General features: G+C 41.3%; 3 protein-coding genes and 1 pseudogene across 18 annotated transcripts in view; 1 reads left to right on the top strand and 3 right to left on the bottom strand.

Moving 5' to 3' along the window:
* Positions 1–9036, bottom strand: part of KANSL1 (KAT8 regulatory NSL complex subunit 1) — a 177849-nt gene extending 168813 nt beyond the window's left edge. For all 3 annotated transcript variants that reach the window (XM_058705954.1, XM_058705957.1, XM_058705956.1), the window contains exon 1: positions 8898–9036. The gene's annotated coding sequence lies outside the window, so the exon portion shown is untranslated. The remainder of the gene's footprint in view (positions 1–8897) is intronic.
* A 26483-nt stretch (positions 9037–35519) lies between these two features.
* Positions 35520–106146, bottom strand: CDC27 (cell division cycle 27). Of its 10 annotated transcripts, none has more exons than XM_058704972.1 (19): positions 106014–106146; positions 93042–93117; positions 82977–83124; positions 81248–81373; positions 76757–76854; positions 75868–76022; positions 75558–75769; positions 74464–74578; positions 71915–72030; positions 65071–65170; positions 63880–64087; positions 63500–63672; positions 60253–60405; positions 58551–58759; positions 53787–53904; positions 48546–48674; positions 42553–42627; positions 41584–41740; positions 35520–39735 (listed from the first exon to the last, which is right to left on the bottom strand). In XM_058704972.1, exons 1-19 carry the CDS (start codon positions 106038–106040, stop codon positions 39653–39655), a joined length of 2478 nt encoding a protein of 825 aa, XP_058560955.1. In that variant the 5' UTR covers positions 106041–106146; the 3' UTR covers positions 35520–39652. The 10 variants fall into 10 exon arrangements, 9 of the variants coding, with proteins under 9 accessions (XP_058560955.1, XP_058560958.1, XP_058560957.1 ...); XM_058704975.1 differs by having other exon boundaries at positions 41584–41676; XM_058704974.1 differs by having other exon boundaries at positions 63500–63669.
* Positions 53924–58540, bottom strand: LOC131498107 (60 kDa heat shock protein, mitochondrial-like; annotated as a pseudogene).
* On the top strand, positions 105716–136180 carry MYL4 (myosin light chain 4). Of its 5 annotated transcripts, XM_058704984.1 has the most exons (9): positions 106549–106682; positions 110561–110718; positions 122018–122168; positions 125402–125429; positions 132812–132961; positions 134199–134372; positions 134858–134935; positions 135486–135530; positions 136044–136180. In XM_058704984.1, exons 3-8 carry the CDS (start codon positions 122052–122054, stop codon positions 135512–135514), a joined length of 576 nt encoding a protein of 191 aa, XP_058560967.1. In that variant the 5' UTR covers positions 106549–106682; positions 110561–110718; positions 122018–122051; the 3' UTR covers positions 135515–135530; positions 136044–136180. The 5 variants fall into 5 exon arrangements, with proteins under 5 accessions (XP_058560968.1, XP_058560967.1, XP_058560966.1 ...); XM_058704985.1 differs by lacking the exons at positions 106549–106682; positions 110561–110718 and adding an exon at positions 105716–105844; XM_058704983.1 differs by lacking the exon at positions 110561–110718.
* The last annotated feature ends 7999 nt before the right edge of the window (positions 136181–144179 follow it).

The raw sequence follows: 144179 nt of genomic DNA, 5'->3' as shown, positions 1-144179 counted from the left end.
GGACTTGGAAGCTAGATGGGTGTGAGAAGTAAACCTGCAATCACCGTACAACAGAAGTGCCAGCTATGTGCACACACACACCCAAAGGCAATGCCTGGGGACACAGGAAGCTGTCAGTGTCAGCTACTATGCTGTTACTGTTATTATCATCACTGTTATTAAAGAACTGGGAGAACTAAGTCTCTACAACAGGGCAGAAGTCACTTTAAACAGAAGCAACTGCTTATGTAAAGGCCCAGGGGCAAAGGTGCAGTAAGATGCACAGAAAGAACTGCAAGCAATTCAGCACCATTGAGTTCAGGGTGCTCAGAAAGGAGACAGATGATCTGGCAGGGGCCAGATCACCAGGGCCTGGATGCTTGGCAAAAGCATTTGAATTCTACCTAGATCAGGCATATGATGAGATGATGAGATCGATATTTTATAAGGATCACACTGGCGGCAACTTGGAAGACGGAAGGCAGTCAAGTAGAATGATCATTAGGTGACAGAGGTCATGCAGGCAAAGGGTGACAATGGTCTGAACTCAGGAGAGAGAAGTGGAGGAGACTAAGAAAACATTGTGAGCTAGGATCTCAAGAACATGGTGACCATTATGCCACAAGGAGGAATCCTGACTTGGGTGACTGGGTGAATGATGGTACCACTCACAGGGACACGAAAATGGGAAGAGGTTGGACCAGGGGGGAGTAGTTGATTAGGTCTTTTTTTTTTTTTTTTTTTTTTTTTTTAAGTAGGCTCCACGCCCAGCCAGAGCTCAATGCAGGGCTTGAACTCACAACCCTGAGATCAAGACCTGAGTTGAGATCAAGAGTCAGACACTTAACCAAGTGAGCCACTCAGGTGCCCCTGATTAGGTCATTTGGAAGTGAACATGGAACAGCCAAGTAGAGATGTCCAGGAGGCAGCTGCGTGTAGGGGATCAGAGATAAGAAGACCATTTAGATCTAGAAAAAACACATTTGCAAATCATCACTACATGGATGGTGAATGAGACAAAAACTGCGCTTGAAATGTCCCCGAGAAAATGCATAGGGTAAGAGGAGAGAGGGCCAAGCTAAGGCAAACAGTGATGCGAAAGAAGAAAAGAGTCCACAAAGAAAACAGAGCAGTCAGAGATGACAATGGTCCAGAAAGAGGCTGACGTCACATCATCTGTACTTTACTCTGTGTCAAGCACCCCTCCATGTGCTTTCCATGTATTGACTCATTTCCTCCTCACAACAGTCCTCTGAGGGAGGTGCTATTATTTTTATTATTTTTCCCATTTTTCAGATGAGGTACCTGAGGCACAGAGACATTAAATAATTTTTTCAAGGTAATACAATAAGTGGAAGAGCTGAGATCTGAATCTAGGATTCTGGATCCAGAGTCCATGTCCTGTACCACTCTTCTACACTGCTTCTCAGAAATGAAGACAAGAGGCCAGGAGGGACCACCACCACCACAACCAGGGGGGACAATCCACAGCGTCAGAGACCACAAAGGAGGTCTCGGAAGATGGTCAAAAGGGATCCTCTGAATTTGGCAACAGAGATGAACACGTAAGGGAACTCACAGGTAGAATCTAGCCAAGAACCAATAGTTATAGTGTAGGGTTTGGTATTCTTTTTTTTTTTTTTATTAAAAAAAATTTTTTTTAACGTTTATTTATTTTTGAGACAGAGAGAGACAGAGCATGAACGGGGGAGGGTCAGAGAGAGAGGGAGACACAGAATCCGAAGCAGGCTCCAGGCTCTGAGCTGTCAGCACAGAGCCCGACGCGGGGCTCGAACTCACGGACCGCGAGATCGTGACCTGAGCCGAAGTCGGACGCCCAACCGACTGAGCCACCCAGGCGCCCCAGGGTTTTGTATTCTTAAAAAGTAAGAGACTTGAATGTATTTATAAGCTGAAGAACAGGAGCCGACAGGGCACGGGAGGCTGAAAATTGGTTGGGGAAAGAGACGACTGACAGCCAGAGGTCCCTACAAGGAGGAAGAAAACAGCTCAAGCGGCCAGAGGGGTGGGCCTAGCATGGAAAGAGGCAAAGACAGACACAGGGACAGTGGACCCGAGAGGGCTTCTTCCCTGATAGGCTTTGTGTGCTCTCTGACCCAAGAGACAAAGTCACTGGGGGAAGGGCGATTTCCTTTATAAGCAAGGCAGCTAGCTGTCTGACTTCCAAAGAAGCCCCCACAGTAAGATGCTTCCAGAATGATAATGTTAATTAAAATGTTTTATTTGATTCTTTTAGCCCTGTTTCCACTCTCATCTGGCTGCCTCACTCATCAAATTACAATCTAGGCGGAAACATTTCACAAGATGATTTCTAAGGAAGAAAAAAATCCAGCAAAAACTTAAATCACTAGGCTGTCCAGAATAAAAAGATAATTTTTTTAAAAGATAGTATTTTTCAATCTCTTCAAGTCAAGTACCTGCATAATTTTTTGAGCTTCCAGAGTTACGATGCCTACTCTTTGTCCTCCAGAGCAAACCAGTCAACAAGGCCCAGCACTGCTCTCCTACGCTCTACCTGACTTTTCTCCCCAACTCCAGCCCCTACTTCTGGTGGTCTGCCTAGGCCTCATCAGCACTCTCTGGCCTGGATGAATGGCTCTTCCTCCCATAGTCCAAACAATTACCCAACACTATGAACTCCTTCTCTTCAGGGTAGGGAGATAGGAGAAGGAATTTAGGAACCAGCCTCTGATGACAACTCACAAAGCAATTTCGTAATACGTATTTATCCAGAACAGTCCCAGAGCACCGTAAAAATCTGATAAAAGCAATGGATGCTTCCTCTCCATAAAATGCACAAAAGCAAAACCAGGCTGCCAAAAACTTGTCACTCTTCATATATTTTATCTATAGCAAAATCCTTCCAGCTATCACTAAAGATCTATTTACTTTTCCTTGGCAAATAATTTATATAAGCTTAGTTTGCCAGTATCCCAGCCTACTACAGAAAGAAAGCATTAAAATAGTGGGGAGAGCTGCTGGAGGCTAGAACAAGAACAAGGACAATAACTGCCTGACACTAAGGTAGGAGGTCATGAAAGTAGATGACAATAGACAAAAGAATATAGAAAATAACCCAAGAGCGGGATGCCCCGCTGGCTCAGCCAGAAGAGCATGCAACTCCTGATCTCAGGGTCATGAGTTCAAACCCCACGTTGGGTGTAGAGATTACTTAAAATAAAAAAATAAAATTTGAAAAAGAATAACCCCCCCCCCAAAAAAAAGAAAGAAAAAGAATAACCCCAGAGTATGTAATACATACACACTAGTCCACTCATACAGTATATTTTTTTGGTCTCTAAAGGCACATTATATTTTAGCCCAGTACAGTAACTGCTAGGCATAGTGAGGATGTTTCATAATTCTGGATTATTATTAAAAGATATAATTTTGTTCAAGGTGCTTCCTTTAAGGAGGCAGAGAAGCATGTAACACCTTTAGAAAAATTTTCACCTCAATGTTAACTTTTTAAGTCTTAGCACTAGACATTTCAGGAGAAGGAAATCATTAAACAAAGGTGCATACAGGCCAGTGGTGAAAAGTAAGGTTTAAAAACAAAACAGGCTGGCAGCAGCTAGATCATCAGAGGTCTATATCCTACGTTAAAAAGTTTGAACTTTACCCTAATGGCAAATAGGAGAGGAATGGAAGCAGAGGACTAACCAAATCAGTCAAGCCACAGGAGGAACTTGCTCAAGGTCTTGCTATTTCTGGGGGGACCCATTCTGTCTACCCAAAAATGACAGTTTGAAGCCAAATGTTAGAGGATAACCACGCCAGCTTCTTCAAATATGGCATCTGATTGCATAGAAAACACACAGTGAGGAGGCTGTTAATTCCACATTACTGGGTATCCTTAGCTCCCAAACACCTAGAGACAGACACATGGGCCTAAGGAAATCCCAAATATCAATTTCCACAAAGGATGAGACATGGAGAGCAAGACTGTAGTCTTGACCTTAATTTTGCAAATCAGAATTTTACTCAGTTTAAAAAAAAATAATCTAACCTTGTAAAATTTTGATTTTATATAAACCTAAAGTTTCAATGGTAACAAAAATCTATACATAATAAAGATAAATCCATGAGAAGCCTAAGGAAATAATCTACTTCTTTAAATCATGTTCCCAATTTGCACCAAAATTTTCATTTCCCATGTATAGATAGGTGTTGAGGGTCTGAGGGTCTGTCACCCATGATGAGGGACGAAAGTCTGTGGGGCTGACAAGGCTACTGGATGTTGTTATGGGTTGAACTGTGTGCCCCCAAAAGAGATTTTGGACTCCTGATGCCCACTACAGCAAAACTGGAGATAGGGTCTTTACAGAAGTGATCAAGTTAAAATGAGGCCATTGGGGTGGGCCTTAATCCAGTATGATTGTTATCCTTTTTAAAAGGAGAAATTTTAAACACAAAGACATGCACACAGGGAGAACTCTGTATAAAGACTGAAGTCATGTGGCCACAAGCCAAGGAACTACCAGAAGCTAGAAGAGGCCTGAACAGATCCTGCCCTAGTACCTTCAGAGGGAGCACGTACATCCCTGCCCTCAGACTTCTAGCCTCCAGAACTGAGACACAATACATTTCTGTTGTTTAAGCCACTTAATTTGTGGCACTTTGTTATGGCAGCCCTAGCAAACAGATGTCATAAAGAAAATTAGCAGCTCATGTTTAGTGAGCACACACCAAGTGTTTTTCTAAGAATTTTGCAACAGCAAACTCTTAGTTCTTCTGAAGTCCACCCTGGGATCTAGATACTGTAATTATACCCTTTATACAGATGAGGACACCAAGGCTCTAAGAGGTAAAGGAACTTGCCCAACATCAGCGAGAGCCCCCACTCTTACCACCACGTTATAAGGAACTATTATTAATAATAATTATTGTAATAACAGTAGTAGTTCACTAAGTCAGATACCATGGCCTTTATAGCTATGATATACACAGCAATGTTAATATTATTTCCAATACAAAGAAAGACTCTGAATCTCAGAGAGGTTAAGAAATTGCCTAAGATCACACAGCCAGGAACATGATAGTGTATCTAACTACCAACATGAAGGAGTAAACAAAGAAAATCTTTTTACTAAAACTTTAAGAGCAAGTAAAACGTGTAAAGGCCTGACCTTCCAATTCAATACTAGAAATATACATCTATAAGCTGAAAATTCTTCAAGATCTCAGGAGAATATGTGTCCTAGATGACAGTACCCTTTGTGTATATATATCCCTTCAGCCACTGTTCAAAGGCCATCTGCTCTCTCAGCTGTGGCCCTGGCTGTTTCTCTGACTTCCAGACACAGGACGAGAAGAGATGTAAAACTGAGATACTGTTTTTGAAGGATTTTGTAAATTTTGCATTAAATTTTTTATTTTGATACAAACATCAGAAAGTATAAAAAATATAGTACAGTAAGAAGTCTCCTTCTCACCCTGTGCTCTACCTGCCCAGTTTCTAGACTTAACAGGTAACCAAAGTCACCATTTTGTTTATTCTTCTAAAGTTTTTTTAAGGGCTTACACACCGAGACAATACAAATTTTCTTTTCTCCTTTTTTCTCCTCCAAAACACATAAAGGGTAATATAGCACACATGCTATTCTGCATCTTGCTTTGATCACTTAACTATGTATCTTGGAGACCATTCCATATCATATTGAATTATATTTTAGTTCTGCCCTTTGGTCAAGAATACTTTAATGTTTATTTATGTTTGAGACAGAGAGAGACAGAGCATGAGCAGGGAAGGGGCAGAGAGAGAGGGAGACACAGAATGTGGAGCAGGCTCCAGGCTCTGAGCTGTCAACACAGAGCCCGATGTGGGGCTGGAACTCACGGAGTGTGAGATCATGACCTGAGCTGAAGTCAGATGCTTAACCGACTGAGCCATCCAGGCGCCCCTGGTCAAGAATACTTTTTACTTGCTTCCATCATAGTTCAATCACAATTCAAACACAAGGCAACCAGCAGTCCGTAAAACAACCTGAGGCAAGTGATGGTGGTGTCATAGCACATGCCAGGGCCCATACAGCTCTTCTCCCAGCCCCTCATCTTTTCTTTGCTCTTTTCTCCAACTTGCCCATTTCTCCTCCCCCTCCTCTCCATTCCTTTCCCATCTCACCCATGTCCCAACCCTGACCACTGGACCTAGGAACATCAAACATCATCCATAGTGCTTAGTCATGGCTAGCAGTGAAAAAGCTGTAGATCCCTGATATATACAAAGGGGTACATAATCTCCATGGGAAATTTTTTTTTTTTTAACATTTATTTATCTTAGAGAGAGAGAGAGAGACAGAGCGCAAGTGGGGGAGGGGCAGGGAGACACACACACACACACACACACACACACACACAGAATCCAAAGCAGGCTCCAGGCTCTGAGGTGTCAGCACAGAGCCCGACATAGGGCTCAAACCCTCAAGCCATGAGATCATGACCTGAGCCGAAGTCAGACGCCCAAGGGACTGAGCCACCCAGGCACCCCATTTTTTTTTTTAAGTTTATTTAAGTTTATTTATTTTGAGAAACAGAGAGCATGTGCACGAGCTGGAGAGGGGCAGAGAGGGAGAAAAAGAGAGAGAGAGAGAATCCCAAGCAGGCTCCCAGCTATCAGCACAGAGCCTGAGTCGGGATTTGATCCCACAAACAGTGAGATCATGACCTGAGCCGAAAAAAAGAGCTGGCCACCCAATCAACTGAGCCACCCAGGCACCACTCCATAGTAATTTCTAATTAACAACAGTGCCTTAACCGCCTTGAGGAGTTTTTGTTTGGCATTCTTTTCCTTTTGTTATCTTTCCTTTGGTACTTTGGTTTGTGAAAAGGGTGCATATTGGCGCTATTTTCTAAATGCATGGAAACAAGCACATACTCAGGTCTAACATGTAATGCCTGATATAACTGGAGTTCATTCTGAAATATGACAATCAGAAACAAAATACATGAGCTATAAGAAACAAACATTTTGTTTCCAAAGTATACATTTTAATTAGCCGACCATTTTTTTTTTTTTTTTTACTTAAAAATAAGCAGCTGTAATCTGAAAATATATCTCAGAAACATTTTAAGGACATTCACAACAAAAGAGAGAGTTCTCTCTCCCTTTTTTATTTTCTATCCTTCAAATTCAATGTCATCCTCTTCTTCCCAAAAGCTGCCCTTTTTTTCCTGCCCAGATCAAACACTATAGCTTTCAAGATGGTTTGTTTTTGTTTTGTTTTAAGTAATAAAAGGAATAGGAGAATGTTAGCAAACAAATTTGTTTAGACTCAAAAGAGGTCTTCCAGTGATCAAAGAACTGGTGAGGGACATAAGATTAAGGCAGCCACACAGTAGGTAACAGGTGGTAACTCACACAGTATGGAACGCTCACTTCCATTCTGTTTGCCTGCCAAGCCAGAGGCCTTTTGTACAACTTCAGAGGTTGCTGTGGGACTATATTGTAACACACCAGGTTCAGCGATTTAGAGTTAACATTTTAAACATCATATACATCTTCAAAACCAGGCCTCTAAATACCTAATAGCTTAGTTAAAACTAAGGTGACTGTAAAATAAAATCTGATATATTGGGTCTCAATTTCCTTAGGCTTCTAGAGAACTGGTACCCATTCATAGCCCCTTGCCTACTTCCTGAAGATAATAGGGGCCACCAGGTCCTGGCACTAAACACTCGGTGCCAAAGAAAAATACTCTTGTACAAGGTCCTCTAATTCTCATGGGTTCAGGACTGCTGGCTGGATTCCCCATGCAACCCCTCCAACTCTACAAAGAGAATGGCTGGCAACAGTGTCACTTTGGCTTCCTTTATACTAATATAAGCACTCATTATCCAACAATAGCAGCTGGAACATAAATGAAGATGAGAATTCAGTCTACATTGACCTAAAGATTTCCCTCAGTCTAAGTATTTAGTTACACAGACCGCATTATTCTCTGATTTATCCACTGCATTAACTTGGAATTCCACAGGGGAGACCACCACACAATAGTCTCAACTACTCAACTAGGATCGAGCTCCAAAGGAAGGCAACCTGTGCCACCTGGTAAAGCTGGCAGAGGGTATCCATCATTCCTTACCTTTCTCTCTCCATCATTCCTCCCATTTTCCTCCCTACATATGTCTTAAGCTTTACCCTCTGTTTAGTCCTAATGCAAAGTCCTTTGACCACCTACGTACAAGAGATAGAAGGAACCAAGAGACTGGAGGACCATGATTATCAATGAGGGCTTTTTCATCTCAAGATCATCTAGCCATACCGCCCAAGAAACTTATCTTGTGAGATGAAACTCGACTCAAAGTGCTACCCGTTTGAGAAAAATAGTGTAAATTCAAATGCACAGGACCAGGGGGCAGTAGGAGAACCCTCCAACAGAGTACGGGTAAACCAACAGGTCTTAGAAGGTTCTCATCTACTTACTATATGAAGTTTCAGAGTAAACAAATGGTTAATGACACATCTTTTGTAACACATGAATCAGCTACAGATTTGCAACAGTGGGACACACCCTAGTACCTATGACTCTAAAGTACCTGTTTGAAAGTAGACCTGGGTGTTTGACTGTCAATCCATCCTATGAGATTGGAACAGAATTTTTACAACTGTGTGTCGGTTGTCATGATTTAAAGTTAAAAAGTAAACACATCATTATAATGGAAGTTAATCTGAGAACTTCCCTAATACTTTAACACCAATAATCAAGAACAGTAAGTAGCCAAAGTAAGGAGTAACTAATCAGTCCTGGAAGCACACACAATAGGAGTTCTGGAAGGGAAAGGAGTGTCAGACAAGAGGGCTGAAGAGCTGCAAATTCAAGGATTTTAGAATATTCTCAATTCTAAAGAAAAAAAAATAAAATGAGAACTTTAATTTTAAAAACAACACATCTTACCTTGAGAGGCATCCAAAGAGCAGTCATAGTGTCAGAAGAGTTCAGACAATACTCAGAAATGAGCAAGAAGGGAATCTCTGTAGTCCCTCAGCCACCAAGTATGAGCAGGTAGGAAAATTTTTTGTTTCAAGAAGGTAATCTGAAAGAGAGGACTTTCAGTGAGACTAAAAACTAATCAAGAAGAAGCCAACAGTTTAAGCTATCTGGAAAGAAATTCAAAGTACTATTTGCCTCACCATCCTAAAAAGATGTACAAAACACAGTCCGCTTAGAAAAGGGCAAATGTGTGTATGTATATCTCCATCTATATGCAGAAATGTATTTTACATAAAATGTGGATTAAATGTGTAACACTTTAGATAACATAAAATTGCTTATCAAATAAATAATCGGAAAACCAAAAACCCAGATGAAAAAATGATTATCCAGGGTACTTCAAAAACACTATTGAAAAGTGATTTGTTAACGGACCATCTAAAAAGACCCTTGCCACATTTAATTTTATTCAATAAATTAAAACCTCTCTGATCATCCTGATGGTCCTAAATTTTATGAAATTTAAGTTTCAGAGCCCATTCTACATGAAAAATCTATTCTTGACTTAAGTGCTCCAAGCAAATAAAAGGCCCTTCTTTCCTAGGGATCTTTAAAAGCAGACCAAACAACTTAATTTTGAGGATGGGGAGCAGGCAAGTTTATGTAGAGGAAGGAAGATCGATTAAATGACCTCTTGTCGGATCCTTGTTCAAGTCCTAGGCCTGGATGAAAATTCCAGCTTAACCAGTTACTGTTTCGCTTAAAATGGAGGCTTGCCCGAGCAGGGACAAAAAAAAAAAAACAAAACAAAAAACAAAAAAACCAAAAAAAAAACAACCAAAAACAAAAAAACCCCAGCACCCCCACCCCGCAAAAATAAATTTTGAAAAATCAAAGGCTACAGTACCCTGATTTCTTAAGAAAAATTAAAAATAAAAACCTCTGGAGTAGATTTGTTCTTGCTATGCGCTTGTCACTTCTGCTTCGAAGACTTGGCATCACTTTCCTCACCGCTCATCGGATTTGGGGGGAGGGCGGAGTCGGGGCGGGGGGGGGGGGAGTTTGACTCTTGACCCAAGTCTCAGGAGGGCTTAATAGCCCCTCCAAGATCCTCACCGCAAAAGCCAAGGGGAGAAGAGAAAGGGGAGAGCCCGAGTTCCCACCCCTCCCCCCACCTTGGACCCTAGTCCCAAACCTAGCCCCCCCACCTTCCCGCTGAGGGGCGACTCCTTCGGCCCCATCCCCATTGTTAGGGTGGGGGCGAGTGGGGGAGTGGGCTCAGGGCAGGGGCGCCGGCGGCCGTTGCCCCGGCTTGCTTCAGGAGGGGCGGCCCGCGGGATGCAGCTTCCCTTCCTCTCCGCGTCGGTCCGTCCCACCTCGGCTCGGCCTGGCGCCCCGGGCTCTGCTCGGCGCCCCCGGCCCTGGGCCCGGCCCCGGTCCGCCTCCGGGCAGCCAGGGCCCCCCGGCCCCTCGGCCCGCAGCCGGCGGCCCAGGCCTGCGGGTGGGCGCGGGGCGGGGGTCCCGGTGCCCCACACACGCGTCTCCGCTCCCCCAGCCCAGCCGCTTCCAGGGCCCTCGGCGGCGCCCGTTCCCCGGGCCCTTCGGCCCCCTGCCTCCCGGCCGGGCCTCCCCCTCAAACTCCCGCAGTCGGGGCCGCCTCCCCTTCCCCACCATCACCCCTACCGACTCGTGCCCCCACCCCCCCGGGCACCAGTGCCAACGGCGACTCCCCCGGCCCCGGACCTACCTGCACGGCTCAACCAAGCCTAGAAGTGGGGGCGGGGAAACCTTCCGCCCTCCTCTGTCTCCCATTGGCCCTTCCGGGGCACATCGCGAGCGCCATTGGCTGATGGGGGATGTCCGTCAGAGCGCTGGGGCGGGACAGAGTGGGGAGAGGGATGCTGGTGCCTCGGCGTCTCCGTCTCTGTGCATCTCGCTGTCTCTGTCTCTGTCTGGGCTCTTGGAAACGAGAGACATTTGGACAAGAGGACTGGAAGGGGGCCCGAGGCGGGAGGAATAGAAACAGGAGCCCTGTCAGAGCTTCCCACCAGTCTGCCACTCCAAACCCCTACCTAAGTGCCCTGTAGATCCTCTTCTCCATCACCCCCAACCCCGGCCCCTCACCCCTGTAGGTTCTTCATCCAGGAAGCGACGCGATGAAAACTCGAGGCCGGAAGGCCACAGGGGGAGATTTTATACATATACATAAAAAATACACGCACCAATACTTATATATAAAGTCAACCACATATATGGTCACGAGGGCCTGGAGAGGAAAGGGCACTCATCTTGCAAACAGGGAAGGACTTGAGATAAAGCCAAAAATAAGAAGGAATCAAAAATCACTCTAGGAGCTAGGAACAGTGGTTTCCTCCTGGGAGGGGAACTGAGTGCCTAGGAGACCAGGTGGGAGGAAGACTTAACGTTTCGCTGCATATCCTTTTGTATCTTCTGATTTTTGTGCCATTCACAAAGGTTCCAGGGTTTGTTTGTTTGTTTTTTTTAATCTATTGATTCATACCTTTAAATAATTCTAAGGCCGCAAAGCCAGGAGGACAGACAAGATGGTCGTCCAGGCAAAGTGGGACAACATGCAGGTGTGGAGAGGAATCTAGTTTTTAATATGTTCCTTCCAGATATCCGTGATAAAAGCAAGTGGAGATGTCCCAGAGGCAGGTGGGGTTATGGAACTGGGAGAGGGTGGACAATCTGGACCAGGGGAGATTTCCAGTTCTCCACCAAAATATGGTGATCAATGACATGCTAAAGGATAAACTCCCCACAGAAGCTTAAAAAGACACCCGCAGTTAAAGTCAGGAAGATGAGAAGAAACAGGTGATCAGCGAGGTAAGAAAAACAATACATGTTGAAAATTAAGGGAGGGAGGATCTCTGGAAAAATAGAATAATAGAAACCATGAGAGCCTCACCAGGCTTGAGGGTCACTTCAGGGACCCTCTTCAGGGTCATTCAAGAAGAAGGAAAGCCAAGAGAACACCTGGAAAGCAGAGTTCTTAACTTTTTCAAACAGCGGAAGCTTTTGGCAGTCTGGTGAAACATATGGACCCTTCTCAAAATATTTTGAATGCATAAGAAACACACCTACAAATTCAAAGGAAGCCAATTATATTAAAACAAAATATTTTTAGACGTGTGATATAGTAATATATATGCTTTATATTAACGTATTAAATAACAAGATCTAATGGCAGGCCTAATCACCACCATAATTTTGAGGCAGTAGATGAGCATAAATCATATTTCAAGATATTTGCGACAACTGTCATAAAATAGGAAAACAGCTATGATTTCTGTTAACGACAAGGTCACAGGTACCACTAATACTGCTTTGGCTTGTTGTCTCCACCCGGAATTGAAGGTAATGCTAATTTTCATTAGACCTTGGCAAATAAAGGCATATTACTTTTCCTGATCAAAGTGCATGAGTTTCCTGATCTGTGGACCACAGATTAAAAAACGATACCCTACAAAACAGACGGTCAAGAAAAACAAAAAACAAAAACCGATACCCTAAAGAAATCATCCTTCCCACCCTCCACACTTCCACATAGGAATGTGACTCTGCCTTCACCCCTTGTCTCTGTCTCTCTCTTCCCTTCCCCCACTTGCTCCCAGCACTCTCTCTGACTGTTCACAGATGTCTAATGTCCCTGTGACACAAAGAACAAGAGGTTCTGAATGACATTTGGAAGAGAGGTACACACATCTTGTCTTTCCTCAGAGAACAAAGAGAAAGTTATGAGGTATGTTGCAGATGTGATAAGATGATGAAAAGGAGCCCAGGATGGGGGATCATTCATGCCCAAGAGGGAAAACACATTATAAACAGAAAACATCTGTATCAGCTTAGAAAAAAACTGTTTCCCTGAGTTGATGAATTTTGCTTAAATCAGTCCTAGAAAACATCTTCAATCCAGCTCCTTATTTCATCTGTCTGTAAAGTGGTGGAGGGAAAATAGTACCTACCTCCTACGGTTTTATGAGTATTAAATAGTTAATACACATAATGGATGTAAAATAGTACCTGACACAGGCTAAACACTCAATTTTAATAATAATTATTGTTGTTGTTGTTGTTGTTGTTGTTGTTGTTTTATATTTAGCCTCTTGCAAACCAGGTCATTCCATGAAAATTTCTGGTATGATTATTTGTATTAATGCAAATGAGTAGCGATAAGGGGTTAACCCTGAACACTTGTTTTTCATTTAAATTCTTCAAAATTAGAATGCTCTACTACTCCAGTTACATTTTCATTCCTCTAGTGGGGGAAAAACCTCAGCGCCTCTTTAAAAGGATTGTAAACTCAGAAAAATATTCTGGCTACTCATATTACAAAGAGCTAATGTCCATAATCCTGTATCTAAAGACTTTCTACAAATCAATAAAGGCCAGCAATCCTCATACCCTGCTAGGGAGAATGTAAACTAGTACAGCCACTTGGGAAGACTGATATACTCGAAGACAATTGGAGATATGAATACTCGAACCCAGCAGTCCCACCACTGGATATATATTATAAGGAAATACAGAATTTTATGTGTTGGAATTACTGTACAAGAACATCCATAGCAGCACTGTTCCTCAGTGCCCCAGACTAGAAACATCCCAAATGTCTACAAACAGATAACTTAACCATAAAATGGTTAAGTCGTGGTATATATGCGCAATGCAAATTAATAAATTATGATTATGTCGTAGTCAATAACACGAATAAATTCTTACAAAGGTAATATTGAACACACACAAAATAGCAAGATACAAACAATATATATAGTGTGAGTCCATTTATATGAAGTTCAAAAGCAGGCAAGACCAAACTATATTGTTGAAGAATGCATATGCAGGTGATAAAATTCTAAGGAAAAGGAAGTGAATACAATAAAAGCCCGGAGGGCCAGTAGGGGGCAGAGGGAATTTTGTCTGGGAGTGGGGGTTGTTCTCAGGGGCTGGCAATGTTCTACTTTTTGATCAGGTAATAGGTGAACATGTACTTGCTCTATAACTATTTGTTAAAAGGTACTTAAAAAGTTTTATATATTTTTTCTGTATGTATGCTGCATTTCGCAGTGAACGTATTTTTAAAAATAGCATCTCTTTAGAAAAATGGACAAAACGGGGCGCCTGGGTGGCTCAGTCCGTTAAGCGACCAACTCTTAGTTTCAGCTCAGGTCATGATCTCACCAGTTGTCCGACTGAGCCCCGTGAGAGGCTCTGTGCTGGTGGCGTGGAGCCTGCTTGGGATTCTCTCTCTGCCTCTCTCTCTGTCCCTTCCTTGCTCGTGCGCGCACACTTTCTCTCTCAAAATAAATCGATAAACTTTTTAAAAAAGAGAAAGAAAAACAAACAAAAGATATGACAGAAATTTCACAAAAAGGAAAATAGTAATGACTCTGAAACTAAAGACGCTCACCTTCTCTAAAAGACCTGCATTTAAAACTCCACTATTTTCATCTAACAGGTCATGAAGATAAACAACATTTGCTAATGCATTGTGTTGACAGTGGAGGAGGAAATAGCTATTTCATATATCACTGGAGAAAATATAAGTTGTTCCAATATCTACAGAGGGCAATTAGGCAATAGACATCAAAATGATAAATGCAAACACTCTTTAATTCAGAAATCCTCTCTCTAGAAATGTATTTATTTATTACCCCAATAGTTATTGAGCACCTACGATGTAACAGGCACTGTTTTATGCTCTAGAATTTAACTTGCTGATATAGTCTCCGAAAAGTTTGGAAATATGGGGCTGTTTATTTCATTCTTACCATGGAGTGGTTTATGAGGAGGAAGGTTTGAATCTCAACCTAGAATATATATAATTACAATTATATCAGATCACATTAAATAAAAAGAAACAAAGCATAACAAGTGTTTTCCCTACCTCCAAATTTTCAGATAATCTGTATAAACGCAGTTATCTGTTTGTTTGCTTTTAATTGTCTGTAATAACAATAGATGAGGAAAATAAAAGCTAAGCGCGCATCACTACAGGACTGGTTCAATAAATTATGATTTGAAGGCTTCATTGGCCTGTGACCCTGTGCAAGCACACACACACACATTCTGCTGATACCATTTTGAAACTCAACACTTTTACTTTTGAACCTGGGTTTTGTACGGGAAGTGTGATGGGGCAATGAAGCAAACGTATGAGCGGAGGTGACAGGCACAATTAGGTGTCACCATTCTTTGCCACCCCATTCACAGATAGCATTGGTGATGGCCCATGAACACAGAATTCTGGTGGGTCCGTGATACACAGGAGCTCAGCAAAACTCAAAGTGAGTGCAAGGTAAGTGTGTTACATGGATGACTGAAGAGATGGGCCCTGGGAAGCCATGCTTTCCATTCAAACTAGAACTTGCTTCAAATGCAGAAAGAAGACAGTGGTATGCTAAGAAACACGAAAAATCAAGGACACACATCCTATCTTTTCTTACTGGTGTTACTTCTCTGTGTAAGCCCATCACTCTTGCTAAAAGGATGCAGAAGGAGAAGGCAGCCCAGTCAGTGTTCCTTACCCTTTCCATCCTTGGTTCCTCATCAGTAAGTGAAAAGCAACATGTTGGTAGAATGTGTGTGTATCAGAAAGTGAAATCAAAACATTTGAGTTACTTTATTCAGAGTCCTCACTGTCCTGGTAAGAACAAAATGCACATCTAAGTAAAAGTTACAAAATATAAATTGTATAATATCGGTGTCTCAACATAGGAGTTAAATGACTTTAAAACTGGAAGACTGGCATCACACAATATAAAGACGGATGGTGTCATTCATACTAATGATTTAAATTTTTAATTTTTCTTTAGTTAGGTGACATAGCAAATGAAAAACACCATGACAAATCAAGACAGAGACCATGAAAGAAAAGAAAAGGCTTTATATTTTAGTACCTTTAATGGTAACTCTTTCCTGCTTTTTGAATAAAGGGATCCACATTTTCATTTTACATTGGGTTCCTCAAATTAGGTAGCTGGTCCTGTCCATTGCTTACTAATTTTGTGACATTGGGCAAGTTACTTAAATGGTCAGTACCTCAGGTACCATTTCTGGATAATAATCATACCTATCTTATAGCATTGTTGAGAGGATTAAATATGCTAATTGAAGACAATTAGAATAGTGTTTAGCTTCTACATAAATATTAAATGTTATTGTTATTGCTGTCTTTCTATTATCAAATATACAACGGAATAGTATTCAGCCATTAAAAAAAGGAAGTCTACCTACATGCCCTGATAGAGCATTATCTCTGAAATATATTAAGTGAGAAAACAAAAAAGGTATATAAACAATGTTTATGATGTGATTCCATTTGTGGAAGGAAGGAGAGGAAAAAATGTCTTTACATATGTACTTGTATACACTTAAAACATGTTCTTGGAGAGGCACCTGGGTGGCTCAGTTGGTTAAGCGTCTGACTTCGGCTCAGGTCATGATCTCACAGTTGGTGAGTTCGAGCCCCACATCTGGTTCTGTGCTGACAGCTCGGAGCCTGGAGCCTGCTTCAGATTCTGTGTCTCCTTGCGCTCTGTCTCTGTCTCTCTCTCAAAAATAAATAAACATTAATGATAATAATAAAAAAAAAAGAAAGCATCTTTTTTCAACGTGTTTTTTTTTTTTTATTTTTTTTTATTTTTGGGACAGAGAGAGACAGAGCATGAACGGGGGAGGGGCAGAGAGAGAGGGAGACACAGAATCGGAAACAGGCTCCAGGCTCCGAGCCATCGGCCCAGAGCCCGACGCGGGGCTCGAACTCACGGACCGCGAGATCGTGACCTGGCTGAAGTCGGACGCTCAACCGACTGCGCCACCCAGGCGCCCCAAGAAAGCATCTTTTAAAAAATAAAAAAATTAAACATGTTCCTGGAAGGATACATAATTAAATAACAGTGGTTGCTTCCAAGGAGAGAAGAACAAGTAGCTGGAAGATGAGGAAATAGGAGAATTTTTCTCTCTTTAGACTTTTTTTTAGTGTTTATTTATTTTTGGGAGAAAGAGAGACACAGCACGAGCAGGAAGGGGCAGAGAGAGATGGAGACATAATCAGAAGCAGGCTCCAAGCTCTGAGCTGTCAGCACAGAGCCCGACGCGGGGCTCGAACTCACAAACCATGAGATCGTGACCTGAGCCAAGATCAAGAGTAAGACGCTTAGCCAACTGAGTCACCCAGGCACCCCCAAGAACAGGAGTTTAAATTCTAATCCACATTATCTAAAATAAACTTGGACTTTCCATCCTTTTTTTTTAAATATGAAATTTATTGTCAAATTGGTTTCCATACAACACCCAGTGCTCATCCCAACAGGTGCCCTCCTCAATACCCATCACCCACCCTCCCCTCCCTCCCACCCCCCATCAACCCTCAGATTGTTCTCAGTTTTTGAGAGTATCTTATGGTTTGTCTTCCTCCCTCTCTAAATTTTTTTTCCTTCCCCTCCCCCATGGGTTTCTGTTAAGTTTCTCAGGATCCACATAAGAGTGAAACCATATGGTATCTGTCTTTCTCTGTATGGCTTATTTCATTTAGCATCACACTCTCCAGTTCCATCCACGTTGCTACAAAAGGCCATATTTCTTTCTTTCTCGTTGCCACGTAGTATTCCATTGTGTATATAAACCACAATTTCTTTCTCCATTCATCAGTTGATGGACATTTAGGCTCTTTCCATAATTTGGCTATTGTTGAGAGTGCTGCTATAAACATTGGGGTACAAGTGCCCCTATGCATCAGTACTCCTGTATCCCTTGGGTAAATTCCTAGCAGTGCTATTGCTGGGTCGTAGGGTAGATCTAGTTTTAATTTTCTGAGGAACCTCCACACTGCTTTCCAGAGTGGCTGCATCAGTTTGCATTCCCACCAACAGTGCAAGGGGGTTCCCGTTTCTCACATCCGCTCCAGCATCTATAGTCTCCTGATTTGCTCATTTGGGCCACTCTGACTGGCGTGAGGTGGTATCTGAGTGTGGCTTTGATTTTATACATATAGAGAAAATCTTTGTGACTAGGAGGAGCAGGCGAGGTTAAGGAGCCCGTGCTAGTCCCAGATTGGCTTGTTTGGCGCTAGACTGGGATAACTTCCCCTGCGAGGTACTGTGCTGGAGGAGCTACAGTGAGTGGGAAAATTGAATTCCATCCTTACCAAGTAATTACACTACTCTGTGTTGAGAATTAAGGTAACAGAGGGTCTGGTGACCATGGGTGCCTATCTTAGGGGTGCATATCTTAGGGGAGCAAGCAAATTCTGTCCCCAAGTCTTATTACTCCAACAATTGCCCTTAGATCTTATGACATAATAATAATGGCTCATGTTTTCTGGTCAAAGATGACACATCTGAACCATTATCAAAAGACCTGTTCCTTGGGGCACCTGGGTGACTCAGTGGGCTCAGTGTCTGACTCTTGGTTTCAGTTCAGGTCATGATGTCATGGTTCATCAGTTTGAGTCCCATGTCCAGCTCTGTGCTGATGGCATGGAGTCTGCTTAGGACTCTGTCTTTCCCCCTCTCTGCCCCTGCCCCCACCTCCTGTGTGCGCTCTCTCTCTCTCTCAAAATAAATAAACTTAAAAGAATGTGTATATATATATATATATATACACATATATATATACATATATATAATAATATATATATACATATATGTATAATTATATATATATAATAACACCTGTTCCTCAATATATATTATATAATATTATTTATAATATTATAATATATATTATAATTATATTATATAATTATATAATATATACTATAATATTATATTATATATTATAATAATATATTATATAATATATAATTATAATATATTATATTACATTATATTATAATTATATATTATATAATAATATATATAATAACACCTGTTCCTCAAGTTTGGTGGATCCATTCACCTGCATCTGGGGGCCTCACTGTGATCAGTCAGTCTGTCAACGTCAGGAGCCAGGATGTAAATCGGGGCCATGTAACTCGGGGCCATGTAACTCACTAACAGTTATGTTTTAAAGCAGTGCTTTTACCATGTAGGATCTGAGGCAAATATTTTTTTTAAATAATCTCTACACCCAACATGGGGCTCAAACCTACAACCCCAACATCAAGACTTGCATGCTCTATTGAGTGAGCCAGCCAGGTTCCCCTGAAGCAAATATTTAATAACTATGTCTCAGTTTTCCAATACTAATACCCACCTCCTAGGGTTGTTGTGAAGATTAACACAGATAAAGTCTCGTACCTACTAGGTGCTCAACGCAGGCTGACTGATGCTGCTGGCATTCAGACATTAGGACTCTGGCCGTCTGGATTAAAATAGAAGACATGAGATCCCGAGTTGAACATACTGCCCCCGTGTCCATTCATTTGTACTGATTTTCCTTGACAATATCATTTTGTCATTGCCTTTTATTTGTCATTTCCTCTTATTCCCCCTGTCAACTTAGTTAAGTGATCACTTGGCAATGCTATTCAGCAGGGCTGGAGTACAATGCAAGTAGATAGAATATACATTGATTCTATTTATTCCTAAGTGATAGCACAGGTCACTGGGTTCTGCCTCATGAGTCCCAGTAGCTGACTGCTGCCTGCTTTCAGCAATTAGGTTTTCTGTCCATCTCAACCTCAGTAGCCATTACAGACATCATTATTGAGGACCAGCTATGTGACAGGCACTGCCGGGGCCCAATGCAGTAATAAGACGGGGCCCTTGCCTTCAAAGTTTGCACAGGGGTGGGGAAAACAGGCAAGAATAGGCAAAGCCCCCGGAATGGGCTAAGGGCTGAGATAAAGGGCACTGTGGGGACGAGGTGGGAGAGGGGAAATTACGGGGGCAATGAGAGACAGCACCCGCTTTCCAGAAATCGGTAGTTCAGCATGGCGGAAGCATGGCGTTCGAAAAAGGAAACCAGAAGACATCAATTTGGAGTCGTGGTTCTCAAACTTGAATGTGCATAAAACCACCCGTGTGAAAACAGACTCCTGGGCTTCATCCCTGGAGATTCTGACTTAGTTGGTTGGAGGCTGCTGGTCTGAGGGTCGTCCTCTGAGGAGCACTGATCTAAAGAGGGGTAGGGTCAATTGCAGAGAACTGCAATATTGTGCACAGAGGTGTGTGCTTCACCCTAAGCGGGGGAGGGAGGAGCGCCTCTGAGGAGTGTAAGCCTGCAAGAGACACAGGGTCACGGTTACCTTTTAGGAAAATCACTCTCACTCTGCACGCGATATGAAAAACTCGAGAGAAAGCAAGACTGGAGTCAGGGAGCGCAGTTGGGGGCTGCTGCGAAAAACCCTGGAGCAATCGCAAGGAACTGAAATAAGACATTGTCAGTTATCCCTTGCCCTGGGTGGCCGCGGCTAATACACTTGCCCGTAAATGTTTTTGACTCGTGTCCCCGGGGTAGCTGCCTCCACTTTGGGAGAGTTCCGAGCTGGGAGGAGTAAAGGCGAGCCGTTCCGCTCCCTGCGGCACTAGGAACCTGTGCAGGGAATGCAAGCCGTGTCTCTCAGGCAAGCACTGCTGAGCCAGGCAGCGGAAGATGGGGCCAAAAAGCTAAAACACCATGAAATTCTCTTACCAAGATCCAGATTTTTTTTTTTTTTTCCCTCAACTGATCCGTTGGGCCTGGTTGCTGGAAACTGCTGCCCCGTCTTCAATTCCGGTCAAGTTGACGACTTTTGCCCGTTTATTCACTGCTTTGACGGAGGGATGGACTTTTGGGGTTTGCTGCTGTGCCATTTTCACCAGAGTCCTCCATGAAGTTTCGTAGTTTCCAGCGTACAAGTCTCGCACTCCTTTGGCTAAAGTCATTCCTATGATTCTCTGTTGTTGTTTCCTGCTGCTATTGTAAGTGGAATTGCTTTCTTAATTTCATTTTCAGATGTTTTTCGTTGTTCGTTGCTAGTGTGTAGGAATACAATTGATTTTCGTGTGTTGATCTGTTATCCTACAGCCTCGCCAAACTCACTGGTTAATCCCAACAGTTTGGGGGATTTTTTGGCAAATGAGATCATGTTCTCTGCAAGTAAAAATGATTTTACTCCTTTTCCTTCCATTTCGGATACCTTTTCTTTCTCTCTCACGATGATTGCTCTGACCAGAAGCTGCAGTGCAATGCTGGATAGAAGTGGCAAGAGTGGGCAACTTTGTGTTGTTCCTGGTCTTAGGAGAAAAACTTTTTTTTTTTTTTTAAATGTTTATTCATTTTTCAGAGACAGAGACAGAGCGCAAGCGAGGGAGGGGCAGAGACAGAGAGGGAGACACAGAATCCAAAGCGGGCTCCAGGCTATGAGCTGTCAGCACGGAGCTCGACATGGGGCTTGAATCCACAAACCATGAGATCATGACCTGAGCCGAAGTCAGATGCTTAACCGACTGAGCCACCCAGGCGCCCCTTAGGAGCAAAACTCTTAGTCTTTCACCCTTAAGCATGTTGTCAGCTGTGGGGTTTTCATAGGTACCCTTTAACGAGTTGAGGAAATTTCCTTCTAGTCCAAATATGTTGAGTGTATGTGCTCTTATTTTGTGCATTTATCTATATTTTTTTAAGGTTTGTTTGTTTTTTTTTAATCCATTTTGAGAGAAAGAGAGAGCCAGTGAGCCAGGGAGGGGCAGAGAGAGGGAGAGACAGAATCCCAAGTAGTCTTTGTGCCATCAGCCAGGAGCCTGATGCGGGGCTTGAACTCATGAAGCCCAATATCATGACCTGAGCCGAGATCAAGAGTCCAACGCCAAACCAACTGAGCCACCCAGCTGCCCCTATTTTGTGCGTTTAAAATGTTACTTGAGGGGCGCCTGGGTGGCTCAGTCGGTTAAGCGGCCGACTTCGGCTCAGGTCACGATCTCGCGGTCTGTGGGTTCGAGCCCCGCGTCGGGCTCTGGGCTGACGGCTCAGAGCCTGGAGCCCGTTTCGGATTCTGTGTCTCCCTTTCTCTGCCCCTCCCCCGTTCATGCTCTGTCTCTCTCTGTCCCCAAAATAAATAAACGTTAAAAAAAAAATTTTTTTTAAAAATAAAATAAAATGTTACTTGAAGAAGGGATTCAAAGGCCTGATGAGATTGTCAAAACGCTCCGTTGCACAATTATTGTTAACGGCCTCTGCTCTACAGCAGTATCTTCTGGGGGTGAGTGGCAACTGCGATCAGGCCTGAGCTTCCCTAGTTTGTCACAGGCTCTGCCATCTCCTATAATAGCTTTAATACCGAGGCGCTATGGCCTGAATTGTGTCCCTTCAAAATTCGCCTGTTGGAGCCCTCCCCCTCAATGGGACTGTTTTGGGAAGCAGGATCTTTTTGGAAATAGTACAGTTCAATGAGATCAGATAGGTACGTTCCCGATCTGATAGGACTGGTGTTTCTATGAGAAGAGGCAAGTGGGATCACTCTCTCTCCTGCCATGCCAGGATACAACAGGAAGGTGGCCATGTGCAGGCCAGAAAGAGAGTCCTCACCAGAAACCAAGCCCTGCCCATATCTTGGTTTTGGATTTTCCAGCCTCCAGAACTGCAAGAAAATTAATTTCTGGTGTTGAAGCCCTCCAGCCTATGGTATTTTGTTATGGTGGTGGAGCCAGCTAAGCCCGGGGTCTGCATCACTCAACTTCTGGCAACATTCTAGTTTGTGACCACCCTCTCTCAGCCCCTGGTTTAAATGATTGTGAAGCCAAGACTAGTTTGGAAAAAAGAAAATCAAAATGGGTTTGTGTGTGTGTGTGTGTGTGTGTGTGTGTGTGTGTTTTGTTTAGTTCTTAATTTTTTTTAATGTTTGTTTATTTTTGAGAGAGGGGGAGAGAGACCACGAGTGGGGGAAAGGCAGAGAGAGAGGGAGACAGAAAATACAAAACAGGTTCCACGCTGTAAGCACAAAGTCCCATGCAGGGCTCGAACCCATGAACTCTGAGATTGTGGCCTGAGCTGAAATTGGATGCTCAACTGACTGAGCCACTCAGGTGCCCCTTTGTTTTTATGTTCTAAATGTTTATTTCTTTTGAGAGAGAGAGAGAGAGAGAGAGAGGAGAAAGAGAATTCCAAGCAGGCCCTGCGTTGTCAGCACAGACCCCAATGCGGGGCTCGATCTCACCAACCATGAGATGAGGAGCCGAAATCAAGTCGGTCGCTCAACCGACTGAACCACCCAGGCACCCCCTCAAAATGGGTTAAAAAAAAATGAATAGGGTCTTGCCTCCAGGAAGAACTAGCTGATGGAGGAAATAGGAGTAAGGAAGTAAGCAAGCTGGGGGTGGGGGGGGGGGAGTTAAGTTTATGGGTCAGAGAGTTGAATCCTGGGAACCAGAGTGTGAGAGATGGAGTAGGTCCTCAGCCAGGGAAGCCCCCTTGCATGATCGTGGGTGGAAGTCTATGGATTTGAAGATCATTAAGAACTGAAGAGGCTGAGGAAAGGTGAGGCATGGACGTGAACCCCCCCAGGATGATGGAAAGGAAGATACAAAGATGCCCAAACATAACTCACAATTAAAGGGGGGCCTGGAAGGTTGGCAGCTGAAGGAGTCAAGGCAGGCAACAGGGTCTCATAGCTGGATGATATGAACCTCAAAAGGAAGACATATGCTCCTTTCCACAGGATTCTTGCCATGCACACAAACCTCATAATCCAATAAGCCTCTTCTCTGGAGACAGTGTCCTGTAACCAAGTAGAACTTCTGTTTCGTTCTTTTTTGTGTGTTTATACATATTTGCTAATCACAAGGTCTTGATCTAACTGTATGTTTTCTCATTCCTTTGATTGTTCTTTAACTTGCATGGAAGGGAAGGGAAGGGAAGGGAAGGGAAGGGAAGGGAAGGGAAGGGAAGGGAAGGGAGGAAGGATATGAGGCAGGGAATAAAATGTGGCTTCTTACCATTGTGACAATCAAATACCCCATATATTTTAAAAAAGATTTTATTTTATTTTATTTTATTTTTCAACGTTTTTTATTTATTTTTGGGACAGAGAGAGAGACAGAGCATGAACGGGGGAGGGGCAGAGAGAGAGGGAGACACAGAGTCGGAAACAGGCTCCAGGCTCCGAGCCATCAGCCCAGAGCCTGACGCGGGGCTCGAACTCACGGACCGCGAGATCGTGACCTGGCTGAAGTCGGACGCTTAACCGACTGCGCCACCCAGGCGCCCCAAAAAAGATTTTATTTTTAAGCAATCTCCACACCCAACGTGGGACTCAAACTCATGACCCCGAGGTCAAGAGTCGTGCGCTCTACCAACTGAACCAGCCAGGTGCCCTCAAATACCCCATATTTTTTACCAGTCTATGTTTTAGGTATCCAGTGCTTTATTTAAAAGCACGTATTATGTAATATGTCCTAAAGATTTGGTTTGCATGTATGGTTATTATTTTATAATATCTCCTAAGTGATCCACTAGGGTGGATACTATATTTTTGAAATTTGGATGAGAAACTCCGGAGTTCCAGGGGTTCCTGGGTGGCTCAGTTGGGTATCTGGCTTCAGCTTGGGTCGTGATCTCACTGCTCCTGAGCTTGAGCCGTGTCCGGCTCTGTGATGACAGCTCAGAGCCTGGAGCCTGTTTCAGATTTTGTGTCTCCCTCTCTGCCTCTGCCCCTCCCCCACTACTCACACTCTGTCTCTCTCTCTCTCAAAAATAAACAAACAACAAAAATTTTTTTTTAATTAAAAAAAAAAAAAAAGAAAGGAACTCCGGAGTTCCCAAAGGTCAGTCTTTTGTGTCTCCCTCATTCTAAAATTTCTATCACTATTCAGTAGCTAGGGGAGCGTAGGCCAGTCTGAGAAACAGGAAAGTTTTTAGTAGATTATGATTTTTATTTCCCTCCAGGGTATTGTCTTTTTTAAAAAAACATTCATTTAAAATATAACACATATACAGAAAAATATTATATGTACAGTTGAACAAATATTGATAGAGCAAACAACTGTCTAACCAACATCAATATTAACACCAGAAAGGCTGTTGGATTGTCTTCTGGGTCACAACACTCTCCCTACTCCTGAGATGACTATTCTCCCAACTTGTATAGTAAGTATTTTTCTTACTTTTTAAAAAGACTTGTATATGGGGTGCCTGGGTGACTCAGGTGGTTAAGCATCCGACTTTGGCTCAGGTCACGATCCCCCAGTTTGTGGGTTCGAGCCCCCGTCGGGCCCTGTGCTGACAGCTCAGAGCCTGGAGACTGCTTCCGATTCTGTGTCTCCCTCTCTCTCTGCCCCTCCCGCACTCGCACTCTGTCTCTATCTCTCAAAAATGAATAAACGTTAAAAAAAATAAAAAAAAAAAGACTTGTATCAACGTATATGCATCCCTAAACACAGTTTAGTTTTTTTCTCTTTTAAAATAGCTATATAAATAGACTTATAATATGTGTATCATTTTGACAGTTTATCTTGAAATATTTATCAGGAAGCTGAAAACTCATACAAAGAATCCCCATCTGTTCTCTATTGAGATTCTTCAAATGTTAACATTTTACAACATTTACTGTATATTTTTCTTTCTCTCTCTCTCTGTGCGTACACATGCACGCAAAGATTTTTTTCAGAATTGTTTGAGAATAAATTGCAGACGTAATGTTCCTTTGCCCCTAAATACTTGTGTTTTCTAACAATAAGTCTATTGCCTTCTATTATTTTTTAGTTATCAAAATAAAAAAAATTAACATTGACACTATTATTTAATCTATGAACCTTTTTCGAATTTTGCTAATTGCTCACTTATGTGCTGTGTAGGAAAAGAACATTAAAAAAATTCTGGACCGGGATCTGATCCAGTATCATCCACTGCATTTACTCGTCCATTAGTCTCCTTTCATCTGGAACACTTCTTTAGTCTGTGTTGGTCTTTCATAACTTCGAAACTTGCGAAGATTACAGGTTCCTTATGCATAATGTCCCCATTATGAGTGTCTTGGGTGCCTGGCTGGCTCACTCGGAAGAGCATGCAACTCTTGATCTCAGGGGTGGGGAGTTTGAACCTTACGTTGGGTGTAGAGATTACTTAAAAATAAAATCTTTTTTTTTTTTTTTTTTTTAAATGAGTCTGTCTTGTATTTCCTCATACTTAGATTCACATTATGCATTTTGGGTGGGAATATCGTATCCAGAAGTGATGCCACGTACTTCTCCATGCGTCCTATCAGGAAGCACGTAACAGCTCCTTCTCCCATTACAGAGATGAATTTTGATCACGTGGTTAAAGGCAGTATCTGCCAAGATTCTCCACCATAAAGTTATTAAATTTCTTCTTATCTTACAAGAGAGAGAGCGCATGTGCATGTAAGCAAGAGGGGGAGGGGCAGAGAGAGAGAGGGAGATAATCCCAAGCAGGTTCTGAGCTGTCAGTGCAGAGCCTAACATGGGGCTCGAACCCGTGAACCGAGAGATGATGACTTGAGCCAAAACCAAGAGTCGGTCACTTAACTGATTGAGCCATCCATGTGTCCCTAAAGGTTATTAATTTTGAAGGGAAAAATAATAAGCATCTGGTGGTGAGGTGCTTTGAGACTATGTATGTATCTGGTTTCTCATTCGAATTTCTGCTTATTAGTTTTAGCATTCAGCAATCATTCTGGCCCAAACAATTATTAGTATGGTGGTTGCCAAATAGCGACATGTATTGTTTTCTTTTGTCAATTCTTTTTTTTTTTCAAATGTTTATTCATTTATTTTTTTTTTTTAATTTTTTTTCAACGTTTTTTTATTTATTTTCGGGACAGAGAGAGACAGAGCATGAACGGGGGAGGGGCAGAGAGAGAGGGAGACACAGAATCAGAAACAGGCTCCAGGCTCCGAGCCCTCAGCCCAGAGCCTGACGTGGGGCTCGAACTCACGGACCGCGAGATCGTGACCTGGCTGAAGTCGGACGCTCAACCAACTGCGCCACCCAGGCGCCCCTATTCATTTATTTTTGAGAAAAAGGGCAGGGGGAGAGAGGGAGGGGAAGGGGTGGAGAAAGAGGGAGAGAGAGAATCCCAAGCAGGCTCCACACTGTCAGCGTAGAGCCCAATGAACCCATGAGGGCTTGAACCCATGAACCGTGAGATCATGACGTGAGCCGGAATTGAAATCAAGAGTCACACTCAGCCAGTGCCGCTCTTTTTACAATTCTTTAAAGAATATTGTGTTCAATTTACGTTTAGTTGACACATAATGTTACATCAGTTTCAGGTGTACAACATAGTGATTCAACAACTTCATACATTATGCTGTGCTCACCACACGTGTAGCTACCATCTGTCCCCATACAACTGCTAGTACAGTATCATTGACGATATTCCTTATGCTGTGCCTTTCATCCCTGTGACTTGTTCAGTCCATAACTGGAAGCCTGCATCTCCCACTCCCTTTCACTCATGATTCTTGCCTCATTCAATCATTACTACATTATTACAGGACGAGACTAGCACATGCTTCATATTTACCAGGCATCACCACCAGTGGGTCAGAAGGCAGGGCATCGAGCCACGAGGATTATCCTCAAACCTTAACGTCGAATGAAATTTGCCCCATTGGGTTTTGGACTTGCTTGGGGCCATTCATTCTTTTCTTTTCTTCCTATTTCTCCCTCTCGGAGTGAGAACATCTATCTCTTATTCCTCTCTTATTTTCATTGCATTTTGGAAGCACATAACTTGTTTGGTTTAACAGATTCATGACTGGAGAGGAATTCACCTCAGGATGAACTGTAGTCTCCATATCTGATTTAGATAATATTTAGATGAGACTTTGGATTTTAGACTTTTGAGTTGATACGGAAATAAGCTAAGACTTTGAGCTGTTGGGATGCCTTTTCATGTATTTTGCATGTCAGAAGGGCATGAATTTTGGGGGCCAGAAGAAGAATGCAATGGTGGAATGCTTGTGTCCTCCCCAAATTCATAGGTTGAAATCCTAACCCCCCAATGTGATGGTTTTAGGAGACTGGGCCCTGGAAGGGAATTAGGTCAGGAAGGTGGTGACCTCATGAATGGGATTAGTGCCATTATAAAAGAAGTCCCAGAGGGCTCTCTCACTCCTTTAGCCATTTGAGGACATAGTTAGACAACCACCATATATGAATGAAGAAGCAAGCCCTCATCAGACACCGAATCTCTTGGCACCTTGATCTTGAACTTCACAGCCTCCAGAACTGTGAGAATGTTGTCTGAACCATCTGGTCTCCAGTGTTTTTGTTACAGTAGCCTAAGCACCCTCCTTTTCTTCTCTCCTTCTTTTCCTTTTTCCCTCTCTTCCTTCTTCTTCTTCTTCTTTTTTAATGTTTATTTAGTTTTGAGAGAGAGAGAGGGAGAGAGAGCGAAAGAGCATGAGCGGGAGAGGTGCAGAGGGAGAGGGAGACACGATCTGAAGTGAGCTCCCCACTGACAGCAGAGAGCCCGATGCAGGGCTCAAACTCACAAACTGTGAGATTATGGCCTGAGCTGAAGTCAGATGCTTAACCTACTGAGCCACCCAGGCACCCCCTTTCTTTTTTCTTTTCTTTTCTTTCTCTTTCTCCCTCCCTCCCTCTCTTTCCTTTCTCTTTTTCTCTTTTTCTTTCTTTCTTTCTTTCTTTCTTTCTTTCTTTCTTTCTTTCTTTCTTTCCTTTTCTTCTTTCTCTCTTAATTATTGGCATGGGCTCATGAATTCTTATTTTTCTCCAAATGGCTTATAATTCGTTTATTCATTTCAATTGTATTTATTTGGGGATCAAATGTCTCAGGCTTGGCCAGTGGGAGCTCCTTCAAGTTGGTTCCTGCATCCTTGTGATAAAAGTCCATCATTTTGTTTGTTTTATTTTTTTTTAGCTCTTTCTTACTTGCTGGCTTAGCAAGATGTGTACTTTTCCCGTCCTAACTCTAGAATCAGCCATTTCTCTGAGTTCTTTTCAGTATGAGACCAAGATTTGACACTAAGTGTGCTCATTGCTACTAGGATATCTTTGCCTCTTGGCCCTTTCAGTGGACAGAGGTGAATATATATGCATGTAAATACCCATACCTACAACCCCACACATGACACACATATACATGTGCATATACACATACATGTACATATTTTAGAAACCGTGAGTTTAAAACAATATTTTTGATTCCAATTAATCCCCACAGGGTTGTTTCTTGCTTTCTTCCTCTCCAGATTTACACATACCTTCTTCCCCAGTGAGAACTCTGATCCCTAATGATATCAATGTGTTCATTCATTTGTTCAATCCTGTAATGTATTTAAACAAGTTTCCCAGTCGCTTGACCCATACTACGAAAGCACATCCACTAAAGAGTTCAAAATTTGTTTGTACCTTTTCCCTCTGTCCCTACCCTCACACCCCTCCCTACCCAAGGCCTGAGCATATACGGCTAAATACTGTGTTCACGAGTTACTTTAATTCTTCCTAGTGCCCCTCTCCCCTCCCTGTCTCAGGATAGTCACGGTGTTCATTTGAAATGTAATTAGGCTCATTTGTTTATTTCAATCTTAGTTCTCCCCTTCCATTCTTGTTTTTCGAATGTGTAACAAATTATTATGTCTCAAAGGTGAAAATATTACAAAAAGTATACTCAAAGAGGTGGCACTCTCCCTGAATCCCTTCCACGACACTCCTCCTCACCCCTCATTGGTAACCAACTTCACTATTCTCCGGTTTGTCCTTTGAAGTGTTTCCTTTTGTGAAGACAAGCAGATAGATGCATATGTTTATTTCCCTTTTTTTTCTTACATAAAAAGTAACTCGATCTTTTGCCCTTTGCTTTCACTTAATAACACCTAAAAGTCATTCCATAACAGTTCACAGAGATCTTTCTCATTTTTTTTAGAACCCGTTTAATGCAAAGAAACTAGATCTTTGTAGTCATGTCTCTCTGATGACTAAGTTTTGGGTTGTAAGGCAGTTGAAAGGAGACTCCAAATGGCTCCGTTTCATAGTTGCATATGAAAATTCAAACGCAGAGTGACGAAGGTGTGGGTACTGGCCGAATACCGCGGGCAGGTGGCATTGCTACAGGTGACCTCATCCTCCCAAACAAGCAGCTTCCTTGGTAAAGTTTCAAACACGCCAAAGCAGCCTGCCCTCCATTTACGCGGTAGTTGGCATTCCTGGAAAATTCGGTGAGTGTGGAAACTCTCCGAGCGGTTTCTGCAGCTTCGGGAGCGGAGAGAGCCGGAAAGGCGGTTTCCTCCATCATTCTTTTCGTATAGCTGCGTAGTATTCCACCGTGTGTACCGGTTCATCCAACCAGTCTGCTGTGCTTGGGCATTTAGAGAGTTCCCAATATTTTGCAATCACAAACAACCCTGTGATGACTAAAATCATGAACATGTTTTGTTTTTGTTTTTTGAGGTGTAGCTTCACAGTAAGTTCCTAGAAGTGGGGTCGCCGGGTTGAAGAGATGTAGATGAACTTTTGTTGTCGACTGCCCATTGCCTCTTCTTGAGAGTTTTCATTTTGCATTCTCGTCACCAATGTAGGAGAGCACGTTTTCCCACAGCTCGGCCGATGAAGTTTATTGCCAAGTTCTGAATTTTTGCCCAACTGTTGGATGAGAAATTGTACCTCAATGTAGGTTGTGAAGTTTAAACACTTCTTTATTTGAGTATAGCAGACACACACAGGATTCCGGTAGTTTCAGGTCTACAACATAGCGATTTGACAGCTCAGTGTAGGCATTTTTTTTTTTTTTAAAGAAAAAAAAAATGCACCCAATGTGGGGCTCGAACTCACGACCCCAGGATCAAGTCGCATGCTCCACGGACTGAGTCAGCCAGGAGCCTCTCAACATAGTTTTAATTTGCATTTCTCTTATTGAGTGAAAGCAAACAACTTTACACGGTTAACAGCCATTTTTAAATCTTTTGGGGGAAGTGTCTGTTCATGTCCTCTTTCAAATGTTTTTATACATTAGTAGTATTATCCCTTTATTGGTGATATATGAGCAGATATTTCTTCCCAGTTGTCATTTGTACTTTTTTTTGGTCATGCAAAACGTCTTTAGCATAGTCAGATTCATCATTCTTGTCATTTGTTTTCTTTTCTGATTTAGGATGCCTTTTCACTTTCTCAGATGCTTTTATTTCTAATTTTTATTTTTTAAAGTTAGAGAGAGAGAGAGAGAGAGAGAGTGTGTGTGTGTGTGTGTGTGTGTTAGCATGCATGGGGGAGGGGCAGAGAAAGAGGGAGAGAGAATCCCAAACGGGTTCTATGCTGACAGGAGCTTGAACCATGAACCGAGATCGTGACCTGAGCTGAATCCAGCGTTGGTTGCTGAACTGATGGAGCCATCCAGGCACCCCTCTCAGATGCTTTGAACTTTTTACATTTTTTAAATGTTTATTTATCTTTGGGAGACAGAGAAACAGAGCGCAAGCAGGGGAGGGGCAGAGAGAGACAGAATCTGAAGTAGGCTCTAGGCTCTGAGCTGTCAGCACATAGCCCAAGGTGGGGCTTGAACTCATGAACCCCAAGATCATGACCTGAGCCAAAGTCAGACACTCAATGAACTGAGCCACTCAGGCGCCCCCAGATGCTTTTAAAAGGATATGTCTTTTCTTTAGCTTTGTGGTTGTTTGCTGGGGAGACTTTTCACCAGCAGAAAGGCTTTAACAGATTATTTTTATTTTTTTTTAATGTTTATTTTTGAGAGAGAGAGAGACAGAGCACGAGCAGGGGAGGAGCAGAGAGAGAGGGAGACACAGAATCCGAAACAGGCTCCAGGTCCTGAGCTGTCAGCACAGAGCCCGACGCGGGGCTCGAACTCACCAACTGCGGTATCATGCCCTGAGCCGGAGCGGGACGCTCAACCGGCCGAGCCACCCAGGCGCCCCAAATTATTTTTATTTTTTGAGAGAGAGCAAGTGCATGGGAGGTGGAGAGAGGGACAGAGGAGAGAGAGAGAGGGAGAGAAACAGAAAGAATCCTAAGCAGGCTCCACGCTCAGCGTAGAGCCCAATACATGGCTCACTCCCATGATGGTGCAATCACGACCAGAGTCGAAATTAAGAGGGGCGCCTGGGTGGCGCAGTCGGTTAAGCGTCCGACTTCAGCCAGGTCACGATCTCGCGGTCCGTGAGTTCGAGCCCCGCGTCGGGCTCTGGGCCGATGGCTCGGAGCCTGGAGCCTGTTTCCGATTCTGTGTCTCCCTCTCTCTGCACCTCCCCTGTTCATGCTCTGTCTCTCTCTGTCCCAAAAATAAATAAAAAACGTTGAAAAAAAAATTTAAAAAAAAAAAAAAATTAAGAGCCAGATGCTCAACTGACTGAGCCACCCAGGCGCCCCCAGAAAGGTTCTAATTTACATATTCAGACTTTTTGCAACAGTTTTGTAGGACATGGATGGCTGTACCCGATTCCAAACAATTTCATGGACAGAATTCTTAGTTTCAGAGCCCTTATCTGTCAGTTGCACATTTCGTGCAGTTTTTTTTTTTTTTTCAACATTTTTTATTTATTTTTGGGACAGAGAGAGACAGAGCATGAACGGGGGAGGGGCAGAGAGAGAGGGAGACACAGAATCGGAAACAGGCTCCAGGCTCCGAGCCAGCAGCCCAGAGCCGACGCGGGGCTCGAACTCACGGACCGCGAGATCGTGACCTGGCTGAAGTCGGACGCTTAACCGACTGCGCCACCCAGGCGCCCCAGTTTTAAGAATTTTGCAAGAAAGGTTGATAGGCCTTGTTTCTCTGTCAGTCTTACATTTCCCCTTCTTTCACTGCCTGTTCACTACTGATTTCCCCCCCTCCCCGAAACACGGCCTCTATGATGCTGCTGCTCCTGACCCCACACATTTTCAAACCTTTCCCTAAAGCGAGGACTGTGATCTACCAAGGGCCAAACTGTGGTGTTTTGCGGTTTCCTTTTTCCCCTGTAGATTCCGTGTGCTTCCTCTAAGTCCACTACTCCCTCTGCTCTGTGGGGTGATTTAACCTCCTTCCTCACATTACGGTAACAGCAGGATCCCGTACTGGAACTTCCCCTGCTACTTACAGGAAACTTGAAGTTATAGTCTTCTGGTAATGAAGGCATGAACCCTGTGTAGTTTTTATTTCTTTTACTTGATTTGAGTTGTTTTGGCAGAGCGAGGGGCAGATTTGTAATCAGGCTACTGCCGATCGCTTTCCAATTCGAGAAGCCTCAACATGTTTGACAGATACATTTCAGGACCTAGTCAGGACGAAAACCATTGAAACTAGCAATAGAAAGTTATCTTAATTGAGTACCAGTGGTCATAAATGGTAGTTGAAGTGGGAGCTGAGTGTTAGGATTGGCAATGAGATTAGCAAAGGGCTAATATTAGCATAATGGTGGCTTTGAGATTTTTATCATGGAGTTGGAAGTCTGAAAAAATTAAGAAGCATTTTCTTGAAATTGGGAACAAGACAGTGAGTGCTTGCTATTATGGCTGCTACTGCTCAAAAGAATGTTGGTGATCCTGGCTATAGCAGTTAAATAGAAAAAAGAAATGAGGTAGGTTGTAAAAGGATTAAAGAGGAATTAACATCATTATTTGAAAATAGTATAATCTTAAATAGAAACCCCACAAACTCTTAGATGAGAAAATTCCATAAGTTGAATACAAGATCAGTGGTCAAAAAGCAATAATTCCTTTGCAGCAGTGTGGCAGGGGCTCTTGGCTGTTGAGCCAACAACCATTCCCCCTTCTTTGCTAACAAAATCTGCTTGTGTACAAACCCAGGAGATAAATCATGATTTATCTAAACCAGTCAAGGCAAATCCATTCCTTTTTACCAGACTCTAAATTTACCAGCATCCCCTGTAGCCAGGGATGATTTTGTGATCCCAGTCCTGGCCCAATAACATGTAAGCGGAAACCTGCCATGTTGTTCCTGGGAGTTTCCACTTTTTGCAAATGTTCTGGCTTCTTGAAGCTTTATACTTTTGTCTTGTATCAAGCAGATAATATGTGCCTTACCTTTTAGGATTGTAAAGATGAAGTGAGATTATTCTCACTTCAAAGTGATCCATAAATGCTAAATTAAAAGCAAGTAAATGCTAGTGTTATTCAAGATATTAAAATGATTGGGGCGCCTGGGTGGCGCAGTCGGTTAAGCGTCCGACTTCAGCCAGGTCACGATCTCGCAGTCCGTGAGTTCGAGCCCCGCGTCAGGCTCTGGGCTGATGGCTCGGAGCCTGGAGCCTGTTTCCCATTCTGTGTCTCCCTCTCTCTCTGCCCCTCCCCCGTTCATGCTCTGTCTCTCTCTGTCCCAAAAATAAATTAAAAACGTTGAAAAAAAAATTAAAAAAAAAAAGATATTAAAATGATTATGGGCACAGATGTAGCATTGGTATAAATGCTACAAACTGGCAATAAGTTTAAAGAGTGCCATTATATACAAAGAAATCCCTTCACCCAACCAAGTCTTATTATTAATATACAAAGAAATCCCTTCACCCAACCAAGTCTTATTATTAAAAAAACTAAGAACTGGGGCAGTTGGGTGACTCAGTCAGTTGAGCATCTGACTCTTCACTTCGGCTCAGCTCATGATTTCATGGTTTGTGAGTTCGAGCCCTGCATGGGGCTCTGCGCTGACGGCATGGAGCCTGCTTGGGATTTTCTCTCTCTCTCAAGATAAATACACTTAAAAAAACTAAAACAAAGCAAAACTAAGAACTGGTGAATTTTTCTTCTTGTGCAGCACCTGGTCCAGTGATTTAACTCACAAAACATTGTGAAGAATCTAGCACCACAGAAAACATGCCATTTGAGTGATTTATAGATGGTTATGCTAATACAGCTCTAGATCAGGGGTTGCAAAGTATAGAATATCAGATTATATATACAGTATAATCTACACTACGTGTATATATGTTAATATATATGTATATACACACACACACACACACAAATGTATAGATAGTAAATATTAATACTTTGTAGGCCATGTAGACTCTGTGCAACTATTCAACTCTGCCACGGAAGTAGAAAGCAGCCATGGACATGAAAACAAACGGCTATAGCTATAGTTCTAATAAAATGAAATGGGCAATGGGCCAACTTGGCCCGTAGGCCATAGACCATCCCTGTCCTAGACTCAAAGTTTACTGTTCTACAGTGAACTTGTCTCACAGGATCATGTCTTGGGATCAACCCAATCGATTTTCCATTCTGTCATTTCTACCCTATTATTATCACTGTATATTCGTACAGTGCAGCCAAAGCACTTACATGGTGACTTAACACATTTGATCCCCAGTCCTCTGTGAGCTAAGAAGGGTCAATCTGGTCTTCTTTGTATTGATCAGAAAAAGGTTTAAGTGTGAATCATTCAAGGTCACAGAGCTACTGAGAGGCAAAATCCCCATTTCCTAGTTATCCTGGTTCAGTGCTCTTTAAAAACACACGATTAGAAACCTTACGTCTACTTCGTTGTTCTTCTCAGCTTCCACTGTTACTTCCTTTCTGATTCAAACTTCAGTGAAGCATTATGCATTTTTAAGACCTTGAATTTTCTTCTCAACTATAGCTTGTAGCCCCAAATTGAAAATTCTATTTTGAGGATATCAAGTATAAAAAGAATGCTTGTGATAGGGAGGGGAAATTGGCAATAAAAAATTAAAAAAATTGTTTTTTCTAGTTTAAAGCAAATTCTAGTCATTCAAGGAGAGAGAACACGCTTTTAATTTCAGTGTGAGAGGAAAAACAGAGAGGGAGGATACAGATCAACGCGCCATCCACGGACTACACACATGATATTTTTAGCATCTAAATACTAAAATTTCCTCTGTAAAACCCAAACTGTTAGGATACTCTTTAGTAGACAATTTAAAAATGCTAGAGAGGACACCTAACAGTCAAAATTAGACATGATTTGAAATTCTCAGAGGAAATCCATACACTAATGCCAAAGTGTCCAGCCCCATCATCTAATAGCTGACCTGGTTTTCTCTTTTGTAAAATGGAGGGATACCTACTTTACAGGATTGAAGACTGAAAATACTGTGTACAGATCAAGTAACACAGTATATATGGCAAGCTCTCGTTAAATGTGGCTATTTAGCGAACTTTGCGCTTAGAAAGAAAAATAAAACCTATACCGAACCATTAATTAGCAGCTAAACAAGCCAACGACTGCTTCCTGTCTACACTTCTAGTTATCCCTGTCCAGCTGACAGTAAATAGCAGGTCCTAGGGAAGACTATGGTCTTGCTCCCCCTGATCCGACCAATCCCACTTCACGTGTTTTCTGTTACTACTCCTTCTTGCCGTCTGAACAAAACCATTCAGCTCTCTACACTGTATCCAAGATAATCAGACCAGAGTAAAATTTAGTTTCTATGTTCTACTTCTCTTAGGATTTTTTTTCGTGATTTTTAAAACAGATCCTGAATGGAACAAAAAAGCTTTGTATCCCTTTTAAATAAATTTTGGAAGTCATATATATGATTAAAGAACAAGGAGGTGAGTTGCAAAGTAGCAGCTGCTGGCAAAGGGCTTCTGTTGTTTGAAAAAAATATATACTCTAAAAATTACCACATTTTGGTCACAATATTAATTTTGAAATTCCAAATACTAAAAAAGGATGTGAGTTAAAAAAAAAAAAAAGTGTATGTATGTATTTGAAGAGGGTGTAAGTTAAAAAAAAAAAAAATTAGAGAAACACTGCCCTAGACTTTTGTGGAATGTAAAACTTAACTTTTTACTATTTTGCTGAGCCTTACTATAAAAATACAGATGGCACAGCTGTTGTATATCTTCAACCACTTGATTATAAATTGCTTTCAAAAGTAATTTATTTGGATTTTCTGTATCCTTTAATGAATTGCAAATATATTAACAGAAAAGGCTTTCCCCTCCCCCTCCCCGCCCCCCCCCACCCCCCAGGACTGTACAACTTCTGAAATAAGTCAGGAAAAGAAAAAAAAAAAAAAGACATAATTACATTGTTTCAATGCAAATAGAACACACACATCACACCCACACTTGCATTTTCCCAGGTTTTCACAAAGAAAACAGGTCACCATATTTCTCAGTGAAGACCCATACTATACTCTGGCTAATCAGAGACTTTCAAACTTTTTTCTTCAAAAAGAGCATTTTTAATAGACTAAATACTGGTTATCACTGAGTTTTTGTTTAAGGTACAACAGCAGCATGGTTCAAATGTAACTTGCAGTTCTTGGAAAAAACAAGAATTTTAAAATAATGAAATACAGAAAAAGTAGGGACCACCTTTCATTATTTTGAGTACCATTGTTCGCTTGAAAAAATATTTCCAACCTTCTAAAATCCCAGAGTTAAGAACTATTTCCAAGGGGGAAAAATATCCAATGCCACAACATAACTTCTGAACAAGAGTGTGTGTGTGTACACATATATGTATGTGTGTGAAAAGCTTAAAGAGTTAAAAAAGGATGTTAAAGTTCTTGTATTTTAAATTTCCTTCAAAGTAACTTCTGAAATTTCAAACATTTTGCTTGATCAAAACGTATGTCTTTTTCTGATTGTTTGATCTTCATTCCAGGCAAAAAAAGGGGGAAAAAAAAGCCAAAAAAAAAAAAAAAAAAAAAAAAAAGCAAGCAAGCCAAAAACAGTTACTAGGTGGGAATAAGGCTTCAAATACCTAAATATTTTGAAAGTAGGTGTGAGGAAAATGAAATCAGGCTAAGCTTAGGCTGAGTGTCCCTCAGCCAGCCACTGCCATGGTGTACCCTCCACAACTATCTTTTTATGCTTGGTCTCAAAATAAGTACCAGAAAGGCTCTCACCTCTGGCACAGGACATAAATTCCTACTATAGAAAAGATAACTATACATCAGCAAATTATGTTCTGAGCTTAGCGTTCTCTAGGCTTTGTAACAGAGCTCAGGTTGAAGCTTTCTATGAAATTCTCTATTTGATACTGTTATAGCGCTGGCTTATGATTTGCCAATTAAAAAAAATAAAAGAGTATAAAATTAAATATTACAGAACTAATGAATAAAATGGAATATTTGTTAGAATCCAAGTGCTAGCCTTTGGGAATTTTTAATGATCTTCATTTACTCCCAAACTTTCTTTTTTCTTATAAATTATTTTTTTAAGCAGCACATATTACATAGATTTAGGTAGGAAATTTTGTTAAATACCTCTCTGGCACCAATTACCTAATCTAAGACTCGGACTTGAATTAATTTATAATGGTATCTAATCCACATTCAAGTGAGATTAATAGTAAATGATAGAAAGTAACTGAGTCTACAGGCTAAAATTTTCTTCACATCTTCTGTAGTCCACCTTATTTTCACAACTTGACTAACACATACAGGTAACCAGTAGATAAATTTGTCCTTCATCAAAGAATCCAAAATAATAACCGTAGGCCTGTCATTCGTAAGAAACTATAATTTGTTATATTCTGACATTGGCACTTAAAAAAAAATGTTAACAACTAAAGTTTCTCTAAAAATTTCAATACATTACAATAAAGGAGATACACAATTTAAGACTTTAAATCTGTTACTGTGAAATTCCAACAATTCCCATTTTATTATGCATAATTAGATCTTTAAAATTGTGGCCATTCCCCAAAGACACCAATCTATATTACGACACACTCAGGAGAGAACTCATCTCCTTCATAAGAATGGTTGTTTTTTTTTTCCCCCCAGCTAAAAATTTCTAATACCCTAAACCCAATCACTCTTGGTAAACGTTTTGGTGACTCACACTACTGAAAATAATTTGAAGCAGAGAGCTGAAAAGAATGGAAATGACCTCAACCAAAGGTAACTACACATTCTTGCACCCTGCTTAAACACTTAGAAAAGTCAAAGGGATACTTTCTTGAACAAATATAGATTCAAGGTCATGGTACAATTTTGATTGTATTAAGGCTTTGCTATCATGATCTCTTTTAAGTCTCTCCACTTTAGTGTTCTCATTTTGATTCTTATGGTGAACATAAATGGTTATTAAGGGCCTTGTTTTGGCTTTTCAGTGGGCAAACACTCTATCATCTCTGAATGTTTAAGGTGATCCCACAGAGCTCAAAGAGAAGAGGCAAAATGGTAAGGGAACAACTTGAAAGTCTGCAATACCAAGACAATGATCAACACTTTGAAGCAAGATGAATAAATTAAAATTCTTGGTTAGACATTAAAGCATTCTTGCCAAGAATAAGTGTACGCTGTATGGAGGGATATTTGATTCCTACACATGAGTCCCAATATGCCCATTACATTTGTTTATGGGAGACACTGCAAGTTTAAGGTAATTTACATTCCTTGGCAATCAAGTTACTCTGTTATAGGCAATGTCTTTTATTGTTCCATCTGGCACTTGCTAACACCATTCTTGAAGAACCTAGAAATGAAGGTCAGTCACTCTGTTAATCAGGAACAGAACCAAATGAAAACAAATTTTTGGAAAACGACCAAAAAATTCTGGTTCATCACTATTTTCCATACCTAACGGTTCCTTCAAGATAAAACATTAACTCTTCCTTCCATGATAGCTTTCAACAAAGGGAGATTAAAGAAAAAAAAAGAAAAGAAAAGAAAAGAAAGTTCCCCATCTTACCCCCCTAAATTGTCATTCGTACTGGTGAAAGAGCCAGTCTTGTTAGCAGCTAAATATTGCACTGCCTTTCATTCTGTGTACAGTCAGGGTCCAATGAAAGTGGCACACTCATTGTCTAAGTGATGGATGATGACACTGCCGGCTCAAGAGTGAAGACTCAGTATATGGAGGGACAAGAAACATGTCAGCACTAATCACACATCCAGTTGCAAAAGTCTGGTTTCCGGAAGTTAAAACTCATCACTTTCAGCTGCATGAAGTTGTGTGTCGTCTGCGTCTGTCATGCTGCTCTCCTGGGATTCATCTGTTCCCACTTTAAAAATAAAACAAAAGTCTACAGTCAGGTGTCTGATGAATATTTCTTGTTGGTTCATGAAAACAAGGGAGACTATTCTACGTAGAGATGAGATCTTAAATTAAGGCCCTTAAAATCCTGACATCCTTCAATCAAATGCAATTCAGATTCCTTATTTTACAGCATGTCTGACAAGACTGGTTTACTGCATTTAACCTTTAAGAGTTTTAACAAAGCTACCTCTCCCTAATAAATTCCTTATTCCAACACTAGGAATTAGAACTAGTTCTCCATGACATTAAAAAAAGACTGACATTCCCTCCAACTGTTGACTCCACTCTGGGAATAGTCCCTGCTAGTCCACAGAAATATAGAATATAACCCTCAGTTCAAAAAGGGTTATTGGGATTATAGGAATTATAATTTTAATTACAGCCTTTTGCCAAGTTTTCTGGAAAAAACCATCTTAGTTTGCCTCATCAGAAGTTTCTCAATTCTCTTATTAAAAAATACTTTTTTTTTTTTTTAAAGTATTTATTTACTTGAGAGAGAGCACATGTGCATGAGTGAGGGAGGGGCAGAAAGAGAGAGGGGGAGAGAGAGAATCCCAACCAGGCTCTGTGCCATTAGTGCGGAGCCTGACGTGGGGCTCGATCTCATGAACCATGAGATCATGACCTGAGTCAAAACTAAGGGTCAGACGCCTAACCGACTGAGCTACCCAGGTGGCCCTAAAAAAATACTATTATGTGAGGACTTAGTTCGCACTACTTATTTTAAGATATATACTCAATTTAGGGATAGAGTATTTACTACTGCCTTAAACTCTGTTCCTTCCTCTTGACCCTTCAATTAATACATATAAGCCATATTTTTGGATTGTGAATTTGCCAGAGCTTCATAGAATTTGAATAGTTACTGCAGATCTGTCAATACTTTAAAATGTGCAAAACTGGGGCCCCTGGGAGGCTTAGTCGGTTAAGCATCTGACGTCGGCTCAGGTCATGATCTCAAGGTTCATGAGTTCAAGCCCCGAGTTGGGGTCTGTGCTCAGCTCAGAGTATGAAGCCTGTTTTGGAGTCTCTCTCGGTGCCCCCTTCCATGTTAGTGCTCTGCCTTTCAAAACTAAATAAATGTTAAAAAAAATTAAATATATTTTTAAAAATGTGCACAAATTTATTATTCATTTACTTCTCACTTAAAATGTCTTCAACATATTGTCACATCTATCATCCTGCCCATCCCACTCTGAATTCCTATGAAGCAGATAAGGCAGGCAGGCATTAGTTACATATTTAAACTTAAACTGAGGTCCAGGTAAAAATCTGCCAAGGATTTGTTAAAGTCACACAGCAAATTAGGTTCAAAACCGAGACTAGTTACCTGACTCCACATGCACTTTGTTAATATATTGCCCTAATTTAATTTCCCTAAAATTCCATTTGGTATAAAGAATATACCATGGTTAGAAAAATAAATTAGGGGTGCCTGGGTGGCTCAGTTGGTTAAGCGTCTGCCTCTTGATTTTGGCTTAGGTCATGATCTCAGGGTCGTGAGACTGAGCCCCATGTTGGGCTCAGCATGGAGCGTGGAATCTGCTTGGGATTCTCCCTCTCTCTCTGCCCCTCCCCAACTCGTTCTCTCTGTCTCTCAAATAAACTTAAAAAAAAAAAAAAAAAGAAAATTAAAAAGCAGCCCACAAATTCTTATGCAAAAGGTAGCTTTCTGAATACTCAATACTTGAAAAAATGTTTACTCTGTGTCATAAAGAAATATCTGTACTGCTCTGCCTACCTCTGAGTTGATGTTTTACTAGCCCTCTGGTTCGATACACTTAGAAATCTAATTCACATGGATGGTACTCACTGATTTGCTCTTCTTGGGTTATTGGCTCCTCATCATCTGGAAGGTAGCGCTTGTCAATTGCCTCTTTAATCTGGTTATTGGCTCCTTTAGGATCTAAATCCATAGCCCAAGAGAAATTCATCAGGGCGAGGTGCGTTTGACCTAACTTCTTGTAAACCTAAAAATAAACAGCAGCACTACATTTTTCATTAAGTTGTGAGCTTCAATTATAAAATCCTAAACATTAACAATTTAAATAGGCTTCTAATTTACATGCTGTAAACCCATTCTGATGAGTAGGTCATTTTCATCCTACAGAAGAACTCAGACTAACTTTTGAGTTACTTTTGATATAATCAGATATTTTCAGAATTCCTTGTCTCTGTCTCTCCAATAGTGAGCTTCCAATAAATCACATTCTGATTGGATCAATGACAATTGAAAGAAACGGACTATAAGCTGCTTGATTAGCAATTCATTTCCACTGATTTCAAACGTTGTTATATCAACTCCGAACACCTGTCCACCGTTCTCAGCCTCCTTAACCAGTTGGCATTTAGGGGCCCAGTCTGTAAAGTCCTTACTAGTCTGGCTTTGGAAATCTCGGAAGTCGTTTCTTCTAATTAAGACAACACCAGCCATTAATTGACTTTTTTGGGGGGATGCCTACATATTTTATGGATAATTGGAAGCTAAGAGCTTTCCAAGATATAGTCTCAGTTATGAACTCACGGCCACTGGCTGCAAGTGCTAATATACTTCCAAAACCACAGTATGGTTAGGATATATGGTGTATGTTCTTATTCCTTCAGCAGGATATCATCTTCTTAGATCTTATAACTAACTCTGTTCTTCATTCCCAGAGCATTTAGTTCAGAGATCTAGTTGAATTTGCTCAAGAGATGTTGCATAATATGTATAATATTTCTCCTTCAGAAATTAATGTTTGTTACGAAAGTCACAGTTTAGGACCTTGGCCCCAATCTTTACCTTTCCTATTAAGAAGTAAACGAGGGATTCTTTGGGAACAATTTGTTTCAATTCTTCAAGTTCTTGTAAAGCAGACTGAAAAAAGCAAAGAAAAACAGAGTAGCAAAATTTTACAAAGTTCTAACTAAGCAAGTGTTATTTGATTTCCCAAATCATCTTAACTAAAGCTTACTAGATCTTTATCAGTGCACTTCCTTCTTGCATTAATTCTTGTCATGAAATAAAATGCATGAAAAATACTTATGACAACAGGACTAAGAAATGGCAGGAATTCACCAGAGTACACTGAGAACACACACACGCAGGTGGTGACAATACTTGCTTTGGTCACCGTTTTATATAAAATAACAATGCTCCATTACACTGTGTGTGTAAGAGCTTTGGAAACTAAGTTGCAGAACAAAATAATTCTGAAATTCTGTTCATAGACTTTCTCCCTGATGCAAGCACCAAGCTTTGAATACCAACCTGCTATTTTAACTAATGACGAAGAGTCTAAAATTTAACCCTCTGAATTAAGTCAAAATTGTCTACAAATCTTTTGATCATCGCTAAAGGGGTTGGGGAAATTGAGAGAAAAGATAGAGAAAAAAGATTTGTATTTAAAAGAAAGACATGATGATCAAAAATAAAACTGGGTCCCCAACTGAGATACTGTCTGCTTTTCACCTAAGCAAATGGACAAAAATAAAAATAACTTGATATATAAAGTTACCATGACTGAGGGGAATGAGGCATTCTCATCACTGAAGGTGGAAATGTGAACTGATGCAAAGCCTGTTTGTGAACTCTATTTAGCATTACCTATTATGTTAAAAACTGCATGTAACCATTAATTCAGCAATCCTGCTGCTAGGAATTTATCCCAGGGACATATTCAAAAAAGTTCATTAAGCCATCTTTGTAAGAAGATTCCATTCAACATATTACTGCAAATCATTAGAAGCAATGAAGGCGTGTCTAATCGCAACCTAGTTAAAATAAATTATGGTCCATCCTCTATGGAACACTAGATCTGTAGGTACTTAACTCTATGCTAAAAAAAAAAAAAAAAGATACAATAAAGTATGTGCAATACTATTTCTTTTGCAACAAAACATATATATGACACATATACAAATAGTTATGTGGGTATTCTCATAAACACTTTATAAATACACTTATGTGAGCACATATATGTTTCCTTTTTTTTCTGGCAGAAATCAATACCTATATGCCCCTAATCAAGGTAAAGGTGGCTTACCTTTGGAGAGGGGATGACTGAGGTAAAGGGGAAGACTTTCTATTTTTAACATGGCAGCTTTCTCAATTTTTTGAATTTTCTAAAATAAATATTATACTTTATTTCTCTTTAATGTCCACAGAGATTATCTACTTTTCTTCTCTATACATACCTCTTTGTAGTAAAACAAAATCCAAAGTAAGTCAGGTTAAAAAAAAAAAAAAAGATAAATACCAAATATCTATCCACAGAAATGTTAAAGTGGAAGAAAAAGCAAATTACAGAATATGTGTAGTTGTATTAGCTTCTTATTTTGTCATAACAAATTACCACAATTTTGATGGCAAATAAAACACATTTTTTTATCTTATAGTCTGTGCATTAGAAATACAATTTGAATCACACTGGGCTAAAATCAAGGTGTCTTCCTTTCTGAGGGTTATCTGTTTCCCTGCCTTTCTTCCCAGACTTCTTAAAGGCTGCCTGCATTTTTTGGCTTGTAGCCTCCTTCCTCCGTCTTCAAAGGCAACAGACGTGGGCCGAGGCCTTCTCACGTTGGTTCTGACCACAGCTGGCAAAGATCCTCCATGTGATCTTTAAGAGCCACGTGATCAGACTGGGCCCACCTGAATAACACAGGATACTCTCCCCAACTCAAGGTCCACATCCTTAATCACATCTGCAAAGTTTCTTCTGCCGTGTAAGGTAACATAGTCACAGGAACCAAGGATTAGGGCCTGGACATCATCGAGGGGTCATTACTCCGCCTACCACAGTAGTGTAAGCCTACTTTGTTACAATTAAAAATATGTACATGATGAGAAAAAGATCTAGAGAAGTGTGTTCTGAGTTGTTAATAATACTCCCTTGGAGGGTCAGCTTATAAGGCACATTCAACCTCGTATTTTTTTTATACTTTCATATTATTTGAGTTGTTTGGTAACAGGCCTATTACTTTCATAAAAAGCCCCCACAGAGATACAAGGACTAAAGCAGTGATCAAAGATAGTGGGCTAGCAAATGTATCAGAGGATTATAGAATTTAGGTAACATAAGGGGATTTATACATTGATTGGTGTAAGACTTTAGTTTTATTTCTCTGAAAAGGGTGGAAAGGAACCAATCTTACTTCCCAGTTATAAAAAAGTTTAAGACAGTCCCATCCCACCCTCCCTTCACCTAAGGCCAAATGTAATTTCTTGGCTTTTGTAAAATTTTTACTGGCATTACCTAAAATGAAAGGTTCACATACAATATTTTTGTGGAAAGCAGTGTGAAAGTAGCTGTGTGGTACATTCCACAGATTCGTTACCATACTAGAGTGATGTGTGAAATTTTCTGTAATAAAAAGGATTGAGAAAAGAGTAAAGGCACACATACACACAAACGCACGTGCACACTCTCTTGGGACAGTGTGTTTGTGTAAAAGGCTGTGTTTTTTACACAAGTATGTAGGGGGCTCTGGTGCAGCCTGAACATTTCACATGTTCCTAACTGCTGGCAACCCACGAGAAATAAACTCAAAGGACCGCTGGGCGGAATGGGTCTGAGAATCACATCTGCCTGTCTAGGAATGGAAGATTTACTACATGTGGTAAGTCTACGAGGTAGACTGTTCTCTTTTCCTTCCATACTAGTAAATATTGTAAAATATACACGGAATAAAGTCTCAAGATAAAAGATCTGTGGTCATGGATATTAGTTACTTAACGATCACGGTTACACCTGTCCGACATTACTGACAGGGACTGATGAAGCCTGTATCACAATGAAGAAGCCTGGGGCTGACTTGTAATACCACAGAGAAGCAGTTCTCACACTTGTTGGGTCTCCAGACCTCTTTATACTCTTAACGTTTATTGAGGAACCCGAAGAATTTTTGTTAATGTGGGCTATAGCTATCAATACTTACCATATCGGAAATTAAAACTTGAAAAGCTTAAAAAATATTGATCCATTAATTTAAAAGTAACAATAAAGCCATTACTTGTTAACACAGATAATATCTTTTTAATGAAAAATAACTTTTTCAGAATAATAAGTCAGTAAGAATAATGGCATTGGTTAATATTTTTGCAAATCTCTGGTTGACAGAAAATAGCTGCACTCTCTTATCTGCTTCTGCAATCCATTATGTCATGTAGCTTTTGGAAAATTCCACTGTACATTCGTGAGAATAAGAGTGAAAAAGGCAAATAACATCTAAATATTATTATGAAGATAATTTTGACCTTGTTTACTCCTTGAAAGGATTTCTGGGGACCTCCAGATGTTCTCAGACCACACTTTGAGAATCACTGCTTTAAAGCAATCTTAATCGGAACAATGCACTCCAATCCTTCGCTGCTACACCACACACGGTTCAGAACTGACAGCTTTTCTAACTGTGTGTTATAATTGTTATAAAAATTTCATGCATCTGGGGCGCCTGGGTGGCTCAGTCGGTTAAGCGTCCGACTTCAGCTCAGGTCACGATCTCGCAGTCCGCGAGTTCGAGCCCCGCGTCGGGCTCTGGGCTGACGGCTCAGAGCCTGGAGCCTGCTTCCGATTCTGTGTCTCCCTCTCTCTCGGCCCCTCCCCCGTTCATGCTGTGTCTCTGTCTCAAAAAAAAAAAAATTTCATGCATCTATCATACCTCCCCACCTTGATAATCTAATTACAAAGACTCATTGAGAAACAGTGTCTAACATAGTGTCAGAGTTCTCATTTTTGCCCTAAAAAGACTTAAGATTTACAGCACATTAAATGGGGTGATATTAGCAATGCTTTTGCCACAGAGAGGTTGAGGTGGCCCTCTGACACCATTGGATTTTCATTTTGGAGCCAAGACATTTTGGAAGCAATCAGTAACTTTTACTTATGCCCCTTTTTATATTATTTTAATATAGGTATACTGGATACACCCGTGCTTCAAAGTAGGTCTTATAATTTAGCTGATACTCAAAAATGGCTATAACTTGAACAATGGGAAAGATTAGAACTTGGGGTCTTGAAGCAAGTACAGGGCTGACTTAAATGGCATAATATCTGGTAGGTGTGTTGGCATTAAAATGGCCTTAAGAATAATTGAATAAAATCCTTCAACTGAAGAACCTGACCCCATATCTAAAGAGGTTACAGGGGTGCCTGGGTGGCTCAGTTGGTTAAGTGGCTGACTCTTGGTTTTGGCTCAGGTCACGGTCTCATGGTTCTCATGGTTCGTGTTTGGGCTCTGTGTGGGGGGCTCTGTGTTGACAGTACGGAGACTTCTTGGGAGTCTCCCCCCTTACCCACCCCCCATCCTTCCCCTGCTCACTCTCTCTCAAAATAAACAAATAAACCTAAAAAAAAAAAAAAAAGAGGTCCAATGAAGCAAAAACATGAAAACAAATGATGGATTACAATTACAGCACCTCAAAGAACAAGTTAAAGTTGAAAAGTGTTTATTAGATCTATTTTTTTCTTTTTCCTTTTTTTTTTGGAGAGCGTGTATGCACGTGGCGCAAGCTGGGGAGGGGCTGAGGGAGAGAATCTTAAGCAAAAGGTCTATGCCCAGCGCAGAGCCTGACACCGGTTTGATCTTATGACAGTGAGATCGCGACCTGAGCCAAAGAGTTGGGTGCTTAACCAACTGAGCCAGCCAGGCGTCCCTAAAAGTTGTTTATTAGATTTAAAAGAAGCTTTTATAAAAGAACAAAAACAGTAAGGACTAGACATCCACTTCTTTGATAAAGAAAAACAGAGTAAGATTAGTGGAAATCACTGAATAAATGACAACGAATAAATTAGATGACTGATCCCTTATATATCTTTATTAGTCTGCAAATGTTAAGAGCTTAATATTGGTCTTGTATTTTTCAATTTCAGCAAATGTCAATGTGTACTGGAAGAACTGACTTCTTGGGAGAGTCTACTGAAATGGATTATTTGGTCCAACATTTTCTGTGCACTTAACTTTGGGTTTTTTGTTTCTTTGGTAAGTTTTTACTCTTTTTAGAAAGAAGAGCCTAAATTTATTAAAAAAGTAAACTGAACTTTCAATCAACACTTTGGAGTCATGGTTTGTGATTCAGTAAATGATAACAAAAAAACCCATGTCACTTTATGCCTCTTTTCTCTTTCTCAATTTTCCTTCTCTTCTTTTCTCAGTATATGTATGTATGTATTTTTTTCAGGCTACAGCTCCGTAATTGGGAAAACAGAGTGAGAACTAAAGAGAGAAACACATCAGACTAGATCAAGTAGCCTTGTTCTAAGCTTTTATAACTCACTATACTTTTCCTTTATGTACTCAGCACGCACTTTTTTTGTGATTATTTGATTAATGTCTATTGTCCCTCTGGAAGGGTGCTAGCTGGTGAGCTCTTCAAAGGTAGGAAATGTGATTACTTTGCTTTTGCCCCTTTATCCCTAGTCCCTGACATGGAATAGGCAGGTACTCAGTACATATTTGTTGGATTATGCACAAACATTCATTTGTCACCTGCTCAGATATATTGGTCTTAGGGGATGGTTTAGGTCTTACCTTTAAGATAACTCCCTGATGGAAAAACTGCCGTTCTATATACGGAATCTTTATAAGGGATAATGACATATTCCTAAGTAGCCACACACTCATCCTGCATATCAGTATTTCATGAAAAAATAAAAATCACAAAAGAAAATAAATAGCTTTTGAAAATGGGAAAATAAACTATCAGAGATGAAAACTATAAATAACTTTTGGTTTATTAAAAGAAGGGGCAAAACTTAAGCAATAAAATGCTGAAAACCATTAAAATATGTATCTTACCTTATATTTTTCATTTGCAAATAAAACTGAGGCTCTGTGAAATTTGCATAGAGGGTTCTTGGGATCAATAACAATGGCTTTGTTTAGGGTATCCAAAGCCTTCTCAGATTTTTTCAGTGCATGCTGAACCTGTAAGAGGTAAAGATCACATTAATGTTTCCTTTTGATATTTATGGAGAAAGGTGAGAACCAAATACTGTCACTCAAAACCAACATAGAAATAATAAAATCACTGTGGCACCTGGCTGGCATGTGGCTCTTGATCTTGGGGTTGTGAATTTGAGCCTCACATAGAGATTACTTTAACAGCAACAACAACAACAAAAAGATAATAAAACTACTAAAGATGTATGGTCTAACTGGATTTTCCACAGGGTTAGGTGGACTCAATAATTGAATACCTGACTATTAACAGAGTATCTCTAAAGTCTCTTCCAATTCTATCTAGTTCAACTGCTTCACTTTCAAGAGGAGAATACTGAACCCCAGAATGTTAAATACTTTGCTCTGGGATCAGAACCTAGGTCCTCTGACACCCAATCCACCATTATCCATAATGATAATCCATACTGATAATTCTATCTGCAGAGCAGATATTCAGTTACTTTTAAGTCTAAAAGACAAGGAAAACCCTGGTTTTCCCTTCACAAGAAAATCTGTACTATTTAGCTAAATAATACATTTCAATAGGTTTATTATGGTCCTCTAAATATTAGGCTTTGCTTTTTTTGTTGTTGTTTATTTATTTTTGAGAGACAGAGCATAAGCAGGGGAGGAGCGGAGAGAGAGAGACAGAGACAGAGAGAGAGAGAGAGAGAGAGAGAGAGAGAGAGAGAGAATGAGAATGAATGAATGCAAAGCAGGCTCCAGGCTCTGAGCTGTCAGCACAGAGCCTGAGGCGGGGCTCGAACTCACGAAGGGTTAGTTCATGACCTGAGCTGAAGTCAGAAGCTTAATGTACTGAGCCACTCAGGTGCCCCAATATTAGGCTTGTCAAAACTAGGTTCAAAGGACCCCTAGAGAATTTGGCTTTAAACCCTTACCAACCGTGTTTCACTCAGAACAATTATACTTCTACTTATTTTAGAAATTTATTTTAAAAATAATTCTTCTGCTTTATATATTTTAAAACCATTGATCTTTAACACTGGGAAGTAAATATTTTAAATTACTTTAAAAAACCCCACAAAAACCCAAGCATCACTATTCATTCACGTGCACATTCTGTTATGTTGTGTTCGTGGACGAACTGCATGTTAAAAAAAAGTATATGGATGAATGGATGTGACTGTGCAACTTTAACAAATAGCACTGTAACAAGACTGTGAGAGGAGGTACTGCCCAAATCTGGTTGCTAAATTCACCTATGCAGAACATTATTACTACATGTGGGCAAATATTCTGCCCACGGAACTGAAATCCTAAACTCTACTCTAACAGAGGAAAGCATGTTCTATTACCTGAAAACTTCTTCAAATAAACAACACAAAATTTTAAAACAATCTGTTCCATAATCTCTTTAGAAGAAAGTCTACTTGGGGCACTTGGGTGGCTCAGTCGGTTAAGCATCTGACTCTCGGTTTCGGCCCAGGTCGTGATCTCACGGTTGGTGAGTTTGAGCCCCACATTGGGCTCTGGGCTGGTGGCGCGGAGCCTGCTTGGGATTCTCTGTGTCCCACTCTCTCTGTCCCTCCCCTGCTCATGTTCTGTCTCTCAGAATAAATAAATAAACATGAAAAAAAAATTTAAAGAAGAAAGCTTACTTGATTATTTTTTTAAAGTTTATTTTTATTTATTTTTGAGAGAGAGAAAGCAGGGAGGGGCAGAGAGAGAGGGAAACAGAACCCTCAGCAGGCTCCACGGTGTCACCGCAGAGCCCAATGCAGGTCTTGATCTCATGAACGGTGAGATCATGACCTGAGCTGAAGTCAAGAGTTGGATGCTCAACTGACTGGACACCCAGGTGCCCCAAGAAAGCCTACTCTAAAAGATGTCCAATTTCACTAAAAGGTATCAAGAGATACTCAAGTTTGATTTGCTTAAGTGATAACGAAAAATTTTTTGTTGATATATTTTCCATAGTGTCTAACAATAAAAAAAAGTTACCACGGCAATTAAAAAGAATTATAAAGAACTACAATTCTTCTCCCAAAATGAACAGTGAAATCTCAAACTAACATAATTTCCTCACATTGTACGCCCATTCCCACAAAAGCCAAGCTTGCTGAGAGAAAGAGAAGGGCAGAGGAGGGAAGGAGGAAGGAGCTGGGTAAGAGGCAAGAACAAAAACTTCTGGTAGCATGCTTACAGAGAAACTAGTACGAGATTTCAGAAAGCAAACAGACTTTTTCTCCTATCAACGTACAACTTATCAGTTAAAACACTTAAAAAAACCCCCATGAAAATGGTGATCCAAAAACGGACTCATTGGAATAATTAGAAATATTATCTACCATCATGCATGGATTTGAATCATTTTTGATATCCTATCCTAGAAACATTGTACAAATCTTATGATTAAAAAAATTAAGTCTCTGTTCTGATTTTTGAAAGATATCATTTGAGGCGCCTGGGTGGCTCAGTCGGTTAGGCATCAGACTTTGGGTCAGGTCACGATCTCACAGTTTATTAGTTTGAGCCCTGTGTCAGGCTCTGTGCTGACAGCTCAGATTCTGGAGCCTGCTTCAAATTTTGTGTCTCCGTCTCTCTCTTCTGCTCCTCCCCTGCTCGTGCTCTGTCTCTCTCTCCCTCTCTCAAAAATAAATAAACGTTAAAAAAAAAAAAAAAGGTATCTTTCTATGACAATATCCGTAACATTGACAGGTATGTGTTAGGGCTAGTATCATAGCCTATTATGAATTTTTTGACTTTTTTTTTTTTTTTTTTTAAAGAAAGATAGTAAAAGCCGGACTCCCTTGGGGCTTCGAACTGTGCGTACAGAAGACAAGTGCAGTGAACACAACTTTCAGTCCCGTAGTCAGGATGAGGCCACTCCTCTCCATTCCACCGGATACTGCACCTTTCCGACAAGCGTCACCCAGCGAGCCAACACCTGCTATTTTCCACCATGCGCTCTTCTACCTGCAGCACCAAACTAACTGGTTATGGCTTTGTTTAGACAACTGATCAACTCCCGACCTGCTAAGTTATTTGAAATCTCTGTGCTGAGCTCATCAAATTGGTAATCTTTGCCTTCATTATTTTTCTATTTAGTCCACTGAGTCAGTCTTTGTGGTCAGTTGTTACCAGATCAAACAGGTCATGTAGACAGAGGGTACAAGTATTTTGGGGAATGCTGCCTGTTACCAAAATGTTGGAAAAAATTTATTTCAATATCTTTCAAATTTCAAAAAGTGCAGTGGATAGAATGCCTACTAAACGACTGTAAAATACTAAAATCTTCCATCAAGCAACGTGTAAAAAAAACCCAAAACATTCAGCCTATAAATTGCTCTGTGATTACACTTCACTGTCGTCTTAACGTAGTCCTTTTTCTTTTTCTTTTTGAGTGAGAGAGCACTTGCGATCAGGGGGCAAGTGCAGAGAGAGAATCCCAAGCAGGCTCCCTGCTATTGGCACAGAGCCCAAAGTGGGGCTCGAACCCACTAACTGTGAGATCGTGACCTGAGCCGAGATCAAGAGTGAGACACTTAACTGACTGAGCCACCCAGGTGTCCCCATCTTAATATGTTCTTTGTATGTGCATATACATACACATACGTGTATACACGTATTATGTGATCTATGCAATAGAAATTACGGGAAGGGGCAGCTTTGGAGTATATATCCTGTAATTCTTTTACGGGAACAGGTGAGAGTGTTTACATAGCAGCACTTCATCTTCAGGCTTGTACTGGGTGCTGTTGCTTGCTATCTATGAAATGTGTCAAACAAGTTTAAAGTTAAGTGTGTTCTGAAGAAAGGTGTGAACAATAGTGCTCATGGGCTTTTAGAATGCTTTTCACTTTCAGTCCTTGTAACCCAGCTGTTTAGCAGCTCTAGCTGCTAATTGCTTCTAAGCAATTCAAATAATATGAGCATTATCTCCTGCTAAAAGTAACGTTTTCAAGTTTCCATGGCATATTATGATTGTAAACGTCTCTCGGTTTCAATAGTAAGTCCATGGGAGTCCCATGAACTTCCTGAAATGTCTGTAGTAACTGTGAGTTATGTTGAATAAGTGTGGCATGAACAAAGTGTTTTATTGCACAGAGTTAAATAGTATGTTGCCTGACAAGGCTATTGCTATTTTATTACAACCTTACCTCTTGTTTTTATAAAATGCACCAATATTTAATTGATAACTTTATTTTACAAGTAAACAAAAGTTTCTTTAAAAAAATGGCGATCCACATCGCCTTTTAAGAATTTTAATTAGTGGGGGGCCTGGTGGCTCTGTCGGTTTAGCGTCCAATTTCGGCTCAGGTCATGATCTCACAGTTCATGGGTTTGAGCCCCACATTGGGATCTATGCTGACAGCTCAGAGCCTGGAGCCTGATTCAGATTCTGTGTCTTCCCCTTTCTGCCCCTCCCCCGCTCATGTTCTTTCTCTCTCTTTCAAAAGAATATATAAATATTAAAAAAAATTAAAAAAAATAATTTTAATTAGTTCTGGGGTACGTGGGTGGCTCAGTCGGTTAAGCATCCGACTCCTCATTTCGGCTCAGGTCATAATCTCATGGTTTAGAGGGTTCAACTGCCCCACTGGGCTCTGCGCACTGACTGCACAAGGCCTGCTTGGGATTCTCTCTGTCCCTTCCCTACTCACACTTCCTCCCTCTCAAAATAAATGAATAAACTTAAAAAAAACAAACAAACTGATATTAATTAGTTCTGACATACCTATGTCACTCAGAGGCTAAAACACAGGGAACCATGTCTTGAAATATTAATTACTGAATTTAGGAGCTATATTAATATGGAAAAGTACTTTCAAAATATGAAGTATCTCATGCGAGTCTTACAACAACCCTAAGAGGTAGGCAAGGTGGTATTACTTGTCATCCATAAAATAAAAGCTCAGAGAAATGGACTTGCCCAAGGAATGAGGGTACTCCAGTGATTTCTCTTTATGTCAAGGAAAAAAGGTGATATTTTTGGCTCTAAAATAATCCATGATATTGTTCCAGGAATATGAAAAAAAAAATAACAAAGTCCTAATTCTCACCACAGCGATTAAGTCAATAACCAACACATTTCAAAAGGGAGATTAACTGAAAAATATTTAGAAAGCTACTTACTACTCCAATGTGGCAAAGTAAAACTGAACTTTGAGGGTTGATATCAAGTGCTTTCTGGAAATGCATTTCTGCAAGGCTGAATTTTTCTTGCTTGTAATAAATCATTCCTAAGCCATACCTGAAAGTATAAAATAAAATATAAATTTAGGGATATGAACTTTTGGCTGCTAATTTAATTCAACTTAATACAAGGGTGTATATGGAATCTGGCTTTTTAATAAACTAAAGAAAAATACTGGTGGTGTCAGAGAAGGCAAAAACTATCAGTCATGATAAAAAACCATCAAGACATTTTAGACAAGTCCCTTTTATAAGTAAAAACAATAAATCAAATTCAATCAATCAATCAAATAGAACTTTAGCAATGAGGAAAAAAGAAACTACATCCTTAAACCCATCATTACAATCTAGATTTCATTAGATTTCATTTTCACTAAGTGGCTAATGATGTCTGTGCCAATTAACTTTGTTAAATTCTTTCACTTAATCCTAGAAGGAAACAAAGAGATAGGTACTGTTATCACTCATATTTTCAAATAAGGAAACCAAGTTTAGAGAAGTTAAATAACTTGCCCACATTCATACAGCTAATAAGGATTCTAATCAGAGCCTTCCTTTATGATTCTCAACTCTAAACTCCTAGTAATGCTACTTCCATATTCTTGGTGCAAACGCATGTGTATCATTATAATTACATATGCATAGATAGCATCATGTTCTGCTTCCCCTCTCACTCACTGTATCAAAAATACACTCCTACAGACTTCAAATTATAAATTTGGAAGGCTATGTAACAATATATTAAGTTGATATACAGGTATTTCTTCTGGATTTTCAAAACCTCAAATGAACATAATGTGACTGATATACATTAAGGAGACCTTTCTTGGCCACTACTAGATGATGATAATGAGGAATAAGCACCAAATTAATGAAATAAGGAAAAAGCACAATGTGTTTTCTTACATCTGATATAATTATACCATTATAATTGTGTTAGGGGTGAAGAAAAGGTATACAAAGCTCTGCACTAACAATGGTGATGGTCGAATAACAAAAGGACTATTGTGGAGTTGGAATAATACATTTCCTTAGTGTTTCATTAGATACATAAAATTACCTAAATACCTCAACATTTAAATTCTTCCTGTGAAAGCTCACCAATCTGAATACTTCTTTTTTTCCAACTGAAACAATTATTTTTATAGCAATTTTTGGTATGGTATAGTTTCTTAAGAACACAATTATTGCGGGGCACCTGGGTGGCTCAGTCGGTTAAGCGTCCGACTTCGGCTCAGGTCATGATCTCACAACTTGTGAGTTCAAGCCCCGCGTTGGGCTGTGTGCTGACAGCTCAGAGCCTGGAGCCTGCTTCACATTCTGTGTCTCCCTCTCTCTCTGTCCCCCTTCCCTGCTCATGCTCTGTCTCTGTCTCAAAAATAAATAAAAACATTAAAAAAAAAAAAAAAAAGAACACAATTATTGCAATATAGGGCAGACCCAAACATTTTAAAAACAACACGAGTCCTATTCAGAACTGAATTCCTAAAATATTACAGAGTGCTTTATGTGAAGACAAGGCAGTGTCAGCAAGCCTGACTGCTTAATATGTCAGCAGAAGCTAGCACCTGTCAGGCCATCTTTCAGGTAACGTGCCTACTTAGAAATGAAACGTACTCCATTAAAAAACATACATACACAAATTAAAAATGTTTTAGTAAGATAGCGATTCATATTTAGTGACAGAATTAAAATCCAACTGCTATAATGATTACTTCAAAAGATACAAAAAAACGTCTGACAAAAACTGTGGCAGAGTTATGATATCACAATTATACTTCTTGTTATTTAAATTGTCAGTCAAGAAAAATATAATAAAATGTCAGCAGTAGATACAGCATTGAGGCAGATATAAGAACTTTTTCAATGTCTTCTTAGTTTGCTAACTATGTGAGCCAGCTAGTAACTTCCTAAATAGAGACATCACTTAATAAACTGGAACACTAAATTCTAAGTAAACCTAATGAACTGAACTAGTATCTAATAAACTAGAACACAGCCAAAGAGCAACAACTAATGGAGACTTTTCAATGTTTACTTTCTATGATCCAACAGGTGATTACACCAGTCCTCTCCACTTTCCCAGTTTCTATCCTTTTTTTTTTTTTTACCTTTAAACAAATTTTTATTACACAAAGGTTGTCACATAAATGGATATTTCTTTACTTTGTATACAATTATTCTTATTCTCCATGGAAAGACTGCTTCTTAACTTTTCATCTGGTGAAGGCAAGCGCCAAAATCCTGATTTTAACAGATAGTAGTAAAAATGCTGCAGTGATTTAAGTTGAAAGCAGTACATTGGCACATGGCTCTTACATTGTTATCGGGAATGTACAAACGCCCTGTTTAAAAATACAAAATAAATTATCTGTAGGTATGGACAATGATGGCAGTAAACCATTATATGTTTGTCAACTGAAACCAGTAACTGATGATTATAGTGATTTTCTCAAACATCAGCCAGCCTTTTCTTCAGTCATTTCCTTCAACCGACTTCTCTGAAGCTCTTGTTAAGCACTGCCTTCAGCTTCCTGTCACAGTTCATCAATCATGGTAAAGCGCTATTCTAGGAATTAGAACATGCCACCTCCCATACCACATCCCATTCCACCCATTCCAGGGTCTTTCTCTTCCTTAGCAATTTTGGGGACTCTGTTGTACTTAACAGAGAGGCCACTCCAGCAGCATCCAATAAAGCAGTTCTTAGTTGGATCAATGATTCCCTTTTCTACCATATTCACAACATCTCCAAGCATAGCATCATAACCAGCTTCTGAGGAACTCTGCATAATTTTCTCAACTATCAATGATTCTTCAACACCTGCATTCTCAGTAATGGTCATTGCAGGAATTTGGAGTGTTCTCTTAATGATTTCTATACCAACTTTTTGATCTTCATTAGCTGGAGTTATCGGATCCAAGGCTGGAACGCACCAAAGCAGGGCACAACCCCCTCCCAGAACAATGCCTTCTTCAGCAGCAGCTCATAAAGTATTGAGGGCATCTGTGACTCTTTCTTTTCATTCACTTCAACATCACTTGTGCCACCAACCTTCAGCACAACTACTCCATCTGAGAATTTTGCCAGACGTTCATTCAGCTTTTCCTTTTCATATTCTCTAGTTGTGATATCCAACTGCTCATTGATTTCTTGGGTACGTTTTTTCAATTTGAGCCCTGTCACCTTTTCCTTTTAAGAGCATGGCATCATCTTTGGTCACAATGACCTCTTCAGCTTTTCCTAAGTCGTGAGGCCGAACATCTTCAAGATTTAGAGTCACCCTTCTTCTCCGAACACTGCACCACCAGTAGCAATAGCCATATCTTTAAGCTGGTTCTTTCTTTTGTCACCAAAACCTGGAGCTTTGACGGCTACAACCTGAAGACCAACTTTTAGCCTATTCAAAACAAACGTACTCAAGAGCTTCTCCACCAGCATCGTCAGCAATTATGACCAAGGGCTTATGGTGAGCATTGGCAATTTCAAGAGCAGGTACAATGGACTGAACACTAGAAATTTTCTCTTCACTCAACAGAACATAGGTATCTTGCAATTCACATTTCTGCCCTTTTGATGTGTTAATCAAGTATGGAGAAATATAACCTTGATCAAACTTCATGCCTTCGATAATTTCCAATTCATCATTTAGTGGTTTTTCCATCCTTTACTGTGATGACACCCTTTCTTCCAACCTTTTGCACTGCGTCGGAAATGATGTAGCCAGTTTGTCTCCATTTGTAGAAATGGTGGCAACCTGAGCAATTTCTTCAGGGGCTGTCACAGGTTTAGACTGCTTAAGTTCAGCAATTACAGCATCAACAGCTAACATCACACCTCTCCCGATTTCCACTGGATTAGCACCTTAGCTAGCCTTCTCGAAGCCTTCCTCGGCAATACAGCTTGCCAGGCAGCAGCAGTAGTGGTGCCACCTCCAGCCTCTTCGTTTGTGTTATTGGCAACGTCCTGAACAAGTTTAGTCCCGTATTTTTATATTTATCTTTTAAGTCAAGTGACTTTGCAGCGGTTACACCATCTGCTGTTACTGTGGGACTGCCCCAACTCTGTTCAATAATCACTATTCTTCCCTTTGGCCTCATGGTAACAGCTACAGCCATCGGCTAAAAGGTCTACACCTTAAAGCATTAAGGTTTGGGCATCTGCACCAAATTTTACATCTTTGGCATTGGCCTGAGTCAGATGAGGAGCCAGTGCCCTGGACGCTGGCCTAATTTGGCAAAGGACTGCGGGTAATCCAAGCATTTCTGAAGGGCAGCGGCAGCGCATGCGGGTGATGAGGCAGGCTGTTGGAGGCGAGTGAGGGACAGAGCGCACGGCGCACATGGCAAAGAGACCGTGTCCCCTCCCTCCCAATCAGTGTCTATCCTAATCACGATTGTCAGTGTTCTAAGAAAAAGAAACAAATCAAATAACAAAATCAATTACTTTCAAAAGGTTGGTAGGAGAAAAGGTTGAAACTGTAGAGTATAAGGATCTGGTATTCTGTCATCATTAGTTAATTTAAAAGTTTCTTAAATATATACATTTCACATAAAAAAATTTGGTTACTAGTTAGCAACCAGTATGTACTATTCTTAAGTATTAGTAACTAAGTTCATGACAATAGAGATTTCTAACAAGACAAATTACTGAGGGTCAGTCCTATCAGCAGGACATTGTCTTTGTACTTCATCAGCACTTACCATGCATTGTAATGTCTCGGATTGACTCTGATAGCATTTCGAAAACAAGCTAATGCTTTGTCTAATTCTTCAGTTAACACAAACTCATGCCCTAGTAGAGTATAGGCATAAGCATAATTTGGATCAACCTGGATAGCTCTCTGGAAGAATTTAATTGCAATATCATGTTCCCGTTGCAAACTGAAACAGTTCCCTGCAGCACACCAGGCCTTAAAAAAATGGAAACAAAACACAAGCGTATAGTTAAAATTTTGTTTCAATTTTTCTAACAAAACCAAATTTATGACTAAAATCAATGTTTTTTAATAGATACGGTGGATCTTCATTGTTTAAGGATTTCATATTAGTGAATCTGTCTACTTGCTAAAATTTACAGTATTTGTTAAACCCAAATCAACATGGAGTATGTTAGTGATCACTGTGGGCCCAACATATGAGTGGTCCAACAGGCACGGTCTCAGACAAAGTCAAAAAAGGCGACTCTAGGCCTCCCTGTTTCATCTCTCATAGAGAGATGACCAGAGGACAGCAAGTGGAGGGGCAGCTCAGTGCAAGAAACTCTGGCACTGGGGCCAGGTGGACAGTGACAGACTCCCAACTCTAGCACCTTTGCAGGGAGGCCTCAGACAAATCACCTTAGTTAACACTTCTGAACCTCGTTTTCTCTTTTATAAAATAAAGAAAATAGAAATCTACCAGGATGGGTTGTTTTTATGATTTAAGAATATAATCTGGGGGTGCCCGGGTGGCTCAGGCGGTTAAGCGTCGACTCTTGGTTTCAGCTCAGATTATGATCTCATGTGAGATCAAGCCCCGAGTCCAGCTCTGTGCTGACAGCCAGCTTGGGATTCTCTTTTTCTCTCCCTTTCTCTCTGCCCCTCCCTGATTTGTACTCTTTCTCTCAAAAATAAATAAACTTAAAAAAAAAATTATATATATAACCTGTGTGAGATGTGTGTGCCAGAAGCAATGGTTCAGTCTTTGCTAACTCAGTGTTCACAGAAACTACTGAACATAACTATCAAGAATAACGAGAACTGAATGTTTTTTTTTTTTTTTTAATGTTTTATTTATTTTTGAGAGAGAGAGAGAGACAGAGCATGAGCAGGGAAAGGGCAGAGAGAGTGGGAGACACGGAATCCGAAGCAGGCTCCAGGCTCTGAGCTGTCAGTACAGAGCCCAACGCAGGGCTCGAACTCACAAACTATGAGATCGTGACCTGAGCCGAAGTCGGTTGCTTAACCCACTGAGCCACGCAGGCGCCCTGAATGATTTTAATTCTAAGCTTAAATATGTTACAAAAGTACCACTAACGATTCCTGACATGCAATGAAATAGTATTCTTACAGGACTGAAGTGTGTAAATGAATTGTGCCTGTGTCTTAAAATGACAATAAAAAGCACTATTTTAATTAGCACTCTTTCCAATCTGCACAATTTCTGCTTAATGAACACCAATTTTGCTGACAACAGCAATGTTCATGTAGCCAAATCTTGATTGTTCTTGGATGAAATACATGCTCGTGAATCTGCACCACACACTCTAGGACTTTCTCTTCTCTGAATCCCTCTTGGTCTATAGAGAAGGGTGCAAAAGTAAGTACGGATGATGCTAAATGGGGTCTGAATTATTTGCTTCATCCCCACGTGTTAAAGGTGATCAAAAGGCAGCTACATAAGCCAAGTGTTTCAGTTAACATACCTCTGGTGAATTTTTATCCATGTCTGTTAAGTCTTTTGAAAGAACTGAAAGAGCAACATCTTTCTGAAGATGCCAAAGTGTTGTAGAGTAGATCTCCATGCCTTCGACTCTGTAATTCTCAATCCTTCTAACCTCGGAGAATATTCTTTCAGCCTGAAATAAGAAAAAAACTAGTTAAGGGGAAAACAAGTTCATACCATTTACATATATACGGGGAGAATACTGGGTACTGTTCTCATAAGACCTAAATGCTGCCTTGTTTTACAGCGCTGATGTGAATTAGCCAAATTGAACAGCTTTGACAATAGGTCAAACTAGGTATATACAAATCAAGGTGAAAAAGAACACGAATTGTGAAAGCAAATCTATGTTTCCACCAAACAGAGGAGAAATCTATACAAAATTACAATTTGCAAAGGACGAGTCAATTATTTAGTTCACAAAACACACATTTCTAAGTCTTAATAATGGCTTCACAGAATAACTCTCTCAGGAAAGGTGAAACAATAATGACTTCTGTAACACAAAACTACTTTTGCAGTGACTTCTATTAAGAGGCTGAGTTGAAAACTTTAGGGGAAGGGGCACCTGGGTAGCTCAGTCGGTTAAGCATCCGACTATAGCTCAGGTCATGATCTTGCAGTTTGTGAGTTTGAGCCCCGTGTTGGGCTCTGTGCTGACAGCTCAGAGCCTGGAGCCTGCTTCGAATTCTGTGTCTCCTTCTCTGCCCCTCCTCTGCTCGTGCCCTGTCTCTCTCTCTCAAAAATAAATAAACATTTAAAAAAATTAAAGTAATAACAACAACAACAACAACAAAACAAGCTGTCATGAAAGAAAGAAAGAAAGAAAGAAAGAAAGAAAGAAAAGAAAGAAAGAAAGAAAGAAAGAAAGAAAGAAAGAAAGAAAGAAAGAAAGAAAGAAAGAAAGAAAGAAAAACTTTAGGGGAAAACCAGGTTCAGTTGGCCACCAGCACTGAGGCATGTTGAGTACTGAGCACAACCTCCAAAGTTGTACCTGATGGGAAATGTAGTCCCAACCTAGTAATTCCCTTTTCTTTTGCAGACCTCTCCTGACTTTAGGGTCCCTCCTCTGCTAATTTTTTCCTCCCTACACTCACAGCCCTTAGAATTATTTCTCTCACCTTGAAGCTTTGGGTTATATCAAATGAATTAGTGGTTCCCTGGTTTATTGATTCAAAAGTTCAAAATTCTGAAAGTCAAGTTTGGTTTAGAATAAAAAATATTGGGGCGCCTAGGTGGCTCAGTGGGCTGAGCACAGACTTTGGCTCAGGTCATGATCTCATGGTTTGTGAGTTTGACCCCTCACAAGGGGTCAAGGCTTGACAGCTCAGAGCCTGGATCCTGCTTCAGATTATGCGTCTCCCTCTCTCTCTGCCCCTCTCCCGCTCACGCTCTGTGTCTCTCTCTCTCTCTCTCAAAAATAAATAAAAATGTTTTAAAAAATTTAAAACAAAGAATAAAAAAGATTAGGACTGTTCTTAATGAAATGAAGATGGCAAAAAATAAGAAAATTGGATTTATAAAACTAGGAACTCCAAGAAATGGCCATATACTATGTATAATTAGCTTAATGATTTGTAACTTCCCTGAAATCCCTTACAAGTTATACAGGTAAGTTTTTCAAATCGGCATTGGTTCTAAGAAGATGTACTTAACCACAAGTCAAATATGGGTTCTGCAAACCTTTTGGTTTAAAATTTTTCAGGATCTATTGCTTCCTCTGAAAAGTGTGGCGTAGACCAAAAACAAAACCAACCGACCAACCAAACAAAAAAACCAAACTCATGAAATTAAGTTGAAACAAAGGCTTCTGTTAAGTATCTGTGTCACTGCTCTATAGTTAGAGGGAAACAATACAAATTATGTATTTTAAAGTACCTGTGAAACAATAAATCAGAAATAATTTTGAAAATGGCTTGCCAAACACAGTTCTTATGTACCAGTAAAGGGCCATTACCCGAACATGGAACTTCTAGCAATGAATAAGGCTATGTGTCTACAACAACACTTTTCTCTTTACCACCCGAAAATACACGAGGTGGTATCTTCTGCATTTATCCTCCACCTGGAAGAACAAACACTTCACCCTCAGGGCTTTGCATGGTTCACGATGGGAGGAGTGACCTTTCTCTAAGCACACTTTTTAGAAAATACCACCATACGTCACTGCCCTGCGATCTTACCATGCCTCGTTTTTTACTTCCTATGACCTAGTGCTACCATCCTTATAGATGTATTGGCTTACAACGTGTCTCTCTTACTAGAATGCATGCTCTATAAAGGCAAGCAATTATTTGTCTAGCTATATTAGAGTCTAGAAGAGGCTAAGACATAACACGCACTGAATAAATAGAATTGAAAGAGAGCAAAAGTAACTTTATTATAAACTTTAAATAATTTCTATTAGAGAAATTTTAATTAATATATAGGTTTCTTAAAGTTGTTTTTTTATTTTTTTAAGTTGAGGGGTGAGGAGAGAAAATGCTCTGAAGATGAACTAGGGGGAAAATTTAAATTGGAAATTAGGATTTTCTTTGGCTTGATATTAATACTCTCCTTTTCTGGTATAAACAGATAACTTAAGCAATGAATATAATTAAAAGGGTAAAAGTCTTGTGAAGGACATTGTGTCCTCGATTATATAAAATTTTCTTCATAGCACTTTTCAAGTTTATTAAATATATTAAATGCCAAAAATTCATCCCAGGGGGAACCATGCATATAGTAGAAAAAAGTTTGATTATAAACATCTGTTACATGGTAATATAGATTTTCAGATCCAACTGAGTATGTACAAATATCCACATAAGAATATATGGATGACTTGGACTCTCTACAAATCTATTTCTTTTTTTGTTTATTTTATTTTTGAGAGAGAGAGAGGGAATGAATGAGCAGGGGAGGGGTAGAGAGATGGAGACAGAACCCAAACCAGGCTCCAGGCTCTGAGCACAGAGCTCATTGTAGGGCTTGAACTCAAGAGCAGTGAGATCATGACCCAAGCTGAAGTCAGACACTTAACCAACTGAGCCACCCAGGCTCCCCTCTACAAATCTATTTCAAGCAATCCCCCCAAATTTAAATTACTCCTTAAACACAAGAAAAAATTTGACTATTTATAAATTACAAATGCTCAGAAAATAAAGACATTACATAATAAATATTGACCTTTTAGGTCTAGCTGTCTCAAACAGAGGCATCTTAATGAAATTTAAATTATCTCTTACCTGCATGTACTCTGAAAGTTCAAAATAGGCCCTTCCAATTTGGCACAGTACCCAACCAGTATTGTAGTGGTGAGAAGGTAGGTGGCTCAAGATATATATAGCTTCTCTGCAGTTGTACGAGCACAGAGCTAAATAACCTTTCCCCATTTCACGAAGAAGGCTCATCAAACCTTCTAGGAGAAAACAATATAGTAAACAAAGGAGAAAAACACAGTAAAATAGTTTGGCTTTCTAGAAAGGCTAAATACAAAATAATTTATTAAAAATCCCAATCTCTATCTGGAAAAAATGGAAGGTACTTTAATGAACATAAAAAAAAAATTACTTAAAATAAGTGAATAAAATAAAATACAAAGGAAACATTAAGCATTAACACAGACCTGCTGCTGCTTTCTGCAGATTAAATGCCTGGATCTGAGGTGTGATTGTGGAGATTTTCCCTTCTGAAATGATGGACGAGTCCAATTTTGTAATTTCCAGGCTATCATTTAAGTTAGGTTGAGTTATTCCTCCTTTGTTAGTTTTACTTTTAGTTTTTCTGTTTGGGATTTTAGGTGGAAACTTCATTTTTAACTTTTTGCTATTCTCCTGTAAAAAAGAGGAAAATCCCACACTTATTAAACTCATGTATTTTAGATTTCCCAATCCTTTCTCAAATAGTAGACACAAAATAAATGTTCAGTCTTGAATGGTCTATATTTTTCTCAGAAAACATTTATAAATCAAAAATTTTCAAAGTCTTTTAACTTTAAATGCAGCAATTCTGAAAATAAATTGTATTAATATATTAGTATGTAAGGTAAATCTGCATTAAGTATTGCTCTTTTCCGAAAGTGTATCAGTTTCATTTATTACTTAAAAATAAGAAAATAAATGAATGCAATACTACCTAATTGTCTCAGAGTATTATAGCTAATAAGTCATAAAATTGTTGATTTGTTCATGTCAGAGTTAAAAATTGTCCATATTTGTCGATGGACCAAGAAAACTTACCAAGGGCATAATGAGGCCCTCCAATTGTGCAAAAAAAACAAAGGACATGTGTTATAGTATCTGACATAGCCATAGCACACCATCAAATCCAGAAGACTGGAATTGGTTTAATACTATCAACTAAACTACGCTCTTGCTTGGATTTCATCAGTTTTTACATGATGAAATCATGTACTTCTTTTTTCTTTTTTTTTTTGGTGTGATAAGTCAATGAAATTGTCATATGTATGATTTGTGTAATCAACCATGACAGTAAGGATACAGGACTGTCCAACCATTACACAAGAAATCCTTTGGGTTATACCCCATAGTCACATTGTCCCCCAAGTCCTAATTCCTAAAAACCACTGATCTGCTTCCCATCACAATAATTTTGTCTTTAGAACAATGTTTTAGAATATTTATTGAAGGACCAAGAAAATTTACAAATGTTATAGACAGCTTTCCCAATCAAAAAAATATTAAAAAATTTTAAATAGTCTCTGAATTTATTCATTAGAGATGGGAGTCATCAATGAACTGAAATTTAAGAGAGGGACGTGTTAAGGAAATGTGACATACAGAAATCTTTAAATTACCTTGGTTGTAGAGCTGTCACTAGTAAAGAGTCGTGAACTTCTTCGAGGCAGTGCGTTTGGGGGAGATGTGATAGTGGGGCTCAATACCTGAGGTGTTGTACTAAAAAAAAATGATGAAAAGTAGACATTAAAAAAAAAACCCAGCTATGACCATTAACTATGGATTCGATTCAGATGCATTACAAAATACTCATTCATGTTTGCACTCTAGTTTGGTGAGTTTGGTCAGTCTGTCATCCCTCTATGAAAACTCAGGATTTAAAAACTGTGTTACCATAAAATGATGATGATTATAGGACCAGTCTTCACTCTATCTGAAACTGCTAATTTGAACTTAAAACAATCCACATAAAAATTCTGGGTCAATAAATGATAAACACATCTATAAACTAATTCTTTCTAGCCTTCATTTGCAACTATACCAAGCTAGAGAAAAAAGATAGTTGGACAGGGACGGTCTAAATGTGGGATATCTGCCAATAAATAAATACCATTGTAACAACTGATACTTGAGAAATTATTTCCCTATAAATTCAAACAACCACATCAAGGTTTATTTTGTTTATAACAAAGGAATCTAACAATTGCTTGGGCACTTTTTTTTTTTTTTTTTTTACTTTAAAGGCAAACCCTAAGATACAAGGATTCTATTCTTCAAAAGTAAGCAAACTTAGGGGCGCCTGGGTGGTTCAGCTGTTGAGCATCCAACTCCCGATTTCGGCTCAGGTCGTGATCTCACAGTTGTGGGATCAAGCCCTGAGCTGGGTTCCACGCTGGCTGGGCTCACACTGGCGTGGAGCCTGCTTAAGATCCTCTTCTCCTCTCTCTCTCCCTCTGTCCCTCCCCGACATGTGCGTTCGCGCTCTCAAAAGAAAACGTGAGCAAACTTAAAACCTGGAGTTATCTGAGAGTGGGTAAGTCTATGGGCTTAATGGTTTACAATTTATGGGAAATACCACTAAGTTACCTGGATTTGAGTCAAAGAGGCTTTGGAGAATAGAAGAGATACTGACCAGTGAGTAAAGAAAGCCCACGTGGTCCTTAACCCTTTCAAAAGACAGAATCTCAATGTAGGGATTTCAGCAAAGGATGTCATTTAGGTTGATGAATTAATTTTATGATAATTTCTTTTAATTAAGATTATTTTTTTAGAGCAGTTTAAAGCGATAGCAGGGGCTCCTGGGTAGCTCAGCTGGTTAAGCATTGGACTCTTGACTTGGCTCAGGTCACGATCTCACGGTTTGTGAGTTTGAGCCCTGTATCAGGCTTGTGCTGTCAGTGTGGAGCCTGCTTGGAATTCTGTCTCTCCCTGTTTCTGACTCTTCCCTGCTCACACACTCTCTCTCTCAAAATAAATAAATAAACTAATAACAACAACAAAAAAGGTTCACAGCAAAAGTGAGGGAAGGTACAGAGAGAGCTGCCATATACTCCCAAGTCCCCACACACGCATAGTCTCCCCCACTATCAACATCCCCCACCAGACTGCTACATTTGTGACAGGTGATGAGCCCACACTGACATTCTATAAAGTCCACAGTTTATCACAGAGTTCACTCCTGGTTTTGTTCATTCTATAGGTATGCACAAAGGTATAATGACATGTATCCATCATGGTATCTATCATACAGAATATTTTCATTGCCCTAACCTCTGGGGTCTGCCTCTTCATCCCTCCCCCTCCAACTCCTGGCAACTACTGATCTTTTTATTGTCTCCATAGTTCTGTCTTTTCCAGAAACCAATCCATTTTTAAAAGTACAATATTCTTTATTTGAACAACTATGTGTCATTTACATTACAAATGTGAATTATATGTTGTCAATACTATTACCTAACTATAGAAGAGTTTGTCTGAGAAGTGGGAGGGAAGAGTTTGATCCATGGAGCAGCTTATAGGGAGGACAATGCTGAGAAAAATGCTGAGACTTCTTAAATGCCACAAAACGTTGTATAACATAACTCTTGTGGGGGTAGAAGTAAAAATAATAGTAAGAGGATTCTGGGGCTAGGAGTCTGAAGAAGACAAACTCTTCCTCTATTATAATTTTCATTAGGGTTCTGTTAGCTCCAAAGGGCAATGTGACAAAAGAAAACAATGTTCAAAGTCTGACAGGCATCAGAAAAATGAAGCAGGATACTGTGTGAGTTTTGAAACATTGGTCACAGCATGTGAAATATACATATCTCTTTATAACTTGCATCTGTGTAACTAGGAGTTTGAGAAGGAAAAGAATGTGCTCTAGAATCAAGACTGTTGAGGTTTGAGATCAAGTTCTATCACTTATTACCTATGTCATTATGTACCACTTATATTAAACACTTTTTAAAAAAGCTTTTGTAAATAGTATCATTTTATGGCTCTGTAATAAAATCTGAAATATCCTACTAGTTATAAAAAGATGCCTTGGAAAGATTATAAAAATGATTTTTATAGGTTAATATAGAAAAAATGATATGTAAAATTTTGGGGCAATTTAGCTAAGAGAACTAGGCTATTCTAATCATCTCTAAAAAAACAACTTTCTAAAAAAAGAACAGACTTCCACTGCCAATTGTAATGAAACCCTATGGACCAGATTTACTCTCCCATCTTAAACAACTATAACACCGAACAAAAGATATGAAACAATGTTTTTCAGACATTGGACGGCAAGCACATATGCCTGAGGAAGAGTCCTGAGGACACGGTGCTGGGAAAGGGAACACAAATAGAACTCAGGGTCTCCCTGTGCAGAGAAGAAAATGCTGAGACTTCTGGGTAGTGAAGGCAACTAGAATATGCAGGGCAGAGTACTAGAAAGGGGAGAGCTACAAAGAGGGAGAGCTTCAAAGATCTGCAGGAAGTTTTCCTAGAATCCTCAGCTGAAAACTGAGTAGTGCAACTGTGTGTTATAATAAGGTATGTTATAATAAAGAATTCATTTGGTCTTTGTCTTGGATTCTTGAGAAGAAGCTTCTAAATTCTTTAAATTTCCCAAGTGATAGGAGTGTCTGCTATTTATGGCGCGTCCCTTAATTTATGCCAATGAAATGACTCGTGATGGGGCCCTAGACAGTTTTGGGATACTGGGCTGCCCATGCTGAAAAGACCAACCACTGGTTAGAGGGTTAAAGCTTTGAGCTAAGTGTTAACAGCCTGGTCTCAAGGAAGGGGAGGGTGGCTAGGGATTAAGTTAAATCACATAGCCAATGATACAATCTATCATGCCTATGTGATGAACCCCAATAAAAACTCTATCAAAACTCAGTGTAACTTCCAGGTTGGCAAACACACTGATGTGCTGGTGAGGGGACATATCTTGATTCCACAGGGAAAGGACATAGAAGCACTGTGTTCAGGACCCTCCCAGACCTCAGTCTTACTTGTCTGGTCCTGACTGGTACCCTTTATGATCAAGCTGTAAGTAGAGAACTTTCCTAAATTCTGTGAATTGTTCTAGCAAATTACTAAGCCTGAGAGAGTAACGAGAACCCTCAAATTTGTAGCTAGTTGGTCAGAAGTGAAGGTGACCCAGGAAGCCCCTGAATTTGCAGCAGGCAAGTCAATGAGATTTGATAAGTCTTGTTGGGACTATGATCTTATTAGCCTGCAGAGTCTAACAAGTCTGGGTGATTAGTACCAGAACTTACTGCAGTATTACAGTGAGGAAAACTACCTGAATCTAGAGAAAGAACTACTGGAAAGGAGCTGGCAGAACCATTCTTGGAGCTCACCCTGGGCTTGGAGTAGCCCATATTTTCAATAGCTAGAATTAAGAAACCTCACACTCAACAGGGCATTGAGTAGATACTCAAAGGATACTGCCTCAATAGCGAAGCATAATTAGTCCAGACTCAAGGCCACTCTTGTCGTACCTAACAAAACTTAAAAATCAAGACCTAAAGGAACAAACTGTTAACAACTACATCGCAGAACAAAACAGAAGTACTTAAAAGAAAATAAAGTAGTCTAGCACTCAACAATGTAAAATTTCCAATAAAAAAAAACAAAACTAGGCATACAAAGATGCAGGAAAATATAATTTATATTGAACAGAGGAAAAAAAAAATCAATAAAAAACAGACCCAGAAATAACATAGTAAAATAGTAGACAAAAATCATTAAAAAAGCTATTATAGACATATTCCATATGCTCAAAAAGGTAGAAGAAAGAATAGGCATGTTAACGGAGGGAAGCAAATCAAACTTCTGGAGATGAAAAATAGGACATCTGAGATGAAAAATATCTATACATACTGGATGGGATTAACAGCAGACCAGATGTTGCAGAAGAAAACATCGGTAAGTTGAAGACACAGCAATAACCACTATCCCAAATGAAACAGAGGAAAAAGACTAGAAATGAAAATGAACACAAAATTGAGCTGTGGGGGACAACTTAACAGTCTAATACACATACATTTGGTGTCCTAGAAGGAGAGAGGGGGACATGACCAGAAAAAATATTAGAAGAAATAATGGCCAAAAATTAGCTAAATTTGATAAAAACTATGAACTCCTAGATCCAAGGAGCTCTCGATCTCTGGCCAAGAAAGAAGAAAACTACGCTAGAGCACGTCACAACCAAATGACTTAAAAATCAGTGATAAAAAGAAAATCATAAAACAGAAAAAAAGAGATAGATTACATATAGAGGAACAAAAATGAGAATGAGAGCAGACTTGTCAGAAACAACACAAGCTAGAAGTCAGCAGAACATCTTTAAAGAAAAAACTGCAGACGAGAATTCTATATCCAGTGAAAATTCATTTCAAAAACAAAAACAAAGGTGAAATAGAAATTTTTTTCTAGACGTACAAAAGCTGAAAAATTCATTACTGGCAGACTTGGACTATAAGAAATTTTAGTCTTTCAAGATGAAGGAAAAGGATACCAAATTGAAGTTTGGACCTACAGAAAGAGGACCAGAAATAGTAAATATGTGGGTAAATATAAAATAGATTTCTTTTTCTTATTTAAAAAAATTTCTATAGAAGATAACTATTTAAGGGAGAAACCACAACAATGCACTGTGGAGTTTATACACATGTGGAAGCAAAATATATGCCAACAATAGTATAAAGATGTGGAGAGGAGCATGAAAACATGTTTTTATAAGGTATATGATGTATATGAAGTGGTACAACATTACTTGAAAATAGACTTTAAGTTAAAGTGTATACTCTAAACACTAAAACAGCCTCTAAAAAGACAAAATAAAGAGTAATTGTTAATAAGACAATGTTATGGGTTGAACTGTTTTCCCAAAGAATATGTTGAAGCCCTAACCCCCCAGTACCTGTGAATGTGACTTATTTGGATGTAGGGTCCTTGTAAATGTAATCAAGTTAAGATGAGGCCATTAGGGTGAGCTCTAATTCAGTATGACTGATGCCCTTATAAGAAGAGGGAAATTTGGATACAAAGACACACAGGGAAGATGGCCATGTAAAGACAGAGGCAGATACTGGGTTATGCCCCCACAAACTAAGGAATGCCTGAGGCTACCAGAAGCTGGACAATATAAGAAAGGATCTTCCCTTGAAGGCTTCGGAGGAAGTATGGCCCTGTGAGCACCGTGACTTTGGATTATAGCTTCCACCACGAGTGAATGCATTTCTGTAGTCTTAAGTGACCCAGTTTGCAACACTTTGTTATGGCAGCTGTAGGAAACTAATACAGGCAATAAATGAGACAAAATGGAATCAATAATACAAAAAAAACCCCACAAAACCCAAAACTCATACAAAATCATTAATAGTTGCTTATTAAAGTTAGTGTATTTGTTTAGCTTGAAGTGAAATGTATTATTCAGTAAATTACGTTTCCAAATTCTTTAGGATTAGCATTTACTCAGCCTCTATCATGTTGTTCTGCAGGAGGCCTCAGGCTCCTTCTCATAATCGAGCCCAGGCAATCACTGTCATCTGTCTGTGAGTTGGCTCTCATGATAAGATTACCATCCTGGCATTTCAGAAATATTGAGGCCTTTTATGTAGTCAAAGTATATGCACGTGAGTGACTGTTTTAAGTCTTATAGTACACATTCACTATTTTAGAAGACAGAGCCGTATTCTTTTAAAACACTAGCTATGATTTATTTTTGAGTGCTTGAACAGGAAAGAAATCCTATTTAACACCATTTCTGTGTGGAAATGGATTATTTAAAGGTTTACCAAAAGATGATCTGTATACAGAAGTGCATAATAGGGGAAGAGGAGAATGAAATCTATTGTACTTGACCAACGAAGGTCATATAATAAGAAGAAAATTATTTTGGAGGAGTGTTCAGAATATCAACTAGGGGCACCTTGGTGGCTCAGTCGGTTGAGCATTGGACTTCTGCTGGGGTCTTGATCTTGCGGTTCATGAGTTCGAGGCTCACAATGGGCTCATTGCTGACTGCGCAGAGCCTGCCTCAGATCCTCTGTCCCCACTTCTCTTTCTGCCTCTCCCCTGCACTCTTTCACTCTCTATAAAAAAATAAGCCTTTAAAAAAATACTCAATTAAAAATTATACTAGTCTTTTCAGTAAGTTTGAAACTTTTTTCTTCCTTCCTTCCTTCCTTCCTTCCTTCCTTCCTTCCTTCCTTCCTTCCTTCCTCTTTTTAAAGATCTTATTTTTAAGTAAGCTTTACACCCAATGTGGGGCTTGAACTTACAACCCCAAGATCAAGAGTCTAATGCTCTACCGACTGAGCCAGCCAGGTGCCCCTAGAAATTTCTAGTATGACATATTCAAAACTTGTAAGAGTCATTCTAGAATCTCAGGGAGGGTCAAAACCTGCCTAAAGGGAATAAAGTCATGTTTTATAGCAAGAAAGGCCAAATAATATCAAATAATGACACCACAATAAATACCTTGTTTGTGGGCCAGAACTTTGTGTTTGTGCAACAAGAATTGGAGTTACCTCTCGACTATTTCCGCTCTGTGAGAAGACAGACTTTGTTCCAGTTTGGCCGATTCTGGCAACAGACTGTAAAACACAAAAAGTCTAAGGTTTGTGAATTACAAATTGCACGGAAAAAGACACCACGATGCTCCCATCTACATTTTCCCAGTGCAAGATTTCATAATACATACTGTCATCTGAAAACACAAATTAATGCCACAAATTAATGTCAATTAATATAGTAGGATTAACATCAAACTATTTCCTCACCTTGACATCAATATTTTTCCTTATTCTATCTTTTCATTTTTCACTTTAGTTTTTAAAGAAAGGCTCAAACTTCCTGAAAAAATTCCTAAAAAGCCAATTATTACATGTTCTCTAGGTGGAGCTAAGTGTTAACAAGAATTTTAAGACAGCTACTACTCTTAAGATTTATGAACATAAAAAATAACAATACAGGGAAGATTTTATAATCCTTCTTTGACACTTAGTAAAAACATTCCACAGTAGTCCAAAGGAATAAATTAAAAAAAATCATCTCATTATTTCCCACATTCTAAGTATATTGCTCTTAGAATTAACATTTCTTCCTGGTGTGTTCAACTTTTCATTAATTGGTCTCTATTCCCATGGAGGAGGAAAAAAACTTGCTTGCCTCTTCTGTCTCTAATTTATCACCTTTCTTATATTAATTTTCAACACTTGGCTTCTTTATAAAATGCTCTGTGACTGTTGCATCAGTGGATATTTTTAATTCTTTTTTACTACCAGATAATTTTCTTGCAAATTTACTATTACTTTGATAGGCATTGGACATAATTCTCAAAGTGTACATTATAATTAATAACTAATAACTTTCTCACCAGATAGGAAAGCCTTATTTTGGCCTTTCCTGTATTCAACATCACTGATCATGCCCTCCTTTTTGAGAGTGTATAACTTCCAAAATAGTATGGTGTCTTGATTATTTGTCCTATCACTTCATTTGCTGCCCTCTTCTTTCCACTGTTTTTAATTAAGTATGCTGTGTTCCTTCTCTACTCTCTTTTCCTAGGAGAGCCTGGCTATTTTAATAGCTTTAACTACTATTTCCATCACCAGGCCATATTCTTTCCTCTATGACTAACTATCCAGTAAATATTTTCATCTCCTCTACCCCCGCCTCAAAATAAAACTTTACAATCCTTCCGCCTCTTCCTTCCCCAAGTTGGGAATTCTACATTCACCCAAGGGACAAAACCGTCAACTCCGGACCTTCCTTATTTAACAAAGGTGTACTATGTACTGCATACAATATTCAGTTTGATATTTTCAGTTGATACTACGTGCAGACCTACAAGTACAGCTTTCCTAGGAATGTCTTGTAAGAGCAAGGGCAGAAGAGGGGAAGACAGCAGGTGGCTTTATCGTTTGGGCAATGAAATCGCCTACCCATCACTAACTGTCCTTAATGGTTTTGGCCTACTTCACCCGATATGCTAATTACCATCCTACTATGCCTCCTTGTAATTATAATAAACTAATTTCCACAATTATACTCCACTCCTATAACGATGCAATGGCGGGTAGTTGTCAACTCTTAAAAATGAGATTTAAAGTAATCCAACACATTAAGTACTTTGCAGCCCCTTTTTTACTATTCTTGGAGTTTCTATTATTACTCATTAAGGAACTATTATAGAAACAAAACTTTACAGACTCTAAGGAATATCTGGAGTAAAAAAACAAGAATAAACATGTCCCTAGGAGGGTAAAGGGGCTGTATCAATCACATACTAGTATGACTTATTTAGCTCCATTTCTTAAACATCTATTGAGCATGGCAATAGGCATTTTAAATACATAACCTGATTTAATTCTCACAGAAGGTAACCCTGTACCATAGATGTTTGAAACAAATGGCACTTTGACCTCTACTGCCATAGATCTATATAAGAGAACATTATTTAAAAAGTCTCAAAACTTGTAGTATTTACTATGAGGTTAAGGATACTGTCAAGTATTTTTCATTTTACTATACATTTACTATAAATTTACTATACATCCAAGAGAATCCATCATAAAAACTTTATTTTCAGAAACAGCTGGCTTTATACAAGTCAATTTTTTTCATGTTAATAATAGTACAATTAAAAGACAAATACAGTGGTGGGGACAAGTAAAACAATGGCAAGTATAGTTTCTGTTATTTATATTCAAAGGATAGAAACCTTTTTATTTTTGTTTAAAAATGGGGAAATGAAAAGTACAAATCTGAGTCTTTATTTACCTACATGCCGAAATAAACTATTCTTGTGAGTTATGATCTTACACAGTCGAAGACCAATCAGCTTTGTATCTCCTGCTATAACCAGCAGCCTATGACAGTGATGACCTTCTTTCACATTTAGGTCAACAATTCTAAGGCAGCAGTAAACTTATACAGTTAGATTCTCTCTGAGATTGCCTTTAACAGACTAGAATTTTAAACAAATTTCTTTCATCAGCATAAAAACTACTTTACATGGAAAATACCTTTTTTGAAGGGGCTCCAGTAGATGGCACGTCAATTACAGAAGATGTATTAGTGTAGTTTTGTAAATAGGATCCATCTCCAGGACTTGGGGTTTCTAATGGCAAAATCCCAAAACTGAGAAGAGGTTGAAATCAAGGTGTCAAAAAGTCATCAAGGCATATATAAAGCAGCAGTATACTTAAATTAGAAGGTCTAAAAGGAAGAGAATGGCAAATCAGTCTTGGGGGCAGTGAGGATCTGAGGGGCAGATTTAAAATACGCTGTGAATGTAGACTATTCCACCCACCATAACTAAAATTAAAAAAGAAAAAAAAATCAAACAAGGAACTAAATTGAGCAGCAACTACTGATCTCAGGAGACTTATTGGAAATAAAGAAGAACAACTTTGTAAAAGTGAAGATCCAAATGACCAAATTATTTCAAATTCCTGGACTTTATGGGATTTAAACGACACTGTTACAGAGAGAGTGTCTCTAGAGATGCTGAATCCACACATGGATTCAGTGAGCTGTTAATGTCACGGTCATGCTGTTTTAGTTAGCTCTCTGGCCCCGGGACCCAATTCCTAGCATCAGTTCTAGCACAGAATTTTTAATTTTGATACTTTTGGATATGTACCCTCTGGGCTGGATTCCTATATTTACACACATATACATATACGTCTAATAATTTTGACAAAATACTTCCTACTGATACATGTCAATTCTTCTGTGGTTTGGAAAACAGTACTTTAACAGTAACCACTGCTACCGCTCTGATGAGATCATAAGCATTCCAACATTCCAAAAGGTTCACTGCGATGCACTGACACACAGCCAAAAAGACAGTATCTTTTAACGCATACACTAGCTGAAGAAGGCGTATTTAAGGGTTTTAAATTTTCCAATATTTAACATTAAATTTTTATCACAGGTATTATATTTTTAACTTCATTTTCTGAAAACAGAATAGGTCTATTACTGACTTACTAAATGCTTCTATTTCCATAGAAATTTAGAAGTTGCTGTTCATATTAATTTATATTACTAATATGAATTATTAAAAATCATTTAATATTATAGCACATTTTAAAGTATTTTTTGTTTGTCTTACCTTGGGGTTAATGGGCTAAGAGCAGCTGGTCCTCCTAATAAGCTTCGACCAGTTTTTGGTTTATTTTGAACCTGTTTAGATAATATGGAAGTTCCTGTTCCAAGAGGGACAGTATCTGGTGAAATTACAGCTGAATCAATATAAGACACTGAGGAATCTGTATTCAAGGAGTACTTTGAATTGGAAGATTCTAAATTCAGTCTGTTTAATTCCTGAAACAGAAAATTTCCACCATGTCATTTATGATACATTTGGTTCATTCTTTTTTGTTTTCCATAATATTTGAACACTAGGATAGGATTATACTTACAATTGTGTCCTGGGGTGTTTCTGTAAGAACGGTCTCGGGTTGTCTATGAGATAAACTATGATTAGATACTAGTGTTGTGCAAGAGCTGGGCAGACAGTTGCTAAAGTTCTGTAAAGATGTTAATTTAAATGTTTGGTCAGGATCTGGCTTTTCACCTATGAAGGGGAAAAAAAAATGTATGCCTCTGAGGAAATGACAATTAATATCTTTTTAAGTATGCATATATCAGTGGAAATAAGGCCTCACCCAGAGTTTTAAAGTTCTCCTGTTTCAGCTAATCAAATTTACTTCCCCAAGGCCCACCTATCAACTCATTACAAAAATTTTCACATAAAGCTGTAAATTTAGGAAATAAACTATAACACTATTTTAAATATAATAAATCATAGGAAAATGCAGATTTCTGTGCTTTTTTAAAGCAGAAAGCAACTAGATCTCATTTTGCTCAAGGTAAGGAGTGATGGTGCAGAACTGAAACCCAACAGACATTATAGTCAAGTTAGAAGCACTGCCATGGATACGTCCACGAGGTTTTAAAATGATCCTCATGCATTCTAGAGTACATAGACTAAGACACTCTTCCCCCATATTGTCCAGGTCTTATTTACATAACAGTTTCTGCTCCAGGAATTCTATTAGTTTCTTTCCTTATCCAGAAAGCTATTTTGCCTAGTGTTACACTCACAATACAAATTCTAGAGGACACAAGGCCACATCAGTCCTTAAACATGATTCTATTACCTTATTTCTTGTTCTCAACTTAACAGCCTTTGGCTTTGAAAAATGTTTTTCTTGTGAATAATTTGTATCACTCTCCGAGAATTAAGGAGCTGAGACAAAAAAGAAGAGGAAGCGGGGAACCCTCCCCTAGTCACCTCTACAAACCTACCTATTTCACATAATGATTCAAAGGGGGACCAGAGGAAAGGATTTAAACTAAGGCTCTTTTGGTAACATTCTGATCCTTTGGCAAGCCGATCTGTCTTGCTGTAAAGACAAACACATATATTAGACAAGCTGCACAACCCAAAACATCATAAAGAATTTTCTGGTACAAAAAATTAGGTAACTCCTATATGTGTATTTGTACACACACATACAAGTTCTGAGAGTACTCTTCTTGACACATTCCCTAAATTACTAATTTCCCCTTCTCACCACTCTCTAATCTATTATTTAGGGCAGTTCGAGTCAAAAGTCTGGTGAAAGCAAGCAGAACATGAATTGAACGGAATGCTGGCAAAATCAATTATCATTGCCTTCTTGAGTATTAGAATTGCTTTTAATTTGCTGTCAGAATCTAGAATTACTTAAGGAGATATGGACAATATCCAAATATTTCAGTCTTATGCTTAATTTTTAATGTAATATCCCAATGGTAATTTTGAAAGTGACTTAAATGCTTTAAATATAGTATATTTAAGTGATCAGGCTTTCTAATGAAGTGGAGGTGGTAGCTCTTTAAAAAAAAATTTTTTTTTTAAAGATTTTATTTTTAAGTAATCTCTGTACCCAAAGGAGGGCTTGAACTCACAACCCTGAGATCAAGAGTTGCATGTTCTGCCAACTGAGCCAGCCAGGTACCCCGAGGTGGTAGCTCTTAATGAAAAAAATGTTCTAAAGAATTGGGGTGAAAAAATTATCAGATGGTACTGGGAAGAAACAGGTTAATCTAAGAACCAGACTTACCACCAGTTGTGTCCTAAACAGAAGTCTCATGAGCTATTATAGACAAAAAGATCAATAAGCTGTCTACCAAAATACCGGAGTTAAAAAAGATATCTTAACAAGCTACAGCTGCAAAACCACAACAGCTATGTATCCAGATTACTGGGTGCAATTTTGGTCACAAGACAGGCAAATGATGGCTGAAATGAAAAGCCAGTCTTTGGAGTAGAGTTTTCCCTCACTGGATGTTTAACCTTTAATATTTATAATGAATAAAAATAACCCATCCTTATCCTTTTTTTAAAAAAATATACTGTTTTAAGTTTATGAGAGAGGGAGACCATGAGTGGGGAAGAGGCAGAGAGAGACAGAGAGAGAGAATCCTAAGCAGGTTCCATACTGAAAGCACAGAGCCCAACAGGGGCTTGAACTCATGAACTGTGAGATCGTGACCTGAGCCAAAGTTGGATGTTCAACTAACAGCCACCCAGGCACCTCCCTCATTCTTTTAAAGAAGGGGAAAACCCTTCTTCATGGTTAGGGACTGATTCAACTCTACCTTCAAAACTTTTATATTTTTAAATGTTTATTTATTTTGAGAGAGAGTGTGCATGCATGCACATGTGTGTATGAGTGGGGGAGGGAGAAAGAGGGAGAGAGAATCCCAAGCGGGTTCCACACTGTCAGCACAGAGCTGGAAGCAGGGCTCGATCCCACAAATCCCACAAACTGTGAGATCCTGACCAAGCCGGATCACGAGTCTGATGCTTAACTGACTGAGCCACCCAGGCACCCAGCTCCTCTAAAACTTTTATTAATCTTGTTTAAAAAACTTTTTTAATGTTTATTTATTTTGAGAGAGAGTGCAAGAGGGGGGAGAGGCAGAGAGAGAGAGAGCGAGAGAGAGAGAGAATCCAAAGGAAGCTCTGCGGTATCAATGCACAGCCCTTCATGGGGCTTGATCTCATGAACTGTGAGATTATAACCTGAGCTGAAATCAAGAGTTGGACACTCAACCAAGAGAGGCACCCAGGCACCCCTAAAATAATTAGTAATACGTAATAGTATTTTTGTGATTTTAATACTTTATTTTGTTTTATTAAACTTTATTTTAAAATAATTTTAGACTCACATACAAGTTGAAAAAAAAATTAGAGTTCCCATGTACCCTACATCCAACTTCCCTCAATGACAACATCTGATATAACCATAGCACAATTATCAAAACTGGTAAATTGACAATAGCATAATACTGTAAACTAAACCACAGACTTTATTTGGGTTTCAGCCGTTTTTACACGCACTCATTTATGTATGGTTTTATGAAATTTCATCACACGTATAGATTTGTGTAACCATTACCACAATCAAGATATAGACAGAACTGTTCCAACAGCCCAGAGAAACTCCATAGCTGCCTCTGCACAGCCACATTCTTGCCTCAACTCTCCCCTCTGACAACCACTGATCTGTCCCTATCGTAATTTTATCATATCTATGTGGTTTTTTAAAATTTTTTTAATGTATATTTATTTTTGAGAGAGAGAGAGAGAGAGAGAGAGAGAGAGAGAGAGAGAGAGACACGATGAGCAGGGGAGGGGCAGAGAGAGGGAGAGACACAGAATCTGAAGCAGGCTCCAGGCTCCGAGCTGTCAGCACAGAGCCCAACGCGGGGCTTGAACTCACGAACTGTGAGATCATGACCTGAGCCAAAGTCAGACACTCAACTGACTGAGCCACCCAGGGACCCCTATCATATCTATGTTTAATGAGAAATTCTATTGGTCTGCATCCTCACCAGCACGTGGTACTGTTTGTTTGTTTGTTTTTAATTTTTTATTTGAGAGAGAGAGAGACAGAGACAGAGACAGAAAGAGAGAGCATTAGCAAGAGGGGAAGAGGGGCAGAGGGAGAGAGAGAGAATCTCAAGCAGGCTCCACGCTCAGTGCAGAGCCTGACGTGGGCCTCCATTCCATGACCCTGGGATCATGACCTGAACTGAAATCAAGAGTCAGATGCTCAACAGACTGAGGCACCCAGGCGCCCCTGTCCGTTCTTATTTTAGCCATTTTAACAAGCGCGTAGCGGTTTCTAATGGTGTTTTTTATTAGCCTTTCCTTAACAGCTAAGGATCTGGTACAACTTTTCATGTGCTTACTTACCATCCATATATCCTCTTTGGTGAAGTAGCCATTCAAATATTTCACCCACAGCCTAATTCCTTAGGTTTTAATTTTATTATTGAGAATTCAAGAAACAAAACTGTTTCTACCAAGTTTTTCCTACTTAGCATCTTACACTCCTTCTTAACTAGGTAGAACTGATTATTCCCTCCATTGGATAAAATACTGCTCAATTTTTTTCTTTTTTTTAAGAGAGAATGGGAGTGTGGGCTTGGGGTAGGGGGAGGGGGAAGGGGGTAGATAGAGAATCTTAAGCAAGCTCCATACCCACAGGGCTCCATCTCAGGACCCTGAGATCATGACCTGAGCCAAAATCAAGAGTCTGATGCTCAACTGGCTGAGCCCCCCAGGTGCCCCCTGCTCAAATTTTATCACAGCATTTTTATTGTGATGATAAAAACTTATAAACTTTTGTTTACTGCTTCTCTCCTATTCTATTATAAACCTTTGAGGGCAGGGACTGTGAGTGATTTATCTTTACATCCTCAGGACCAAGTACTATGTTTAGCCACAAAGGGAGGATGGACCTCAAAGTTTCTCAAATAAATGATAAAAAGAATCATAGTTGCATGAACTAAATTCATTACTCCATGTCTTTTTATTAAGACAAATGAAGATATTGCTATTGTATCTTTATTTACTCCTGTTCTCAAAAGAGTGGTGTCATATGAAAATGAGCCCCCAAATTTAGGCAAATAATTTATTCTGTACAAAAAGACATTTTTGAGGTTTTTAAAAAACTACTATTCAAACTAGCCTCGATTTATCTTAAATCAGGTGCTTTCCTAATTCTTCAGACAAGCAATCCTCAACCAATTCTCCTACAACATGTAACAGGTGACATTTACACAGGCGATGCACTCCCATGCGTGGATGAACAATTCCCGTTACCTGATTATATCTCCACCCTCTACTCCCCAACCAAGGAGTATTTCAGACTAAAAATGAGTGCGAACAATATTATAGTGATAACTTTGAATTCACTCTCCCTTGCTTTCAAAAGACTAAATTTAAGTAAGTGTAGAGAAATGTTAAATACATTTCAAATGTATTTGCAGATCACTGTTATTTCAACAACCATCGTGGAAATTTCTTAGGACATGCCTCCAAATTAGTATGGCAAACCAGATGGGAACTGCTATGCTTTATTACTGAAATTTATCTTCAAGCCTTGTTCTAAGGAGCCGAGGTGATATTTAATATTAGAGAAAAAACTTCACTCATTTCTTCTTTTTCCTCAGTGGATCACATGAAGATATTCTCCTTACCCAAGGTGGAAAAAACCTCCTATGTGCACTCAAATATTAGGTAGTGCTGCTGTGGCTATCATCATTAAGGCAAAGCAGATAGTGACAAATGGGATCAACATCTTCACGACTTTATAAGTTTAATTAAGGTCACAGAACTAAAAGACTGTACTCTTCAGCCAAGTGCTATTTGATAAACACAGAAAGTGTAAGTTTTTTTAAACCACAAAGAATTCTACCACTGGAAACAATTTTCTGGTCGTGTGAATCATTGTTACTTACCAATATACATGTCCCAACAATGAAAGAGTAAAGCAAGCTGAATCACCAAACTCAGTAACAATATCATCATGGCTTTTCTGCTTATTAAACACTCCACCAGATAAGATCTGTTCCCCTTCTGCAAGCCTTTAAAACACAAATTTACAGATTAAAAAAAGTCAACATAAAAAGTACTGTGTGTAAAGACATCCTTCACTACCAATGTACTTCCAAATATGGGGATAGATAAAGTACAAAGTCCATGGCACCTTTAGAACAGCAATAGCCATGTATTTAGAATCATTTGGAAGACTGGGAATTTATGGTCTTAAAATTCCAGTCTTGCCTTTAAGAACAGAACCAGTTAAATTCAGTCCCTATATGTACAAATGTAGTGTGAGCAACATACACATTACTCATGTCAAAAGAAATGGAAGGTCTTTATACTGGGGGAAAATGTGTACGGTTCTTCATTAACAGACATAGTGGTCCTTTTTATTTAGTTCTGTAATTCCTTGAAATAGGAATTTGCAAGAGAATTTAATAACACTAATTAGATGTTAGTGAAAAACTGCATTTAAGTATGGTCTCACTCGTTTTTAGGTTTATAAAAGAAACCCGAATAGCACTTCATCTCTTTTTATTTACCAATTATGTTTCCTTGATATGTTCCCAAAGGAAAAAAAAAAACAAAAACAACTTGACTTCACTATATATTTTTAGCATATCAGAGTTTATAATGGTATCTCTTTTAAAGTTTTTTCCAAATCATCATGTGGAAAATACTCTAGTAAGTTTACACAGCATATCCTAAACATTAAAGGTGTATCTATATTTCTTCTACGGTCAGTGGGACTTTTAAAAAATCATGAATACTTGTAAATGAGATAAGAATGTCCAAGGTAAGAATTGGCTTAAGAAACTAGAAAATTAAATATATTTTTAGGAAGTTAGCATTAAACCTTCGGAGTAAAAATAATTCAATAACAAATATTTCAGAAATTTTATAGATATTTTAGCTAGTTTTTTAATTTAAGTCATCAGTTAGACAGTGGACAAATACAATAATCATTATTAGTCTGTGGAGACTTCAGGAGGCTCCTTTGTGTCCTCTCGCTATAAACCTACCAACTACATTCACAAACACGCTTCTGCGATTATCTATTTATCTATTCCCTTTTAGCATCATTCCATCTCTTACAGCACAGAACAGAGTTTAACAGAAGATAACTACCTATATCTCTACCTGCCTCCAGATTCAGAATAGGGACAGCTGACATGTTTAATTGTAATGTTCAAAAGAAGTGCTCTCCTGAACCCGCCCCCTCGCTTCAAAGGGGTAGGACAGAGTGGTCTGGAAAGCCAAATAACTACACAACTACCTAGACATAATGAAGCATTAATCTCAGGTGAACAGGTAAGGAGGTTTTCAGGCGTATTCCAATTGAAAGCAAAGGAAAGGAAATAACACTTGGGATAATTTTGGGAAATGATAGGAATTAGTTATAACTTAAGTTTCCCCAGAGTTAAATTCTATTATTTATTACCATAACAATGAAATCTCTCCATAACAAAAGTGATAATGCCACAGGCAACAGTATAAACATTTTAAGTTACTGAAATAGACAAATTGCTACTACCAAAAAAGAGGGGAGAAAGGGAGTCAAGAGTTTAATCTATCAAAAGGATTTTATCCAAAATTCTACAGTGTAAGTAAACAATATTAGATAGAAAAGATTTAAAAACTTACTTGCTGAGATCAACACAACATTTTGCAAGCAGGTATTTACACTGCGGTGTAGTACAACTGTGTCCTTTCAAGAGTCTATATGCTTTATATGCCTTTCCTGAGCGGTAATAACAGGTTGCCAATAAAAACAAGGCTTCCTCTGAGTGTACTAAGAGCACATATGAAAAAAAATGGCTATTATTCAGTATGTTGAATGGTAATCACTGTTTATCTGGCAATAAACAAGTTTAGCAACAAAAAATTAGTCATGTTATTTAATATAAAACAATCATTTATTAATCCAAATTTGAATTGAGAAATACTTTACTGACAGAAATCTTAGTTCCCCAAGTCCTGATTACCTTCTTCTTACAAAGAACCAAGGAAGTAATACAATGAAGACAGTCATGGTATTTTCTGTAAATCCTTAACAAAAGTGCGCACTTGTGTGCACACCCGCACACTCACACCTACCTTTAAATAGACTACCAGTAAACGGTCTTGTTTTTTTGTAGTATTTTTCTAACAGACTCTTTGAGAGAACAGATGTCCAATTTCATGAGAAAGGTGCACTCAGGGTTGCGAAGCTAATTACCAATCTGAGATTACTTTCTACATTAAAAAAGGACCAGATTTTAAAAAACAACACTTCTTTCTAACACCAAATGTATACTAAATTACACTCAAGATAATTTAAGACAGAAGAAAAATTCTAAATTGTGAATACCCACAGCATTTAAACCACTCAATCGACAGACTTAACACTTCTACAGCAACGACAATTATACTGCCTTGCAGGGGCAGGAGCTGAATTATTCAATCTGTCCCCTGGTCTCCATACTAGGAAGTAAATGCCCCTTCTGTCCTAGTTAATGAAATGTGGCATTTTCCCCTTTATTTACTCTCTCCCAAACTGACCATCACTTCACTTCTATCCTTGCAATCTCCCAACCAATCCAGGTGAGAGTCTAGAGAGGCCAACAAAGGAGATAGAAAGAAAGCAGGAAAATCACAAATCTGTGCTTCTAAAAATGGGTTCGGTAATAATCTCAGTGGGTTGAGGGGTGTTCTAAGCCAGTGGTTCTAAAAGTGTGGCTGGCCCCTCTACTAGCACGGCATGACTTGGGAGCTTGTTAGAAATTCTTAGCTTCAACCGAGACCCACTGAATCAGTAATTCTGGGAGTGAGGACCGGTGGTCTTGCGTTGTAACAAACGCTTCAGGCAATTCTGATGCATGCTAAAGTTTGAGAATCACTGTTCTGAAGTACAAGATAAACTTGACACATCTTAAAAAGTTAACTTCACCCAAAGCTTGGGATAAAAAATTGTTAACTTCATTCAAAGTTTAGGATAAAAAAGTAGGTAATTTGAAAGATTACTCTTACACAGGTTTTTGGGTCATATATATGTATATGCAAGCAAAAACAGAACCCTTCTTCTCTGGTCCATCTTAACATTTTTCATGAAACTCTAGTATAAAAAAACAATATGCAATGAATGATATGGAGTAAATGATCAGGAACTTTGGCACACACGTTAATGGGGTGTACATAGTATTAATGCTTCAGAAGCAAAAAGAATGAATAGGGAGCTCTACTGTAGGGGGAGCAAACTTTTAATTTCACTGAACTGTAAGTGCTAATTCACACAAATTAGAAAGTGTGATTTCTTTTTGATCTCGCGATAAAGGCCTTGATTCTGGTCACTTTATAAATTAAGTTTTTTAAAAACTCATTGATTATACCAAAAAGCAATGGTTCCCCAAACCTAAACTTTTAGCCGTAACAATGCTTTATCAAATGTTTTGTTTACAAATACTTGTTTATGCATAGGTCCATTTTCACTGCTTTAAAATTCCCTAATAACATAAAAGTACCAAATACTCTGTGTGTGTGCGCGCAGGATTTTAGTGTGTAATGCAATTACCTTTTTGAAGCGTGATACCTTAAAATCTACAAGTTCAAATGGGAATATGGATTGGAAGGCTGAGCATGCCTTAAGATTAATGGACGTGTAAGATATTGATGTAAATCTGGAACAACTTGAAGGGTTGTAAAAGACATGGAGAGACACGGGTGGTTTTTGAGGCTCTCCAGAAATAACTTGACGGTCCTAAATACAACCAGTGGGCCAGTAGTAAGGAGTTATAATAAAGCTAAGCTGCAGAGACTTTCAACAAATAGATTTTGTCTGGAACAATAACTCCAACCGATTGATAGTGGCTGCCTCGAGTGCTAAATTCAGAAAGATTCTAAGGCTGATCATGGCTTAGGTAGTAAGTGTGCAGAGATCAAAGCAACAGGACCTAGAAATGGTTATAGATGTCTCCATGACATCCTTTTATTTACCATCCTTTACTTAGAGCCTTAATTAAAATATGTGATTGGGAATTAGAAGGCCCATAATTTATTTTATAATCAGGAATAAAGTGAGAATTGACTCCAGTCACTCTTAACATAATATTGAGGAATCAATCATGTACTAATTAAAGTATGGTACTTCCATATGGTGAAACACTCACCATAGTCATCCAAAAAAAAAAAAAAAGACATATTTCCAGAACACACTATTAAGTGAAAACAACAACAACAAAAAACCCCAAACGAAGTTGTAGAATGATGCTGAAGTCCCTCTTCTTACAAACAGGCTAGGCTTCAAAAACGAAAGGTCATTTCATAGAAGTCCAAAATAGTTAGGAGAGGTTTAAGCTTGCATCTTTCAGATACATTTCCATCAAATAGGAAGGTGAATTAGTCTTTCAATGCTTTCAAGTCAGACAGACACCTCTTCTTCGTGTTGACTTACAATGTAAATGAGCAGACTTCCAAAATGGACCAGTTCTGGCAAGACTTAAAAGTTTGGTGAGGTGAGAGGGTTCTTGGTCTTGATAAACTCTACAATTATCATCGAGAACTGCTTACAGGTTAAAGTACTCTGCCTGCTGCCTTGTCAAGAATTCTGATATTGTTAAGTATTCGAAGGGCATAGAATCTATGAAATCATCTATGATTTGTGACACACTTCATCCTGATTATCTTTTAAGTTTGTTTGTTTGTTTGTTTATTTATTTATTTATTTATTTATTTAGAGAGTGCACACACAAGAAGGGGAGGGGCAGTGAGAGAGGGAGAGAGAATCCCAAGCAGGCTCTTTGCTGTCTGCATGGAGCCTGATGTGGGGCTTGATCCCATGAACTGTGAGATCATGACCTGAGTCAAAATCAAGGGTCAGATGCCCAACTGACTGAGCCACCCAGGCACCCCTTAAGTTCTGTTTTTAAAAAATATTTTAATTTACTTTTTAAAAGTAAGCTCTACACCCAACGTGGGGCTTGAATTCAAAACCCCAAAATCAAGAGCTGCATGCCCTACTGACTGAGCCAGCCAGGCACCCCAATCATCTAAGTTCTTAAATCAAAGAAAGGCAGTACAGCACATGCATTTAGGAGCACAACACTATTAAATTTACAATACCTGAATAGTCATTGGATAGTAATGTGGGTTACACATACATGACAATGAGCCACAAGCTCAAATAATTCCATTTCATCACTAACTTTTCTATTGCGAAGGATTTCAACTGCCTGGATTCTATGCTTTTCAGATGCAGCATGATTCAGTCCATCCTTCAGAATCATTTCTTTTGTTGAATACCTCATCTACATACACAACTTCAGTATTTTAATACTATTGCCACTTTTTATTTTCTCTACATTTGTTTACATCCTAAATTGCAGTATTAACTGGTTTTGTCTTTATTGTATACGATAGGATTAAAATGTTTTAAAATACTTTGAAACTGTGCTTAGAGTAAATATACCACAGGTAAGAGGGCTGGAGGAAATTTTAAAAAGGTTCCTTAGTGTTTGAAGGTGGAAAGTGGTCATACATAAGGAGAAAGCAGATCATGCAGGGCTCTGAAAGCGATCTAAAGATTTAGGGATAAATCCTCATAGCAACTAGACATCTCTGAAGCATTTTAAGAAGGAAAGTAAAGAGAATGGGTTGATTTGAGAAGGGGAAAGGGAAGAGGCAGGGAAGAGTAGATATGGGAAAAGCAGTTAGGAAGCTTTTTTAGTAAGAGATAGCAATGCCTTAGATTAGCGTGGGAACATTGTGAGTCCAGGCTTACATGCATTGAGTTTGATGTCTGTGATGTTTGTGTGAAACAGCTAAGTTAATGCAATGAAACATTTGAGTCTCGAATAAAAAAAAAGTTTGTTCGAAGACCTGAGTCTTAATCACTAACACATTATAAAAATGAAAACTATGACAATAAAAAAGCATCATCCTTTTTACTGGCAAGCATTTAACTTTGACAGTAAAAGGTTAGGCCGATGGACCAGACACCCTTTTGATACCCTCCCCTCCTTGCTCCACCCCCATATAACAAACTGACTGAAATTTTTAGGAACCAGATATATTTATTAAATTTTCCAATAATGGCCTACAAGTGAAACACTATGCCATATCATTAGTAGTACTCTGGACATTTCCCCTCAATGATGCCCTTAATATAACCTGATAAACAATTTTTTCTAAAAAAAATGTTGCCATTTTTAGTCACATATTTCTGTGAGTCTAGGCTCTCGGTATCCTGGCTAAGACAGAGAAGAGAAACAGATGCTGAACCTTTTACTCTGGTTCACTTCTCTTCAACTGAGCCCAATTTACTGAAACTGATATACCCTGTACAATGTCTACATCTGGGCCCATTAATCGTTAAGACAGGTAGAAAACTGGTGAACAATTTTACAGTAACTTAAATATGTTCATATTGAAAAATGAACATTTTGTAGCGTGGGATGCAAAATCTACATCAAGATAGAACACTAGATTTCAAGCAATTGGGAGCTTTGCCCTAGGACCCTCAGAATAACTTAGGGAATACATGTTGACACAATGTCTTCAGCTACTTCTTCCTTGCTTTTCACCAGTTACAACTGCCACTCCCATGCAGTCTCAGCAATTCTTCATCTTTCCCCAGAGGTCCTGGGGAAAGTATATAATGTACACAAAATATAATGTACACAGAACTTACAACCGGTTAATTTTCTGAACATAAATAAATCACCTCTAAGGACCTGCCATATTTATTGTATTAATGTATTCTTTGTCCATATAATCTAAGACTGTTTCTATTTGTTCCTAACCACCCATTTCTATTCATTCTCAACAGCTAAATACATTTAATAGCAATTAAAAACCTTAGATATTGCAGTACTACATGCTATCTATTAGGGCAAAGGGGAAAGCTGAATCTATATTGTGTGTTAATTAGCAATGGAGAAAACCTTTGATCAAGGAGATCAGGTATGGCAGTGGGAAGGAAAAGTAGGTGAAGGGGTATGGAGGGAGGTGATACGATTAGGAGTTTTTCCAAACAGCAAGGCTCGATTCACTATGCATTGTGAAATCAATTCGGTGAATTTCAACCTGCATTAAAACAACAATAATAACAAACACTCAGAGAAAATATCATCATATGTAAGAAGAGTAAAAAAAAAAAAAAAAAAAAAAATCTGAAAAGCCACTGTAATAGAATATGCTAGGGGAGAGGAACTTGTAAAGGACTTCCTACGTGCCAAAACCACAGATTATTATAGTTAGTGCTGAAAACTATCCTGTTAAGTAGGTATCTCTCTTCCCAAGTTAAAGATGAGGAAAATTAGGCTCAGAGTAACTTCTTACCGAAGATCAAATGGCTAATGAACATCGGAGCTGACATTCTACACCACCTGGCTTATAGCACAGTCTTAGGTGGTCTAACTATGGAATTCTTAGGAGAAAGACAAATGGGTGACAAAGAACTAGTGAAATTGAGAAATTACTTCAAGAATTTGGCTTTCAGAGGGTCCTATCCATCTACTTCGTTAGCCTCATGCACTATAGGGTGTCCTTCTCTAAAACACAGGAGCTACGGCTAGTGGCATCAGGACGCCACTGAGCAAAAGGGCACCAGGTTACATGCAACATACCAATTCTCATCAACTATTACTGTCAGCCAGCAACACTGTGTTAATAAGAATTATGAGGCTGGTTCAACAGGAACAAGTAGTATGATGGATTAGTAATGTCTATCATGGGTCAGACTGGCCTGTGTTTGCTGCTACCCTTGGTAAAGTGGAATCAGATCTACCACTTACTGCCTGTGAACACTGCTCTCCGTTTCTTCATTTCTAAAATGGCAGTAGTAATGTCTATTTTATAGGATTATTGAAAACTAAGTAAGAAATTAAGTATTACAGTACCTAGTACATAATAAGAAATTAATAAATGTTCTTTAGAAGTTACTGTTGTCATTGGTATTGAACTAGGATAGTATCTGCTCCCATAAAATTTTCCCTCATAGAAATTAGAGTTCAACAGAGTGGTTAGGTTCAACAGTTAACCCTTGAACAATGAGGGGGTCAGAGGCACCTACCCTGCAGAGTCAAAAATCTGCCAGTAATTTTTGACTTCCCCAAAACTTAACTACTAAAAGCCTACTGTTGGGGTGCCTGGGTGGCTCACCTGGTTAAGCATCACTCTTGATTTTGCCTCAGGTCATGATCTCTGTGGTTCCTGAGTTCAAGTCCCAAGTTGGGCTCTGAGCTGTCAGCATGGAGCCTACTTGGGATTCTCTCTCTCTCCCCACCCCTCTTTTTGCCCCTCCCCTGCTCATGTTCTCTTTCTCTCTCTCAAAATGCTATTAAGAAAATCATAAGAGGGGCGCCTGGGTAGCTCAGTTGGTTAAGCGTCCGACTTCAGCTCAGGTCATGATCTCACAGTTTGTGAGTTTGAGCCCTGCATTGGGCTCTGTGCTGACAGCCTGGAGCCTGCAGCTTGCCCCGAATTCCGTATCTTCCTCTCTCTCTGCCCCTCCCCCGTTTTCTCTCTCTCAAAAATAAACAAACATTAAAATAATTTTAAAAAAAGGGGAAAATCATAAGGAAGAGAAAATACATTTATGGTACTATATTGTATTAAAAATCTGCATTCGAATAGACTCACATGGTTCCAATCTGCGTTGTTCAAGGGTCAACTGTATGTTGAGAGAAACTAACACTGAACAACTTTCCAAGTGTCAAGCACTGTATCAAACACAGAAAGTGGATTAAACAGCTTTATCCAGATTCATCTGGAACCCTGCCCCAATTCTATGGGAAAACCTACTTGTTTGAATTTGAAACCACTAACTCACAATCTTTTAGAGCCTAACTATAATAAACTAGAAACTGCCAATCCTTTAATAAGCAAATACAAAAAAGAAAGTATAAGACAGCAAAACATGAGGGTTGCGTAGGTATCAATGAAAATATATGTCAGTAGGTTTTGCATGATACACCTTGCTTTTAAAATATCGAGTAGAGTAGGGCAATCTATTGCATTATTTTCTTTCTAAGCCTCTCTCACCTTCTAAATCCTTTCACTGGGACCTCAGACTCCTGTTCCACACACAGATCCTCCCCACTTTCTTTACTCAATTTCCAGTCTCTCTTGAAGGACCTGACAGCACTCTCAAAGTGATGCTATTTCCCTCATATCCCACTTACATCAGAATCAAGGTAAGGTTTCCTCTTTGCTTCGTAAAACCATTTCCAAGCATTACTCTTTGCCTGTTTGTGAAACTCCCTGCTCCTGAGTTCATACCTTCTCCTCATAACTCTCAGCTACTAAATGCAGGACATTCTCCTTCATTAATGGAAAAATTCTGCACCTGATTCATGGTCTTCCTCTCCCATGTTATTCCCCCACATCTCCCAATTCAACCTCATCTAGATTTCTGGCACTTCTCTGAATCTTATTCACCAATATTCTTCTGTGTTAACTTTCCTATAGTTTACATTTCCTGGTCCGTATCTTGTCTGTATTTTTAATGTTCTTATCCCTTGTCCTTTCTGGTGACACATGCCTGGCAAATCCCTAAGATCTACTTTCTTATGCTTGCAGTTAGGTTACTAAGCACTTGCTACTAGAGTAAAATCATACAACTGATCAGAAAGGTTCCAATAGCAATTCAGACACAAACATACAAAATACGCAAAAATAAAGCTCATCTACAACCACAAAAAAAATGGAAACTCTTGGCAAGTAATCCAATGGGAACATACACAGAAAGTACAAAAATGGATTAAGCAAACAAACACCTGAGTAAAAAGAAGGCAGCACTATTTCTTGTTGGGAAGGCTATCTATAGTAATTTAGAGAATTATATGTTTGCAGGTCAGCATTGATCAAAATCTTTGTGAAATTTCAAAGCAATAATAAAATAGACATAGAAAAATAAAGGATAAAAAAAGGGGAAAGACTTCTAATGAATGAATTAGAAAGAAAAAAATGATGGGCGATAGGCCTTATGAAATATTAAAATATAAAGTGTTAAAAATGGTATGGGGGTGCCTGGGTGGCTCTGTGGATTGAGTGACAGGCTCTTGATTTTGGCTCAGGTCATGATCCCAGGATAGTAGGATCAAGCCCCGTGTCGGGCTCCATGCTAAGTGTGGAGCCTACTTGAGATTCTCTCTATCTACCTCCCTCCCCCCCTCCCCGATTTGCACTCTCTCTCTTTAAAAAAAAAAAAAAAAAAAGGCATGATATTGGATTAAAAACAGAAAATTAACTAATGGAAGAGAGGAGAAATTCTGGAGACAGAACAAAGCATTTTTTTTTTTTAAGTTTATTTATTTATTTTGAGAGACAGAGCAAGCATGAGCAAGGAAGGGGCAGAGAGAGAGGGAGACAGAGAATCCCAAGCAGGCTCCATGCTGTTGTGGAGCCTGACACAGCGCATGACCCCACAAACTGAGAGATCAAGACCTGAGCCAAAACCAAGAGACTGATGCTTAACTGACTGAGCCACCCAGGCACCCCAGAACAAAACATTTTTTAAAAATTTAATATAAAACCAAGTAAAACACCATGCGGGAGGGAAAAAAGCATTGTTTAATATACAATATTGAATAAATTAAGTAATAATACCATGATAAATTCTTTAAATTTTTTTAACCATCAATAACCACATATTATTAATTGTAGTTGTAGAAAGATGACTTTTCCACCTACTGAAGCAATAGAAGAAACTATAAATGATAAAGCAGATGAGGTCAACTACATAAAAATTTTAAATATACCAATAGAATTAAGATTAAAAAGCAACAATCTGGGTCAAATAGACAATAAAGATATACCTCATAGAACTAGGAATAAATTTAAACCAAACACTTGAGAAAATACCCAGAATCCCTTGTAGTTATAAAAATGCAAGACAAAATATTTCATAATTCTCAAGTAAGCAAAAATACATTAAATTGATCAAATCTAATACTGAAAGGATTATGGAGGAAGTCTTATGGTGTTGGTCACACCCCAGATTATTTTACCCTTCTCTCTGCTGGGTTATCAACTGGGGAAAAAGTAATTTGTTGTAGAACTGATCACAGTTTGACTTGTAAGTTCCATTCTAGAATATATAGCCCCACAAAATGACATACAAAAGAAAAAAAAAAAGCTGTACCTAATTATCTGTATTAGCATCTTAGAAAGAGAATTACAAGAATTAATGACAGAAACAAAGCATACATTACCAGCACATGTTTATCGAACATTTATTACCATGCCAGAAGGCTGTGCCAAGTGCTTTAAATACATTATCTCATTTCACTCTTCAACGTTCGCAAGCGATTATCGTTAACTTTATTTTATAGATGAGAACTCTGAAATACTCAGACACTGAGTGACTGTCCAAGGTCTACAACTGCATATTTAAGTGACAGGGTGAGGGTTTATACCACAGCTATAGACTAAATTCATGCTCTTAGCTATAGAATATAGACTCTTTTAACAGAAAACCTAGACAAAAATATCTAAAGATTGGAAAATGATTAAGTAAACCATAGTGTAAAACCTGAAACAACTCTACAGTTATTAAAAGTAGCACATAGGGGAGATAACAGATACAAGGAAAAGTTTTTATGAACTAGTACCAATCATAAAGAAACAACAAAAGCAATCCCCAGAGTCTTGTTATATTGAAGTCATAGGAAAGGACAGAATTCCATTTATTTTATTCCTTTATTGTTTTATAGAAATGAACAGATTACAAACCTTCTGCATACAGTCGTTCTGCAAGAAAAACTGCATCTCGGTAAGCATAGTGGTTTAGTGCTTGCCATATAGCAGCCTGAAAGTAGAGGGAAAAGAACATAAGTACACAAATATACAGTTTCAAAGTAACGCCTAGTGAGCCTGACATATTGTAATCAAATCAATGACCCTAATTTAAGTAATAAAACAAAACCTCAATGTCCATAGTGCAAACTCCATGGCATGTTACACAAGGCTCTTCACAGTATGGCTCCTAACATACCTGAATTTACTCACTCAATTCTCCATGGACATTTAGGCCTCTGTGCCTTTTTGTACTTCCTCTTCCCCCACAGAGGAATGGAGGCTCCCTCACATACCTCCTTTTACAAATTGCTCATCTCTACAGACCCAGCTTAATTAACACCTACTTCATGAAGGTTTCCTGGCTGATTCCTAACCTGTTTTTTTTTTTGGTAAACATATCTCTTCTAGTGGCGCACTCATATTTTGTTACAGTTATATGTTTATGGGTCTGCCCACCCCACCAAACTACACTGCTCCAAACTAACAACAGTGGTATAAACAATTTTTCACGATATGCATGAAATGTCATCCTCCACAAAAACTTCCCCACCTATTTTTTAAAATTTTTATTAAAAATTAAAATAAATAAATAGTCTATTTTAGTGATTGTCCTAGGGTTTACAATACACATTTTTAAATGATCTGAATTTAAATGCAAATAACGTTATACAGAGCCACATGTAGTATCAAATCCTTGTAAAAGTACATAATCAATTCTTCTCTTCCACCCCCTGTGCTAGGTTTGCCATATATTTCAATTTTCTATATAAAAGCAAAATACTTGAACACAAATTTTGTTTTAAAAAGTGGTTACTTCTTACAACAATAAAAAAATGAGAAAAATGTAAAAAAAATTAAAAAAAAATTTTTATTTGAGTGTGCGTACTAATGAGTTGGAGAGGGGGACATGGGGTGGCGGGGGAGAGGGAGGGAGACAGAAAGAGAATCCCAAGCAGCCTCCATGCTCTGACCCAGATCATGAGATCATGACTTGAGGTGAAATCAAGAGTCAGCCACTTAACTGACAGAGCCATCCAGATGCCTCTCCACCTATGACCTTTAAAGCAACCCTATTCTCACCCACCCAAGGAAGCATATTGGGAGACAAATGAGGAAACTATAATAGCACTAATCTTTAATCTAGGTGAATATATTTTTCTTTTTCTAAAGTTATAAAACATAGCTATAAAGTATATAACAGCTAGAATGACATTTTAATTAATAATAAATGAAAACATTTAGACCCATGTACTCACTATCCAGCTCAAGAAAGATATTACCAATATATTTCAAGCCCTCTCCCACAGGTGCTCATCAGTCACATAACCTCTCTGAAACCACCACTCTGAATTTTGTTAATCTTCAGGTTTTCTTTACAATTTTTATACATTTGTATGTATGTATCATCCTTAAGCAATGCAACACTTTTCCCTGTTTCTGAATTTTTAAATAAATACAAGCATGTTGTATATATTATGCTATAATTTGCTTTGAAATCCAATATTTAAAAAATTCATTCTCAATCTGTGTAGCTAGAATTCATTCATTTTGATTGCAGAATAAATAATATTTCCATTGTAAAAATACATCAAAATGCATTTTATCTATTTACAGTATATGAACATTTGGGCTATGTCCAGTTTTTTTCCAGTTATAATAATGCTGCAAAGAACATTCTTATATTTATCTCTTAGGGTACCTATTTAAGAATCTCTCCAAATTGGGATATATACTTAAGAATGAAATTATGGGGTTGTTGAGTTCATGTTCATACACAGGTTCATCTTTACTAGGTAATACAAATCATTTTCAAAGTGTGGGTTTAATTTACACTCCTACCAAAAACATATGACTACTCATTATTCCACATCTTTGTCTACACTATGTACTATCAAAAAAATCTTTGTTTATTGACTGATTGATTGTAATCTCTATCCCTCTCTCTATGTGGGGCTTGAACTCATGACCTTGACATCGAGTTGCAGGCTCTAATGATAGCCAGCCAGGTGCCCCCCAATTTCTTATTTTTACCAGTCTGACAGATGTAAAATGCGTATCTAGTGCCTTTAATTTGCATTTCTCTGAATATTAAAATGAGTTCAATAGTAATTTATTTCACGTTTATTGGTCTTCTGGCAAATGCCAATTCATGTGTCATTCATTTTTCTGTTCGATGATTTACCTTTTCTTACTATTTTATCCAGAATTTTTGAGAGCATTAAACCAGAGAGGTTTTTTTTGTTGTTGAAGTTTTAGTGTATAACACTAATTTTAAGTCTGTTATATAAATTGTGTATCTGTAAATTATGTGTTTACATATATTTATGTTTTGCCTAGCATTTTTAGGAGCACAACACCATAGGAGTTTCTTTTAATCTTTCTGGGTTTCTTTTTAACTTCTGGTCTATCACAAGATATAAAAGTCACCAATTGATTAAAAAAATCATCAACTCACAAATTGAGATATCTTACAAGTGATCATGATACAACAGTGTTTATTTTTAGCCATGTATACAGCTCATAATTTGTTGAACAGTTTAATGGTTACAATAAAACCAGCACGGTGGGATGACCTCATGAAACCACTAGCTAACACTGTAACAGTAAAGCTAGATTACATTGTAACAAGTCATTAATATGCCTTGGCTATAGTACAATCTCAAATATTTGAATGAAAAAGCAAATGTTTACTAACATTTCTATAAGTATTATTAATTATAATTTTTTATATTCAAAGTCCTAGTAGTAGTTGATGACTTACTTAGCCCAAGGGTGTAGTTTTCTATTTTCTCATGGGGTCTCTGGAGCCTCTTGTTTAAGCTTACTTTCTTTTTTTTTTTTTTTTTTTTTTTTCCCAACGTTTTCTATTTATTTTTGGGACAGAGAGAGACAGAGCATGAACGGGGGAGGGGCAGAGAGAGAGGGAGACACAGAATCGGAAACAGGCTCCAGGCTCCGAGCCATCGGCCCAGAGCCTGACGCGGGGCTCGAACTCACGGACCGCGAGATCGTGACCTGGCTGAAGTCGGACGCTTAACCGACTGCGCCACCCAGGCGCCCCTAAGCTTACTTTCTATACAGTCTAAATTTTTTAAAGTCTCAGGACTGTCTAATCTGACCATTTCCATCTAGGCACAAGGGAAAGGAAAAAGGTGGGAATTTAAATTTAATTCAAATTTAAATTTAATTTAAATTAATAATCTAAACTATCACAGGCAGCATTTTTTCCCTCTAACGTTACCGTTCTTAATCCAGTCATTTCTTACCACTTTGAGAACTATCTAAAACTGCTATTCAAAGTGTGGTCCTTGGAGCAACAACACTAATATCTTCTGGAAGTTTTCTGGTAGTGTGGAATCTCAGACCCAATCCTAAACCTACTAAATCAGAATCAGCATTTTAACAAGATCCCCGGGTGATTTATATGCGTATTAAAGTTTGAAAAGGACTGATCTAAAAAAGATTTATTCTAATTAAAAATATCCCTGCTCAGCAGATTCCCCAAAGCCAAAAAGGCTGTCTCATCTGTTAATTCAAGATGTTATGAATAAAATACTTTCTAATCCTTCAGGCCATGGCCCTTAGCTTTAAAAGAAAGGCTTGAGTTACTCAAGTTCCAAAGCCTCTTGTTTGTAGGTCTTCATGTTCCTTCTTGAGCAAGTAACAATCTCTCAAGTCTCTTGTTTTAAAACATAAGAGTCCATAATGGTTAATATGTACATAATGTTACATAAAGTACATAATGGCTCCTAGTACATACCTAATAATCACTCAAATTTTAGCCATGCCATCAACATTATCATCGTGTCTTCCTCCCTAATCAAAGCTTTCTAATGTGTTTTTAAAAGTTTATTTATTTAAGCAATCTGTATACCCAACTTGGGAGTTCAAACCCATGACCCCAAGATCAAGAGCCGCATGCTCTACCGACTGAGCCAGCCAGGCACCCCTGTGCTTTTGACTTTTTTTTTTATCAAACAATTGAGAAGGTGAACCTTCCAACAAAAATAGGTGGCACTGGCAAGGAGTGAATATAAGAGCAGGTTTTAAACATGCTACAGGCTCTCTGCTATCTGGCCTACATCTCCTCTGTACTATGACACAGAAAAGACATACGTAAAAGGTAATGTGACAAACTACGAGTGTTTTCCTCAGAGAACTTCAACATTTGCACAGTGCAAGAACTCAAAAAAACGTCATTCAGAAAACAACAGGCTAAAGGGTGTTCAAATCTAATTTGATTCAATTATTTCTTGACTGTTTAATATAACCTCCAGCTTCAATCCATGGCCGATGAAACCTAACTCTAACCCTCTGACACTTTCTAATCAAGATATCCAAGTCACTTCTCTGACCTTCAGTTTTAATCATCTGTAAAATAAGTACAAAAAACACTACCTTTGAGATAAATCTAGCACAGTACTTGGCGGAATTCTAAACCTCCATAAGAACTTATCTGTCCCTCTGGTGTTCTACCAGACCATCCCATGACCTAGGGTTCTGGAACCGTGCATATAGGTATATGCCAAAATGATACTCATTTAAATTAGGCAACTGCAATGGTGATGAAAGGAAGAAACTCAATGAAACATTTACTTTCTAAGGCAGACCTGCCCCCCCCCCCCTTTTTTAAGTTTATTTTGAGAGAGTGTGTGTGCAAGAGGAGGGGCAGAAAGAGGGAAAGAGAGAATCTCAAGCAGGCTCCACACCCACCATGCATGGAACTGATGTGCGGGGCTTGATTCCATGACCATGAGATCATGATCTGAGCCGATACCAAGAGTTGGACACTCAACCGACTGAGCCACCTAGGAGCCCCCCACCATTACTTTTAATAGTGTCTTATTTGTCTTCCCTGAATTCTTTCCCACCCTGTGATCCATTTTCTCTCTGTGAGCTTTTCACAAATCAGATCTGATCATATTATCCTCTTACTTAAGATCTTTCTCTGGCTTCTCATTGTCCTTAATGACAAAAATCCAAACCACCAAGCCAGGGAGGATGGTATAGTCCGTGCTTACCTCTCCAATTCCTCTTGTATCATGTTTTCTTACGCTGTGTTAGGACAATGGCTTTCTTTCAACTCCTCAAACCTACCATGTTACCTTCCTGCCACAGGCCCTTTAAACATATACATAGTTCACTTTACCTGGTACCTTCCTCCAAACTATGCATATTCGAGCCATTCTTTGGACTTCTTTCTCAGGGAACACTTTTTTGGGGGAGCTCTGATGAGGTCAGGCATTCCTATTACACACTCTTATAGCACTAAGTACCTTTCCTTTGTAATACTTCTCACTGCTGTAATTTTACATAAATAAGTAATGTCTTCCTCACTATAAACTGCAGAAAGGTAGAGACTACTTCTGGTTTTGCTCATTATTAGATTCCCAGCATCTATTATGTACTTTTTAAGCAAGGGCTTAACTAATGGATGTTGAATGAATAAACAACTGATCTTTGATTTCTGCCAGTCCTCCTACTGGTAGTATCTTATGTTAGTCTTAGCTTTAAGTTTCTCTGTATTCATATACAGTTGACCCTTGAACAGCATGGGTTTGAACTGCATGGGTCCACTTACATGTGGATTTTTTTCAATAAATACAATATACTACTAAAAATGTATCTTCTCTTCCTTATGATTTTCTTGGTAACATTTTCTTTTCTCTAGCTCACTGTATTATAAGAACACGTATATAATACGTATACAAAATATGTGTTAATCAACTGTTTATGTTATTGGCAAGGCTTCTAGGCAACAGTAGGCTGAGAGTAGCTAAGTTTTTGAGGAGTCAAAAGTTATGTTCGGATTTTTCCACTACATAGGGGTCAGTGCCCCTAACTCCTGCCTTGTTCAAGGGTCAACTGTAAGTCCAATAGGTAAGAATCTCTGGAAATCTCTACTGAAAGAAACTCTGTGGCACACAATTATTATTTTGTGATACAAATAATTACCACCTAATTACTCTTTTACAAAATATGGAGATTTCCTAAGAACCAACTTGTTTAATTTTGTTGTAAATGAAAGAACATGGGGAGTAGAAACGATATACTCAGGATTAATTTTGGAGGCATGTGTTCAAATTTGTGTGCCAGCACTTCCAAGAGTGTGACTTGGAAGCCTCAATCTCCTCATCTGGAAAACAGAGCTCTATTTCTTAGATTGTGTGGATTAAATGACATGATACATATACAGTATGTATATAACAGTAGTTAGTACAGCTAACTCAGTACTACTGATCACCAGGAAAATTTGACACACATATGGCCATATACTATGGCCATAAAGTCCTGGAGCTTTGCTTTTTTTTTTCCTGTCTTTTCAATATTAAATGAACAAGAGAAAAAGTATCATAATCAAGGATTCTATCCATTTCTGATATAAAATCAAGCTTTGCTCAGAAGAAGATAATTTTTTATTACCAATTCTTTTAAAAAAAATTTTTTTTTTTTATTTAAAAAAAAATTTTTTTTTTTTTTTAACATTTATTTATTTTTGAGACAGAGAGAGACAGAGCATGAACGGGGGAGGGTCAGAGAGAGGGAGACACAGAATCTGAAACAGGCTCCAGGCTCTGAGCTGTCAGCACAGAGCCTGACGCGGGGCTTGAACTCACGCACCACGAGATCATGACCTGAGCCGAAGTCGGCCGCTTAACCGACTGAGCCACCCAGGCGCCCCTAAAAAAATTTTTTAATGTTTATTTTGAGAGAGCGTGTGAGCGAGCAAGCTGGAGAGGGACAAAAAGAGAGGGAGACACAGAATCCGAAGACAGGCTCCCGGCTCTGAGCTAGGTGTCAACACAGAGCCCAACACGGGGCTCGAACTCACGAACAGTGAGATCATGACCTGAGCTGGAGTTGGACGCTTAACCGACTGAGCCACCCAAGCACCCCTGTTACCAATTAAGAGGGTGAGAAAGTGATAGTAAAGGCAGCCAACTCAAACTCTCATATACCCCGTAAAATTTGCCACTTGGAGAATCCCACATACAGCTTCTATCACCACTCTGCTCAAGCACCTCTAAGTTCCTCAGCGATGGTGTCTCTTTGGTAGGAAATAGGGAGGAAATGGGCTATTTTCTAAGGCACTACAGATTGGGAGCTTATGAAGAGCAGGGCTAAGATCAGCCCCCTGGCTAGTCATCCACTTTAGCCCAACTGCTGGTGTGGACCTGTCCCCAAAAGAATATCATTCAGTGCATCATCTCAGGACTTCTACAAATTAAAGCCAGATGGATGAATGTTGCTAACAGGGAGACAAACAGCAACACCACACCCATCCTCAAAAAAAAAAAAAAAAAAAAAGTTTAAAAGAGAATTCCTACCGATTAAATTAATGGGTTAGTCCTAGGTTGCATTAATTTAAAAGAGGAATCAACAGCACAAAATGGCAAAATTTTTTCCTTGCTTGATCTTAAACATGTAATATTTTTAAAAATATAAACAAACCTCTGTAACTGTACAACTAATTCAGACCTAAATGTGACCATATAAATTATTTTGTTTTATCTTGTTTTTGTCAAAAAAGAAGATAGCTGCCTTTTTTTTTTTTGAACCATAAAAGAAATGGATAATAAAAGCTTCAGACAACATAAGGAGGTATAAGGGGGAAAAAAAAATCACTGTGGAATTTTCCTGTTACACATTAAAATCTTATTTTTAGAACTTTAATTTAGTTTAGGTCTGTATCAGTGGTTTCCCATCTGGGTGATTTTTGCCCCTCAAGGGATATTTAGCAATTCTTAGTGGGGGGCATTTTTGATTGTCACAAATGGAGGGGGCACCTAGTGGGTGGAGGCCAGGGATGCTGCAGAACACTCTACAATACATAGGACAGGGTCCCCCACAACAAAGAATTAGTTTGCCCCAAACATCAATAGTACCAAGAATGAGAAACTCAGGTGTATGTTACCATGTAACTCGATTATTTTACTAGCCCATATGTCTCCCTAACTCTCGTCTTGTCCCTCCTTGCCAACAGCACCAGATTAATCTTCCCAAAGTAGTGCTTTCATTACAAGTCTTCTGTTCAAAAACGTATAATGGCTATGTATTACCAATGCCTTAAACCCCTCAACCTGGATGTTAAGTCCCCTATAATCTGATTCTACCTGGCTAGCAAAACCTTATCTCTTCCTGCTCTCAATTCCCATTCCAACCAAAACTATAATATTTTATGGTTCTTTTGTTCCTAAACACCATTCTCAATTTTAGGCTTTTGCTCGTGCTATTCCATGCTAAAACCATTTTTTCCCTTCTTTTTTACCAATCCAAACACTTCCCATCTTCTAAAGCTTTAAGTTCCACTCCATCAAGAAACACCATTTTTCCAGTCTACAAGGATCTGTTTACTGAATTTCTTTATTATTATCTGTGCAATCAAATACATACTGACTTGTAACATTATCCAATTGTTCCTGTTAAACATTCTTAGCTTCCCAACAAGACTAGATCCCTCAAAAGATTAGAGGTTTTTTTCTCCATATTTCTACTGGTTGGCTTCACAAATATCTCCAACTCATTTTGTTCAAAACAGATTGTCAGGGCACCTGGGTGGCTCATTTGGTTAAGTGTCGGACTCTTGACTTCCGCTCAGGTCATGATCTCACAGTTCATGAGATCAAACTCCGAGTCAGGTTCCTCACTGATGGCATGGAACCTGCTTGGGATTCTCTCTCCCTCTCCCTCTGCCCCTCCCCTGCTCACTCGCTCTCTCTCTCTCTCTCTCTCTCTCTCAAAATCAATGCTCTTAAAAAAAACAAAAACAGGTTAATTATCCTCCTTCAGATTTGTCCCCCTCTCACAGGATTCTTCATTTATTAAATGGCACCACCAAAATGAAATCCAGGCAGCAGTCTTGATCCCCACCCTCTCCCATTCAATCAGTCTCCATGTCTCATTGGTTCTACCTCCAAAACATCTCTTGAATTTATCAATCTCTTTCCTACTCCACTACTACCACTTTGGTCTAGGTTACTTTCATCCTAAGCCTACTTTTTTAAGTTTTTATTTATTTTGAGAGAGAGAGAGAATCCCAAGCAGGCTCTGTTCTATCAGCGCAAAGCCCCATGTAGGGCTCCATCTCACAAACCATGCGATCACGACATGAGGCGAAATCAAGAGTCAGACGCTTAACCGACTGAGCCACCCAGGCGCCCCTAAGATATTTTTATTCTTGCCTCCTTCTTCCATTACATTTCACATATAGTAGCCAAGAGATCTAACATCTACATCAAGTCAATCCTCTTCTGAAAATCCTTCAATGACTCCCCACACACTTAGAATGAAAACTGAACTCCTTATAATGGTTTTCCATTAATATGCAACTCCAGTCACATTGGCCTTCTTTCAGTCATTTCAGTGCCAAGTGCTGCTATGTCTTAGGGACTTTGCACATACTGTTTTCTCCTTCTGTTATGCTCTTCAAATTACTGTTTCCTTCTCAACCTTCAGATCCCAGCTTCAATGTTATTTGCTCAAAAAGGACCTTCCTGACACCATTTTTAGAGAAGATTTTAGGATGTCTTTCATATCTTCTGTGCTTGGTACATAGCAGGTACATAACATTCTTTCCAATTTGATTTTTTCGTTGAGGCGGCTTAACTTTTTGCTATTTTCTAGTACCTCTTTTGGTGGTTCAATTGCAAACCTGACACCTGGGCGTAGGTCAAGTCCCTCATTAGGTCTCTCTCCTCACACCCTATTTATGGTGGCCTTATCAGTTTGTAATTACAAATTTGTGATTATTTGCCTAATGCTTTCTCTATATAAACAGCATAAACACAAAAAGGGCTATATCAGAACACTAGTCCATAAAGAAATGAAATTATTATGTATGTTTGCAGTGACCTCCTCCTCCACCCACATTCCCCAAAGCTTATTCTCCCAGTTCAGGTACGATGTAGCACTGCCTTCAAGATACTATACTGTACGTAAATATAAGGTATTTTCCCATTTGCCAAAAGGAAACTTCATAAATGTGTTTCAGCTGACTTAAGTATATGTTTTTTGAATGAAGATCAAATAGTCAAATGCCTATTGCTTTATCAATTTAGTTACACATACATATTTCTCAAATGACAAAATTTATTTAGGAATTTCATCTTTTTCTATTCTCATTGAACAGAACGATTTTATGGAAACTGTTCACATCTATCTTTGATATCAACAAAGCCATTTTTTTCATCTAACACAACCTTCCTGAATATACATTTAATTCTAAGTTATTTGAAATATGGTACCCTTTGAATCCATGCTAGATGCTATCCCAGTATACCTTATTCCAAGCCCAAAGTATTCCTTCACTAGCTGAATGATCTCTAAAACAATATCATATGTATAGTATCCACTTAGTACACTGCTTATTAAGGCGATTTTTACAAAGCTTGTTTACAACTTCACACTTCCATGAAGTTCTACCCCCAGGAAAAACTGATAAATCCATTAAAATGTCTTTGCTTTTTTTTTTAAATCCATTTCATCAGGTGAATTTTATAAATATCCAAATTGACACTGATTGAAATCATTTAGGCTGTGTGTCTTCCCCAAACAATTAAAAATAAAATAATTGACAGAATTTCTGCCTCATAGCAGGAGAGTCTTTTGTAAAGACTCAAATATAAAGTTTTTCTATGAGAGACAATTTGGAGGAGGAGCTAATATTTAGGCTGACGCAATTTATCAGACTGGCTATTCCGTGTCAAAAGTTTAAAGAAAAAAAAAAAGCAGCAAACAGTTGTTCATCTTTCCTCTCAATTTTTTCCTAAGCCTGGTAATATCATGATGCCCCAAACAACTCCCCAACTTACACTCGTTCCTTTACAAGTACATGCAATTACTTATCATAGTTAAAAAAAACAATAGTATCTATCTGTCCTATTTTCTCTTTAGTGATTCTTTCCCATGTTCAGCCCTATCCCTAATCAGTTGATCATCATCATCATCGTAGCTAAAGTTGCTTGTTTCTCCCACTGCCAGACCCCTTACTGAAGGGCTTCTTCTACTATAAATTACAACCAAAATTCTCACCTAGCCCTATCCTAAAACTTCTTACCACAGTCCCCAAATCTAATGGACAAAGGTAGTATGGGGGAAGAAAAATGGGACAAATTTGACTTTTAAGCCTCAAAAAGACCTAAGAGCATTACCACTAAGAGTACTGTAAGGAAAAAGAGGAAACTTGATGGGTACCATCTAGGAACGGGCTACATAGTCTTTTCTTCTCCATGTTTTTATACAAGTTGAAATTGTTATTAAATAGTGGCTATAGGCTAGCATTGAGAGTAGTTTATCAACTGAGAAAACTGGGGGGCCAGAGGAGGCAAATGTATCATTAATGAAGACAAAATTACATACAAAATATGAAACAGAAATTAAACAACTTGAGTGATATACTTGTTCATTTAAGGTACAGATAACTTTTGGGGCACCTGGGTGCCTCTTGCTGTCAGGGTCATCCTCCATGATAGGCATGGAGGCTACTTAATAACAACAACAACAAAAGATACAGATAACTTCTAATTTAATGTTAGGCCTAAAAAAAAAAAAACAAAAAAACAAAAAAAAAAAAACTTAAAAGGGACTCTACCAGTAAGAGGAATTTGTTTGAAAAGAAATAGCTTTGGAAGCATGGATACAATTACAAACAGGTAAATTTCCTAAGACAGAATTCCACATTATATTGGTTCAAATACTAACAGTTGCTATATGTAAAAGAAGCAAACTGGGAGATCCTTGTATTTCATTCCGGGAAGAAAAATTAAAGGAAATATGGAAGCAGTGATGTATTAAAATATTTATTATTTGGTCACAGACCTATTAAGGGTAATGTGAAGTAATTTCTAAAATTGATTTGCTTTGTAACTTCAAAAAAAAAAAAAAAAAAGTCCATAACTCAATGACAGCACTTGATAGAGGTCAACTCTTCTATTCAAGTCAAAGATCCTATGGTGAGCTGAAAGTCTCCCAGACCTGGTCCATCAGTAAGGGACAAAAGATTCAGTTTCTTGAGATGGCAGGGGGAAAATGACTGGCACTGCATCACACTTCAAATCCAATAGGGTTTCTCCCGTGCCAACAGAGCACTGTGCGTCAAAGCATACCTTGGTGTCGTAAGGACAGCGAAATGGATGTAAAAACCCTTATTTGTCTTTCATTTCCTGAACGCACTATCAACATGCACAATAAAACACTCCTGATCCCCATCACACCGGTCACGGGAAAAAAAAAACAACAAAACACCCAGATTTGCCGTTTCCACCCCTTCCCCTCGTATAGGTGCTTGCCCCTCAGCGCTGGGCCTCGGGAGTTCTCTTCCCAGATCATTGTCCAGTGGGAAATTCACTGAGCGAGGAAAGCAACGTGGGCTATAGGACGTCTGTTACCAAAACAAAATTAGTATTAAAAATACCGATCTTATCGGCCCTCCGCCCTCTCACATAAAACAAAAACAAAACCGAACACCACCACCCCCACCACCCCCACCCCCGCCAACTTGCCCCACCATTACGAAGATCATACAAGCTCTGATCAAACGTGATTCCCAATCATCCCGGGGCAAGAGAGCACCTGGGGCGAGTTTTCGGCCCCTGGTCTCTCACCCCGGCCGGGGGGGCCAGGCCCCTGGACTGACAGGAGGGGCTGGCCCGACCGTGGCCCGGCGGTGGACAGAGGCATTATCGCCGAACCCCGCTCGCACCCGGGGTGGAAGCAAGGCAGGACCAGAGGCAACGCGGGTAAGGTTGCGGGCGAGGCCTCCGAGCCGACGCAGAGACAGGCAGGACCCGGCAGCAGGGGAGGCGGGAGAAGCTGCCGGGCCTAGGCCGCACCAGGCCGCGGAGTGGCCGTACGCGGCTTCCCGGCCGAGGCTTCGAGCCAAGCCTCGGCGAGCGGGGTTATCATTACCTGGACGGGTTCCTGCAGCACCGTCATCCTTGAGGCTCAGGCCCACTTTCTGCAGTGCCTCAGGCCCCCCCCGTAGCGGCTCCGGCCCGGCCAGCCCCGGCTCATTTAAACTCACCAGCGACCGTTACCGGGGGATGGGGGAGGCCGAGCGATTGCCGAGTACCTCCGAGTGGGACACGGAAATACCCGAAGTGGTGAGATCCGCGCGGGAGCCAGACGGAAAATTCCGAAGGGGACCGGAAATGCCCGAGGCCGATCGGCTGAGGAGGAGCCCGTTGCCGGAAATTGTCGAGGATTCCCGGGGACTACCGAGTCCGATCCAGAGCGGAGTTTTCCCCTCTCGGCCACGCCTTCACTCACGCACGCCACGCCCAATCGGCCACCCTAGGCTGAGCCACGCCCAATCGGCGACAAGCGGGTTGGGCGTGGCTTACCGGAGCGGGCGGGGAGCGTTACGTGGCCGGACTACCGCCTCCACTCGCCACTGAACCTCTCCGGATCAATTGAGGCGCGGTAGTTTGAGGAGAGGGTACAACACGAGAGTTTGGGGCTGACTTTAATTAATCAAGAAGTACTTGTTGAGTTTAGTTCATTCATCATTCCAGAAGTACCTATTCAGGGCTCAAGGAAAATAGGAAATTTGGAAGGATTGCCAGGCTTCAAAGACTGGTAAGGACGTGGGCTGTCCACCTTGAAGAGATTACGGTCTCTTTAAGGGAAAGACAATGTAACAGACTGCTACGTTATGTGGTGCCCATTATAAGCGACGTAAAAATTCAGAAGAGAGGGAAATAAATTGGGATTAAGATGAGAAAAGTTTCAGGGAAGGAAAAAGGGAGACTTAAACTGGACTCTGAAGGATAGGTGGAATGAGAAGAAGAGTGTCAAGTGAAGGGAAGCAGAAATGAGATCAGTCTGGTAAGAGTTAAGGCATTAACTGGAAATAGTTACATAGATGACCAGATCATGGAAATTGTTCTTCCTGATAGGAGAGGCATTAGGCGTATTGGGAAATCTAGAGGCTTGATTTTGAATGTCATCTCTGGCACCAACTAGTTTTAGGTCCTTAGGCAAGTCACATTTCTGAATTTGTATTTCCTTAGTCTGAAAATAATGATTAAAAGAATTAAATGGATTGATGTATGTGGTTGTGTCTGACGCACACAGTAGGCTCTCTCAAGTTTCCTTCCTGCTCCCTCTCCCCCGCAAAACGTGTGAACCAGGGAACTATTAACATTTTGTTTTTTGATAGATGATGAAAGCACTTTTGGAAAGTTGATTGTCTAATCAGGACATCTCTATGCTAGATGTGGAACTCATGGTATAGTCTATGATGTGGGAATTTCCCTTTCTGGTTCTCACATTTTATGCAGATGAAACAGGTTAGAATGGATTCCTTCCTTCCTTTGGGTGATGTTGAAGGGAGGGTTTTTTTTGTTTTTCAATACTAGTTAACAGAGCTATATCTGTCACCACCAACCATCTCGAGTAACTGCTTATTTGTAGCACCGTAAAGGGTAAGTGCCAAGGAGATCTTCTGCCCTGTGCCCTGTTTTTATTTTTTTTTTTTTTGTTTGTTTTTAGCAGGATTATGAGTCGTCTACACTGTCCAACTGCGTAGTCACTAGCTATTTAAAGCTTAGTTAAACTCAAGTGAATTAAAAATGAAAATTTTCAGACACCCTAGTCACATTCCAAGAATTCAATAGACATACGTGGCTAGTGGCTCCCATACTGGGTAGCACAGATATAGAATATTACTGTCAGTGGCTTGACTGGGGCTGGAGATCCAAAATGGCTTCACTCACGTTTGGGGCCTTGGTGCTTGCTGTTGCCTGTGCCCGTCAGTTCTCCACATCTCCACATGACTTGTGTCTCAGCGTTGGCCTCTCATCAGTCGGTAGGCTAGCCCCATTCTTGACTTTGTGGCTGGCAACCGAGAAGGTAAAAACTGAAGCCAGGAGGCCCCTTAAGGTCTAGGTCTGTAAATCAAACCCCATCACTTCTCATTGATTAAAGCAAGATACAGGGCTCGCCTGGATTCAAGGGGAGGAGAACTGATTAAAGCAAGATACAGGGCTCGCCTGGATTCAAGGGGAGGAGAAATAGACTCTAGATGGGAGAAGTTGGCAACATGACACTACAAAAGGCTTGTGCCACCAGAGGGATTGATGGCCGGACCATCTTTGGAAACAGTCTACCAGATGTGAGATGAGAGAATCTGTAATGGTAATGGAAAGGAGATGGGCGAGAGGTATCACTCTTAAAATGTGATGCTTTTAGCTGGTCATAACACTCCACCTTTATTCTGATTAATGCAGAGAGCGCTAAGACTATTGCTTTTATTATCGGGATGACTTCTAGTAAAGTAGACTGAAGTTGTATTTGCATTTTTTTTTTTTAATTTTTTTTTTCAACGTTTTTTATTTATTTTTGGGACAGAGAGAGACAGAGCATGAACGGGGGAGGGGCAGAGAGAGGGAGACACAGAATCGGAAGCAGGCTCCAGGCCCTGAGCCATCGGCCCAGAGCCCGACGCGGGGCTCGAACTCACGGACCGCGAGATCGTGACCTGGCTGAAGTCGGACGCTTAACCGACTGCGCCACCCAGGTGCCCCTGTATTTGCATTTTTAATTGGCACATGACATTATTTGCCCATGCTAAGCTTGTGGTCGTTTTACACACACAGCTCTTCTACATACAACATGCAGCCAGTAGATTTTTGTGCAATAGATTCTTGTAAACTTGAATGTAGGAACTTGCAACACAGGATACGTAATGATGATATTTGGTGTGTGAAAATGTGTATCTAGAGTCAGAAGCGTCTCTGATGCTTGGTGTTCTGGCTCTTAAACTTACAATTTGCTTCTAAAATCCCCTGGGATTTTTTTTTTTCTCCCTAAAAAAAGGCATGTCTTTTCTAACTGTTCTTCACTGGGCTAATACATCTGTTGTGGTTTTCTGCTCATCCACAGCAAGGCCACATTGTTTGAAGTTGTGCTTTGATGGGATCTTTTAAAACATTTTTACTTCCTTCTGTGTTCCTGATTGACCTACTTTAACTTGCCATCCAGCAACCACTTAGGCATCCTGCTGTCATCCATTATCCACCTAATGTTTAGCTGGTGAACGGAGCTGGGTTACAATAAGCATTATTCCAAACATGGTAAATTATCTCTTCTCCTTAGCCTGCCTCTTTGTCTGTTTCATGTTCACTCAGATTCAGAGGCCGGCTTTTAGGGAACCGTTTAAGAAGCTAGACTTGGTTTTCTTGCCAAGATGCAGGTCCCACTAAATACATAGCCCCCAACAAGATTGCTCTTCTGAATTCCTTCAGTGACCCTTGTCTGTACCTCCTGTTGTCCCTGTTCATGCTGCGGTCGTATCATCTTATATTACCTGACCTTGAGGCATTTACTCCTGTGTTGGCTCCTCCCTCTTGGTCAAATCATCCCTTTCCTTTGGCATCTCTGATCACACAGTCTCCTGGTTTTCCTCCTACTGCTCTGTTTTTATTAGTTTCCTTTGTAGCCCCTCTAATGTTAGAATGGTTCGGGGGCCTGTTCTAGGCCTTCTTCTCACCCCTATGCTTTCTTCCTTTCCAAACCCATCCGTTCTCTTGGCCTCCGCGCTCATAAAATTGTTCCAAAATCCGTATCTCTAGTCAGACTGCTCCTTAGAACTCCAGACCTGAGTGCCTAGCTGTCAACTGGACATCTCACAGGTTCTTGTTGAGAATAGAATTCCTTGTTCCTCATACTTGAAGTACTTCCCATCTCAGTTTAAGGTATCACCATCCTCTCCATTACCCAAACCTGAAACCATGCTCTCTCTTTGACCCTACCAACTAGTCACAAAAGCCCTACTAATTTTACCCTGAATATACCTTCTCATCTCTTCCTGTCTCCAGCCTTACCTACCCTCAAAAACAAGTCTGATCATGTCAGGACTCCCTCCTAATCCTCCCCTCCCAACTCAGGATTTCCCATTGCTCTCAGGAGATCGCTCAAACCTGTTAACTTCTCTTCTAAGGTCCTCCACGGTCTAGTCTCTGCCACTTTTTTCAGCCTTGTCTCACTTCCCTGTTATACTCTATATTCCCCAAAGGGGACCAGAATATGTCACTTTGGCATAAGGATTATTTTGACCTGAAAAAAACTGGGAAGCAACAAACACAGAAAGTGCTCTTTGCTTTCCCCCATTTGCCTAAAATCAGGACATCAATTTCCCTTTGTGAAGTTGTTTCCTCTTCCCCCCTCTCCTGTACCAGGAGGAGGAAAACAACCATTATCACCAGAGACAAGGAGCTGGCACTGATTCTGCACAAACAAACGTTACTGAAATAACCCTTATCTCCCATTAGTTCCCCCATATGTTTACCTTTCCACAGCTTACCACCCCACAAGCCCAAACTTTTCTCCTTTGTTTTGTCACTTCTCCACAAATTTATTGCTGTTTGCTAAGATGGTATGTAACCCTCAAGTTCTAACCACCTCTTGTTTTTAAACTCTTATTTTTAAAATTCTGTTAATCTGTCTTTCGTCAGTTTAATTTACAGGGTCCATGATACAAACCTAAGAGGGTAGAGGGACGGTCACATGAAGCACATAGCAAGAAAGTAGCCATCTACAAGCCTGGAAGAGAGCTCTCATCAGAAACCAAATTTGCTAGCACCTTGATCATGGACTTCTAGCCTCCAGAACTGTGAGAAAATACATTTCGGTTGCTTACTCCACCCAGTCTGTGGTATCTTGTTATAGCATCCTGAGCAGACTAATATGATCAAGATTATTTATGTCATATCTCCCGAAGGGAAGGCTAAGCCTTACATGTCTCTTTATTGTTTTAGGAAAAGAATTACATATTTAGTAGATGCTTAAAAAATATTGACTGATTAAAGTGGAACTCTTTACACATATTACTTCTTCTTCCTAAATCACTTTGCCCTTATTCTTTTTTTTAACAAGGAGAAGCTATTTAGTTAGTTATAATTTGTTTTAAGTTTATTTATTTTGAGACAGAGAGAGAGAGGGAGAGAGAGACTACGTGAGCAGGGGAGGGGCAGAGAAAGAGGGAGAGAATCCCAGGCAGGCTCTGCAGTGCCAGCGAGGAGCCCGATGCAGAGCTTGATCTCGCGAACTGTGAAATCCTGATCTAAGCCGAAATCAAGAGTCAAACGCTTAACCGACTAAGCCACCCAGGCACCCCTGCCCTTACTCTTTAGCTAAATTCAACTCATCCTTCAGGCCTCAGGCCTTGATGTTACATCCTTAGAATATTCCCTGTCCTACCTAACCAAAATTATTAACTCTACCCTACAATTCTCTCTCACAACATCTTTATTCTTTTCCTTCATGGTATGTATGGCAATTTTAATTATATGTGTTTAATATAAATTCCTTGAAGGTAGGGACTTTGCCTCACCCTGCTGTCCTCATTATCTAGTATAGTGCCCTGCACAAATAGAAAGTTATTAAAATATTATAAGTATATCTGATGATTAAATGACATCACTACTCAGTGTTATCCCTTATTGGTCATAACTTGATGCTCTTTTGACTGTCCCTTTCTGGACCCAGAGAACAGGCTGGTTTTGCACATAGGTCCGTCAGGGATTTCAGGTCAAAGCAGTCTGAAGTGTTGAGGCTAATCAGAGGCATCCTGGTTGAGGTGAGCTCTGAGATGGTCTACATGGCTGATGGCAAGGAGGGCTGGACAGACTTCAAAAGCACAGGGAAGAAGATAAATGGTAAGCAAATTAGCTTGCCTGCAGTGGAGGCAGTTTAAGCTTGGTTGAAGTGGTGGTGTGTGGGACAGTTGATAAGCTCTGGGTTCCAAACTGATGACTTTAGGTTGATAAAATAGACCTATGGAGCTGCTGGTGGTGATTGAGCTGGGCAGTGACTTCACGGGAATGGAATTTGAGAAAGATTATGCTAACAGCTGAGGATTATGTGAATTGGAGGAGAAAGACAGTAGGGGCCAGGAGTGCAGCGAAGAGGCTGCTAGGGAGATAAGGCAATTCTAAATTTCCATTATTCTCGGATGGTTGCGACGTGGGATCAGCGAGCCCAGCGGTTGGTTGAAAAAGAATTCTTGAGACATTTTATGGTGCAAAAAGGTGTTTTGATTGTAGCACGGGAACAGGACCCATGGGCAGAAAAGGCTGCATTGTGATTGTGAAGAGTGACTGATTATATAGGGTTTTCTATCCTATGGAGGTGAAGGTGATGCTAGGTCTCCAGGAAATGGAGTCTATAGGTTCCTGGAGGTCTATCACTGAGATTGTGTTTTTCTTGTAAATCATTAAGACAGTTACAAACTATAATGGAGTTTCATGTCCTACATGACTGTGATCTTTATCAGTTAACCATTTGTTTTTCCCCTGTCTTTGTTCTTAGGTAGTTACTAGTGCCTATATATATATATATATATATATATTTTTTTTTTTTTTTTTTTTTTTTTTCCACCTTAAGGCAGTGGGGAGGTTGCCCCTAAAGGGGGGATTGCAGGATGTCGATCGTGTTTTGTTCTCAGCTTGCCTTTTTCTCTCTCATAATTGAATCTGAAAAAGATGGAAAATGAAAATAGTTACGAGTTACTCATTTACAGTGGGAAATATTCTTATCCAATTCCTTTTTTTAAGGGCATTCAGATTCCAACCAGAGGCTGCTTATTGAGTACAGACAGATCAGAAGAATGAATTCAATGATCTTACTGGCTATTATCTCCCTTTCCTCAGAAGGCACTTATATGCCTGATTGCTAGATAAAAAATATTTCTATTATCTGGAGAGGATGTTCACCAAATAATAGATTCTTTGTTTCTCCCCTTTTTAAATGTATATATTTTTACATTTATTTATTTTTGAGAGACAGAGCACAAGTGGGGGAGGGGTAGAGAGAGAGGGAGACACAGAAACGGAAGCAGGCTCCAGACCCTGAGCTGTCAGCACAGAACCCATTTGCGGGGCTCGAACTCACAAACCGTGAGATCATGACCTGAGCTGAAGTCAGACGCCCAACCGACTGAGCCACCTAGGTGCCCCCTCCCCTTTAAAAGATTTTTTTTAATGTTTATTTTTGACAGACAGAACGTGAGTGGGGGAGGAGCAGAGAGAGAGGGAGAATCCAAAGCAGGCTCCATCCAGGCTCTGAGCCGTCAGCACAGAGCCCAACGTGGGGCTCGAACTCATGAACCGTGAGATCATGACCTGAGCCAAGTCAGACGCTTAACTGACTGAGGCACCCAGGTGCCCCTGCCCCCTCCCCTTTGTAGCTTCTAGGCAAAATTTAATTTTTCTCTAAATAATTGCATAGCAATGAATTAAATGCAGACTTGATTCTGTTCCAGTCTGGAGTCTTCTATAGTTGTCACAAATAGAACCTGTTGTTGTTTGCTTGTTTTATGTGTCACAAATATATGATTTGGGACATAGGTGATGAGCTCGGTTTAAAATATACTGAGTTTGAAATGCTCAGGTGAGAAATGCCCAAATTTTAATTGAATATGTGAAGCTTGAACAATTTAAGAAAGAAATTGAGGCTGGAGATAAGAGAATTTCCCGGTTGAACTAAATGCATTCTATTTTGGTTATATAACACCTTCTAAAACCTCCGTGTGAGTATTTGTCATTACATTAAAACTACTTATATATCTGCATCTTCCACACCAGACAGGAAGCTCTTTAGGGGCAGGGATGGCCTCTTACTCATTTTAGTAAAAGTAAGTGCATACTGTAGGTGTTTAATAGGTGTTAGCTGAATGAATGAATGAATGAATGAATGAGAGTAAACTGGATAAAGGAGATACAGGAGAGGAGGGTCAATGACAGGACTTTGGTGTGATAAGTACAGCAGAGAAGGCCCAGAGACAAGACCACTAGATCTAGCCACAGAGAAGTCAGGGAGGAAGTCAGAATTTAAGAAGTAAAAGAAGAAGTTGGTAGAAAGGAAAACCAAGAAAAGAGAATCATTTTTAGCACTAAGAACATCTCCCCAAATGCTGAGACAAACTGCTTGCTAAGGGGTAGAGTCTCTTTTTCCTTGCTAGGAGCCATCCACACTGTGGGTGACAGGGCCAGCTGTCATTGATGCTTTCTTGCTCCCTTCCCCGCTTGGGGGCCAGGGCTCTCCATGGAGGAGTCCTTATCAGCTCTACCAGCTTCCATTGTTGCCTTACAGTAGTGTCCTGGGTTCTAGTCTCAGGTCTGCCATGACCTTGGTCTAGTCACCCCTTCTATCTGCGCCTCTAAAGTCCCTTGCAGCTGACAGGATGTCTGGGGCGGCGGGGGGGGGGGGGGTGTAGTTTGGATGACTGGTGAGGGTTCTGACTTGCTCCCTGTTGCTTTCAACTATAAATCACTTTGCCAGACACCAGCTGTCCTGCCCTCTGCTTTAGTTTCTCAGGCGGACTCCAACCCACCTGTTGTTGGAGCCCCTCCCAATGTCCTCCTCCCACAGCTGAGCTCACAGATACAGCACTAGGCAGCACTGCCTTGATCACAGCACAGAAATTAGCTTCAACCATTTAGATGGACTCTCGAGTGATTAGGCCAAATGTGTAGCATTCTCCACCCGCACTAAACAGCCAAGGAAATGAAGTTGGACGGGATGATTTAAAGCGCTCTGAGGACTAGTCCTATCATGGTCTTTGAAAAATTGCTTTTAGACCCTTTCATTCTTTCTCTGCCTTTACCTTTGGTGCTCTGGGTTTTAAAGGTCACGGAGACTTCAGGTTTTCATTGCTTTTTTCCTTCTTCCGTGGTCACAAGGAATCTTAGATACAGGGGATTGGGTTAATCATTCTCCTTAATTTATAGCCTTCTTTCATCAGTGGTCCATGCAAGGCCTCTCTTGTTTAATTTTTTATTTGCGCCCTTTTATCTCACCGTTCCATCCCATCCAAACAACACTCACCATAAGCAACCCTCAAATATTTTTATTTTAATTTTTTAATGTTTATTTATTTTGAGAGAGACAGAGAGAGAGAGAGGGAGGGAGAGAGTGTGGGAGAGACACAGAGAGATGGAGAGAGAGAATCCAAAGCAGGCTCCATACTCAGCGGGGAGCCCAACACGGGGCTGAATCTCATGAACGTGAGATCATGACCTGAGCCGAGATCAAGAGTTGGACGCTTGGGGCGCCTGGGTGGCTCAGTCGGTTAAGCGGCCGACTTCGGCTCAGGTCATGATCTCAGGGTCCATGGGTTCAAGCCCCGCATCGGGCTCTCTGCTGACAGCTCAGAGCCTGGAGCCTGTTTCACATTCCATGTCTCCCTCTTTCTCTGACCCTCCCCTGTTCATGCTCTCTCTCTGTCTCATAAATAAATAAATGTTAAAAAAAAAAAAAAAAAAAAAAAAAAGAGTTGGACGCTTAACTGACTGAGCCACCCAGGCGCCCCAACCCTCAGAGATTTTTAACGTGTATTTTTTTGTTTGTCTGTGTCCTTGAATTACACGTAATGCTTCTAGTATCCATGTACTTAATAAAATTTAATAATATATCTTATTCCACCCAGTAGAGCCAAATATTATTTCAACATGTAAATGATATAAAAATTATTGATAAACTGTATTAAATTATTATTTTTTTGCTACTAAGTCTTCAAAACCCAGTGTGTATTTTTTCTTAGAGCACATCTCAGTGTAGATGTTAAATTTTCGTCAGAAATACTTGATCCGTATTTAGATTTTGTAATTTCACAGTTGAAAAAGTAGATTCACATACTGAGTTGTTTCAAGTGTACTTTAAAATTTTCCAATACCTGAATCAAGTACAAAAAAAATCACTTTCCTCTAATATTTGCCTCTAAATGGACAAAATTGCTTCATCTGTTTTAAAAAAATTGATTTGACTTTGAAGCAAAAGCAAATCAGTATCAAAAGTATGTCCAAGTTAAGTAAATTCCAACTCAGTATTACCAACATGAAATTCAAGGAGATATTGCATAAATTGAGAAGGAACTCTAAATTTATTAATATCAACAAAACATTTAAAGTTTTCTTGCCATTTTTGCAGCCCGTTTACATAATGCTGTTGATTAAAATCTGCATATTTATGTTAGAGAAATGTGTATTAATTTGCATTGTGAGCGGCTTCAATTGTAGCAGAAATTCTTATACCTATCTAGCTGGCTGAGTTGCAAATAAGTGTTTTCTTTCCTTGGAGCTTGAGTTGTGGCACATTCATATGCAGTGTGGCGTCAGTGAGATTATATGCAGGTATTTTAAATTTATAGAAATGTTATTGTGGTTTACATCTTTTTCAGCTTCTTACTCATCACTGTGTTTCTTCTGGGTATACATCTAATCTATTGCTTCTAACTGACATGTGGCATGGTCTCAGTGATGGGGACCCACATTGCTTCCACCTCCTGCCACCGTAAGTCATGCTTCAGGGAACCTCTTTATTCATGTCTCTCCTGAACTCGGGTGAGATTTCTGTCAGATGTCCACTCAGCTTGATTGCCCTTCTAAACCACAAAGCCCTTCTACCTCTATCCCCTGTATTTCCTAGCTTTTCTATTCCTTTGCCTTTTTAAAAAATGTTTATTTTTGAGAGAGAGAGAGAGAGAGAGAGAGAATGAGTGGGGAAGGAGCAGAGAGAAAGGGAGACATAGAACTGGAAGCAGGCTCCAGGCTCCGAGCTGTCAGCACAGAGCCCGACACAGGGCTAGAACCTATGAACCATGAGGTCATGACCTGAGCCAAAGTCAGACATTTAACTGACTGAGCCACTCAGGTGCCCCAAGAGAGACACTTTTTAAATTGTAATTCATCTGTCCTGAGATTTTAAGGGATGAGGGAGAAAACAACTGTCCAAAGTTCAGTTGCCCCCTCGCTGTTTTTTTATCAGTTCTTTACAAGCACAGTACATCTTCAGTGCCCTGATGTACCCTAACCAGCACCTGGATCATAGAGTTGAGTCACACAGGTGATGGGGCATCATTGCATGTTCGAAGGCAATAGTGGAGGGAAAGACAGATCAGGACGCCAGAGCTCTTTTTTTTTTTTTTTTTTTTTTTTGGTTGTTCCACAGCCATGCCTGGCCACATCTCTCTGACTGACACACACACACACACACACACCAGTTAAGCTCCCCGCGGCTTCTCACAGTTCTCTTCATTTTTTGTTGGTGTTTTTCTCTGTACAATTCTTCTGCTGTTGACCTTGGAAGAGGGAGCAGCAACCACACTATTTCAATCAGGAGGCAAACTCAAGGATTTTGAGCATTTGCTCTGTGTTGGACACTGTTCTAAGGATGTCACCCACATTAACTCATTTAACTCTCTGAGGTTGTATTGGCTGCCCCATTTTATAGATGGGAAACTGAGACATAAAGAAGTTAATTAGCTGGCTTAACTAACTGAGTCAGGACTCTAACCCAGGCAGTCTGGCACCTGAGTGGTCTCTCTTACCCTCTGCCGATTTACCCAGTGCCCTGTATGGGGACAGATTAGTGTTGGCCAGGGCGTTGCCCCATGATGTCTAGTTTATGAGACACTGGCCAGAAGAGAGGAGGGAGGGGTGACTAGGACAAGGCATTAAGAGCCAGGCCTGCTGTCAGCAGCATTTGATCCCAGGCAGGAGACTCTGATGGATCTCTTTCAGGACAGGACACAGGCCCTGTGTGGTTAGAGGGGAAGGGAGAAGGGTGAGTGAGCGTGCGTAAGCCCAGCCTAAAGGAGGCCTGATGTCAGTTCTCTGTGCATCTGTCTCTGAATTTGACATGGGGCATAAATGGGTTGGTGTGAAATTCTGTCCTGCGTTTTCCATCTACTGAGTTTGAAGTCCTTCCAGTGGGAGCATCTGAGTGTGCTGGCACAGCTCTGGCTCAGGAACCATTCGAAGCCTCCCAGAGGCACCAGTTAGGCTGCCAGGACCCGCTGCCACGCTCGCCTCTTCATACCCTGCCTCTTCTTTCCTTCTCTCTTTCCTTTGCTCTAATTGGTCCACATGTATTGGGCGGGGAGGGTGGGGGTGGTGGTGGCGGGCACTGTCATAGACCCTGTGCAGGATACTCTGGATGGACAGGAAGGTAAAAGTCAGTGACCGTGAAGCAGAATGGGGACCATAAAAGTGAACCCTCTGACTCCAGTAATGGGCCCTTGTGAACCGTGGGCATCATGAGCTATGGTAATAGCAAGGCCAGCCTCTGGTGTCTTGATTCTTGATGCATGGCTCTCTGGAAAACCACACTCTCCTCTCGCTGCTGCTGAAGTGCCAGATACTTTTTTAGCTGGTGTTGCTCAAAGAGAATCAGCAACTGGTTTGAGGAGTGTCTCCTCTCCTGCTGGAGTGCTTGTGGCCTAAGGTTTCAGGCAGGCTGGCACCTCGTCTGAGTGTGGCTGACAGGCAGGCCTCCTGGCCCCAGGGACTTGCTACATGCTTTCTGAGCCACAAAATATGTCACACTGTGGGTACCCAGCTGCCATCCTTCTCCCTCCCCCATTCCCTTCCACTTCTTCCTCTTTCCTAAACCTACACTTTATAATCCCAGTAGCCTCTGCCGCCTTACCTGTGCCTCCCCCTGTGGTCCCCTCTTCTGGAATTCCTTCTGGAAAGTCTGAGAAACCTGAACACTCGTCTAGCTTCATCTGCCTGGGAAAGCAAAATGAAATTCACAGCCAGGAGTGTTTCCAGTGTGCGAGGGATGGTTTGTGGTGCCTTGCTTACGATATTTCATACAGATCTCACAACAGCTTGAGAAGGAAATGTTTATTGTTGAAGGTCCTTAGGGTGCTGGGCCCAAGATTAGGAAATGCAAAACAGGGATTCAGCCCTATGCTTGTCTGCCTCTAAAGCCCTCCCCCCCCACCACACCCTTTCCATGTCTGGATGTTCAGTGAGCCCCATTCGGTTTTCCCAGTTTTCTAACCTCATAGTTCTGTTCCCAAGCAGGTTGGATATTTTACTCCTCCTTAGAATTTAAAAAAAAAAAAAAAAAAAAAAAAAAGAAAAAAGAAAGGGCGCCTGGGTGGCTCAGTCAGTTGAGTGTCCAACTTCGGCTCAGGTCAAGATCTCATGGTTTGTGGGTTTGAGCCCTGCGGCAGGCTCTGTGCTGAACGCTTGCTCAGAGCCTGGGGCCTGCTTTGGATTCTGTGTCTCCTTCTCTCTCTGCCCCTTTCCCCTCATGTTCTGTCTCTCAAAAATAAATAAATGTAAAAAAAATTTTTTTAAAGAAAAGAAAAACAAAAAGATAAATGAAATTAAAGGAAATGCTCGACTCTCTCGCTTTTTAAAAAAGTTTATTTTATTTATTTTGAGAGAGACAGATAGCAGAGAGAGGAAGAGAGAGAATCTCAAGCAGGCTCTGCACTGTCAGCACAGAGCCCAATGTGGGGCTCAAACCCACAACCAGTGAGATCATGACCTGAGCTGAAATCGAGAGTCCGATGCTTAGCCTACTGAGCCACCCAGGCGCCCCCCAACTCTTTCTTTTGAGGATCAAACTTCTTACTAGAATGGTTAGAATAACCTATTTCTTAACCGGAAGGGAACATATGAGATCATCCCATTCAGTGGTTATTTTTAGACTCTTAAACCATAGAATACTTTCTTAGAAAATGATCCTGGGGCCCTGGTACATAAAACACACAGGAGTGCTGCTGGCTGAAATGGCAGGGGGAGCTCCGAACCTGGCCTCTCTGCATCCTTACAGCCGGAAGCAAGTTAAGGAAGCCTTGGGTGTCTGTTGAAAACTGTTAGAAAGCTTCCGATTATCTCTCATTTTAGAGATAAGCAAGCTGAGGCCCAGAGAGGGGGAGTGGCTGGCAAGGTCAGGGCTAGTGTCTGGGTCTTCCAGCTTCTGGCTTGCAGCCTTCCATCAAACCCCAGGCCCTGTGTCTTCACAAACCCTGCAGCACACCTGGTCCAGGAAGGGGCTGCAGTGGGAGTAGAGGAGGGGAGAGGCTGGGCTTCCACTCTCCTCCTTCCTCCTTATCAACAACCTGGGCCCCCAAGGCCGTGGGGAACGAGGAAGTCAGGAGTCAGGGAAGGGACAGACACGGAAAAGGGAAGGGTGCAAGGGGAGGCCCTGGGAAACAGGTAACACAAAGGAAGAGAGAAGGTGAGGCAGAAAAGGGGTGGGTGAGGTGAAAGAGCTAGCAGCTGCTTGCTGTCCCAGACGGGACCAGCCCTGGCCTAGGGTTTGCGTTCCCCCTTGGGCGAGTCTGGCCCCTTTTCCTGCCTCAGTTTCCTTTGAAGGCTTCTCTGCTTACCAGTGGTGAAAGCACACCTAGGCTACGGGAGCGGTAGGGTGGGGTAAGAGCGCCACACACCGGGGGCCAGAATTAGCTGGCTCAGCTGTGCCTATAAATAGCTGAACGTCTTGAGGCTGCTTAAAAGTCTCTCTGGGCATTAGGTTCTTCACCTACAAAACCAGGTAGGATAAGAGCAACTCTAAGGGCCCTTTCGTCTAGGAAAGATCTGGCAAATGGAGCCTGGGCTTGGGGAGCCTGGAGAATGGGCTGGTGCGGGCTCCCAACGCCTGGATTTGCAGGCTTAGGAGCTGGCAGGGAGCCGGTGTTGTGGGAGTCTAGCAATCCTGTTTTATAGGCAAGTAAACCAGACTTTTCTGCTCTCAGCTTGGTCTCTCCTTATCTTCTGAACTGTAGAGTCTTAAAGTTCAGCTGAAAGCAATTCTGTGCGGTGGATGAGTTTTCTGGACACTTTATAGACTTTCAATGTTTTTTACAAAAACAGCACATGCTCGTTATAAAAATTTCCATTAATATAGGAAGTGAAAAAAGTACAAAGCTACAAATTGCCATCCTGTTCCCTTCCTCAACCCCCTCCCCGCCCCAGGATCCCAGGGGTGTTTCTTCCTACCAGTTTACTGTGTATCCATCCTGAGCTTTCCAATGAACACAAACATATCTGTGTGCGCGCACGCCCGTCCCCATAAATGGGATTATGCTATCAATGATTTAAGCATAAACTTTAGAATCGGACACACTTGGGTTGTAATCCAGCTCATAGCTAATTAGCTGAGTGACCCTGTTACCCAACCACTTTTGGTTTCAATCTCCCCAGGTGCAAAAGAGGAGTAATAATATTTATTTTATAGTATTGTGGCAAAGATGTAATGAGATTTTATATGACAGCACTTAACAGTACCTGGTACACAGTAAACACCACACACACATCTGCACATGCACATACACACAGAGTCCAGGGGCACAGAGCGAGTTAGAGGTGTAGTGACAACAAGACCCAAGTTTTCTGACCTCCAGTCTCGTTGACTTTCAGCCACACCTCCCAGCCTCTCACCTAAGACCCCCCCCCCCCCCCCAACCAAGCACAAATTCAGTGCTCAGTACTTGTTGAAGGCATGACTGAGGTTGGTGGGGTGAGAGCAGATAAACCCAGGGACTCGAGATCGGTGCAGCTCCTTGGTTGCCTGCTCTGGAGGATGGAGGGCTTTACCCTGTGGATAGGGAGGGTGTGGGGACAGTGTGGGTTGACTGGACCAGCTGTTGCTTCAGGGCTCCAGCCCGGAGGCAGAGCCGAGGCCCCAGAGTGGCTCTCAGCTTAAAGGAGCCTGGCTTAAAAGGAATGCGCAGTGGGCTGCCTCTGCTCAGGAGGGGCTAAAAAAAGCCTTACCCTCCCCTGGGCTTTGTGTGAGGGTTATCAACTGCTCAAGTCAGCTCATCTCTCTGGCTGGACTCTGGCATTTTCGAGAGGGTCTGTTTTCCTGGCCCCTCTGGGTTTCCACTGATTGGCAGGAAGGGATCAGCCTGTCCCAGAGGTGGAGGCCAGGAGGAGTGTGAGGTGTGGAGGGAAGGGGCGGTGGGGGGAGGGGGGCTTGTCGCCCCAAACCTGGTGACAATACACAGTTGTCAGCTGTACCCTGCCAGTGTTTCTTCCTTTTATAGTCAGAACACTTGCTCTTGCTCTCACCCAGCCCCTCTGTGGGGGCTCCTGCCCAGGATAAAAGGGGAGGGAGGCGGCCCGGCCTCCTGTCTCATCTCCCAGGCGCCACATCTCTTGATTCCTTCCTAGCTCCCACCTCCACTGAAGATCCCAGCAAGACAACATGCCTCCCAAGAAGCCTGAGCCTAAGAAGGAAGCAGCCAAGGCCGCCCCAGCCCCAGCCCCTGCCCCAGCTCCTGAACCCCCCAAGGAACCTGCCTTTGACCCCAAGAGTGTAAAGGTGAGTGAGCCTCCGCCACTGGGATGGAGGTGGGGATGAAATTCAGGATCCTGTCTGTCCTGGACCTTAGAGATCTACTTCCTGGAGACTGGACTGGCGTGAGGGCTGTGGCGTCCATGCCCCACATCACAGTGCGTGGGGCAAGGGAGCCGGTGTTGGAGCTGGTGAGGGGTATTTGGGGTTGTAGGTCTTTCCCCTCAGCAATGGATTTCTGCTCTGTCACCCCAAATTTACCCAGCAGAGTTGGGAATGGCAGGGAGGTACAGCCAACCGACCATTCAGCCTTAAATTTTAAGGCACTGGGGGAGCCACCATAGCAAAGAAAAAGAGACTGGCCCTTTTCTCAGAGGTAGTAGTACAATATCTTTCTGGAGAAGAGACACATAATGATAACTGCCCGCGCAACTTGGAGTAAGTGATTTAAGCAGTGAGGAAGCAGGGGGTCTGGGAGAGGCTTCGTCTGTAAGACCCTTGCAGTGGGTGGGTGGTGGGGGCAGAGAGGCTCCAGATAAGGGAGAGGAGGCCTGCTTCCCTCTCCCCTTCCCTCCCCTCCCCAGGTGGTTCCCTCCCTCGGTGGCCTCAGCCTGGGCTCCTGGCTGGAGTGTGCAGGGAACTGGCCCCTCCCAGGCTGAGAGCCTCCCTCTAACCTGGTGAGGGCGTGGGGCCTGGTTCCCTCTGCTGCCCCGGCCCTCTGCCCTCTCTGCCCTCCCTGCTCCCCCTCGCACTGGAAGGTTCCTCTCCTGGAGCTGGTGTAGACTCCGCCTGCTGACTCAGTCACTTTAGGCCTCCCAGCTGTCTGGCCCAGCTGCTGAAGGAATGGGACTAGGAGGGGATGGGCAGAGGAGGGAGGAGTCAGAGGCCTCTGGAGAGTGAAGCAGTTCTGAGCCTTGGCACCAGAATGTAAGAGGTCAAGTGCTACTGGTATGAAGAGCTATTAATAACAGGTTGGGAGTGGTGGGCCACTGGGGATAGCCACTAGGGCAGGTCTGGGGGTGGCGAGGGATTAGATCAAAATAAGAGCTCAGGACTGGGTTCTGTGACGAGGAGGCAGGGAAACTGAAACTCTGGGCTCTAATTTGGATGACCCTCCCTGGCCCTCTCAGTGTTCCTCCCAGCACCCACAGCCCCCTGAGACCTTGCAGTTGTGCCAAGGACCTGAGGTTGATCTATGGTAATCATTACAAGGGTCAGGAGTCAAGAAGAACTGGGTTGGCCAAGAAATGGAGGCAGTTGCACGTCCCTGGGCTCGGTTAGGGTCCACGTGAAGGCAATAGTGTAAGACCTTGAAAGTCCCTGGGTCATTCATTACTCCCACTATGGGCAGAGCCTAGCAAGAAAAGCTGACTATCTCCCACCCCCATCAGGATCCTTTTATTTCTTTAAAAAACATTTTTTTTTTTTAAATAAAGAGACAAACAGGGATGATGACTTTATTTTTAGTTTTTGAGAGAGAGAGAGCGCGTGAGCCCACAAGTGTGAGCAGGGGAGAGGCATAGGGATAGAAAGAGAGAGAGAGAGAACCACACTGAGCTTAGAGTGTGACAGGGGCTCCATCCCATGAACCTGGGATCATGACCCCAGCCCAAATCAAGAGTCGGATGCTCAACTGACTGAGCCACCCAGGCCCCCAGGATGCTTTTATTTCTGATTTGTTCTGATAATGCACTACTCCTGTGGGGCAGCCTGGTCCCTGACATCTGCATGGCAGGTGCCTAGTGATCTCAGATCAGAGCCACCCTCCCAGTCTCTTTGGCCTGTCACTTCTCTCCATCTACCCACCTCCCCCAGTTTCTCACCCCTGGTTGAAGTCCTCTTTCCCATGTCTGGAGCTTCCCATCCTGAGGGTTGTTGAAATTGCTTTAAAGTGAAAAAAGAATTTATGTATCCTTCATGAGGACTGTTTCCCCTATTATCGTACTTCTCTGGTTCCTTTGCTTAGAAGACTCTTCGCTCAAAGATAGAACGAAAGTAAACTTAAGCCCAAAATGTGTGGTTATATATTCTGATTTTATGTTTTCATACTAATTTCTCTTACACATTTACTCCTGGGGCTTAATGCATTACGATGTAAGGCAACCACACCATTTCCTCAGAAAGTTCATGCAAAGCATCCTTTACCCTATTTTAGGGGTTCCTTTACCTTCCTGACCAACCCCACCTTCGCCAAAGCCCGTTCCTGGTCACAGCCAGTTTCCTTCCCAACCCACTGTAACCCCTCCTCCGCTCTCCTAGCTCCTTCCAGTCACCCCCGGAAGTCCTCATTAATGGAGGTCAGCCTGTGGGGGGCAGAAGTGGGGGGGGAACACATCACAAGTGGCAGAGTTAGGACTAGAAATGGCTGTCCTTAAAGATATACCAGGAGTGGTTACCACAGCCACTGGGAGGGTGGTGGTAGATAAGGACGATGAAGTGACACACAAAATCCCAAATTACAATGATGACTCATGCTTGTTCATTGCCATTCATTTTCAGAGCTTCCCACCTGCCTCTTCTGTACTCAGCATCGGATTATCATGAGTTGTGGGGGCGAACCCAAAATTTATTCGTTTGCTCAACAAATAGTCTTTGAGCCTCTACCCTGTGCCAGGCATTTCTGTGAACAGTAGCAGAAATGCCTGCCCCTCGGGAACCCTGGCCTCAAGGAGCCCCCCGCCTGGGGACACCTAGAGGCAGGACCGCAGGTTATGAAACATCAAGGGTCCACCCAAACTAGTCTTGCTGTCCCAGTGCCTAAGAGGGAGAGGTGGGGGTGGAATGGGGCGCAGAAAGAGAAGGCGTGATTGGAGGAGGTGGATCGCCAGTGGGAAAGGGAGGCCGAGGGTGAGGAGCGGTGGGCGGTGGGAGAGGGATTGCGGGTGGATTGTGGAGTAGGGATGAAAGTGAGTGTGGTTTCTTGCCGGCTGGGATGAGGAATTATTTACATTTGACCCAAAGAAATTACAATAGGGAGTCAGCATAGGTTCTAACATTATCTAGCATACTTCTCTTTCTCTCTTTCCCTCTCACTGTGAGCCATGGCTTCACAAATGGTCCTGACAGAGCTCTGGTGGCTGCCCTATGTGATAGCCTGTGAGCCGTGGCTCCTAGTCAGGAGGCTGGGTTCTGTGCTCAGTCTCCTGCCCTGCTTATTGGTGACCTGCGGGAGGTGACTCCGACTGCAATGGCGGAGGCCACTTGTGCTTCGGGAGCCTTCGGCAGTCTCAGCCTTCATTCCTGTGTTTCCCTCCCCACAGATAGACTTCTCTGCTGACCAGATTGAAGGTGAGTACTGACAAGCCCACCTCCACCCACACACCCTCTGTTGCACTTTCCTGGAAGAGGAGGAGGAGGAGGAGGAGGAAGGAGAGCAGTAGTTGTAGGTAATAGTAATCACTGTCATCATCATCGATAACCTGTATTTGCCAAAGGTTTTCTGTGTGCCCATTTTCAACTACAACAGATATGTCCGTCCTTCCTTCCTTCCTTCCTTCCTTCCTTCCTTCCTTCCTTCCTTCCTTCCTCTCTCTTTCTCTTTCTTTTTTTTGAGAGAGAGGGAGTGGGGGTGGGGAGGGTCTGAGGGGGTGGGGGGGGGAGAGAGAGAGAGAGAGAGAGAGAGAAAGAGGGAGGGAGGGAGAGATGTAAGCAGGCTCCATGCCCAGCACAGAGCCCCGGGATCATGACCTGAATGGAAACCAAGAGTCAGATGCTCAACCGACTGACCCACCCAGATGCCCCTAAATGTGTTATTTCTTAAGTGTTCTACATGGATTAACTCACTTAACTCTTACAACAACCTGATGAGATAGAGACTGTTACTCCCCCCATTTTACAGTGATAACACTGAGGCACAGAGAGGTTTGGTAGTTTGCCCAATCTCACACAGGCAGTTGGTAGTGGAGCCAGGATTCAAACTCAGGCAATCTGATTCCAGACCTGAATTCCCACCTATTCTGCCAGACTGCCTGGAACATATTACATGCATAGCACAAATGTCTTTTTTTCCCCTCCACCCCCAAAACCTACTATTCAAGATATTTAGAACTCCCGTTTCTGTTCCTGGTATTAGAAAGCCCTCCTTAGGTCACCGGCATCCTCTCCCCTCACCCTGTAGCCCACTGAGGTGCTCACTCACTAAGGGGGGAAGGGTCAAGGGTGACTTTGGGGTGCTTAGTCCACCTGTGGTCCCCACCACCAATCCTTCTCCATCTTTGATGAAGACATAAAGTTTTATTAAGTACAGCTTCAAGAGAAGCGTCAAGATCTCCTACCCTCCGACCTGATTATTGCCCGTCTCCTGTAGGAGTCTGGTGTTTTGGGAATGGAATGTTTCATCATGTGATACCTGCTTTATAGCTGGGGCTCACTGCCATTGCAACTTATCCCTCTGTTTTCCCCACCAGATGCCTCCAGGACATAAAATCATGGGAGCTGGAAGGGACCTTGAAAGGTCCTCTGATCCAACCCCTTGATTTTAAGCACATAACTATATTTTTAAAAAGTAGACTAATACCTGCAAATGGTTAAAAAAAAAAAAACATATACTACTTAAAAATAAATAATGAAAAATAAAAATATTTTCCCTTTGCTTTCCTCTGATGCTGATCCCTCTCCCAAATCCACTGTTGATAAGACTACGTGTCCTTTGAGAAAAATATAGTGATATACCAGTATGTATAAAATGTATACATATTGAGTCATGTGATACATACTGTCCTATACCCTTTACTTAATGCATATTTGGATTTACTAATATATAATATATATTACTTAATACTGTATCTTGGTATCTTTTTATAGTTTATACAATTTTTCATTTTTAAAAAGAATTACATTCTTTTCTTTTTAAGTTTATTTATTTATTTTGGGTGGGTAGGGGCAGAGAGAGAGGGAGAGAAAGAATCCCAAGCAGCCTCTGCATTGTCAGTGCAAAGTCCTACTCAGGGCTTGATCTCACAAAGCATGAGCTCATGACCTGAGCTGAAATCAAGAGTTGGATGCTTACCTGACTGAGCCACCCAGGCGCCCTAAGAATTACATTCTCTAGGGGCGCCTGGGTGGCTCAGTCGGTTAAGCGGCCGACTTCGGCTCAGGTCACGATCTCGCGGTCCGTGAGTTCGAGCCCCGCGTTGGGCTCTGTGCTGACAGCTTAGAGCCTGGAGCCTGTTTCGGATTCTGTGTCTCCCTCTCTCTCTGACCCTCCCCCGTTCATGCTCTGTCTCTCTCTGTCTCAAAAATAAATAAACATTAAAAAAAAAAAAAAGAATTACATTCTCTAAAAAAGAATGGATGCACCTTTTAATTTAATCAGGCTAGCATTGCTAGACCTTTAGGCTGTTTCCAGTTGGGGGGTATCGGCATGGTTTCCCCAGGGGAACTTCCTAGCAGGGGGTCAAAGGATACATGCATTTTAAACTGTAATAGTTATTGCCAAATTGCCTTTCCAAAAAGTGATGCCAGTTTACCCAAACACAGGGCATGAGAACTAGTGGATGCATTTTGAAACTAGTGGATTGAATCTGACTCTGCTTTTGCAACACCCTGTGGATGCTCACTTTTCAGTCAATAGTCTGGGGTGCAGTGAAATACTTAAAATTGACTTCAGTGTATTTTATTTTATTTACTTTTTACTTTTTATTTATTTTTTAAATTTACATCCAAGTTAGTTAGCATATAGTGCAATGATGATTTCAGGAGTAGATTCCTTAATGCCCCTTACCCATTTAGCCCTTCCCCCCTCCCACAACCCCTCCAGTAACTATCTGTTTGTGCTCCATATTTAAGAGTCTCTTATGTTCCCTCCCACCGTTTTAAAATTACTTTTGCTTTCCTTTCCTTATGTTCATCTGTTTTGTATCTTAAAGTCCTTATAAGAGTGAAGTCATATGATATGTGTCTTTCTCTGACTAATTTTGCTTAGCATAATACCCTCTAGTTCCATCCACGTAGTGGCAAATGGCAAGATTTCATTCTTTTTGATTGCCGAGTAATACTCCATTGTATATATACACCACGTCTTCTTTATCCATTCATCCATCGGTGGACAGTTGGGCTCTTTCCATACTTTGGCTGTTGTTGATAGTGCTGCTATAAACATGGGGGCGCATGTGTCCCTTCAAAATAGCATACCTGTATCCCTGGGATAAATACCTAGTAGTGCAAATTGCTGGGTTGTAGGGTAGTTCTATTTTTAATTTTTTGAGGAACCTCCGTACTGTTTTCCAGAGTGGCTGCACCAGTTTGCATTCCCACCAGCAGTGCAAAAGAGATCCTTTCTCTCCGCATCCTTGCCAACATCTGTTGTTGCCTGAGTTGTTAATGTTAGCTGTTCTGACAGGTGTGAGAGAGTATCTCATTGTGGTTTTGATTTGTATGTCCCTGATGATGAGTGATGTTGAGCATTTTTTCATGTGTCAGTTGGCCGTCTGGGTGTCTTCTTTGGAGAAGTGTCTATTCATGTCTTTTGTCCATTTCTTCACTGAATTATTTGTTTTTTGGGTGTTGAGTTTGATAAGTTCTTTATAGATTTTGGATACTAACCCTCTATCTGATCTGTTGTTTGCAAATATCTTCTCCTATTCCATCAGTTGCCTTTTAGCTTTGCTGATTGTTTCCTTCGCTGTGCAGAAGGTTTTTATCTTGATGAGGTCCCAGTAGTTCATTTTTGCTTTTGTTTCCCTTGCCTCCAGAGACGTGTTGAGTAAGAAGTTGCTGCAGCCAAGATCAAAGAGGTTTTTGCCTGCTTTCTCCTTGAGGATTTTGTTGGTTTCCTGTCTTACACTTAGGTCTTTCATCCATTTTAAGTTTATTTTTGTGTCTGGTGTAAGAAAGTGGTCCAGGTTCATTCTTCTGCATGTCACTGGCCAGTTTTCCCAGCACCATTTGTTGAAGAGACTGTCCTTATTCCATCGGATGTTCTTTCCTGCTTTGTCAAAGATTAGTTGGCCATACGTTTGTGGGTCCATTTCGGGGTTCTCTATTCTGTTCCATTGATCTGAGTGTCTGTTCTTGTGCCAATACCATACTGTCTTGATGATTACAGCTTTGTATTACAACTTGAAGTCCAGAATTATGATGCCTCCTGCTTTGGTTTTCTTTTTCAAGATTGCTTTGGTTATTCGGGGTCTTTTGTGGTTCCATACAAATTTTAGGGTTATTTGTTCTAGTTCTGTGAAGAATGCTGGTGTTATTTGGATAGGTATTGCATTGAATATGTAGATTGCTTTGGGTAGTATCGACATTTTAACAATATTTGTTCTTCGTATCCAGGAGCATAGAATATTTTTCCATTTTTTGGTGTCTTCTTCAATTTCTTTCATAAGCTTTCTATAGTTTTCAGTGTATAGATTTTTCACCTCTTTGGTTAGATTTATTCCTAGGTATTTTATGGGTTTTGGTGCAATTTTAAATGGGATCGACTCCTCTATTTCTCTTTCTGTTGCTTCATTATTGGTGTATAGGAATGCAACCAATTTCTGTGCATTGATTTTATATCCTGTGACTTTGTTGAACTTATGGATCAGTTCTAGCAGTTTTTTGGGGGAATCTTTTGGGTTTTCCATGTAGAGTATCATGTCATCTACGAAGAGTGAAAGTTTGACCTCCTCCTGGCCAATTTGAATGCCTTTTATTTCTTTGTGTTGTCTGATTGCTGAGGCTAAGACTTGCAATACTATGTTGAGCTTTAGTGGATTTTAATTAAGTATATACTTTTGTGTAGACACAAGCATAGTGGTACTCACGAGGACTAGAAAGTCAACTAATGACCACAACTTTTCATTTTCCAAGTGGGAATCATGGTCAAAGCCAAGGGGGACGGCTGGTTGCCTCTTTCCTCTGTGAAGATTTTTAGGGCTGTGGCCTAATTCCTTTCAGTCTGTCATCCCTCTGGCCTTGAAGATGTTTCTTATTTTGGATCGGAATTGTTTTTGTTTTAATTTTACTCCTGCTAGCTCTTCATTTGATCTTTGATGAAGCTGAAGATGGTTGTGTTATGCTGGAAATAATGTTATTTGGAATGAAATTTTGGTATTAGCCCTAATTCTGCCACTCTTGGCCATGAGACTTTCGGCAAGTCACTTTTTTGAACCTTAATTTTCTTATTGGCAAAGTAATATTTGGTTCTTTTCAATTCAGAAATTCTGTGACTCTTTCCAGCATGTCTTAGCTTTATATTCTCCAGGTGATATGGCCCCATTAAAAACAATGTTTATTCATTTTTGAGAGAGGGAGGTGCATGAGCAGGGAAGGGCACAGAGAGAGGGAGACAGAGGATCTGAAGCCAGCTCCACGCTGACAGCAGAGAGCCTGATGCGGGGCTAGAACTCACAAACCTAGAGATCATGACATGAACCAAAGTCCGATGCTCAACTGACTGAGCCAATGAGGTGCCCTGGCCCCATTTTTTTATGCTGTTTTTTTTGTTTTTTTTTTACCATAGGAGTTAGCTTCTAATTCTTGGTTTACCAGTCCCTCTCCAGATTTCCATATTCTTGTAGGAAGGAATTACCACCTTTGCTCTTTGCACTAGTAAGCACCTGACTACTACAGACTATTGAGAAAAGGTTTCTTCTGGGCCCATGAACATCACCTCTCATGCACCCCGTGATCATGCTGGCTTTGTCTTCTACCTAGTAGCAGCCCTAAACTCCAGTGTTTGGGGTTTCTGTGCATACCAGTACTCTGCAGCAGGCTGGAGTTTAGCAGGTAAAGCAGGTCCTTCCCTCCTCCTCCTCCCTCCTCACTATTTTCTTGGTGCCATGAATCCTTGGTCAGAAGTCATGGGCACACTGGCCTATAAATGAGGGTAACAATACTTGTAGCCTAAGGTTTTTGAAAGATTAATGAGGTAATCCATACAACATTATTAGTGCAGATCTTGGTCCGTTGTAAGTGATCAAATCGCAGGTCATCGTTCTTATTACTTCCCCTGTCAGGTCCCACCCTCCTAATAAGTATCATTATGGTCTTCTTTGATGAGGAGACTCCTTTTATTAAACCTGACCTCACTCTTCTGAATGAACTAGAAGATCAAAAAGTCTGAGTTCAGATTCGGCTAACATACATTCATTGAGCACTGAATTTGTGCCAGAAGCCATGCTCATTGCCTTAAATGTTAAAAAAAAAATTTTGTTTTAATCCTTCTAACAAACCTGTGAGGTGGGTGTTATTTCCTTTTGGCAAAGGAGGAAACCAAGGTTCAGTGAGGTTAAGTGACCTGGCCAGGATTGCATAGTTGAGTGGTAGTGAGATAATACTACCTCCATTGTTTGAGCATTTACTATACGCTGGCCATTTTGTTAAGATTTTTAACATGCCTTATTGTATTTAATTTGAATGTAATTTAAGAACCCTATGAGGTAGGTGCCATTTATGGAAGAGGAGAGGTTTATGGAGATTAAATATTTACTTGCCCAAGGTCACACAGCTAGTAAGCAATGGAAATGGAATTTGAACTCAATTATTCAGTAATTGCAAGACATATGGTTTTCTATCTTTTTAAATTCTTACAAAGCCCAATAAAGACTTGCAAGTAAACATCTTGGGGAACTTGCTTTGATGTGCAGAATGATTTGTAAATAATCCATAAGCAGCCTCTAAGGAATAAGTGTTTCTAACGTATATGGTGAGGGTTTAAAGCAGCTTTCTTCCTAAGTGGTTCACACATTCTTTGGTTTATGTTGTTAATCTATCTGCTTAGTGAATCATTTCTTTGCCATTCCCAGTCCAGATTATCCCCAGTAATGAACTGGTTGAATCCAAATTAATGAGGAATTAAGGTTCTTTGCAAAAGGCCCAAGAGTGCCTTAATTCGGCCCTGCCTCTTTGATACCTAACCTGGTACCTTCAGGAATCGAGTCCTAGCTCTGAGCTGGCTCCAGAACTAGGGAATACAATAATAGCCACCATTTGTTAATTCCTTTAAAATGCACTAGACAGCATGCTTGGTGCACTTGGTAATCCGCACAGCAACCCACTCAGGTGGACATTGTATCCCTGCTTAGAGCTAAAAAAAAAAAAAAAAAGAGGGCTGATTAAGGCTAGTAGTTTGCTCAAGGCCACATGCAGGTCAGTGGTAGAGCTGGGGTGGTCTGGTGGTCTCTACCAGGTCAGCTTGTCTGGCCTGGAAAAGGCAGTACTGATAGTAGCCAGCTTTTGAACAGGTCTTATCACTTTGCAAAGTGCCTCCACACGCTGCCACCTCCTTTGACACTCACAGTGGAGCCTTACTCCCTGTGTTTGCACAAGGAAACAGTCTTAGCTGGGCTTATTCTAAGCTAACCAGCAGAGCCAAGATGAGAACCCAGGAATCCTGACTTCTGAGCTAGTGCTGTTTTCATTTCCCTGACATTTTCCACAGGCAGGCACCTCCCCTACAGCAGGGAAGGGTGGATGGATGGGAGCCATGGAGCAGGGGAGATATTGAGGTTATATGACCATGACTGATAGATCCCAGGCCCAGTGCTGGAGCAGGTCATGTAGTCTCCAGGATGCCCCTTTGATTGTCAGAAGATGGTGTGGGGTGGCTTCCAAGGAGGGGTTGGAACGATGGCCGAAGGGAAATACTGAAATGTTTTATCAACCGCATTGACCTGCTCTTCAGCCTGGGTGGGTGGAGGCTGATCAGCCTTGGCCCAGGGGCCTGCAGTCGGCTCTTCTCTCTGCAGAGTTCAAAGAGGCTTTCTCGTTGTTTGACCGGACGCCAACTGGGGAGATGAAGATTACCTACGGGCAGTGTGGGGACGTGCTGCGGGCCCTGGGCCAGAACCCCACCAACGCCGAGGTGCTGCGTGTCCTGGGCAAGCCTAAGCCTGAAGGTCAGTGTGGGCCTTGTAGCTCATGTCCTGGTGTCTGTCCCGCTGGCCCCTGGGGCTCTTTCTCCTCTCCCACTTTAACCCTTCAAGACCAGCCCCCCTCCCCAGGTTAGGAGCTGTTCTTGTTTTCCCTGTGAGGTCGGAGCTCCTGGAGAGCAGGAGTGACATTCTGTTGCTTCAGTGTCTTCCTCTGATGCCCCAGGGTGCAGGGAGGTGAGGTGGGGATCTGACCACGAACCACTTGCCCGTACCCCTGCACCCAGTTGCTCTTAGTTGAGGTGTCACCACCCTGAAATGTCCTGTGACCACTTGTTTCCAATGAGGGTCAGAGCACTAAAGATTGCAAATTACTTGTTTAATAGAAGTTGGAGCAGACTTGAGATGAGCTCTGTAATGATGCCTCTTTCGCTCATTTGCATTCAGTAGGTTTTGGGGGATGAGTTTCAAAAGTGATATAAGGGAATGTGTCCCATTTGTGAATATCACTTGTCATGTATGGGTAGTAAGGTTAACAGCTGCTCCAACACACATGTCCTTCTGAGAGGTGTAGGTACTAAGCGGGGCAGGCAGACCTGGGCAGAGCCCCCAGCCGGGCGGGGGGCTGGGATGCATCTCTAGAGGCTTCCTGGGCTCCATCTGGATCCTTCCCCTCCTCTTGCTGGTGAAGACAACAGTGTAGGGTGAAGGATGTAGGCAGGAAAGGGTCAGAGGACCAGCAGGCCTGCTTAGAGGTTAAAAGATGCTCGGAATTTCCATTTTTGGAGGTTCCTGTGTTGCTATAAAAGAAAGAATTGCCAACATTTGCGGTATTTAAAAATTAAAGCTTTTAACACATGTCAACATGGGAAAAGTGGGTTAGTTACAAAAGGATTGCAAATTTATAAAAATTATTGATTCAGAGTTGTCCCAGGCAATGCGGTCTAGTAATGAGACCCAAAGGGAGAATTTTGCAAAATTCTCTTTTTTTGCAATCCTATTTGTTTACCTCTGTGACATGCCTATCACATGTCACAAGTCTACCTTGTGAATGTGAGGCCTGGTTCTGTGACCTGTTGGGCCCCCTCAGATCCTGCTGCGGCCACCCTCAGCTCCCCTGCCTAGCTGGCCACCCGGAACTGAGAGGTCTGGCTGGGAGTCATGGCGGCTTTCCCCTTCTACCCTGGTCCTGACCTGGCAGAGATGGGACCAGGCCCCCTGCTGACCCTCTGCTCCCATCACATTGTTTCCTTCCTGCCTACAGAGATGAATGCCAAGATGCTGGACTTTGAGACGTTCCTGCCCATCCTGCAGCACATCTCCCGCAACAAGGAGCAGGGCACCTACGAGGACTTTGTGGAGGGGCTGCGCGTTTTCGACAAGGAGAGCAATGGCACCGTCATGGGTGCTGAGCTTCGCCATGTCCTTGCCACCCTGGGTATGCAGGCCGGTGGTGCCCGAGTGGGAGGAATGGAGGGTGGGAAGTGCCCGGGTGGCATATGTTGGGGGCGTCCAAGGGCCGTTGCGTCCTTAGGATCACATCCTGATTCAGGCCCTGTCTCCCCAGGCCCAAGGTTGTTCCAACCTTCCCCAACTGGGTTTGCTCAGCTGGCTTGGGAGGAGAGGAGAGCAGGTTGGGAGAGCAGACAGGGATGAGGCCTGAGACGTGGGACCCAGGGCCCCTGTCCTTGTCTTTGCTTCAGTCACCGAGGCCCTGGTCTGCTTGCCCAGTGCTGGCTGTAGGGCAAAGGGAGAGGCCTCGGGGAGTAGGAGGGACCTAAGACCCTTGGCTCCCCTTCCAAAGCTTGGATGTCCACCTCCCAGACCTGGGGAGCCTTGGGCCTTGAGACTCAAGGGAGTGCTAGGGTTTTGCCTGTCCCTCCTTGGCCATCTGTAACTCAGAGTCTACTTCTCCGACCCCAGGAGAGAAGATGACCGAGGCTGAAGTGGAACAGCTGTTGGCTGGGCAAGAGGATGCCAATGGCTGCATCAATTACGAAGGTATCGGGTCATGCCTCACTCCCTCGGACACCCAGGCATGGTGGGCACAGTTTGGGCTGGGCAGATCTGCAGAACAGGACGGAACAGATCCAGGGCCTGGAGGCTGTGTGTACCAGATGGGCAATGGTCAGCTCTCGGTGGATGTTCTTTTCCCTCCTTGCAGTGAACAGCATAGTATAATGGAAAGAGCACAGGGTTTGGAGATAGATCTGTGATAGACTGGCCGTGTGACTTGGATCAAGTCACTTACCTTCCCTGAGCCTCAGTTTTCTCATCTGAACAATGGGGTGGTGCTGGTACCTTTCTCAAGGTTGCAGGGATTAGCAGAGAAAACGTAGCTCATTTTGTCCATGTCTGAGTGTCAGTGGCGAAGACACAGGGCAGAGGTTCCGTCTCTTCTTCCAGCTGCTCCCCTTCAACCCCAAATAAGAGAAAGAGTCTGGAGAAAGGGTGGTGGGGAGGTTGGAAGTCTGGCGGTATATGGGAGGGGAAGAGGTCCTAGGGGCTGGGAGGTGCCAAGTGTGTGACTGATTTCTGTTTTCTTTCCCAGCTTTTGTCAAACACATAATGTCTGGGTGAAGCAGACCCGTCTAGGGTGAGTGCGGCCTCTCCCTCCTGGTCCCTTCTGGGGTGTTCCAGGTGCTCCCAAACACCACCACATGCCCTAGAGCTTTTCTGTCCTAATCCTACCCCAGATTAGGGGTAGCGGGAAACTGGAGGGGGTAACCGGAGGGGATCATGATGGGAGAGCAGCTTTGTCTGTCTACCTATGCTGTCTGTGCTCCTGCCTCCTGCCCTTGCTCCCTTCCAGCCTGGCCATGCGCTCTCCCTGGTCTTTGCACCCTATCTCCACCCCCATCAGTCATACTTTATGGCCTCTCTTAGAGGCTCTCAAGGCAAGACCATTTCCTTAGGCCTGGGGTCTCCTGTGCAGGCTCCTGCAGTGAAATCCAGGTCCTGCGTAGAAGAGAGAGTGCTTCTGGCCGGTGCTCTGGACTCTGTTCCTGTTCACTCCCCACCCCCTGAGCTCCCCTGGGCTTAGGGCCATCCTGATTGGGGTGTGGGGTTTGTGATAAGGGGCTGGGGTTCATCTAGCACTTTCTTTCAGGTGCCTGGCCCTTGGCCTTAGCCTTTCTGGGGTGAGTTAAGCAAGAGGCCCTGAGTGACTGAGCTGGAACTGGGGTCCTGGACTTAACCGCTGTGCCGCAGCCCCAAGGACTCCCTGTAAATAAACAGTTTGAGCAAGCCTGGGCCAAATTCTCTGATTCCAACCAGTCTCTGAATTTTTTTTTTTAAGTAATTAATTGAGGTGTGTGTGTGTGTGTGTGTGTGTGTGTGTGTGTACGTGTGCGCGTGCGTATGAGATATGAGGTTTCATGCATATTCCTCAGAGAAATGAGTAGTATCTGGGAGCTGGGAGACAATATACATACAATATAGAATTTCCATCTTAACCATTTTTAGTGTATAGGTCTATGGTGTTAAGTATATTCACACTGTGGTGTAACCAATCTCCAGAACCTTTTCATCTTACAAAGCTGAAAATTCTATGTTCATGAAACACTAGCTCCCCGTTTCCCCCTCCCCTGAGCCCCTGGTGATCACCATCCTACTTTCCGTCTCCATGAATTTGACCGCGTTAGATATCTCGCGTAAGTGGAGTCATCCAGTATTTGTCTTTTTGCATCTGGCTTGTTTCACTTAGCATAGTGTCCTCAAGGTTCATCCGCGATGTTGCCTATGTCAGAATTCCCCTGTTTTTTAATGATGAATGGTATTCCCTTGCAGGTATGTACCACATTTTGTGTATGGTCCTTGTTTCTTGACGTGGGCCCCTGTAGGTGCCTCTTCCGCTGAGTACAAAGCCCCTGGTACCTGATCCAGCCCTGCGTGTCCTGGACATCTCCCTGACTTCGCTGCTCAAACCTTGGGCTCCATACCCAGGACTCCAGCTCAGGGCCCTGGAAAGTGTCAGGGTCAGAGGGAGCACAGACTTCAGCCTGGGAGGGCAGGGGAGCAGTGGAGGGCAAGTGGCAAGAGGAGATGAGAAAACCAGGCTAGGGAAGGAGATGGAGGATGCGATGAAGTTAAAGACACACACCCAAGAGCAGAAACACTGATATGGGAGCTCAGGGACCCCCTTACCCCTGTATGGGTGTCCCTATATCCCTGAGAACTCTCCAGGGTGGATCAGATTCTCCTCTCACAGCCTTTCTGCTGCCCTGCTGGGGCATCCAGCCACAGAACTTTGTGGAACATCTATAAATCCAGCCATTGTTGAGATTCCATGAGCCCAAATGGGAAGATTGTTGTGGGAAGCAGAGAACCGCAAGCCCAAATTTGCCCTTCTCAGAATTTATAGTCTGGCCAGGAAGAGGAGACTAAGGCCCATGTATAGGCCTTCTTCTTTGAAGAGGGCTCCTGCTTTGGGAGTAAACTGGTTGAATCATAAAACCAGAGATCTTTATGTAGTTGTGAGAGGGGTCGTTGACTCCAGTGGTTTTTTTTTTTTTTTTTTTTTTTTTTTTTTTTTTGGGACAGAGAGAGACAGAGCATGAACGGGGGAGGGGCAGAGAGAGAGGGAGACACAGAATCGGAAACAGGCTCCAGGTTCCGAGCTGTCAGCACAGAACCCACAGAGCCCGACGCGGGGCTCGAACCCACGGACCGTGAGATCGTGACCTGGCTGAAGTCGGCCGCTTAACCGACTGCGCCACCCAGGCGCCCCTGACTCCAGTGGTTTTTAAACTGTTTTAGCTCCAAAGCCTTTTGCTCGAACTAACTTCTATTCTATGGGGAAGCCAATCATGAAGCTGATGGGAACCGAGCTCTCTGGCTGAGACGGCGGGCTGGATTCCAGCTTCTTGGAGTCTCTAATTGGGCTCCTTGGAGCACAACCAGAAGACCACTGATTGAGCCAGACCTAATTGTAAAAGTAAAAGAAATGGATCAATTGAAGTGAAGTGACTTATCCAAGGTCACAGCTAATAGTAGTCGAGCCCACTTTCCCAGAATCCTATCTTTTCCCCATTTTCAACACCAACCTGCCTTTGAAATTTTTTTTCAAGTTAGGCTCTCGGGAGTCTTTCACTCTTGTTTACTCCCTCCCATTCTGACTGCTCTTTTTTGACCTTATTTATTTCTCCTTTTTGAAAATCACCCTCCTCAACTTGAAATCTGACATTCTTCCTCCACGTTGGGGCCTCATCAGATTTCCTCCCTTCTTTTCTTCATGAAGTGTTTATTGTTCACTATATGCATTTCTTTTTTTTTTTTTTTTTCAACGTTTTTTAAATTTATTTTGGGGACAGAGAGAGACAGAGCATGAACGGGGGAGAGGCAGAGAGAGAGGGAGACACAGAATTGGAAGCAGGCTCCAGGCTCCGAGCCATCAGCCCAGAGCCTGACGCGGGGCTCGAACTCACGGACCGCGAGATCGTGACCTGGCTGAAGTCGGACGCTTAACCGACTGCGCCACCCAGGCGCCCTCACTATATGCATTTCTGAGGAACTGGGGCTAAGGCTCCCAATGATTACAAAGCTGAAAGTGTTTTCCCTGCCAAAGAGTAGCGTATGGTCCAGTTCAGCAATGACAGAAGCATCCAGGGACTAACCAGGAAATGACTGCCCAGTGGCGTAACAGCAGCAGGATGGCTTCATCCTTGTAACTTATGGTGTAAGTTCCAAGAGGCCTGTAAGAAGAGGAACCAGAAGGAAGTGAGGTGTGACAGGGAAGATTTTCCTTGGGAGATGGGCTTGAAGTGAGACCTTAAAGATGCCCCAAGGCTGGTGCTCAGCCCCAGGGAGAAAGAAGGTCTCGAACAGGGATTTTACCAACTCCTTCAATAGACACTTACTGGGTGCCTGCTGTGTGGATGGCACTGGCTTGGGCCTTGGGGATTCACTGCCCAGCCATGGTCCCTGCCCTCATGGAGCCTACAGTCTAACGGGAAGACAGACATTGAACGGTTGTAATCACGTGACAGAGAACAGCCAACATTTTTGGAACACAGTAGCAGTTATGCTTGTATTTGGCTGTGAGTCACGAAGACCAAAAGTGGCTTAAAAGAAACAAAAGTGCATCTTTCCCTCCCGTTGAAGTCCAGAGGCTGGCTGTCCACGGCTGGGATGGCAGCCATTCTGCAAAAAGCCCTCCGGACCCAGGCTCCTTGTACCTTATGGCCCCACCGTGTGTGACCTCTCTTCATGGTCTAACATGGCTGTTCTGGCTCAGCTACCGCTTCTACCGGGGGAGGAGCTCCGGAAGCATTTCCTACTTGGTGAGCCTCCTCGGGCACCAGCACGACCTCTGTGGTGGTGGGCTTGTTCACGCGAAGACAGAAGAAACCCCTGTCCTCTTAGTCACCCCTTCCCTCCCCAGCTTCCCTCCGGCCTGACGCGCCAGTCAGCACTTGCCCCACCAGGGAAGAGGTGTGGGTGAAAAGTGACCTATTTCCAAGTTTTTCTTTGGACTGACTTCCAGGATTTCAAACCATGACCCGGGCCATGTCTTCGTCTGCTCGGGCTGCTGTGACAAAATGCCACAGACCAGGGGGGCTTAAACAACAGGCATTTATGTTTCACAGTTCTGGGGGCTGGAAGTCCGAGATCAGGATGCCAGTCTGCTTGGGTTGGTGAGGACTCTCTTCCTGTCTTCCTGTCGTATCCCTAGAGAGGAGAAAAAGTGGGGAGAGAAGGAGAGGGAGAGAAGAAGAGAGGCAGAGGCTAACCCCATATGAGGGCTCTACAATCATGACTTTGCCCAAACACGGTTATCAAAAGCCCCACCTCCAAATACCTTTACATTGGGAGTAGCAAGCTGGGGCTTCAACATATGAATTTGGGGAATTCAATTTGGGAACCGAATTTGGGAACATAATTCAGTTCCGTAGCAGACCATATACTCTATAGGAATAGGACTGATCCCACTGTGGTCCCTTCCGCCACCCTGAAGGGGGGGCCGACTGTTGACCTAAGAGGGTGGCCCTTCAAGGAGGTCGAATGAAGGTTGGGGAAGGGCCATCCCAGATCCTGTGCAGATGGGAGGAGGGCTCCGGCCTGGGGCTAGCAATGCCATCGTCCCCGTGGGGTGACGGCCAGTGATGGCACACGGAACAGCTGCTTTTGTGGAAGGATGAAGGCGACTGGATGTGCCCACAGGCCAGACTTCCCGTCTCCCAGCGCCTGGGACAGTAAACACAGACCCTGGTGTAGCTTCCTCACCACCCGAGCCCTGAGGACAGATGCTGCAGAGGAAGCTTCCTGCTCCAGCTCAGAGAGGATGGGCAGCTTCACTGAAAGTTCCCACCATCAGAGGGGATGAACCAAAGCAGGACACAGGGAGGAGATTTAGGGAAGGTTCCTGCTTACACTTTCCCCTGCTCTGCCCCTTCCCCACTGCCTGTCCAAAGGTCATTGTGTGCGTCCTGGCTCCTAAGCCCAGAGCCTGTCCTGCCCCCTGGAGACAAAATGGGGAAGGCAGTCACTAGGGCCAAGGTGATTACGGAATGGGGTCTGCTGAGGCCACAGGCAAATTTCAGAGAGATGACGATAAAGAGCATTATCAGCTTAGCGAACACCTACTATGTGCTGGGCGCTGTGCTAAGCACTTCACTTTTTCTCATAGCAGCCTGCGAGATAAGAGTCCTTATCCCTGTTAAGATTTTTAAGACATGACAGAGAATGACAAGCTCTATTCTTTAGTCTCTTAATTTCCCTGCTCCAGTCGAAGGCTGTAGCATGGTATAATATTAATATTCCCAGAATGCCATTTTCATCAAGTTGCTTCCTCAATTAGGACTTCCAAAACCTCCCTAAAAGCTACTGGTCACTCCCAAACTTTTCTGTCAGTTTCTTCCTTTATTTGGCCCTATGCTCCTAGGGACACCACTTGCTGTGGCCAGCTGACCTCTTTCCCCTCAGTTAGCTCCCCCATTCTGCTTCCTCCTCCTCCCCCCTTCCTCCTCCTCCTCGTCTCCCTCCTCCTCCTCCTCGTCTCCCTCCTCCTCCTCCTCGTCTCCCTCCTCCTCCTCCTCCTCCTCCTCCTCCCCGTCTCCCTCCTCCTCCTCCCTGTCTCCCTCCTTCTCTTCTCCGTCTTCCTCCTCCTCCTCCTCGTCTCCCTCCTCCTCCTCCTCCTCGTCTTCCTCCTCCTCCTCGTCTTCCTCCTCCTCCTCCCCGTCTCCCTCCTCCTCTTCTCCGTCTTCCTCCTCCTCCTCCTCGTCTCCCTCCTCCTCCTCCTCCTCGTCTCCCTCCTCCTCCTCCCTGTCTCCCTCCTCCTCCTCCTCCCTGTCTCCCTCCTCCTCCTCCTCCCCGTCTCCCTCCTTCTCTTCTCCGTCTTCTTCCTCCTCCTCCTCGTCTCCCTCCTCCTCCTCCCCATCTCCCTCCTTCTCTTCTCCGTCTTCCTCCTCCTCCTCCTCCTCGTCTCCCTCCTCCTCCTCCCCGTCTCCCTCCTCCTCTTCTCCGTCTTCCTCCTCCTCCTCGTCTTCCTCCTCCTCCTCCCCGTCTCCCTCCTCCTCTTCTCTGTCTTCCTCCTCCTCCTCGTCTCCCTCCTCCTCCTCCTCCTCGTCTCCCTCCTCCTCCTCCTCGTCTCCTTCCTCCTCCTCCTCGTCTCCCTCCTCCTCCTCCCCGTCTCCCTCCTTCTCTTCTCCGTCTTCTTCCTCCTCCTCCTCGTCTCCCTCCTCCTCCTCCCCATCTCCCTCCTTCTCTTCTCCGTCTTCCTCCTCCTCCTCCTCGTCTCCCTCCTCCTCCTCCTCGTCTCCCTCCTCCTCCTCCTCGTCTCCTTCCTCCTCCTCCCTGTCTCCCTCCTCCTCCTCCTCCCCGTCTCCCTCCTTCTCTTCTCCGTCTTCCTCCTCCTCCTCGTCTCTCTCCTCCTCCTCCTCGTCTCCCTCCTCCTCCTCCCCGTCTCCCTCCTCCTCTTCTCCGTCTTCCTCCTCCTCCTCCTCCTCCTCCTCGTCTCCCTCCTCCTCCTCCCCGTCTCCCTCCTCCTCCTCCTCCCCGTCTCCCTCCTCCTCCTCCTCCTCCTCGTCTCCCTCCTCGCCTCCACGTCCTCTTGATCCATCTCATTCCTCCCTCCTGATGCGTGCTCTTCTTTTTGCGCAAATGATTCCCACCCTTCAAGACCCAAGTCAGGCTGCCCCCCTCGCCCCGCACCCCCAGCTTTCCCGGCTGCGAGAGGTCTGTGCTAATTATCGATGGCCACAATTTAGTCTCCTTAACACAGCTGTCAAGTTGGAACCCAAGATATCAGAGCTAGAGGAGACCCTGGAGACTTCCAGTGGAGTGTAATCACCTGAGAGCAGCATTTCGCGTAGTGACATCACGTGCCTGGGTGGCGGTCTGTAAAACGTCCTTGGTTACCAGGGCTTTCAGGTGGAAGGTGTGTTGGTGGAGACTGCCGGTGGTGCAATACCCGCCTCACACCGCTAGATGGCAGAATTGCAGCGGCATGCTTCCGCTGGGCGCCCAGGTGTGATCGCACAGCTGGACCCGAGAAGCGGAGGAAGAGGAATTCTCAGGCTGGGCTGGAAGGAACCCTAAGAAGTCACTCAGTCCATCACTATGCCTTCAGGAAAATGGGGGGTTTATTCACTTGCAAAGACTCACAACTATTAGCCAGCTTGCTTCAGTAACCCCACAAAATTTTGCAATGAGGGGTCAAAGGGAGGACACTATCCCGGACACGTCCAGTCGGCTCCTAAGTCGCTTCCGTGCTCGTCTTCAGTCCCACAGGTTGCAAAATGAGGAGGATGATGAGCTCATCGTTAATCCCTTGCAGCTTTCTGATACTGACCATTTAGAACTCGACAAACTTCTTGCTATTCAGTTTTAGTCCATTTGCTCTCTTTTCATAGTCATTGTGGTTCTAGAACTTTCAGTGGTAGAAAGCATTCACTCAGAAGAACTATGGAGTGCACCGTAGTAGGCGCTTTGGGAGATTAACAAAACAAAACAAAGTTTTGAGTTTAAGCTCTCTTGGAGGACAAACAACCTGCATGTGAATAGTTAAACTACGTTAAAAGACAAAATAGAAGAAAGGACACCAGGCAGTATAAGTCTATGTATCAAAGGAGAGGCTTGGGATCCCACAGAGCAGTGGGAGCTCAGAGGAGATGCAGTCAGGGAGGGTTTCCCAAGAGGTGTGGCAAGCTTGGATCTCCACCAACTAGAACCAGTCTCTGTCTTTTAGGACTTGGTAAAAAGAAATAGGGAAGAATGAAAGGACAGGGAGAAAAAGAACTGGAGAATGGGATGAGAGGCGAGCAGAATGGAAGAGAGATAGAGGGGTGAGCAGGGACCACACTCTGGAGTGATGTGCACCAATTCAGAGGTAGAGAAGACATATAAAAACAATCTAAAGGTAAACTGGGAAAGTACTTTCTTTTCTCCCCTAACCTTGTAGAACCACAGAATTATAGACTTCCAGGCTGGGAAGAGACCTCTAGTTCAAACTCTTCCATCAGAGCTTTGTAACATGACTACCCATTGTTCACTTGAATACTTACCGTGATGTGGGACTCGCCACCTCTCAAGGTAACCCATTCCATTTGAGAGAAACTCTGATATTCTTCTTAGTAAGAATCTGATATTTACACTTCTGAGATTTCTATCAAATGGTCCTGGCTTTGTCTTCCAAAGTAACCCAGAAAAGATGTAAGAACATTCCCCATGACAGAAGTTGGCATTTCTTCTTTCCTCAGCTGAGGGCCTACTAGCAGGTGCTTGTTCCAGGCCCAAATCCTTGAATCCATTTAACGTGGCCAGTTGCTTTCTAACTTGTTCTATCTGGGGCTCAGTTCTCTCTTAGCAGTGTACTTGCACACTTAATTTTTTTTTAATGTTTATTTTTGAGAGAGACAGACATGAGTGGGGGAGGGGTAGAGAGAGGGAGATACAGAATCCGAAGGCAGGCTCCAGGCTCTGAGCTGTCAGCACAGAGTCCAACACAAGGCTTGAACTCACAAACGGCGAGATCATGACCTGAGCCGAAGTCGGACGCTTAACCGACTGAGCCACCCAGGCGCCCTACTTGCACACCTTAGAGTCTGGAAATTAATCTTCTGGACAGAAAAGATGTAATTGAGGTCAAAACTGCCAGCACAAAGGACTGTACTCTTCCCGTTCTTCTTGCTCTGAACATATGCACATCATATTCTTATTGGTTCTAACATTAAAAAAATTTCCTCATTTAGGACTTATGCCTTCTTGGCCTTATTCCTCACAGCCCCACGCTCCAAGTTTATGTTCA

The sequence above is a fragment of the Neofelis nebulosa genome, chromosome 16, assembly GCF_028018385.1.
Source record: "Neofelis nebulosa isolate mNeoNeb1 chromosome 16, mNeoNeb1.pri, whole genome shotgun sequence".
NCBI classification, from domain to species: domain Eukaryota; kingdom Metazoa; phylum Chordata; class Mammalia; order Carnivora; family Felidae; genus Neofelis; species Neofelis nebulosa.
This window is presented reverse-complemented; position numbering and strand designations above follow the sequence as displayed.

Coding starts and splice junctions, on each gene's coding strand:
- CDC27 (XM_058704972.1), bottom strand. CDS start 106,040: ATGACGGTGCTGCAGGAACCCGTCCAG. Junction 72,031..74,463: donor CTGGAGCCCCTTCAAAAAAG/GTATTTTCCATG, acceptor TGTGTTTTACAG/TCTGTTGCCAGAATCGGCCA. Junction 39,736..41,583: donor AACCCAAGAAGAGCAAATCA/GTGAGTACCATC, acceptor TTATTTTTAAAG/TGGGAACAGATGAATCCCAG.
- MYL4 (XM_058704985.1), top strand. CDS start 122,052: ATGCCTCCCAAGAAGCCTGAGCCTAAGAAGGAAGCAGCCAAGGCCGCC. Junction 134,373..134,857: donor CCATGTCCTTGCCACCCTGG/GTATGCAGGCCG, acceptor CTCCGACCCCAG/GAGAGAAGATGACCGAGGCT. Junction 134,936..135,485: donor TGGCTGCATCAATTACGAAG/GTATCGGGTCAT, acceptor TTTCTTTCCCAG/CTTTTGTCAAACACATAATG.